A 119,107-nucleotide genomic window follows, 5' to 3' on the forward strand; every position below is an offset into this window, starting at 1 on the left:
GCAGGCTATGCGAGGGGGAAGTGGAAGTATGCCTTGCATGGCTACACAAGGAGATTGCTAGCTAAAGTATCAGTTTATTAAAAGTAGTTCAACCTATGCCCCGGTTTGTCATTATTTAAAGGAACAAACATAACAATAGGGGTAACACTTTTTTTGTTTGCAGGTCTTACCCTTCTCTTAGTCTTACCTTTTGTTCTACTGTTTGTTTTCTCAATTTGGCAATAACATGCAAACAAACTCTAAATCTGACCTGAAGTCACTGTCTCTCTGAGTGCTTGTATAATTTTCTCGAATGTTCATTTCCACCCTGGTGTTGTTCTTTGTTTGTTTGTTTGGGGATGCCATCTTTTTATTGTTAGCTACTTAAAGGAGAAGTTCGCTTTTTTACATCCAAATCTCAATTTTTGATGTAAATGGCATGTTATAGAAGGGTCCAGACACTTTTTCGATTCACTTGTTTTTGAGAAACCTACCCCAACCAGCGATTATTTCTCATCCTCATTGTGCAGAACGGGGCTCTCGAAAAACATGAACAAATGCTAAAAAACAACAAATATGTCATTTTAGAAATGGAAACGGTCTCTCAATATAGTGATGCATGTCTTTAGATTATATGAAATTGTGTGATTCCGAACATATAGTTATATTCCATTTTGTGCGATTCAAGCTGTTTTCCCTGTCCAGCTGACCCATTCTCCGTGTAGCCTGCTACTAGAATGGACGGAGAGGTATCGCTCGAGTCGCAACAAAATTGAATATAATGTTGCGGATAAAGTTCGGAGTGACACAATTTCACGTGTACAACATCTAAAGACCTGCATCACTATACTGAGAGTGTTTCCATTTTTAAAATGACATATTTGGGTGTTTTTGGAGCATTTGTTCATGTTTTTTCAGAGCCCCCGTACTGCACAATGAGGATGAGGCAGTGAATTGCTGGTTGGGGTAAGTTTCTCAAAAACAAGTGAAATCGCCAAAAATGTGGTCTTCTAGGTTCCAAAAAGTTGGACCTGGACCCAAACAAACCCAATCATAAACAAAAAAAGGGGGACATTCAGACCTGAACCCGAATAGACCTGATGACAACCAGACCTAGACCCAACCCGTACATCTAGACCAGACCCGATTGGAACCGAGTGACCAAATAATTATGTTTATCAGCCAAGTTGGGTCCACTCGGGTCATCAGCTATAGTTACATAGACCCGAGACCCGACGACAATCAAACAGGACCTGACCCGGACCCGAGGGAAAAGTTAGAATTTTGGACACAGACCCACTCGGTTCCTGGGTCGGGTCTCGGGTATTCGGGTTCAGTCGGACCCATGAAGACCTCTAGTCTGGACCCTTCTATAAAATGCCATTTACATCAAAAAAAAATATTTGGTTGTAAAAAAGCCAAATTCTCCTTTAATGAACTGGCACATTGAGGCATGATTATTACTTTGTGCACAACAACATCTAAGACATCCAGCTTACAGGGAGTCTCCTCAGGAAACGTATTATCAGCTCCAAACACACACACACACACAGCCTGCTAGTCAAGCCCACTTCTTCAACAATAGCTTGTCATCACTCCACACTCTCCACTGTCCCATTTCCCAATGTGGGCCTGCAGCTTCTGTGTCTCCTCATGGTAGTGGAAAGCTGGAGATAGAGAGGGAAACTGGAATCTGTATTTACCATACACACCTCTGGGCACAATGGGTGCACCATGTCATGCTGTTGGATACCACTTTTCAATGGCTGTGTGGATCTCCATTTTGTTCATTACAATACATTATGTTAGTGAGTTTAGCTGCACCACAATACTAACCAATATGTAGGCCCCTGGACAATGCAAGTCAATTTCTATAGGACACTGCAGGCTATTGTGTTTCCTCTTGTAGTATCTTAAACAGTCTGGGATTGTGCTGACGTTTACAAAAGTGTGTTATAGGGAAACGTGGCTCTTTTTGCTGAAACATCTGGAAAGCATTACTAAATTCCTGGAAAAGAGGATATGTAATGGCCAGTGATTGGATGTTAGAATCACGCCATGCTCTGGCCATGTACGATATAATGCCATGTCTTGAACAGAGAGGGAAGATAGCAAATTACTGATTGGCTGTGCTGTCTCACAGATATCTGCAGAATCTGTCAAATTCCGATGCTGGAACCTTTGTTATAATAAACCTTTAAAAACAGAGTACAGTGTCGGGCGGATCTTCTTATCATCACAAGCATGGACCAGCAAAAGTGTTTCTTTTAGGCACTACATAATGGCGACGAGGAATGGGGCGTCTTGCATCTTCTCTCAGCGTTCCATTCATGGGCTACGAGTGACTCCCGCTCAAGAAGCATGCAAAAAAGGTGAGATTTCTCACAAACTTTGGGCGCTGGTCGGTTCGTGTGGCTGTGTGTGTGTGTGCGCTGGGGGGGATGCACCGTCTAAGAACTTGTGTGTGCGTTTTGCTGGTGTTTGCTGTGTGGTAGGAGTTCCGTTCTAAATTCTCTAAATTAGTTTGCGTTGAGAACAACGCAAAAAGTGGGGAGTGTCTGTAGGGCACACCGATTTGGACACACATATTTTGCCTTGAATAAAAGTGAAAGGAGTGTCCAATGAAAGGGGCTTAGAGGATAACGCGTGAAATGAGTTAACAGTATACTTTTAGGGCGCCGTTAATTTAAGGAAGCCCTTGTGAGACCAAGGCATCCATATGATGGCCGTAAAACCAGGAGTTGTTAGATTGACTCTCTGGTCTGTTCTGGGAACAGTGAGTTTGTACGACATATATTAAATTGTATGTAACCTCTTGGGATATAGTTGACGAATTGTATATCCAATGTCGCCTCTCATTTAATGTCGTCAACTTAAGGTAGCAGAAATTTAGCAAAACAATTTTAAAGACAAAAGAAACGGCGATGGGCATGCCTTGTGTGAACGGATCCTGTATGTGACAGAAACGTAGCCTGTGTGTGTGTGTGTGTGTGTTTGGGTGAAACGCAGTGAGTTTGGCTGCGTGCTTGATGACTTCCAGATGTGTGTCGACTAAGGCTTTGAGCAGAGTTTTTAGTCTCTTGTAAATAAATGTGTTAGGTATCTTGGTTTTCAAAAGTTAAGCCCCTAGAGTAAAAAGTTAAAAACCCCTACAACACAGTTAAGGTTAAATATCTTATGAGTCTCTGTTTGTGAGAACGTTTGTAATTCTTAAACTTATAAACTATGAGCCCCCTGGAAGGACTATAAGTTTAAAGATCTTATGAGTCTCTATAGTTTACTAACTAATCATGAGCCTACAGGGAGGACTTTTTAAGAGTGTATAGAGATGTTTTGTAATTGATAACAGCATAACTATAAATCTGCAGATAAGTGAAAGATAACAAAGCTTGGTAGTGGGTTTGTGTTCTGTGTTCTGTATGTTCTATGTGTTCAGTTTGTGAGCTCTGTTAAAGTCTAAACAGTTATTGTCTATGGGAGAAGAGAACGGAGCAACTTTATAGCTCCTACCACTCTGAAATCACATTGGTGACTGAACTGCGCACGCGTAGGGGATTCATGAGTTAGCCACTCCCTGCACTGAACTGGGGAGAGAGAACAGGAGAGTCCGTTTTCAGTGCAGACAAAATAGAAAACGGGAGGGGGGAATTTTGCACACAAGTGAAATCTTCTCTTGAATTAACTATTGCTTGACTGTAAAACTGTTTGGTTGATAATCGGTTGAGTTGGTGAATGACAGATATATTGACGGATTAATAATAATAATAATAATATAAATGAATAAAATAAAATGTTATTGAGCTATTTATAATATTCCTGAGTTAAGCTGTTTGCTTATTTCTTAGCGTGAATGTGGAAAAAGTATAAACTAAACTCTTCTTTGTTCTTTTGCCTTTCTGTCATACGAGAGACGAGAAGGAGGAGACAGAGAGAGAGGGAGAAAGAGGAGGGGCTGACATCAACTGACACCAGTGACGGCAACCCTGTCCAAATCAAGGCCAGTGCTGTCATTATTCACAAATCTACTTTCCCCTTACAGGATATAATTGATACATTGTGTCTACATAGAATATTTCATGTTGTGACCATTTCGCAAGAGCTTGGCAACAGACTGATGACTTTATGTAATTGATAATTGCACATTACAGTTTCCGTGAATGACTTGTATTGATTAGAGTTGTCTTGGAAATCCAGCATTAACATTATTCTGTAAAAATTAAGGTAATTAGGTGCTTATTAAGCAATTGGGTTGTGAGTTGGTACAGATCTTTTATTTTTAATTGCTCTGGAGTTGACTACTTTCCTTTACCTTTCCTGATCGGATGTGGTAAGACTGCCACCAATCAATAATTTGGTAAAATAGAATTCACAAACAAATTGATAATTGATTGATTGATTAGTAATTCATTGATTGATTTCATTGATTGGTTTGTTGATTGGATTAATTGATTAATTGATTTGATTAGTGATTGATTGATTGACTTGATTGATTAGTTTATTGATTGGATTAGTGATTGATTGATTGATTTGATTTTTGATTGATTTAATTGGTTAATTGATTGATTGATTAATTGATTAATTATTTTTTAATAAAAAAAAAAAAAAATAAAAAAAAGGAGGGAAACAAGAGGGAAACACATAACATAGTCATTACAATGGGGGAAAAAGATATCAGGACTATGAAAGTCATTACACGGGTTGAAATAGGGGTAATCCTTTAATTAAAGTGTTGCTAGGTTATCCGGCAAGTGAAACAAAAATTGCCCTTCATTCTCAAACAGAAATTGATAAAATATTTCAGCGATAAGATAGGTTCAAAAAGTAGAGCTTGGGGATGTTTGTTCTCAGCTTACAATGATCATCCAGGAGTGATTATTGCATCAGAAATATAGATTAATAACAGATAGGGTACCCAACAGAAACAACGATGAAGATGAATCCAGAAGACGGAAGAAAACGAGATGTCTGGAACGTGAAGGAGAAGAGGATGATGAAGATGAGAGTGATTCAGAAGAGATCATGGGTGGATATGACCCTGTCATCAGACAGAGGTTGGCAAGAGAGGAAAGAAGAAATGGAGAAGTGGAAGAAGTAACACGACTGGATGAAGACCTCAAGAATTGAAGGAAAAGAATAATACAGTGAGGCCAAAGGAAAGGCCACTGGTAAGAAGATGATATTTCAAGAACAGAACTTAGAAGAGAACCTTTTGAAGAATACTGATATGTCAACAACGAAAGAACAAGACGAAGAAACTCTGAAAACTCAATCATACAACTGGTGGAGAAGAAGAAAAGAAGTGTTGGTTATGATCAATCAGAGGGAACCGAATCAACAATCACTGCTACAGTTTCAACTGAACAAGGTCAAATGCAACTGTACCAGCCACAACTAGTGGTACAAGTTGTTTCCATATCCATAGATAGTTTCTGGAAAGAAATAATTTCAGAGGAAGATACAGGAGCAAGTGAAGATCATCTGGAGGACAGGTGAATCCTTTAGAGGAAAGGAGCAAGAATTCTAGAGGTGCCCAGAAGATCCGAAAAGGAGGAGTTTCAACTGATAGCACCGATTAGAGAAGAAGAGAAAAAGATCCAACAATGGAAGTGAAAATAAACAATGGACTATGGGAAGTGATGATGGATAGCAGAAAGGCTTTTATCTGTGTTCAGCCTGAAGAGGTTACACATCTCACTATGTCAAATCAACTAAATTATAGAGGAAGGATTTGGAGGAGTGAAGATCACGATTTCTGAAAATGATGATTTTGGCTCAAGGACAAGGAGAGTCATAAGCTGTACGGAAGATAAATGAATGTGTTTGAAGTGTGAAGATGGATTGAGAATCTATGGAAGAAGAGATGTTGGAAAAAGTTCAAGAATGTTTGTGATATCAAAGTAGGACTGATATTGAACTCAATTGAGGTGAAAGTTGAACTTCGACCAGGAGCCAGACCTCCTTGGAAGAATCAGTATCCATTGAAAGATGAAGCAATCCAAGGAATTGAACCATAAATTGAAGGACTTTCGAAAGCAAGTGTTTTGAAGACAATAGAAAAATCGTTAGAGTAGCACTCAATTATTGTTTTGGAGAAACCATGATGATTTAGGAAGCTATGGGTTAGCTAATGTTGTAAAAGGGGAGATTAGGATAAAGATCATAAAGGAGTAGAGTTTTTGGGAACCATATTTTCTTGAATAGATTGACTATGTCATAGGTAGGTGCATAATCTGTCCGAAAAATAATGTGTGACTGTTATTCTTGGTTACATTCATATACCAAGAGGTTCATAAGATGCTCAGTCGGTTGCAAAGTTATTGTGTAAAGAAGTCATCAGCAGGTGGGAATTTCCCGATTTAATATACTCAAAAGAAAATGGGAAAGAGTTTTTGTGAATAAATCAGTGAAATGGTTTTTGAAAAATTAGATAAAGAAAAATTGGAAAAAAGTCAGACTAAAATGTTATGAAAACTAGGGTTGAAATAACTCTAGGAAATTTGGAATATCTAATTGTGGGATGATTATATTATTGTGATGAATCAAAGGGGGGAAATGGAATTCATATCATTTTGGAATTCTTATATTATTGCTGATATTGATGTTTTAATTTGCATGTGTTGTTTTGCAAAAGATACTGTTTGGTATTTTCTTTTCTTCCAGAAGCATATGGGGGAATATGTAGAGGGACTCAAATACTCAAACATGGACAATATGAATGGACTGGAGGAAGTGGAACAAGGAAGGGAGTGGAAATGTTCCGATTCCATCATCAACGTCGCATTGAAAGATGACACTGTGGAGGAGATGAAGTGTTATACTCTTACTACACTCCAGTGTTATATTCTTTCTGTATTAATTTTTGAAGAATTATGTTTTCTGTGTTGGGTACATGTGGGGACCTCAGATGTTTTTGTTTATTTCGTTGAAGTTTAGGGATATGGGGTCTAGGCAAGGACAGAGAGAATCCACAGGAGGGTCCGATGGGTCGACCAGCCTGAATGTGGACATTTTGATTGTATTTTTGTTTGCTGGGGTTTTTCATATGTATTCAATTGCATCATAGCTTAAAATGTATTCATGAAGATGTGTGAATTGATCTGGAGTACTTAGGTGGTCGCCTAGGGCAGAGGGGCCGTGAGAGAATTTTCCTGTCTTGACTGACTGATGGATATTTGGAATGAAAGCTGCCAGACAGGTTTTTCGCTCTTACACTCCATGACAATTCATTTACACTCCATGACAATTCATTTTACACTCCATGACAATTCATTTACACTCCATGACAATTCATTTACACTCCATGACAATTTATTTACACTCCATAATAATGTATTTACATTACATACAAAAATGTGTCTATATAAACATGTGTTTAATCTCCATTAATTTTGGTTTATTGTTAAAGTTACTCAAGAGCAAGAATTGTTATTTGTCATAATCCTATTCTTTTTTTGTTTTCGAGACTTAATTAGTCTCGAAGGGGGAATATGTAGTATCTTAAACAGTCTGGGATTGTGCTGACGTTACAAAGTGTGTTATAGGAAACGTGGCTCTTTTTGCTGAAACATCTGGAAAGCATTACTAAATTCCTGGAAAAGAGGATATGTAATGGCCAGTGATTGGATGTTAGAATCACGCCATGCTCTGGCCATGTACGATATAATGCCATGTCTTGAACAGAGAGGGAAGATAGCAAATTACTGATTGGCTGTGCTGTCTCACAGATATCTGCAGAATCTGTCAAATTCCGATGCTGGAACCTTTGTTATAATAAACCTTTAAAAACAGAGTACAGTGTCGGCGGATCTTCTTATCATCACAAGCATGGACCAGCAAAAGTGTTTCTTTTAGACACTACACTCTGAAGAACATTTTTCCCACCTCATCCATCCATGGACCTATCTGTTCAGAATCTTCATGAATTACTCGTATTGACTCTTGCCATTCATAAATCCTGATAGAAAATGAATGAACACACAGAACCCTACTATGTCTACCTCAATTGGCACCTTGGTACCCAGGTTGTCGCATCATCTCTTGTGCCGCTGGAGAACTGCATGGCAACGGGAGGACGCTTGGAGATAGAATGAGGGGAGGGTACTATGGTCCCACGTGTCCTCATCACCGCAGACCCAAAGCAATTCTGTTCACTTTATATCTACCATTTCCACATACCGCAGATTCGCATACACTCATGCATAGATACAGCTTACACACGCACAATCCTGTAGGATTTATGCATACGTGCACTCAAATCTCCCCATTTGACCTATTCTACATAATCTAGGCTAATATGTCAATTCCAATATTGATCGGCTCTGGCATAGGCTATTAGGCCTATTTGTTTCTTCATTTAGTGATAGGCTATTTAATTACATTGCCTGATATCGGTGAGACTGTAGGCTACGAGCTGAACGGGGAGATGAGGGGACGAGCATCAGCTGTCAACCAGATTCACTCGGTGTTTTTTTCTCTCTCGCCATAATCGTTTGAGCGTCGGTTTTCTTTTTGTCTGCGCCTGTTACATTGTAACGCACTCGATGTTAATTCGGGGGAATATGTGAACATCATGCTGGCGGTGTGGTGCTTTGTCTTTGCTGCAGTGGGCGAGAGGCTTGCGGTGTCAGGTAAGAGGGATGACGGGAGAGGGGGAAGCACCCTTTTCATTTCCAAGTTTACCCCTGCCCAATGTAGGCTATTCCCAATTTTTGCATCTGCAATCACTTCTTCCTCTGTAGACTAGTCTACAATAGGTGTGTGGTGGTAGCGCGCAGCTGGAGATAGTTGCCTATGTGCCAAGAACGTAGTGTTTTTAAGATCCCTCTCCCTTCCAGTTCTACGGATGCCGTAGATTTGCTGCATCAACACATTTTCACCGCAGCGCTATTGCCCCTACATCCAGGGCTCGCGCGTAGAACCAGCGCCTGACGCGGTGCCATATCAGCCTATTTATGTCAAATATCATTTTAAAAACAATTATCGTTTTTCTGTGTGATAATCTGTGTGGGGTTTAAAGTTGGCAGTTATCAGGTCGACTCAAACCCCTCATGTTATACCCGGTCTCCCGCGTTACAGGCGGGGGCAGGTCGACTTTGGTGCGGGATGCGAGTTTGTGGGACTGGTTCTCGCCAGAGGAGCAGGGAGACAGCAGCGACATTGCGGCCGAAGTCACCTATCCAAAGCGGCTGGTGCAGCAGATGGAGTCGGAGGAAGAAATGTCCCACGGCTATTTGGATACCCGCGTGAAGAATACCACGGGAGGCACTCGGTAAGTATAGACCTCTGTCTATAATGGAGAAGTGGGTGTGGCAACCTGTTTTTATTGGAGTTATTTATTCGTTTCCTTTCCCTCTCTTGCATTCCCTCTCTTGTATTACATTCCCAGTTCATTATTTAAACTAATGGTTTCTCCCCACCCAAATTATTTGTGCGAACCCTTTCTTGCCTGTTTTGGCCTGTCTCTTGTTTACTAAGTTTATCATGAGATCCATCCCAAACTGCACAAGCCTATCGTCAGTTCCATATTGCCCTAACTTCCACTCTGTGACTGGCAGGTGTGCTTTTCTTACTCTGAACCTCCAGGTGTCTTCAGCTAGCTTGTGTCTGCACTGAGGGATAAAGCCATTCTTAGTCAGAAACCTGGTTTGGGTGTGACTAATTGATGCAAGACCCACTGGCTCTCTCCTGCTGTATGTCTGGCGCACCTCTGCCAGTTGGTCAAGAGCAATGCAGTACTCTGTGCCACATGCACTGCCCGCACTGAATGACAGTGAAGGGAGGTGGTTTGCTGCAACCTCTAAGCCCACTAAGTTTGCCCTTTATTAACCAGCATCAGATAATGACCACCAAGTCCTTTCTGGTCTTGCAAAACAGCAACTGATATATATATATATATATATATATACACACTGAACAAAAATGTAAACGCAACATGTGTGTTGGTCCTATGTTTCATGAGCTGAAATAGAAGATCCCAGAAATGTTCCATATGCACAAGAAACGTGTTTCTCTCAAATTTGATGCACAAATTTGTTTACATCCCTGTTAGTGAGCATTTCTCCTTTGCCAAGATAATCCATCCACTTGACAGGTGTGGCATATCAAGAAGCTGATTAAACAGCATGATCATTACACAGGTGCACCTTGTGCTGGGGTCAATAAAAGGCCACTCTAAAATGTGCGGTTTTGTCACACAACACAATGCCACCGATGTCTCAAATTTGGAGGAGCGTGCAATTGGCATGCTGACTGCAGGAATAGTCCACCAGAGCTGTTGCCAGATAATTTAATGTTCATTTCTCTACCATAAGCCACCTCCAACGTAGTTTTTAGAGAATTCGGAAGTACGTCCAACCGGCTTCACAACCGCAGTATGGTGCCGTGTGGGCGCGTAGTTTTCTGTTGTCAATATTTCTGTGCAATTTGAATGCACAGAAATACCGTGACAAGATCCTGATGCCCATTGTCGTGACATTCATCCGCTTCAGCAGGATAATGCATGGCCCCATGTCACAAGGATCTGTACACAATTCCTGGAAGCTGAAAATGTCCCAGTTAAAACATTGCCTGCATACTCACCAGACATGTCACCCATCGAGCATGTTTGGGATGCTCTGGAGTCTGGATCAACGTGTACGACAGCGTGTTCCAGTTCCCGCCAATATCCAGCAACTTCACACAGCCGTTGAAGAGAAGTGGGACTACATTCCACAGGCTACAATCAACAGCCTGATCAACTCTATGCTAAGGAGATGTGTTACGCTGCATGTGGCAAATGGTGGTCACACCAGATACTGACTGGTTTTCTGATCCACGCCTCTACATTCATCTGTGACCAACAAATTCATATCTGTATTCCCAGTCATGTGAAAGCCATAGATTAGGGCCTAATTCATTTATTTAAACTGACTGATTTCCTTATATGAACTGTAACTCAGTAAAATCTTTGAAATTTGTTCCATGTTGCGTTTAGATTTTTGTTTAGTATATATATTTAACTGTAACCAACAGGCATTACACCCTATGTTGGGGCACAATATCTGGGACTTGAACCCAAAACCTTCTGACCTACTGTACTCCCCCACTATGCCACCCCATGCCACATATTCATAATTACAGTCCACCGGAGACAAGAGTATCTGAAAGAGATCTGAAACAGAAGCCTGTTGTGTGAATGTGATTTTTAACTGCTTGGCCTCATCTCCTCATGATAAAAGGCTCTGTGTGGTGAAACATTCAGATCTCTCATGGAGAGCTCCTCTCTCCTCCATTCCTCTATTATTCAATGGTGTGTTGAAGTATGTCCCCATCAATGATTCAACAGGCCTGTGTGAGAAGTGCTACTTGGGCCAAAAACTCCACTGGTACAAAATCACCCACTTTTTTTTTCTTCTATCTCTTACTCTCTCTCTCTCTCTCTCTCTCTCTCTCTCTCTCTCTCTCTCTCTCTCTCTCTCTCTCTCAGACCTACACTCTACCTCACCCTCCAACCCCTCTCTTTCTTTATCTTTCATACACCCTCTCTCTGTCTCTGAAGAGTAAGGTGTACGTGGGATGGAGGGTGAGGTTCTATGTAGGTCTACATCCTTCAATGGGACACCAGAGATCAATGAGTTAGCCAGCTAACTTGCCTAATTCTGATATATATATATATATATATATATATATATATATATATATATATATATATATATATATATTATTTTATATTTTAAAGGATAAGCTTGAAATGGGCATGGTGTAATTGACTCAACAACCAAAAACACATTTCTAAGTTTAGCTTTCTTAATGAATCAAAAAATCAATAGTTATTTCTGGTTGTTTATCAAAGTTAGCTGGCTAATTTATTGATCCTGCTTTGTAGTATATCCTCTGGTGGGTTGAGTGTTGAGTTGGTTGAGAGAATCATTACACTCATCTGGAGATAAATCTCGCTCTGATTACACTGATTGGTTTAACCTACCGTGTGATGTGATTGAAATATTTAAAGAGGCTCATGGGTATTTAGATGGAGATCGTGCAAAAACCCGGTGTTGTTGTTTTTGGAGTTGTTTTTGAGAAGTGGTATAATTGGTATAGAGTGATATTTTTACTTAATTAGGAGGATTCTGTTGGTTACATTTAATTTATTTTTATCCTCAGTAGTTTTTTCTGTAGTCATAAGTTCTTAATTTTTTTTTACAGAGAATTCTAAACAAGTTTAGATGGAATATTCCTAGCTGTCGTTCTGACTCATGGATTGATCAACTATTCCATAGGTTAACTTTGATTCCAAGTTGTATAGCCTACTGTTTTTACAAGTGGCTTTCCTTATCAATGGACTGGAAGTGAAGATATATCTTTTTACAGCATGTGCACATTTCAAATAGTTATTTAAAATCACTGGTTGTTACTGAGTAATGAACCTGCTATGACAAGGTTCCCTGAGTAATGACATTGGGGTTAGAACAGTATCAAGATGCCTTGGTCTCACAGACAGGGTGTTGCTGGTTACCACCTAAATATCCTGAGGGGTGTTATAATTCAGGGCTGATAAATACTGATGGATTCAAACAAATCTATTAATCTATTGATTTACCAAAATAAACAGTCTTGATTACTTCACACGAAAATCCTTGGATTGATATCCATGACACCACATTTTAGTCCTTCCTTGAGCCAAGCAGCAGAACTACCCTCTCCTTGCTCCAGCTGAAGTTGAGTTGTGTGGAATGATTGGAGGGAATGATTTCCGAATGGGAGACTTGTCTCAGTGAAAGTCCAGTGATTCACTGCAGCCTGTATCCTGCAGACTGAATTACTGTGGCATGGGATTGAACGCTGGCACTGTTTGTGCTTTTGGCAACACTGTGTTTTGACAGCTATAAATCTCTGGCAGCCAGTAAAGCTCCTCCTTGCTTTCTTACCTCTCAGTTTTTTGGCAGCTGACAGTATGGACACATTGGCTTCACACCAGCTTAATGTAGATGGATATTTAAAGCCTGTAAACCCTCTGCCCTTGCATCTCTATCACTGAACACAAATGCACTTCCTGGATGGCGTCAGTAATGCATGTTGGAATGGAATCAGTCCAGCCAAATCACTGGACACTTTATCAATCCAACTATGTTAGCTGCTAAATTGCTTTTGATACATATGCAGTATTGTACTAGCAGAAATGTCTTTATGTATTTTTGTTTGTTATACTCTCTAAAGGTTGATAGCTGCCATTGTGACTCACCAAACGGGTGAACTGCTATTAGAGTGGTTTACTTTTAAGTGGTTATTCCTGTAATGTCTCTCTCTCTCTCTCTCTCTCTCTCTCTCTCTCTCTCTCTCTCTCTCTCCCTTCCCCCTCTCTCCCTTCCCTCTCTCCCTCTCACCTTCTCTCTCCCTCCCTTTCTCCTCTCTCTCTCTCTCTTCTTCTTCTCTCTCTCTCTCTCTCACTCTCTCTCTCTCTCTCTCTCTCTCTCTCTCTCTCTCTCTCTCTCTCTCTCTCTCTGTCCTCTCTCTCTCTGTCTCTCTCTCTGTCTCTCTCTCTCTTACTATTTAAGACAGTCCATTTGGCCCAGAGTTGTTTCAGGTGGAAGCCTTTGGACACACCTTCACCCTGGACCTGGAGTTAAACCAGTGAGTAGATTTGATTTGTGCACAATTTTGATTTATCATCTTGATCGGGCGTATTCGCCCACATCCATTTCCATCAGTCCGTATTTTCTTAATCGCCACAGTCATCAACATTGGCATTGCCATAACCGCTACCATTAGCAAATACACTTTGCTCCTTCCATTTATGACACATGATCAAGTGTGTAGTGGAGCATTAGGGACACAGAGACCCTGAGAGCTCCATCAGTACAGCTAACCACCCTAGAGAGACTAGAGAGAGAGACAGGAAGGAGACAGAAAGAGAGAGGGGGGGGACTGCATATCTATTCACAAACAGAACAGACTACAGAGAAAGAGGATAAACCGTAAACATAAAGGATATGCCTTGTTGTCTTAGACATAGTGTAGAGCTTGGCTTGAGGTATAGTTTATGAGAGAGGTGTCTGTCACAATAACAGAGGTGTTTCTGTGTGTTTTCTCTCTACAGCCACCTCCTGTCCTCAGACTATGTGGAGCGCCACTTTCACCAAGACGGCAAACCCTCACAGTCTATGGTAGTGTGTGTGTTTGTGTGTGTGTTTGTATGTATGTTCTAATTAGGGCCCTGTATTTTGCGCAATCATATGATATGCCTGGATTTTAACCGTTATTTAAAGCTTTTTCAACAAACTGTCCCATTTTCTTTTTAAGTCAGATCCAGCACCATCCTCAGACAATTGCTTTCATTTTTGGTGTAATTCATTTTTGGATAAGGCTTAAAATACAGGATAAATTCTTGCTATGTCACATGATTGTGCAAAACACATGTCCCTAGTTATAATAGAAGTTCTAACCATGCCTCTGATAAAGCTCCTGTGTTTTCTGCGTACTGTAGACATACTGTAGACATACTGTAGACATATTGTAGACATTGTATGTTATTGTCCAGTAGGCTATAGAGATCTGTTTTGTGTCTTACTGAAATCAGATACGCCCATCCTTATCAGATGGAATGACATTAGTGTTGACCACAATCTCATGAAAAGTAAGTGAAAATGAATGAGTGCTACAGTATCAGGAATGCACTGTGTGATTGAGTGGCTAGTAGACTACTACAGGAATGTCAGTGCCTCCAGAAAACCAGTGGGGAAAAGTAGTGTTTTTTTCTATTTGGTTCATTGTACTACACACGTTACTAACTGCCCCTCGCCCCCCAGCCTCAGCAAGAGCCTCCCTTTGATCCACACACTCTCATTCCCAACTCTCCCTCTGCCCACACTAGCCAATCAGGAGCCTGTTCCCATGGCAACGAGTCAGCTCTGCAGTGTCATTAAGTTCTTGGCAGAGAGGAGAATGAAATAAGACAGAGAGAGAGAGGGGAGGAGAAGGAAGAGGAAAAATGAGAGTAAAAGGCCAGTGAATACAACGGCAGGATGGGTGATGGTATCAGAGAGAGTAATTCTGTGTGTGGTTTTGCAGACAGTTGGTTCTTTCAGAGAGCAGTGGTGTGGGTGGGAGGATGTACAGTACGCCTGCAGGGATGGAGCCACATACTCGCACTGCCAGACCTGCCAGACCAGGCCAAGCACTTGACTCTATGCCAACTGTGGTTGCTGTGTCTCTCTCTATCTCTGCTTTTATTAGAGTGGTATTGTATTCCTGCTATCCCAATCTCATACTCAGTAGTGGCTCAATGACCACTTTAGATGAGTCATTACGGGAAAGTGTTTCTAATCTTTTGAAGGAGACTAATTTTGAAGGAGAGGCCTTCACCTGGACTAGAGACTTATACTCAGACTTATACTTAGGTACACCACCCCGTTCATGGAAATGGTTTGCTCCTACAGACAGTGAGTCGCGTGGCCGTGTTTGCTATATAAAGCAGGCAGACAGGCAACGAGGCATTCAGTTACTATTCAATTGATCGTTAGAATGGGCAAAACGAGTGACCTAAGCTATTTTGAGTGGTATCTCAGAAACGTCCTGCCTCCTGGGCTTTTAAGGCACGACAGTGTCTAGGTTTTACAGAGAATGATGCGACAAACAACAAACATCTGGTCAGCGTCAGTCCTGTGGGGGAAAACAGCTCGTTGATGAGAGGTCGAAGCAGAATGGCAAGAATCGTGCAAGCTAATGGAAAGGTCACGAACAGGCAAATAATGGCGCAGTACAACAGTGGTGTGCAGAATGGTATCTCGGAATGCACAACTCTTCACGAGGTCCTTGTCACGGATGGGCTATTGCAGCAGACAACCACACCGGGTTCCACTCCTATCAGCTAAAAACAAGAAGAAGCGGCTCCAGTGGGCACGTGATCAAAAACAATGGACAATTGAGGAGTGGAAAAACATTGCCTGGTCCAACGAATCCCAGTTCCTGTTGTGTCTTGCTGATGGCAGAGTCAGGATTTGGCGTAAGCAGCATGAGTCCATGGCCCCATCCTGTCTGGTGTCAACTGTACAGGCTGGTGGTGGCGTAATGGTGTTGGGAATGTTTTCCTGGCACACGTTAGGTCCCTTGATACCAATTGAGCAACGTTTCCATGCAAAGGGGGCTCCGACCCAGTACTAGATGGGTGTACCTAATAAACAGGCCACTGAGTGTATAACTGTCAAAGCAAGTAGCCTAATATGCTTCTCTTTGTATTTCTGTTTATTTGCCATTCAATTCAAACATTCCATAGCCTGTCCTGATTACCGATTGCACACACCCCAACTGCTAATTGTCTTGTTAATTGTTACTGTGTTCTCATTGTCTTTCTAACCATGTGTAAGAAATGTTTGGGGAGTTCTCCAACCAAGGTGATGTTTTTACTGCCAATGGTTTTATTTGCTCTGCTGTTTTTAAAAGTGATTGTTTTAAACATTTTAAGTGTTAGAGTAGGCCAGCTCTTTCACACCAATGAAGGATGGGGCTCAGCTAGTTGCAGGCAAGATTGTGAGATGGATAGATGTTTTATTCAGAATGAGCATTAGTGTTGTAAATGGATGCCCTCTTCTTCCTCTGTGTTGAGGTCTCGTGTGTGGTTCTCCTCTTCCACACTTTAGCATCCACTGCTCTAGGAACAGGTTTATTCTTAGCCAGCCCAATGCATTCTCACTCCATGTTGTTCCTGCCATGCTGTTCCCACTGTGGAGCAACATAATGTTGGATTTATGTATAAGCTCCCTGAAAAGAAGACCCCTGCTTTGTCAGAGCGGTAGCTAAAGTAGGAATAGAGTAGAGTGGAGGACAAGTAGGTCACATATAGTACATACTGCTGGCAGTATAATGGAGGGAGGGAGAGAGAGACAGACAGAGAGACAGAGAGAATAGAAGTAGAAACTGTTTAAAGCACAACTCCTGGGGACTCCATATTGTTTTTTTAGGGGACTGTGAAATGAGCATCCCCGTCCTCCTCAGTCAGTGTGTGGAAACCTACAAACCAATGTACCACTACGCAGTCGACTTACTTGAGCATGTGACTGTATATTAACAATAGTATGGTATTTGTGTCCACAGGGAGGGGGAGCACTGCTACTACCAAGGGAGGTTGAGGGGCTTACCAGAGTCCTGGGGGAGCTCTCTCCACCTGTCTTGGCCTATGGTGAGCCTCTCCCCCATAGTTATATACTGTCTGTCAATGGCCTTGCCTCACCACACTGACTTGGTACAATACTGGCACTATGCCTTTGATAAGTTAAATGGCATCTTTGATCTTCAGTGTACTAAGGAAGTCTCAAGGGTTTTGCTCGCCTGAGGTAGAGTATCGCATTATAAGCTGTAGACCACACTATTTACCAAGAGAGTTTTCATCTATATTTTTTGTAGCTGTCTATCTACCACCACAAACCGATGCCGGCACTAAGATTGCACTCAATGAGCTGTATAAGGCCATAAGCAGACAGGAAAACGCTCATCCAGAGGCAGCGCTCGTAGTGGCCGTGGACTTTAATGCAGGGAAACTTAAATCCGTTCTACCTAATTTCTATCAGCATGTTCAATGTGCAACCAGAGGAAAAAAAACTCTAGACCACCTTTACTCCACACACAGAGACGCATACAAAGCTCTCCCTCGCCCTCCATTTGGCAAATCTGACCATAACTCTATCCTCCTGATTCCTGCTTATAAGCAAAACTAAAGCAGGAAGCACCAGTGACTCGGTTAATAAAAAAGTGGTCAGATGACGCAGATGCTAAGCTACAGGTCTGTTTTGCTAGCACAGACTGGAATATGTTCCGGGATTCTTCAGATAGCATTGAGGAGTACACCACATCAGTCACTGGCTTCATCAATAAGTGCATCGATGATGTTGTCCCCACAGTGACCGTACGTACATACCCCAACCAGAAGCCATGGATTACAGGCAACATCCACACTGAGCTAAAGGGTAGAGCTGCCGCTTTCAAGGAGCGGGACTCTAACCCGGAAGCTTATAAGAAATCCCCCTATGCCCTCTGACGAACCATCAAACAGGCAAAGAGTCAATACAGGACAAGATTGAATTGTACTACACCGGCTCTGACGCTCATCGGATGTGGCAGGGCTTGAAAACTATTACAGACTACAAAGGGAAGCAATTGCCCAGTGACACAAGCCTACCAGATGAGCTAAATCACTTCTATGCTCGCTTCGAGGCAAGCAACACTGAAGCATGCATGAGAGCATCAGCTGATCCGGATGACTATGTGATCATGCTCTCCATAGCCGATGTGAGTAAGACTTTTAAGCAGGTCACAAGGCTGCAGGGCCAGATGGATTACCAGGACGTGTACACTGAGCATGTGCTGACCAACTGGCAAGTGTCTTCACTAAAATTTTCAACATGTCCCTGACTGAGTCTGTAATACCAACATGTTTCAAGCAGACCACCATAGTCCCTGTGCCCAAGGACACTAAGATAACCTGCCTAAATGAATAACGACCCGTAGCACTCACGTCTGTAGCGCTTTGAAAGGCTGGTCATGGCTCACATCAACACCATTATCCCAGAAATCCTAGACCCACTCCAATTTGCATACCGCCCCAACAGATCCACAGATGATGCAATCTCTATTGTACTCCACACTGCCCTTTCCCACCTGGACAAGAGGAACACCTACGTGAGAATGCTATTCATTGACTACAGCTCAGTGTTCAACACCATAGTGCCCTCAAAGCTCAACACTAAGCTAAGGATCCTGGGACTAAACACCTCCCTCTGCAACTGGATCCTGGACTTCCTGACGGGCCGCCCCCAGGTGGTAAGGGTAGGTAATAACACGTCTGCCATACTGATCCTCAACACGGTGGCCCCTCAGTGGTGCGTGCTCAGTCCCCCTGTACTCCCTGTTCACCCATGACTGCATGGCCAGGCATGACTCCAACACCATCATTAAGTTTGCAGACGACACAACAGTGGTAGGCCTGATCACCGACAACGATGAGACAGCCTATAGGGAGGAGGTCAGAGACCTGGCCGTGTGGTGCCAGGATAACAACCTCTCGCTCAATGTGATCAAGACAAAGGAGATGATTTTGGACTACAGGAAAAAAAGAGGACTGAGCACGCCCCCATTCTCATCGACGGGGCTGTAGTGGAACAGGTTGAGAGCTTCAAGTTCGAACTATCATGGTCCAAACACACCAAGACAGTCGTGAAGAGGGGCACGACAAAACCTATTCCCCCTCAGGATACTGAAAAGATTTGGCATGGGTCCTCAGATCCTCAACAAGTTCTACAGCTGCACCATCGAGAGCATCCTGACTGGTTGCATCACCGCCTGGTTGTCATGAGCCCTCTCACTCCACCGGGTTACCACCTTAATGTGTTTCCACTATCTTCCACTCTGCTCATCTCTCTCTCTCTACTCAGCCTAACGAGCTCCACCTGTCCCTGCTCTGCTCGGCTCTAATTACTCTGCCAGCTGCGCTGCATTACCCACTAACCTCTCCCAGTATTTAAAGTCCCGTCTTTCAGCTCTCCTTTGTCAGATCGTCTGCAAAGCTCACACCCGGAACCTGTGTGCTCGCGCTTCTGGCTCACCCTTGTTTTGTGACCCCGGACCTGCCTGATTCTTGGATACTCTTCTGCCCCAGGAAAACCAGACCTGCTTTCTGCCATTACGACTCCTGACTACTCTTCGACCCCGGTAACTCTGACCAGCCTTCTGCCTTGCTACAACGTATTTGGATTTCCCTTGAACTGTACTTCTGCCTGTTTTCATCCGCCCCCGTTGTGTCTGTGTTTCCTCCCCCCAGGACTTCTGGACCACCAACCACCGGCGTCATCGGACGCACGCTGCCACTGGGGGAGGCACAGACCCAGCACATTGGACGGGATAACCCCTGGAGCCTTCACTCACTCCCTACTTCCCTTTTCCCTTAAGTTTAAATAAACTTTCTGGTGTGACGCAATTGTGGTCCTCTTGTCGTCTATCTGAACCGTGACAGTACGATCTGACCATCATGGACTCAGCGCACACTTCCCCCGACATGGAAACCGAAGAACCTGAGCAACCCACCGCCATGCTACGCCTGGAACACACTGAGAGAGAGCTAGGCCGCATGAGCGGCGACATCACCTCTCTGCTTCAGGTCGGCTACCAACAGCATCAGCAGTTCCAGCAGCACCAGCAGCAGTCCCAGCAGCAGCAACAACAACTCGCCAGGATCATCCAACTCCTCACCAACCTTACCCCAGCCAGTCTGCCCACCAGCCCTGCCTCCGAGTTACCTGCCCCGGTCATTTCAGCCGCTGCCCGGAACCCAAGATTGGAAACCCCGAGCGGTTCAACGGCGATTCTACCCAGGTCCGGCCATTCCTGACTAGCTGCCGACTTCAGTTCTCCTTGCAGCCAAGGACCTTCGCCACGGAGGGGGCTAGGGTCGGGTATGCCATCACTCACCTGACGGGCCGAGCTCGACTCTGGGGAACAGCAGAGTTCGAACGTCAAACCCCCGCATGTGCAACCTTCGACCTGTTTGCTGAGGAGATGCTGAGGGTGTTTGACCTGGGTTCACCAACCGCAGAGGCGTCTCGTGAACTGTTCAGTATTCGACAAGGCAGACGTACAGTCGCAGACCATTCCATCGACTTCCGAACCCTGGCAAGACGAAGTTCTTGGAACACACCATCGTTGGTGGACGCGTTCTTCCATAGCTTGGCAGACTATATCAAGGACGAGTTGGTCTCCCATGAACTGCCTTCCACTCTTGATGAAGCCATCGCACTGACTGTCCGGATCGACAGAAGGATACAGACCCGCTGCCGTGAGAGGGGGGCGCCAAGGTCCACCAACTACCGGCATTCGGAGAGATCCGACTGGGCTCCTGTCAGCTACTGCCACTCACCCAAGTCAGCTTGATCAGTCTGAGCCTATGGAGATTGGGCGAGCCTCTCTCACTCCTGCAGAGCGCCAGCGCCGCTTCACCTCAAACCTCTGCCTCTATTGTGGAGGTGATGGACATCGTGTGGTAACCTGCCCTTTAAAAGCCGAAGCTCACCGGGCATAGGGGGAGTCCGGTTGAGCTCAATGACCACCCAGTCCTCCGACCGCAAACCCTTGCTGCAAGTTCACCTCCGCCTCTCTGACTCTACTCACACCCTGGCTGCTCTGGTGGATTCTGGCGCCAAGCCAACATAATGGACATCAAGCTGGCACGCCAACTGGGACTGGAGAACCTCCGTTTGACACCTCCTATTCCTGCCCGGGCACTGGACGGACACTTACTCGGATCGGTCACTCATGTCACGGCCCCGGTCTTGATGGGTCTGTCCGGAAAACCATCAGGAAACTATCCAGTTTCACCTGCTCCCCTCTCCAGGCCAACCCCTCATCCTGGGTTACCCATGGCTCCGCCCGGCACAACCCTCAGCTCGACTGGGTGACCGGGGTGATCAGGAGTGGGGAGAGGACTGCCACCGAACCTGCCTGCTTGCTGCCGCACTACCCCCTCGGCCAGTACCTACTAACTCCGCCCCTGACCTCTCCCATGTCCCAGAATGCTACCATGGTCTCAGAGAAGTGTTTAACAAAGCAAGAGCCACATCTCTGCCCCTCACCGACCGTACGACTGTGCCATCGACCTCCTCCCTGGAACAGCCCCTCCAAGGGGCCGGCTTTATTCGTTGTCTGCTCCTGAAAGAAGGTCCATGGAGGACTACATCAATGACTCTCTGTCCACAGGATTGATCCGTTCATCTTCATCTCCGGCTGGTGCTGGCTTCTTCTTTGTGGGGGAAGAGGGACGGATCTCTTCGCCCTGCATCGACTACAGGGGACTCAACGACATCACAGTGAAAACCGTTACCCTCTCCCTCTGCTCACCTCTGCTTTTGAGTTGCTCCAGGGAGCCACTGTTTTTACCAAGTTGGATCTCAGAAACGCTTACCACCTAGTGCGGATCCGGGAGGGAGATGAATGGAAGACCGCATTCAATACACCAACAGGCCACTACGAGTATCTGGTTATGCCTTTTGGCCTCACCAATGCTCCTGCTGTGTTCCAGGCTCTAGTGAATGATGTACTGCGGGACATGTTAAACAAGTTTGTCTTCGTTTACCTGGATGACATCTTAATCTACTCCAGAAACCTGTCTGAACACACCCGCCATGTCCAGCAAGTCCTTCATCGTCTTCTGGAGAATTCCCTCTACGCCAAGGCAGAGAAATGTGAGTTTCACGTCAAGACAGTGGCCTTCCTGGGGTACATAGTGGCAGAGGGAAGTATCCAAATGGATCCTGCCAAAGTATCAGCAGTCACGTCATGGCCAGTTCGGAGAACAGAAAGAAGCTGCAACAGTTTCTGGGGTTTGCTAACTTCTATAGAAAGTTTATCCGGAACTACAGTACCGTTGCTGCCCCTCTCACTGCTCTAACCAGCACCAAGCAACCCTTCACCTGGACCCCAGCAGCCGACAAGGCCTTCAGTACCCTCAAGGTAGGTTCACCTCCGCTCCCATCCTCCAGATGCCTGACGTGGACCGGCAATTCATTGTGGAGGTGGACGCTCGGATGTGGGAGTTGGTGCTGTGATTTCTCAGTGGGCTGCGGAGGATAGGAAGCTCCATCCCTGTGCCTTTTTCTCACGTCGGTTGTCCCCCTCTGGAGTGCAATTACGACAAAGGGAACCGAGAGCTGCTGGCTGTGAAGCTTGCCTTGGAGGAGTGGCGTCACTGGCTGGAGGGGTCCACCATTCCATTTCTCGTTTGGACCGATCATAAGAACTTGGAGTACATCCGCACGGCCAAACGGTTGAACTCCAGGCAGTCCCGCTGGGCCCTGTTCTTCACCAGGTTTAATTTCACTCTGTCATACCGGCCTGGATCACGCAACACCAAGCCAGACGCCCTCTCCCGTCAATTCCAGAAGGATGACAACCCCTCCAAGGATCCTGTGTCGATTCTGCCAAGTCCCTGCATCGTAGCAGCTCTGACCTGGGCTGTTGAGGAACAGGTGCTGGAAGTCCGTAACCAGCCCGGTCCCAGCACTTGCCCAGCTGACCGCCTGTCCCCGAAAACCTAAGGTCCCAGGTCGTTCAGTGGGGACATGACTCCGCCTAGCTTGTCACCCTGGCTCCACCCGCACTTACAACCTGCTCGCCCAGAGGTTCTGGTGGCCCGCTCTGAGAAAGGATGTACGGGAATTCGTCCAAGCCTGCCCCATCTGCAACCAACACAAGTCGTCCTGCCAGCCCCCAGCCGGATTGCTGCAGCCCCTGCCTGTGCCCAGACGTCCCTGGTCTCACATCGCCCTTGACTTTGTCACGGGGCTGCCCCCTTCAAGGGGCAAGACCGTCATTCTCACCATAGTTGACCGATTCAGCAAGATGGCACACTTCATTCCCCTCCCCAAGCTCCCAACCGCCAAGGGAGACCGCCCAGGTGGTCCTGGAACACGTCTTCCGGATCCACGGACTGCCAAAGGATGTAGTTTCTGACCGTGGTCCACAATTCTCCTCCGCTTTTTGGAAGGAGTTCTGTCACCTGCTGGGGAGCCACAGTCAGTCTGACTTCCGGATTCCATCCCCAATCCAATGGGCAGTCGGAGCGGGCAAATCAGGAGCTCGAGAAGGCACTGCGATGCATGACTTCACGCAACCCCCACTCCTGGTCGCAGCAATTGACATGGGTGGAGTACGCACACAATTCTCTGACCTGCTCTGCCATCGGTATGTCCCCTTTCCAATGTGTTTATGGATACCAGCCTCCTCTATTTGCCAGTCAGGAAGGGGAGGTTACTTGCCCATCTGCACTTGCGTTTGCCCGTCGATGTCGCCGCACCTGGTCACAGGCCCGAGCCACACTTCTCAGATCCGTTGCCAGCTACACTACCGGCCAACCGTCGGAGAATCCCTGCTCCCACCTACCATGTTGGTCAAAGGGTGTGGTTGTCGTCAAGGAACCTGCCACTCAGGGTGGAGTCGCAGAAGTTGGCACCTCGGTTCATTGGCCCATTCCCTATCATAAGAGTGATTAGCCCAACTGCTGTCCGGCTCCAACTGCCTAATTCCATGAGGGTGCACCCCACTTTCCACGTGTCTAAGATTAAGCCCATTCATGAGAGTCCGCTGGTCCCTGCTGCGCCTTGTCCTCCTCCTCCACGGCTCGTCGATGGTGGTCTGGTTTACACCGTCCGCCGCCTGCTTCGGTCCAGACGGAGGGGTAGGGGCTCCCAGTACCTCATTGACTGGGAGGGCTATGGACCTGAGGAAAGGACCTGGGTGCCAGCTAGTCGGATTGTGGATAGGACTCTCATCACCGCCTTCCACCAACGGCATCCTGATCAACCTGCAATCCGTAGGGGCCGCCCCAGAGGGATCCCCTAACCGTCCTGCCCGCTCGGCTTCCTGTCCTGTGCCTGATCCTGTCTCGGGACCTGTCCCATCTCCCCGACCACGGCCCTCCGGCTTCCTCCGAGGATGAGGGCGTTCGCTCCGGACCGTTCGGGAGGAGTTCTAGCCCTCCTCCGGCCCCTCCTCCCGCCCGGCGTGGTGTTGCTCTTGGGACTTCTGGGGCCGTCCCTTGGGGGTTCTGTCATGAGCCCTCTCACTCCACCGGGTTACCACCTTAATGTGTTTCCACTATCTTCCACTCTGCTCATCTCTCTCTCTCTACTCAGCCTAACGAGCTCCACCTGTCCCTGCTCTGCTCGGCTCTAATTACTCTGCCAGCTGCGCTGCATTACCCACTAACCTCTCCCAGTATTTAAAGTCCCGTCTTTCAGCTCTCCTTTGTCAGATCGTCTGCAAAGCTCACACCCGAACCTGTGTGCTCGCGCTTCTGGCTCACCCTTGTTTTGTGACCCCGGACCTGCCTGATTCTTGGATACTCTTCTGCCCCAGGAAAACCAGACCTGCTTTCTGCCATTACGACTCCTGACTACTCTTCGACCCCGGTAACTCTGACCAGCCTTCTGCCTTGCTACAACGTATTTGGATTTCCCTTGAACTGTACTTCTGCCTGTTTTCATCCGCCGCCGGTGTCTGTGTTTCCTCCCCCCAGGACTTCTGGACCACCAACCACCGGCGTCATCGGACGCATCGCTGCCACTGGGGGAGGCACAGACCCAGCACATTGGACGGGATAACCCCTGGAGCCTTCACTCACTCCCTACTTCCCTTTTCCCTTAAGTTTAAATAAACTTTCTGGTGTGACGCAATTGTGGTCCTCTTGTCGTCTATCTGAACCGTGACACTGGTATGGCAACTGCTCGGCCTCCGACCGCAAGGCACTACAGAGGGTAGTGCCTACGGCCCAGTACATCACTGGGGTCAAGCTTCCTGCCATCCAGGACCTCTATACCAGGCGGTGTTAGAGGAAGGCCCTAACAATTGTCAAAGACTCAAGCCACCCTAGTCATAGACTGTTCTCTCTGCTACCACACGGTAAGCGGTACCGGAGCGCCAAGTCTAGGTCCAAAAGGCTTCTCAACAGCTTCTACCCCCAAGCCATAAGACTCCTGAACAGCTCATCATGGCTACCCGGACTATTTGCACTGTGATTTGATTTAATATCACTGCTATATAATGGGAGTCTTACAGATATATAATGAACGTGTTCCCTCTCTCTCACTCTCTCACTCTCTCTCTCTCTCTCTCTCTCTCTCTCAGTGGTATGTTTTCTGATGGGATGTTCACTTATGGGATTGAGCCTCTTTTCGATGGGACCAATCAGGTGAGTGTGTGTGGTGGTTGGGAGATAACGGTATAGATAGCCCTGTGTAGTAGTGTTGATGTTATTGATTCATACATTCATAGTAACATGGATGCAGTTGATGAATATGGATGAACATGGTAAAGATGGCATTGTTTTCTCCTGGTGTCTCATTGACTCCTCTCCAGACTGAGGGGGCCCACCTGGGTGCGTAGGATGCCTGATGTCAGACTATCCCCAGACTGTCCAGGTACTGGCAACATCCTACATCCTCTCTCCTCTCTACAATCATTCATGTTCATACCTACCAATGAGAAGACACATTGATATTGGTAGATCCATTCTCTTGATGTCATTTCTCAATCCTCTGTGTTGTATTGTGTCCAGACTGCACAGACAACAGTGAGGGTGATAGAGTCAGAGGTAATGGTGATGAGCAGACGAAGGATCCCCTGGTCAGTGAGGTGCTGAGGCGCTCTAAGAGACAGCTGCCACGCAGGCTCACCGTGCAGTCAGAGACCAAATACATCGAGCTGATGGTGGTCAATGACTATGAAATGGTGAGTTAGCCTTTTCTGGAAAAAAATTGATGTGTGTGTGTTCATACGTGCATCCGTGTGTGTGACGACACTGTACCTAACGTTTGCTGTCTGTCTGCAGTTTGTGCAGCTGCGACGCTCCACTACCCAGGCCAGGAACTTTGCCAAAGCAGTGGTGAATATGGCAGATGCAGTAAAGAGCTCTGTTTGTCACTCCATACTTAACTTTTTGTACTTTATATTGTACTGATACCAATAGTCAATTATGATGATATTGTTATGTTAAAGTCATATCAGTGATCATAGGCTAGGTTGTAGCCTACAAGAACAATCTATCATATCTTACTTATTATGTCCATGATCCTAGATATGAATTTGTTTATACCTTTGAACTCAACGACCCTGCTCCTAACCATCAATATATGTTTGGCCTGCAGATTTACAGGGAACAGCTGAACACACGCATCGTGCTGGTTGCCATGGAGACCTGGTCGCTGCCAACATGGTTCCCGTGGTGACGGATCCGTTGACAACGCTGCAGAACTTCATGAAGTACAGGAAGGACAGCATTAAGGAGCAGAGTGATGTCGTGCACCTCTTCTCGTGAGCGCCCCCTGTCTCTGTCCCCCTGAAATGGAAAGGAGGTTGATATATGAGGGCCTACTCCTGTATCTAACCTTGGGCAGTCAGTGTTTGCATCCCAAATGCCACACTATTCCCTTAGAGGGCTCTGGTCAAAAGTAGTGCACTATAAAGAGAATATGGTGCCATTTGGGACACAGTCAGTATAGTTGACTGGTTGCAGCAGGTTTATATGTACTACATGTCCAGGTTTGACCCCTGTTCTCCTCTCTGTCCTCCAGGGGCGTACATTCCAGAGCAGTCGAAGTGGGACGGCCTACACAGGAGGTGTGTGCTCTCTCACCAGAGGAGCGGGCATCAACGAGGTAAGAGAGACAACTGTGTGTTTCCTACTCAGCATCAAAGGACTGTGACTCACAACAATGAGCTTATACTCCAGGCTCATGGTTTAGGAACTGACACAGCTACTACATTTAAGAATGACTCTTCTTTGATTTCTTTGTTTTTTCAGTGAGGAATGTGAGGAGTGTAACTTCAGTCAAAGAGAAAGCCATTGATACAGAGTGGATGTGTGTATTTGTGTTCCAGTATGGGAATGTGGGTCCTATGGCCATCACTCTGTGCCAGAGTCTGGGTCAGAACATTGGGATGAGGTGGAACAACATACGCAGCTCTGCGGGTAAGGACAATCAGAGCAGGGGAAGGGTGTGAGGGATGGATGGATGGATGGATGAGAGAGAGAGAGAGAGAGAGAGAGAGAGAGAGAGAGAGAGAGAGAGAGAGAGAGAGAGAGAGAGAGAGAGAGAGAGAGAGAGAGAGAGAGAGAGAGAGGAGAGAGAGAGAGAGAGAGAGAGAGAGAGAGAGAGAGAGAGAGAGAGAGAGAGAGAGAGAGAGAGAGAGAGAGAGAGGGAGAGAGAGAGAGAGAGAGAGAGAGAGAGAGAGAGAGAGAGAGAGAGAGAGAGAGAGAGAGAGAGAGAGAGAGAGAGAGAGAGAGAGAGAGAGAGAGAGAGAGAGAGAGAGAGAGAGAGAGAGAGAGAGAGAGAGAGAGAGAGAGAGAGAGAGAGAGAGAGAGAGAGAGAGAGAGAGAGAGAGAGAGAGAGAGAGAGAGAGAGAGAGGAGCCCATGGATTCAGTAAAAGAAGGGAGGAAGGGCTAGATGGAGGGAGTGGTACAGGCAGTGATGGATTGATTTCATTTAAACCTACTCGTGAAATAATAGTAGTAGTTTTTTCTCAAGGATTTAACTCAGTGAGTAAATGTAAATTCCTTCTTGTCAAGATGAATGTCATTAACCACCTAATTTTCTTGCATGACTTTTCACTCCCTCTTTCCCCCTCCTTTTCTTCCTTTACCTCCATCTCTCTCAGGAGACTGCAGATGTCCTGATGCTTGGCTTGGTTGTATTATGGAAGACACTGGGTAAAGATTGACTTTAGGACTACATATACAGTACATCAGTCTTCAGAACACACCTCACAAGCGTTTGAGGGATTTGGCTTCGGCTTATTCAATACCAGATGGTACAATGCTGATTTGACAAGCCATTGTCAAGCTATTGTCAAATCCATCTACTACAATCAGCATGTTTGTACCACAGATGATAACATTTGAGTCAGATTGTAAAATTGCTGAAAACATTTTTACATTTGATTTGGCACTACATGTTGGAAAAAAACACACTATCATTGGCTTTGACCATTTTCTCTCTCTCGCTCTCTTCTGTCTCTCTCCCTGCATCTCTGTATGTGTGCGTGTACTTGTTGTGTGTGTACAGATATTACCTGCCCAGAAAGTTCTCTCGCTGCAGTATTGATGAGTATATCCAGTTCTTGCTCCAGGGGGCGGGAGCTGCCTCTTCAACAAGCCCAACAAGGTGAGGCTGGTGTGGGTGAGGGGATGTGGGAGGGTGGCCTAGCCTGGTGGTCTAGTGGGTAGTGGAGTGTAAGCTGAAGGTCCCTGGAGTGCTGTTATATATAGCCTAATTAATTATCCCAATGTCCTCATTTCTCCATATTAGATATTTACATAAAGCTCTGTGCCCATCCATGATTATCTCTCTCTTCCCCTTCTTTATGACCTTCTCTTTTCTTTTCTTCTCCTCTTTTCTTCCTTCCATCTATTATCTCTCCCTCCATCTGTTCTCCTGTCCCTCCATCCCTCCATCTCTGTATCAGCTGTTGGACCCTCCTGAGTGTGGGAACGGCTTCGTGGAGACGGGGGAGGAGTGTGACTGTGGGTCTCAGCTGGTGAGGGTCTCTATAAGGAACTGGCACTGTAACCCATACATGATGAGGAACCAGAACCCTCCAGTGTGGATGGAGCTACTCTCTGCGTCTCAAATGGCACCCTATTCCCTATATAGTGCACTGCTTTTGACCACAGCCATATGGGCCCTGCTCATAAGTAGGGCACTATTTTATTTATTTATTTGAGTTAACCTTCATTTAACTATGAAGGCAATAGGGTGCCATTTGAGACAGACACTGTCATGGTGATGTTGGTATGATGAACAGTCTCAGTGACTGTGTGTGTTTGTCTGTGTTGCTGTAGGAGTGTGCCCGTAGTGGAGGGGCATGCTGTAAGAAGTGTACCCTGACCCATGATGCCATGTGCAGTAGCGGACTGTGCTGCCGTGGGTGCAGGGTGAGTCCCTCCACTACCACCACCACTTCATTTACATATTACTCATCACACTCATCATACTCCACTCTATGGAGGCTAGTGCCTCTTCAGTATTTAACTAATTCATTACCGAACATTGAATTACCCAACATTTTTATTAAGGGTTACACACAGCTTTAATGATAAAAGCGTCCGATCTTGAGAATTAGGAGTCTGCTAGTGCTACTATACTGTCTTGACAGGAAGAGGTCATGTGTGGGATGTTGTTCTTGTGTGTCAGTATGAGCTGAGAGGAGCGGTGTGCAGACAGGCTGTGAATGACTGTGACATCCCAGAGAGCTGCACAGGAGACTCCAGCCAGGTACTGTACTCTACACTACACTATTACCCTGGTGCATGTTGGGAGATGGAGTCTTTGGGAGCATGAGTTGGTCTGAAGTAAACATTTACATTTACGTCATTTAGCAGACGCTCTTATCCAGAGCGACTTACAAATTGGCGTAAACCATACTGTATGTCATTTTCTCCTGTTGCAGTGCCCTCATAATGTGCACAAGCTGGATGGATACACGTGTGACAGTAGTCAGGTAAGGCACACCTTTGTTTGAATGGGGTTTTGCTCTGCAGTCAGTGTGTTGTTGAGATATGTCTGTCCTACTGCTAACCATTGTTTTCATCTCTCTCTCTCTCTCTCTCTCTCTCTCTCTCTCTCTCTCTCTCTCTCTCTCTCTCTCTCTCTCTCTCTCTCTCTCTCTCTCTCTCTCTCTCTCTCCCCTCTCAGGGTCGTTGTTATAGTGGTCGGTGCAGGACTCTCGATGGCCAGTGTAAGGGACTGTGGGGCTACAGTAAGTATTAATGATTAATTCATTTCTTGAATGTCTTTCACACCCCTGAATTACTCACTGGCCAGTTGTCATGTATTGGTACTGTTTCAATGGCTATGCCCATGGCAGTCCTTTGCCATCTTGTGGACTGATATGGAACTTCATCTGAGTTACAGATGGCAATGATATGGATCTAATGTGTGTTGTGTTGTGTGTGCTGTCTCAGATTCAGCAGACCGCTTCTGCTATGAAAAGCTGAATGCAGAGGGCACAGAGAAGGGCAACTGTGGGCGGAGTCCTGAGGGCCAGGGATGGCTGCAGTGCAACAAGCCGTAAGCCTTCTATCACTCTCATTATTACACAATAGACATGACCGGAGATGTATATGTTTTTCTCCCCCATCTTCTTTCCTCTTTCTCTCTCAGGGATGTGCTGTGTGGTTTCCTGTTCTGTGCCAATATGACAGTGAAGCCAAAGTTTGGGGATCTGGAGGGGGAAGTGACCAGCCTTACAATATACCACCAGAACAAGTACCTGGACTGCCGGTGAGTTGTACCTTTCTACCCCTTTAATGTTTGTGTTTGGGAGGCTCTCATAGATTGAACAGAATATATTAATTTATGAATTTATCCCTCGTTGCCTCTCCCCCTCCTCTCAACTCCTCCTCCTCCTCCTCCTCCTCCTCTCCCTCCTCCTGCTCCTCCTCCTCCTCTCCCTGCTCCTTCTCCTCCTCCTCCTCTCCCTCCTCCTCCTCTCCCATCTGTGTGTCTGTGTGTCCAGAGGGGGCCATGTCCTGCTGGAGGATGGGTCAGACCTGGGTTACGTAGAGGATGGTACGCCGTGCGGCCCCAACATGATGTGTCTGGAGCGTCGCTGTCTCCCCGTGGCAGCCTTCAACCTCAGCACCTGCTCTGGCTCCACGCTGGGACGCACCTGCTCTGACCACGGGGTGAGGAGACACACAGGGACCACCCCACCACACATGCCTGCATTGAAATAGAGTCATGTTAGCTTGTTGGGTTTGTGTTATCAATTATTTAATCTTTTCTTTTTCTCTCTCTCTCTCTCTCTCTCTCTCTCTCTCTCTCTCTCTCTCTCTCTCTCTCTCTCTCTCTCTCTCTCTCTCAGACATGCAGTAACGAGGTGAAGTGTATCTGTGACAGGGACTACACCGGGAAGGACTGCAGTGTCTTTGACCCCATCCCTGACCCCACGCCGCCTGCCAGCACGGAGAAGAAAGGTCCAAATCTCCTCTGTGTGGCTGTCGGTTTGTCTGTCTGTCTGTCTGGTTGTCTGTCTGTTCTCCCCTTATCCCTCTCATTATCTGTCTACCATCACTTCATATCTTTGTGTACATATATGGAGTTTAGGGTATCTATAGTCTAGCTTTTAAGATAGCTATTGCCTTAGTTGTGTTTTGGGTGAAACGGCACTGGAGTCGAGTAAGGGAAACTGACTGACTTTGTGTCTGCATGTGTGAGTGAGGTAGTGTGAGAAGGTGTATGCTGAACGTGTACATGTGTGCATATACTGTATGCACGCGTCTGTGTCTTTGTGTTTCTATAAGTTACAGGCACCTGGCTTCTATCTTCAACTGTCTTCCTTACTATCTTACAGTCTGCTTCTGATTCAGAGGGGTTGGGTTAAATGCGGAAGACACATTTCGGTTGAATGCATTCAGTTGTACAACTGACTAGATATCCCCCTTTCCCTTTCCATTGACACAGGGCTCATAGGGCTCTCATAGGTCCCAAAAACCAAACCCACCCTATGCAAGAGGGTGTCCAGCTGAAAGAGTAAGAGAGGGGATGAGAAAGAAGTAATAAAAACACCCTCCTTTTTTAACTGTCGCCTCCCTGATCTCCCCTCGCTCTCCCTCCTCCACCCCACGTCCTCTCTTATTCTCTCTTTCTCCATCCTACTCTCTTTCTTCCTCCTCTCTCTCTGTCTCTCTCTCTCTCTCTCTCTCTCTCTCTCTCTCTTTATCTCTCTGTCTCTCTCTCTCTCTCTGTCTCTCTCTCTCTCTGTCTCTCTTTCTCTCTCTGTCTCTCTCTCTGTCTCTCTCTCTCTGTCTCTCTCTCTCTGTCTCTCTCTCTCTCTCTCTCTTTCCGGATGTTGATGTTGTTGATGTACAGTGTTGATGCTGTCCTCTGACGTGTGATTTTGGTGGTGTTGTTTTGTTCCCCTCTGCACCCCTCCTTCCCCCTCCTTCCTCTGCGCAGGTCCCAGTGGCACCAATATCATAATAGGGTCCATCGCAGGTGCTATTCTTCTGGCAGCTATAGTCCTAGGGGGAACAGGATGGGGATTTAAGTAAGAGTTTTGGCATGCCTCTGTACCTGTCTGCTTCTCCCCAAGGCCCCCACTCACACCCCTCCAAAAGAACGGCTGCAACTCATCGCCCCACCAATGGTGGCGACAGATGGGTTGAGTTCACCATCCAATTGCTTTGAAACATACAGCGATATTTAGAATGAGTATCGGGCTGGTAACTCTGATACTTCACTTTATAAGACCTAGTAGAATTTAACCCTGACCTCCTCCATGCAGGGAGGAGAGAGAGATGCCTCCCCTTCACACCTTCAGTCTGGCTTCAACCCAGCACTCCTGCCAGGGACAGGAGTGGACAGTTCCCCTATAGTCTCCTATGTCCTCTATGAAGTTCCCAAACTGTTATGGTTCTCTTTAAAGCCTCCTGTAGAGTGTTCATTCTATGATGCCTCTCCTTAGTGCAGCTCTTCATCTGGAGTATATTTAAAGTAGTGTCCACTCAGTAATGCCCACTCAGTATGTCACAAGCTGGGCTGGAACTCCGGTCTCAAATGTGTAGAGCTGGGGGTACTACCCCTTAGCCACAGAGGAGATGTTGTAGGACCCAAATGAAACACCCCAGGCAATACTCCAGGTAAGTAGATTTAATGTTCCAAAACAGGAGGCAAAACAAAACAACTCCCCGAGGGGGAGAAAAACAAACTAAAGATAACTTTGAATAACTTACTAGGACTGATACGGTGGGACAAAGCAGGAGACACATAGACAGGACGCAATAACCAAGTGAGAAACAAGGGGAAAACACACAGCTAAAATACTCAAGGGGAAACAAGGCACAGGTGACATAGATAAGCTAATTAGGACACATGAGGAAAAACTAAGGCAAAGGGAACACAGCTGACCTCTAGAGGCCAGGAGACAAACAGGGGAAGCAGGGAAGCTGACAGGACCCCCTCCTCTAGGAACGACTCCTGACGTTCCTTCCAGAACACCCTGGCCCCAGGGTGCGAAAATCTCGGATCAACCCTGGGTCCAGGATGTCCCTGGCCGGAACCCAGGAGCGCTCCTCTGGCCCGTAGCCCTCCCAGTCCACCAGATACTGCAGAGAGTTCTGGACCCTCCGGGAGTCCAGTATCCGGCGGACTGTGTAGGCTGGCTGGCCGTCTATGATCCTGGGAGGTGGCGGGGGTCTGTGGGGGGGGGCAAAAGGAGAAGACAAGACAGGTTTAAGGAGTGAAACATGGAAAGTGGGGTTAACTCTAAGGGGAGCGAGGCAGAACTAAACGATACGACACAGGGTTAACCTTTCTAGAAATGCGGAAAGGGCCGATGTATCTCTGGGAAAGCTTCTTGGATTCGACCCGGAGGGGCAAGTTCTTAGTGGCCAACCAAACTCTCTGACCAGCTCGGAAACTAGGGGCCGTCCAGCGGTGGCGATTAGCCTGACTTTGGTATCTCTGGGAGGTCCGAAGGAGGGTACACCTGGCCTTCTTCCAGGTCCGCCTACAGCGTTGGACAAAGCGCTGGGCCGAGGGAACACCAACTTGCGCCTCTTCCTCTGGAAACAAAGGAGGGTTGTAAACCGAACTGGCATTCGAAGGGGGGACAATCCGGTGGCTGAGGACTGGAGGGTGTTGTGGGCATATTCAGCCCAAATAATATAGGTGGCCCAAGACGTGGGATTACTGGCCGCCATACACCGCAGGGTGGTCTCCAGATCCTGATTAATCCGTTCCGTTTGGCCATTAGACTCTGGATGGAATCCTGACGATAGGCTGGCTGTGGCCCCAATAAGCCTGCAGAAGGCCCCCAAAACCGGGACGAGAATTGGGGACCTCGGTCAGAGACCACGTCCAGGGGAATGCCAAATATCCGGGAAGACATGGTTCATGAGGAGCTCCGCAGTCTCCTTAGCCGAGGGCAGCTTGGGCAGGGGAATAAACCGGGCAGCCTTAGAGAAACGGTCTACCACCACCAGGATGACGGTGTTGCCCTGGGATAGAGGAAGTCCCGTAACAAAGTCCAGAGAAAGGTGTGACCATGGCCTTCGAGGAACAGGTAAGGGATGGAGCAGTCCCTGGGGTCGCTGGCGTGTCGACTTTCCCTGGTTGCACACAGGGCAGGCCTCAACAAAGACCTGCACGTCCTTCTTGATGGACGGCCACCAAAACCGCCGTCGGAGGAACTCCAGTGTGCGAGCACTGCCAGGATGGCATGTCAAGGGCGACTCATGACCCCACTGCAAGACGCGGGCCCGAACCGAGAGAGGAACGAACAGGCGACCGGCAGGACCACCGCCTGGATCGGGCTCATGGGCAAGAGCTTCTCGTACCCTCTTTCTAGTTCCCACTGAAGAGGTGCGACGATCCTAGACCTCGGAATAATCGATGCCAAGGGCTTCTCTTGTACCTCGGGAGAATAGACTCGAGACAGAGCATCCGGCTTGACGTTCTTGGTGCCAGGTCGGTAAGTCAGGATGAACTGGAATCGATTAAAGAAAAGGGACCATCGTGCTTGCCGAGGGTTCATCCGCTTAGCCTGTTGGAGATATTCCAGGTTCTTGTGGTCTGTGAGAACCTGGAAAGGGTGCTGAGCCCCCTCAAGCCAATGGCGCCACTCTTCCAAGGCCAGTTTAACCGCAAGCAACTCTAGATCCCCCACGTGGTAGTTGCGCTCGGCCTCAGACAGGCGGCGAGACATGAAGGCACAAGGGTGTAATCTCCCATCCGCACCCCTCTGTGACAGGACGGCTCCCACCCCCACCTCTGAGGCGTCCACCTCCACCACGAAAGGTCTCTCTGGGTCAGGGTCACCAGAATCGGAGCAGAAGTGAAGCGGCGCTTGAGATCCTCGAAGGCCCCTGCTGCTTCCGGACCCCAGTGAATCTTGGTCCCTCCTCCCTTGGTAAGCGTCGACAAGGGGGCTACCACCGAGCTGAAATTCTTGATGAACTTCCGATAGAAGTTAGAAAAGCCAATGAACCGTTGAACCTCCTTGACCGTGGCAGGTGTGGGCCAATCGTGGACCGCCTTGACCTTCTTGGGATCCATCTCTAGGTGCCCGGGAGTGACAATAAACCCGAGAAACTGAGTCTGCGAAACATGAAATTCACACTTCTCAGGCTTAACGTGAGGTGATTGTCAAGGAGCCTCTGGAGAACCCAGCTAACATGCCCCTCATGCTCCTTCAGTGACCTCGAGAAGATGAGGATATCGTCCAGGTACACGAAGACGAACAGATTAAGCATATCCCGGAGAACATCATTAATCAGGGCTTGGAATACTGCGGGGCATTGGTGAGCCCGAACGGCATCACCCGATATTCATAGTGTCCCGTGGGCGTGTTGAACGCCGTCTTCCATTCGTCTCCTGGCCGGATCCGCACGAGATGGTAAGCATTGCGGAGATCCAGCTTAGTAAAAATGGAAGCCCCTTGAAGCAGCTCAAAAGCAGTGGCCATGAGAGGAAGAGGGTATCGATTCCGAACCGTGATCTTGTTGAGTCCCCGGTAATCAATACAAGGCCTCAGACCCCCGTCTTTCTTTTCAACAAAAAAGCCCGCCCCAGCCGGGGAAGTAGAGGCATAGATGAGGCCGGCTGCCAAGGACTCCTTAATGTAGGTGTCCATAGCTGCGTGCTCGGGGGAGGACAAGGAAAAGATCCGACCTCTAGGAGGGCAGCACCCAGGAGTAGATCAATGGCACAGTCATAAGTGCGATGAGGCGGTAAGGCAGTAGCCCGGGCCTTGCTGAACACTGCTTTGAACCGATGGTAAACACTGGGGACTCGGGAGACGTCAACAGACTCTTGAAACTGGGTACTAGGGGCTGAGGAACTCTGAAGCATGCAGGTGAGTTGGCAAGTGGGACCCCAGCTAAGAATGGTGCCAGTAGGCCAGTCGATCTGGGGATTATGTCTGCATAGCCAAGGGTGACCCAGGATAATAGGATACTCGGGAGAGTCAATGAGATAGAAGGTCTCCTCCTGCTGGTGTTGAGAGATGGTAAGTCGCAGGGACTGAGTCGCCTCAGTAACCTTTTCCTGGTTCCAGAGGTCTGCCATCTAAGGCTGTAACTGCCTGGGGTTGAGGAAGTAGTTGGGTAGGGATCTTAAGTTCCTTAGCCAAGGTTACATCCATAAAATCACCTGCGGCACCGGAATCGATCATAGCCTGGACCCGATGCTGGTGGCCCTCCCAGGACAGAGTGGCTGGAATAGCTAGGACCGCGTTAGTAGGGAGGAGCTCTAATTTTCCCCATCACAACCCTCCTGTAGCTGGGCGGGGACAGGCGTTTCCCGGAAAGCTCGGGGCAAGTGGAGCGGAAGTGGCGGCAACCCCGCAGTAGAGGCACCGACGCTCCCTCGTGCGACGTTCCCTTTCGTTGGAAGAAAGCCTGAACGGCCTAACTGCATGCTCTCCGGGGAATCCTGGGGCAGTTCAGGAGCCGGGCAGCTCTGAATGACGGGGAGTCCAAACAGGAGAAACAGAGCTGCTCAGAGGAACTTGGGACTGAGACACCTGACGGCGAGCCGTTCTCCGCTCTCTTAGACGATTGTCCAGGCGGATGGCCAAGGCTATGAGGGACTCGAGATCTTCAGCTGGTTCACGGGTGGCTAACTCATCTTGAAGGGGCTCAGATAACCCTCCCTGAAAGCAGACCCTCAGCGCTTCATCATTCCATCCGCTCCTTGCTGCTATGGTTCGAACTCAATGGCAAAATCTGCCGTGCTTCGGGGGCCCTGACGGAGAGACAGTAGGCGCTTGGAAGCCTCCCGCCCACTGACAGGATGATCGAACACCCGCTTGAACTCTTCTACAAATGCAGCGTGGGAGTCACAACAGGCCTCCTGGGACTGCCACACCGCAGAGGCCCAGGCGAGCGCCTTGTCTGAAAGAAGGGTAATGAGGTAGGCAATCTTGGAACGGTCTGTGGGAAAACTTGAGGGTTGGAGCTCGAAGGTGAGGGAGCATTGGGTGAGGGAAACCCTGACAAGAGCTTGGATCCCCAGAAAAGGGCTTGGGAGGTGGTAGTCGGGGCTCCGCCAACCGAGAAGGCCTGTCGTCACTGGGAGGTGACCGGGGGAAGGGGGGAGAACCAAGGAGGCGTTCAAAGAGCTGGTGAAGGGAACTCATCATTTCGGCCAGGAGTTGAGAATGTCTAGCCATCAGCTCCTCTTGTCGGCTGAGAACGGCTTCATGGCGCTGGAAAGAAGCCTCATGTCGAATGATCACCGCCAACAGGTCCTGGGAACTGAGTGTTTCTGGGTCCATGATTGACTTGGTTATTCTGTCACAAGCTGGGCTGGAACTCCGGTCTCAAATGTGTAGAGCTGGGGGTACTACCCCTTAGCCACAGAGGAGATGTTGTAGGACCCAAATGAAACACCCCAGGCAATACTCCAGGTAAGTAGATTTAATGTTCCAAAACAGGAGGCAAAACAAAACAACTCCCCGAGGGGAGAAAAACAAACTAAAGATAACTTTGAATAACTTACTAGGACTGATACGGTGGGACAAAGCAGGAGACACATAGACAGGACGCAATAACCAAGTGAGAAACAAGGGGAAAACACACAGCTAAAATACTCAAGGGGAAACAAGGCACAGGTGACATAGATAAGCTAATTAGGACACATGAGGAAAAACTAAGGCAAAGGGGAACACAGCTGACCTCTAGAGGCCAGGAGACAAACAGGGGAAGCAGGAAGCTGACACAGTAGTGCCCTAACCAAAGTGCCCTTGCTGCAGTGGAGCCCTAGCTGTACGCATGCCTGGCCTGCTAATGCCGCTTCACTCCTTAGTCTCTGATCCAAAAGGATTATACCACTTCCCTGTCATCACTTGCATCAAAAATGATCTAATTTGTGTTACTTTTCTTATTTTATTTGTCTGGTACATCAAAATTAATTTGATTGATCCATTTCTCAAAATAGTTAATATTTTGCTGGGAATAATGACTAATCCTTTTGGGGGCAGGGGTAACTGTGTGTGCATGTGTGCATGAGCTGTGTCAATATTAACGTGGTCTGTTAAATATCTTCTTTAGTGGTAAGCTTTACACTCATTTGAACAAACAAGAAAATTGTTTATTACAACTACGGCTGTGACGGCCATGGAATTTTGGATGACTGTTATTAGTCAGCCAAATGACCGCAGTCACCGTAATAATCGTTTGAATCGCAAACTTGTTTTATTTTTAAGACGCACATTTTCTCCTCTGCTGCTGACTACATGTGCTGTGCTGCTGCAAGGAAGTGGGAGTTGCCTAGGCAACCAAATACTTGTTTGCGACAACACTTTGCTTGTTTCAGCAAGGAGCAACAAAGTTTCATCACGTTGTAAAGAGTCCATGATACTGCGAAAACGGACTCAACCGCACGAATACCCGGCCATCCCGTCTTCAGTCGGCTGTTTGTTCCACACACACATACACCCCAAAAAAATGTATGACGGTTATTACATTTCATGACGGCCTTCATCCATAATCGTCAGTTACACGATTAAACGGTAATTGTGCCAGCCCTAATTACAACATAATTAATTAGAGTATGAAAAGAAGTGTAAAAAATCTGGACTTCTTGTAGTCTTGGAGTGAGCAGTGGGAGAACACTGTCTACTACACATCACTTTGAATGGGCTTTATACAGTGCCTTGCAAAAGTATTCAGACCCCTTGAATCTCTTCACATTTTATTGTGTTACAAAGTGGGATTACAATTTATTTAATTGTCATTTTTTGGTCAACAATCTACTCAAAATTCTCTCTATTGTCAAAGTAGAAGAATAAAAAAAAATTAAGATTTATAAAAATACATACCACATCTGTATGGTCCCTCAGTCAAGTATTGAATTTCAAGCACAGATTAAACTACAAAGACCAGGGAGCTTTTCGAAAGCCTAATAAAGAAGGGCAGTGATTGGTAGATGGGTAACAATAACAATCAGTCATTGAATATATCTTTAAGCATGGTCAAGTTAATAATTATGCTGTGGTTGATGTATTAAACCACCCAGACACATCAAAGATACAGTCTTCCTTCTGAACTGAGCTGCAGGACAGGATGTTACCACGAGGCCATTGGTGATTTTAAAACAGTTACAGAGTTCAATGGCAGTGATGGGAGAAAACTGAAGATGGGTCAACAAAATTGTAGTGACCACAATAATGACTTAAATTATAGAATGAAAAGAATAATACAAATATACAGAATACAAATATTCCATAACATGCATCTTGTATGCAACAAGGCACTAAAGTAATACTGCAAAGAAACACGCAAAGGAATACACTTTTTGGCCTAAATGCAAAGCCTGATGTTTGGGGAAAATCCAACACAACCCATCACTGAGTAACTGCCTCCTTATTTTCAAGCATGGTGGTGGCTGCATCATGGTATGGGTATGCTTGACATCGGCAAATACTGGGGAGTTTTTCAGGACAAAAAGAAATGGGATGGAGCTAAGTACAGGCAGAATCCTAGAGCAAAAACCCTGCTGTAGGTTGTTTTACACCAGACAGTCCAAATCTACACTGGAGTTGATTACCAAGAAGACAGTGAATGTTCCTGAGTCGCCAGGAATCTTGAAAATTGCTGTCTGGCCATGATCCCCAACACATTAACAGAGCTTGAAGAATTTTGAAAAGAACAATGTGCTAATATTTCACAATCCAGGTGTGTAAAGCTCTTAGAGACTTACCCAAGAAGACTCAAAGCTGTAATCGCTGCCAAAGGTGTTTCTAACATGTTGAATAGTTATGTGAATACTTATGCAACGACTATGTTTTAGTTATTTAATTTCTATTAACCTTTTAAAATGTTAACTATTTCTTCCACTTTTACATTACAGAGTATTTTGTGTAGATGGTTGACAAAAAAATTACAATTAAATCCATTTTAATCCCACTTTGTAACACAATAAAATGTGTAGAAATCCAAGGGTTTATAAATACTTTTGCGAGGCACTGTACCATGATTCTGAAATGCCTTTGTCATCACTATACAGTATCTACTGTTGTTAAGCCTTCTTTGTCTCCTGCTATCACTGATGTGTCTCCTCTCCTCATATCTCTTCTCCCAATGTGTTGCTCCTCCTCCTTCCTGGTTGAAGGAATATCCGAAGAGGAAGGTATGACCTAGCCCCTGACACTGCATGGTGACATCCTTCATCCCCCTTCCTCATCCCATAGCTCTTCACAGCATGGCCTCAGACCCCATCTCACAGGTGACCTCGGACATCATCCCGCCTCTGACCTTTAACCTCATTCCGCCACTGACCTCATTTCACAGCTGATTTCATCCTCTGACCTAATCCCATATAGCACAGCAAAACTCTAGTATCAGTCTCAGCCTTTGTCTTCTCCACCTCATGACCTTTTCCACAGAGAATGCAGTTTTCTTTCAGTTCAATTTCATGTCTTCTTTACTCTCCTCACACCAAGTCCTACAATCACCTTCTGCCAACTGCTCGACTTATTTACAACCTTACAACTTTTACTCTCTTACACTGTTTCCTTTCTTTCCAGATCTGGTGGAGGATAAGATGTCTGTCTTTGTCTGTCTTTCTCTCACTCTGTGTTGTTTCCAAGTCGGAGAAGAGGGAAAAAGAACAAGTCTTCCACTCCTGTCCCGAACCTCTCCAGACCTCTTCCGTTAACATCTCCTCTCCTGTCCACTTCCTGTCTGTCCACCTGTCTATCTCCGGCCCCTCCGGGCCAGTGTAGCACCTCCCACATTGCATACCAGCCAATTATATTATCCAATCAGGATAAAGTCTTTGCCACGGCCAGAATGAGAAGGTTGTTGTTGGTCCCTAGAGTGGCGTCAGGGTCTTCCTCCTTTCCAGCGACTAAGTAGGATGCACTTCGGTGTCTGCGTACTGTAGTTCCTTTTCCTTCCGCTTACAACAGTCCAATGAAGAACATGTCAACATTTCAACTTTCCAATGCTTGTCTGGAAACAAACGTCTGACCGCTGTTTGAGAATGCTGGACTAGCCCAGACCTGCCATCTGAAAAACGATTTAAATCAACTTTAAGTTGTCAAGGAAACACAGCAAAACAAACATTGATCAAAGACTCTCAAGTGGCCATTGGATCAGCTAAACTCCCCCTTTCAGAGAGGCCTTGTCAAGTGACTGGATGACAACCCAGATTCAGACATTATCTAGTTACAACAACACGGAGAAAGAAGAGCAACTTATTGTGAGAATGACTATGAAACAAAAGCAGTAGACCGTTCAAAACATCCTGGACTGATGTTAGGGTTTATGTTGATTGTTCATTCTTTGTTCCTGTCTGTTGAGATGTAGGAAGGGGGAGTTAGACCCTATGGTTTTGGGATCATATTTAAAAAGAAGCAGAGACCATAACTCAGTGTTTTCAACCGTAGATCTACGAACACAACATTCCACATAGTGTTAGTTAACAGAGCCTGTCTGTATGTGTCTGTATTTTATTCACCACCTTCGTAAGAGGCCCAAAGTGTGTATGGTAAAGGAGGTTGAAACTGTGTGTGTGAGCGTGTGTGTGTGAGCGTGTGTGTGAGCATGTGTGTGTGTGTGTGTAGGGTTGCAAAATTCTGGTAACTTTCCCAACATTTCCAAGTTTTACTGAAATCCTGGTTGGAAGATTCCCGGAATTGTAAAGGAATAAGCAGGGAATTTTGAGAAAGTTACTGGAATTTTGCAACCCTACAGTATGTGTGTGTGTGTGTGTGTGTGTGTGTTTGCGCGTGCGTGCGTGGGTGTGTGAGAGAGATTGAGTGAGTGAGATATTTTTAGAGGAAGAGAGCAGGTGAATGAGAAAGCGTACTTGTTGTGTTTGGGACAGTTGTGCCCTTGTTCACCGTAACACTCCTGCCAACAACACTGGTAGATAGTTTATAGATTTTTACTTCTAGAAATAGTTATCTTTCTGTTACCTGGCTTTGTGCTCTGGAGCCAATGGCAGCACACTTACAAACATGTTTTTTATTTATTATGTAACAACCAACTTAAACGAGCACTAGCCTACAGAATGTGAGAACACATATCTATTTGTATATACAGTATGTACAAGAAGATAATACTGAATGTTGAATACACTCTATGGAATTGTTTTAAAATTCAATGTTAATATTGATTCGTTTTATCTGTTTCAACTAAGCATCTATCTGTCTCCTGCCGTACAACTGTACATCTCTCCTTTAAGCCATTTCTAGCTGTCCATCTATCTGTCTATCTGTCAGGCACATGCCTAGTAATCTGGCCATCTATCTATCATTCCAGCTGTCAATCTAAATGCCATCTAAATATTGGACACTTGTTGATAGGCTCTGAGCCTTATGCTGATGATGCTTTAACACAGTGAGTTTGAAATGACCCCAGGACAGCACAGTGGAAATTTGATGAGATAAGGTGCATTACTTTTTTAGTGCATTACTATTGACCAGAATCCATGGGCTCTGCAGGTGAAAAGTAGTGCACTATATAGGTAATGGGTTACCATTTGGGACACAACCTGGGGTCTGGTATACTAGGTGTATGGAGAGGTCTGTTTGATTCAGCTGAGTTCTGCACTATGACAGATGCACTATAGTTATTTACCATATGTACAGAATATGTGCAATCTTTAGATGATGGTTAGTTTGCTTGCGTTTTGAATTTAGGAAGCAGAGAAAAAGAAACTCATCATATCCCATATTTTTAAATAGACAATTGAAATAAACAATGTAGATGAATTGAAATGAAAAAAGTTGTCTTTTTTTCCTCTGGTTCCATTGTGTGAATATATATGTGATGCTATGTCAATGGTGTCATAACTTGAGGCCAAGATGTATGTCCTTTGCGCAATGTGTTTACTTATTGTTTAGAATAACTATATTCAGTAACTACTGCCTAAATGTGATTCTCTATATAAGATTCTTGAAGGAAACTTCAAGAGACTAGGAAAAGTGTACATTGCCTTGTATTTTATGTTCTTGAACTTTGCCAATGATAATACATTTACATTTTTGACTGACACCTTTTTCTTTTCCATTAGATGTATTTCTAGTTTCAGACTTCATTGCACCTCATTAAATGTTCCCTTGAATGAAGATGTGGAATGGCAGTGCTCCACACTCCTCTCTGCAAGCTTCCCCTCCCGGGAAAGGCCTGCACACTCCAAGACCTCTCCATCACGTTGACAGCTCCCCGCTTGTGCCATTAAACTCCTTTTTTTTAATTTTTTTTTACTTATCCAGAACGCCGCAGCCCGCCTGGTGTTCAACCTTCCAAAGTTCTCCCATGTCACCCGCTCCTCTGCACACTCCACTGGCTTCCAGTAGAAGCTTGTATCCACTACAAGACCATGGTACTTGCCTACGGAGCAGCAAGAGGAACTGCCCCTCCCTACCTTCAGGCTATGCTCAAACCTTACACCCCAACCCGAGTTGGGGTCTGAAACCAACATCTGAAACCCTACCTCTTCAGAGTATCTCAAGTAATCCCACCAATAACTAGGCATAAGATCAGTATTGGGCTGCCTGTGAAAACACAGCCTAAGGATGTCACAAGTAAGTTTCCATTATACCATATGTCTGTCCTGCAATGGATTTGCTGAAAGAGACAATAACAGAGATGTACTAAAAGAATATGTAACTTTATTCCACACTTTCTGCAGTTGTTCACTTGGCATTTTGTGTGGATTTTTATCTTACCGCTGGACCCACAAAAGACACCTCCAATGGGTCAGAATTCAACATCAAACATCCTAGATATTGACAGAAGGCATAGTTCAGTGCCCTATTACCAGGGCTAAGGCACAAAGGCAAATCATTTCATTAAATAAGAAATGTAACAACAACAATAACAGTCATTCAGTATTAACAATTATAATACATCTTTCCTTATGCTAAAACAGATGCACAATTTAGCTTTCAGTTCAGACATGTACAGCTCTGACCTTCAACAGGTCCTGTGTGGGTGTTTGTGTGATCTTGCTAATGGTGGAACTGTGTGCAACTGGCAATGTAAATTCTCCCTTTTGTGTTCCTTTAGCTGTGAAATATATAGTATATATACCATGGAACAATTTAATGGGTTTGGGGTGTACTAAATATAGTATCCTGGCACTTCTGGATGGGGAAGGTCTGGCTCTGCAGGGCTGTCCATATTCTTTGAGAGGGGAATTGAGTAGTGTTCTGTTTGGGGGAGGGGTGGTGTTCATGGTGGAGTTGGTGGTTGGGGTCAGGCTGCAGGTTCCCCAGCGTCCCCCTTGGTTTTGGGTTCCTGCCACCAGTCTGCTACGAAGGACTCCTCGTAATCTCCTATCCCCTCAAACTCAGCGTCAGGGGGGGCCGAGGGAGCAGCCACCTCCTCTGGACTCACCACATCCTGCCAATGAACACAACACTGAGTTACATACAACAACACATCTACACTTTAAGATGAGGCTTGATTTCACTTAGCAGACATCTCAGGGATAGAATTCTAACACACGTTGTCATCGTTCTCACACTTTCTTTGCCTTTCTCTTGGCTCTTATAAATCTCTCACTACTAGTGCATGCTGTAATTTCCCTCCCTCCCTTTCCCCTTCTCTGTCCTCCTCCCCCTCTCAGGTCTAGGCTGAGGCTGTGTGGTTAGCTGGGAGGGGCTGACCAGAGAAAAGCCCATGTGGCAGGGCCTCAGAGGCCGACACCACCCAGCTACATACCACACTCCACTGTCGGAAAACACAACCCCCCTCCCTCACCCTATCAATCTCAATCTCTCTCCATTTCTCTTTCTTCCAGCTACTGACCCTCTTTCAATCTCTATCCATTCCACTCTCTCCACAGTAGTCTCCCTCACAGATCCCCTGTAGTCAGAATCAGCTTTCCCCCAAAGTAAATACTGTGATACAGTGGTCCCTTCCCCCACCTCTTTTCATGAAGTTAATTCAAACACTTTGCCGGTCATTTTTCAGTCACAAAATAAGTAGCAAAGTAGCATACTAGCTACTGTACCCCCAAAATTTTGTGCACATTGGAAATATTCACGGCAACCCAGAACCAAATTCTCGCCAGATTTGAAGCGAACCAGCCAATTTATTACAGTTTATTACTTCTGAGTTTGGTGCTTCTGTCAAGAATTTGTCCTGCTCATAAAAACTGGTTTCCTCTGTTACTTCCATCTCCACCCCTTTGCAGGCAAGCCTTACCTCATCATCTGTCTGTAGGTAGTTCAGTGCAAACTCCAGCATCTCCCTCTGCTTGGTTGTTTGGTTAAAGTACCTCAGTGCCTCCTGCGCAACAAACGTGGCGCGTCAATATCATTGGTTGACTCAAGAAGCAAGGAGAACACAAAGCTACAGTCCTCATTTGTTTATGGCGCTAACCTACCAAACATTCTATGTTGTTTCCCTTTGTTTCAAATGCTCTTTTGCCCTCCAGTTAGCATACCATGAAGTTTTTACAGCACCACTAACTCCATTAGAAATTGTCACAGTTTCAAAAAGGCCTATATCTTTCAGGTAGCTTTGTTGGTTTTATTTAATTGATGGCGTAGCAGCTGCTGCAAGTGCTGTACTGGTAGAGCATAACCAAGGAATTATAGGACCTAATCCTTTTTAATTTGAATATAAAATATTTTAATTAATTTGTAGGGTGTTGGTGTTCACACCATAGCTACAGTATATGTTCCAGCTTTCCTTTTCTTGGTTTTTGTGGAGCTGTGGTGCTCCATAGCACATTTTAGTAAGGAAACAACAGCTACACCATACACCAAATCTGAAACTATTATGTATCTTGTATGGAATCAGGTTCAGGGCTGAGGTTAATCTGGGTAAAGTTTATTACCATAATGCTAGATCAGTGGTATTCAAACCTTTTCAGCCAGGACCCCATTTTTTCACCAGAATTTATGGGGATCCCTCCCTAGAATCTGTAAATTTTGATTTTTACATCAACAAATAACCTTTCATTCATTGCATTGTCATCTCTTATGAAAATGAAAAGAAACCAATAAATATATTTACTCAATAAAACGTTTTTGTTCAAATTATCTTTCTCAAAAACGTTTGTATATTGTCCCATTCAATCAAAAAAATTTTGCCGATCCCACTGCAGTTCCCGGGGTCGCGACCCTGACTTTGAATACCACTGTTCTAGATGATAGTTCATATTAATCAGAAATTACATGTTAAGTCTTGACAGGGCACATTGGGATGCTGAGTTGGGCGTGAAGGTTATATAAAGCAATCTGGTTACTCACCGGGCGAGGCAGGAAGTGCATCTCCTCCAGGCCCCACTGTTCTCGGTAGAAGCGGTAGTACACCATGTTCTGCTGCATCACCTGGTCGTTAGCGTCAAACAGCATGTAGCTGGCCGCACACGGAGCCGCGTTACGCACGTCATTCACTGTACAGAGGGAGGGGGGGTCATCTGACAACTGCATATCAACCTTCTACTCAAGTAGTGTTATTACATTGAATAGTTGCTGTACTAGTTTGGTCATGAAATGCAAGTGCAGTAAAGTTTCTATTGAAGGAGTGACACTTTCATGTGCGTACGTTTATAGTAGGCAAACTGGAGGTAGTGGTACATGGTAGCCACAAACTTTTCCACGAAGAAACCACCGACGTTGGGCATCAGGTTCTCCTCACACTTCACTTTACACTTCAGAACTTCTGTGTAGAGATCTGAGAGAGAGAGAGAGAGAGAGAGAGAGAGAGAGAGAGAGAGAGAGAGAGAGAGAGAGAGAGAGAGAGAGAGAGAGAGAGAGAGAGAGAAACATTATACTACTATGACCAGAGTCTCTGCCCTCTCAATAGGGACCATGAGTAGATGGGGATTTGTCAGACACTCACCTGCCAGTGTAGGGTAGAAGTCTTTGTACTCTGTGACCTCATATGACCCTTCGCAGCCTGCCAGGCAGAGGTCGTACATTTTGAGGTACTCCGTGGTGGCCTGCTCCATGTCCCGAGCACTGGCGCTGAAATCTCCGGAGTTATACAGTTTCACAGCCTTCAGGAACACAGGCTGGAGGACAGAAAGGACAAAGCAAAGTGTTAGAGACACTAGACATGGGCTGAAAGGACAACAGCCAGGGGCCAGAAAGGACAGCACAGTTAGAGACACTAGATATGGGCTGAAAGAACAACAGCCAGGGGTCAGAAAGGACAGCACAGTTAGAGACACTAGATATGGGCTGAAAGAACAACAGCCAGGGGTCAGAAAGGACAGCACAGTTAGAGACACTAGATATGGGCTGAAAGAACAACAGCCAGGGGTCAGAAAGGACAGCACAGTTAGAGACACTAGATATGGGCTGAAAGAACAACAGCCAGGGGTCAGAAAGGACAGCACAGTTAGAGACACTAGATATGGGCTGAAAGAACAACAGCCAGGGGTCAGAAAGGACAGCACAGTTAGAGACACTAGATATGGGCTGAAGGGACAGGAGGGATGCAGAGTAGGAGGACTGGTGGAAACATAGCATACAGTTGCAGAACAACAACCAACATTTGGATAGAATTCAAACCTACATTCTATTTGAAGACTTTTTGCTAACGGAGTTGTGAAGAAATACTATAGTATGTTTCTCAGCCATTCATGTTTAGATTGAGAAAGCCATCGATAACATACTAACCAACACATATTTTCAATGAATCATTCTAGTACTGTGTTCAGGTGGGCCGTCGCGCTTCAGCAAACAAAGGAAAGGAGGGGTGCTCAACAACCATGACAAAAATCTTGAGAAAAACTTACCAAGGTCTAATTCAAGGTAAAAATGAGTTGGAGCACTCAAAAAAAAAAAGGCTGAGATTTATTTATTTTTGCTCACTTTAATCCATTGTACAGCTTTTTTTGTTGAGTGCTCCAACTCCTTTTTACCTTGAATTAGTCCTTTTGGAAGTGTTTCTTGGTAAGCCATTCTCATCAGTTCTATTACTGTGTCAGGTGATGGGTATCAGAGCTAGTTATGATTTGTATGGCGGGTTGTGCGCTGACCTCACACTGACCTCGTAGGGTCGCTCCTCGTGGTCGATGAGGTACTCGTCCAGCTCAAACAGGGTCTTGTAGTAGTTCATGTTCTTGGAGATAAAGGGGTCTTCTGGGTTCTTCTGGAGGAACGTGTGGGCCGCTGACACGGCCCTTTCTATGTTGTTTAACTGTGGGAGAGAGGAGATACAGAATGGATCATTGTTATTGTTATTGGTCATATAGGGTCCAGTAGTCTGATTGGTCGGTCTTGGTACTCTGGTACTTGGTGTCATCGTTGGATGACTTCTATAGACACTATCTCTCATTCTAATGGATGCCTAGCTGAATCAAGGGGTTCTCTACATGCAGCAGGTCCTGCTAACACTATTTAGTCCTTAGAATAACATGACTTCTAACCTCAAATCACCTCACCAACTGCTAAGAGGTGTGCTTCAGCCACTGACACTATATGGCTTTAAGGCATGTGCTGAAATTATCAACTGTCAATCAACACTTTTGGCAGTAAGAAGAATATGGTCTGCCTATATTCAAAGGTTACTATGTAGTAGCTAAGCCTGGCAATTGTGAAGAACCCATGCTGTGTAGATTCAAACAGTGACCTTGGTCTGTCTTATGGAGGAGGGTTTTTGGAATATATCTGAACAAGTGAAGAAACGGAGAATGCTCTTAACAGAGCCATGAGATCACCGGTTTGGCTGACACGCGCATGGAAAACCTATGAGAACGTCTGGATGTGAATAGAGGAAGATGCTGAGAGCATGCAGAGGGAATGGCCTGAGAAGATGCTCTCCAAGGGAGGAGTAGGCTTGCCTGAGGAAACATTCAAATTATAACACTCACGTGTGCGCACAGGCCGCAGAAATAGTTGCACACATATATTTTACACACATTCCAGTTGCAAGCGTGTTTGGCTTACTTTCACTTCAAAAGTAAACCCTCTTTATTTTGCCACGGGGAACGCTGTTGATTTGCCTGCCTGGTATTCTGCCTCATAGCCCTACGTGTGGTGTCTGCTTTGGTAGAAAATAAGAAGGCGTTTGTTCTTACTGGGGGACTGTTTAACGGGGCGCTGTTTAAGAGACGTGGCATGTGTGTTCAACTGCTGAGTTTGCTGCATTCTCAACAGGTGGGCTGAGGAAAGTCTAGGAAAACGTTATTCTTTCCCGCTTGTTTCACGCTGTGACAAAGTATTGCTGATGGAAAACAAGCTACTATATGCTATTTCATTTGAAGTATCAGGCTATGACAGTAGCCTCTGTAAATATCGGCCTATTATGCATTAGTTACGCATAACGGTGTAATATGTGTGCCAAGACAGGTTATTACAATTAGATGAGAATATTAGAATGAATCATTTATTAAACATATCCTAAGATTCTTACAATTAGGCCTATTATCTACTTAAGGGAAAACCCACTGTGACCATCAATAGTATAGACATGTAGACGTTTATAAACCGTTATTTGGATATCTTACCCTAAATGTATTTAATGTCCACCCATTCAGCAGAATAACTATTTGATCTCACCTGGTAGTAAGCATACTGTATGTACCGGTAGGGTACCCTCTTCTCAAAAGCTTCCAGAACATCTCTCTTTGGATAGGCCACTGTAAACACTGGGAAATTTGTTTTGCACTTTTTAAGGCACGAAGCCCGGAGTAAGAAATGCCGCATGATGCGGAGACTGCTGTCCGCGAAGAGGGTATCATTGTCCCGACTGACAGTGCTACAGTTCTGGCTGCAAAACGCTTCGCTGTCTTTCAGGAGCCGGTGAAGACGCAAACTCAATTCCAGGTACTTGATGCTGTCCCTCCAGTTCTGCGTTCCATACTGGTCCAGAGCATGTCCATACGCAGATTCAAGTGGCATCAGATCTTTCTGTGGGAAACTCTTAAAGCTATATTTCTCATACTGGGCTTCGACCAGAACTGGAGCGACCAAAACTACACAGAAACCAAATGAAAGCCAGGTTTCTTTAACGTTTTTAGGGGCCATTATGCTTATTCTCTATTATGCCCTCCGTTTCTCCAACCAAACACGATTTCGGGATAATTTCTCCAGGGTTTTCTTCACAAGTGAATGGTCATGTCTGTTTGCACGTACAGAGCCTTGGCCCGGCTTGGAGAGACGGAGAGGAGGGGACAGAAAAGTCAGGGTTCCTCTGCAGGAGTTTCACAGGGAGTCAGTCGGAGGCAGTGATTTCGGGGTTAGGTTAGTCCCTGGGTCATAATGCCCTCTTGATTTTTAGAACTAACATTGACCAAGTTACAGAAAAATACAAAACATTTAATAATTTAGCATTTTGATGGGCCGATGGTAGGCCCTACATTATTTAAAAATATATATTTGGAGGAAAAGAACACTGAATAAAGTGCGTAAAATATGTAAATATAGCCTATGTATGACTGTGTGGTGGTCTAATAAAGATATGCTATTATTGCCATATTTAAACTTCTAAAGCAAATACTTTTTCACAAGTTCGACATCTCTTCAATGTTGTTTTTTGCATGGGTAGGTTTGTTGGATCTACAAACATTCCAGCAACCATGTTGGAACATGAAATGCCAGATGAGATGCCCAATGGAGAGGGACATGCTTTTTATTTTGAATTTTAACAGTGAAAATATGAGCAGCAAATTAACATAGGCCTATTTGTAAATGTTAGATAAATAACAATTCATATTTAAATAGAGAAGTAGTCCAAAGGTTGGAATTTAGGACCTGCGAGAACATAATTATCTAGGCCTTTCTTTCCGACTCAGCCAGATGGGCGCCTCCCAGTTAAATCAGCTTCTCTATAGAAGCGGGTGGGGTATTCCCACACAGAGCAAATAACTTTCACTCACTGTCTATGTTCGATAGGCATACAAATAATAAGGCTTTGTAAATAGTATAGCACAAACGTTATTACATAGTAGGCCTACGCTAAAAACGCTTTATTGTAGGCGTAGGCTATGCTTTAAATCCCCTTCCTCCGGCTTGCGCTCGAGTCAGATACCTAGGCTTATGACATGGCCGAGGGCTACTTTACACGTTTACAGAATTCCTCTAAAAAGGAGGGGGTGAATTGGATGCCACACACCTCCCCCTTCTGAATGAGCAGAAGCTACGTCCGCACTTCTCTCTCTCTCTGCATCTATAGACTGTAGCCAACGGAGAAGTCACGGCGAAATCATCCGTCCGTTTCTCATACTTTAACAAAACACCAAAGAATACGTTTATTATGGAGTCAATATTAGCGTTATTTTTGCTCTGTATAACGGGAACCCATGTAAGCTGTATCCCAGGCCCGTTAGAAGACGTGGTTATTGATCGGTATGACATTCCAAGAGTTTGTCCCAGAGAAGTGCAAACGGGAGATTTCGTCCGTTATCATTACAACGGTACCTTCACCGACGGCAAGAAGTTCGATTCAAGGTAAGCTACGATAGGTCTATTGACATAGTGCATAAGCGCATCAAAGTAGAGACAGGCTATCTGATTCCTGTGCAAATAAATTCTGTGCCGGCTGGAGGACATTTTAGTTTTGTTCGTTTGACTATATGGTCTCACGCAGTTGGCCTGTTGTAGACGTGTCCGGCCTTTACATTTGCAGCCCCTCTAAGCAACCATTTTGAAACTTTGTATCGAAGACCCTGCGCTTCACAGATACATTGTAACTTTGCCACTGCGCTGTGCATTTCTGCACAGAAACATTGTAACTGCCGTGTGCGTTGGTGCGTGTCATATGCATCCCCGAACGACGCCTATATGTGGCGCTCTGCACAATATAGTTCAATGGTGTTTACATTTACATTTACGTCATTTAGCAGACGCTCTTATCCAGAGCGACTTACAGGAGCAATTAGGGTTAAGTGCCTTGCTCAAGGGCACATCGGCAGATTTTTCACCTAGTCGGCTCGGGGATTAGAACCAGCGACCTTTCGGTTACTGGCACAACGCTCTTAACCACTAAGCTACCTGCCGCCCGTTTACACTCAATGCAAAGACAAACAGCTGAATTCAGTTGGTTGACAGGCGAGGCCTAGGCTATATCTTAAAATCCATTATTTAGGCCTTATTTAGTTATTTTATGGCCTACTTTTGTATTTTGATCATGACTTATTGTATTCTTTGCACATAACCCATTCAGATATGGTTAGATAAATGGTTTACAACCACTTAAAATGAATGTAAATAGTCTAATATAATAATAGGAATAGAATATAATAACTTTACTAGACCCAGCCTACCATTGAAATAAATATCATCTTTGTGCTCTTGAGGAATGTGGCTTCTTTTCTCTCTCCCCCTCTCTTCTACCCATCCCCCCTCTTCAGTCATGAACGTGGTGCACCCTTCAGTGGCCAGGTGGGACTGGGGCTTCTCATCACTGGTCTGGACAGGGGAGTCCAGGGCATGTGTGTCAATGAGCGCAGAAAAGTTACTGTCCCCCCACACCTTGCCTATGGAAGTATAGGAGCAGGTAACAACTAATTTAATTCTCATATATGACCTTTACAGTTTACATAGGCCCTGGCGCCAGAAAGTGTGCCCTGTACAAACTAAATTCCACAAATAGTTATCCTCTGATGTTGGCCCCAATCGTATATTCCAGTGGCACACAATGAATTCCCAACCTGTCTCTCTCTCCTAGGTGATGTGATCCCTCCTGACACTGTGTTGGTGTTTGATGTGGTTCTGCTCGACATCTGGAACACAGAAGACAAGGTCCAGACACGCACCCTCAGCAAACCTGAGAGCTGCAAGCGCCTCGTGGAAGCTACTGACTTCATCCGTTATCACTACAACGGCACACTGCTGAACGGTGTACCCTTCGACTCCAGGTGAGGTCCATATCTACTCTGGAAAACCAGTCAGGCTGTGTTTGTGTGCGTGCGGGTGTTAACCGTTTAGATCCATGTCTCTTTCAGCCACTCTAGGAACGGCACCTATGACACGTACGTGGGCATGGGCTACCTCATTAAGGGCATGGATGAGGGTCTAATCGGCATGTGCGTGGGAGAGACACGCACCATCATCATCCCACCCTTCCTGGCCTATGAGGAGAAGGGATATGGTAACTACTAGTAACCACTGTTTATAGCCCCTAGCCTATAAGGTATGTTAAAGATTACAAGGTTAAGACAACATGGTTCTAATTTCCCATAACTCTTTGCAATTAATACCACCAGCATTGCTAGTTAGCAATGGCGCTAGTAGTTATCAATGGCGCTGGTCCCATTAATTAGTTTATTTTCGAATGCTTCCGCATGGAATTATTACATTGTCTTAACCTTGTCTTTTTTAACCTAGCCTATGAGGAGAAGGGATATGGTAACTACTAGTAACCACTGTTTATAATCCCTAGCCTATGAGGAGAAGGGATATGGTAACTACTAGTAACCACTGTTTATAATCCCTAGCCTATGAGGAGAAGGGATATGGTAACTACTAGTAACCACTGTTTATAATCCCTAGCCTATGAGGAGAAGGGATATGGTAACTACTAGTAACCACTGTTTATAATCCCTAGCCTATGAGGAGAAGGGATATGGTAACTACTAGTAACCACTGTTTATAATCCCTAGCCTATGAGGAGAAGGGATATGGTAACTACTAGTAACTAGTAGCTCCTGAGTGGCGCAGTGGTCTAAGGCACTGCATCGCAGTGCTAACTGTGCCACTAGAGATCCTGGTTCGAATCCAGGCTCTGTCGCAGCCGGCCGCGACCGGGAGACTCATGGGCGGCGCACAATTGGCCCAGCGTCGTCCAGGGTAGGGGAGGGAATGGCCGGCAGGGATGTAGCTCAGTTGATAGAGCATGGCGTTTGCAACGCCAGGGTTGTGGGTTCGATTCCCATGGGGGGCCAGTATAAAAAAAAAAAAATGTGTTCACTAACTGTAAGTCGCTCTGGATAAGAGCGTCTGCTAAATGACTAAAATGTAAATGTAAATGTAGTAACCACTGTTTATAATCCCTAGCCTATGAGGAGAAGGGATATGGTACAAACTGTTTATAACCCCTAGCCTGAGCCCTTAATAGCTGATAAACACAGGAAGTGTATAGTAGGCTACATAGAGTTTAGAGTCTAGAAAAGTTTATTCAAGTGTCACTCCACAACAACAGTTGACAAGACATATTACAGATTAAAAACAACATTGTGGACCACCCCCTCTGACGAAGTAAGATTTGCATTGGGTTGTGTATAGATAATATAATTGACTCTAAACACCCATCCTCCTCTTCCAGGCACAGTGATTCCATCCCAGGCCACCCTGGTGTTTGAGGTCTTCATGATTGACCTGTTCAACCCTAAGGATGACATTGCCGTGGTGGTCAAGGAGGTGCCTAAGACCTGCACCCGTAAAACAGTGGTGGGAGACTACATCCGTTACCACTATAATGGCACCTTCCAGGACGGCTCTGGCTTTGACACCAGGTAGGAATGTGTTTAGTACATCTACTGTCTGTCAAACCAAGACTTGTCTGAGTCAATAGTGAGTGAAAGGGTGCATTGTAAAGACTGACTCTAATTTGCATTTACTATGTTTCCTCTTTCTGCAGCTACCAGCGCAACAGCACATACAATACCTACATTGGCATGGGCTATGTGATCCAGGGCATGGACAAGGCCCTCCAGGGGTTGTGTATTGGGGAGAAGAGGCGTGTCATCCTTCCTCCTCACATGGCCTATGGGGAGAAGGGAACTGGTGAGTATGTGGCTCTGTGGCATTGGCCAAAGGTTTTGGGGTGGGAGGAGTCAGAGTTTAATTTACATATCTTACTGTCCAGTGTCCATGATGACTCAGTGACACGTATTATAGAATGTCTCAGCTTAAGGCACTGAGTTTGCACACATTTTCATGTCCATACTCCTATTCAAATTCCTTTCTACTCTCCTCCACCCCACTCTAGGAGACATCATCCCTGGCTCGGCCGTGCTGGTCTTCGACATCCACGTTATCGACTTCCACAACCCGAAGGACCTCATTGAGATCAAAGTGACCAGCAAGCCCAAGAAGTGCAACCTGACCAGTGAGGTGGACGACCTGATCCAGTACCGTTACAACTGCTCCCTGATGGACGGCACCCTGCTCTACTCCTCGTGAGTAGGAGCGCCTCCTGTCCATCGCACCGCCATATTGCAACGCCATACTGCAACGCCTGGTCCAGTCATGTAATCTAATCCCCCCTGGCTACTTGTCTGACTGATATCACTAGGCCTCCACGCCAACAGACAGGAAGATTTATCAGCTACTTATGTTGTGTTGAAATGAAAATATATGAGACAAAATATAACCAATATATAGAAACGAGCCATATCTATAACCATATACTGTATCTTACATATTATATACATCTTACAACCTAGAAAATATAGGGCTACATACTTAATGCCTACTGACTGATAGCACGTTGGCGCATCGGCAGGGCCTTGATCAATATCTCCCTCCTCTTCCAGGGACCACTATGAGAAAGCCCCCATCACCACCCTCGGAGCCAACAAAGTGATTGAGGGTCTGGACGAGGGCCTGAGGGGCATGTGTGTGGGAGAGAAGAGAGTGGTGATCGTCCCACCCCATCTGGGACATGGAGAAAATGGAGGTGAGTGAATGAACTAGTCAGGGTCACTTTCATCTTGAAACCCAGAACAAAAAATCCTGCGTGGAGATATCTTGCATTTGGACATGACATTATTCTGACACTGTCTCAATGTCTCTCATCATACTCTCCCCTCCATGTCCCTGCAGCCAAGGGCGTTCCCAGCAGTGCCGTGCTGCACTTTGAGCTGGAGCTGTTGGACCTGCAGAAGGGAGTGCCTGACGGCTACATGTTTGTGTGGCTGGGAGACAGCCCAGATCCCCTGTTCCCTGCCATGGACCTCAACAAAGATCTATCTGTCCCTCTGGAGGAGGTAAGATAACACACGCCAGACATTTAGCATGATCCATCAATCAAAGTCAGGATTCACCCAATACATTCTACCCTTTGCTTGGTAAGGCACTGGTGCTGGTAACATCCTTGTGTAAGTCAGGACAACAAATTAGGTGATAATCTAAAACTGCAATTATACTTCAAATTATGTACCTCTTGAAAGGACAACTCTCATATTTCTCTCTGCTCTCCCTCTCTCTAGTTCACAGCCTTCATAAACCTCCAGGTGGCGGAGGGCACAGGTCGCCTGAGGCCAGGGATGGATGCTGACGGCATCATCAAGGACATGTTCAACAACCAGGACCGCAACAGGGACGGCAAGATAGTGGCTGAGGAGCTCAAACTGAAGGTGGAGGAGGATTCTGACAAGGCCCTACATGAGGAGCTGTGAGGGGGAACAGTCGAGCCGGGCAGAGGGGTGTGGGGACGGAGAGAGACAACAGACAGTATCTATGCAAATAGGGGGTTACCAACTAGTGGAGCTCCTTAAATTGTTTTTATTATGTAGAAAACACAGGAGGTTGGTGACATCTTAATTGGGGAGGATGGGCTCGTGGTAATGGCTGGAACGGAATAAGCTGAATGGTATCAAACACACGGTTTGATGCCGTTCCAGTCATTATTATGAGCCGTTCTCCCCTCAGCAGCCTACACTGGTTGAAAATAACCCAAAATGGTCCATACTTATTTAAAGGAAGGACTGTTTCCATGTGTTGTAAATTGCCTTATGAAAATGTGGTTCATCTGTACTTTTTATAAATAACTTATTCTGCAGCCTTGCATCATTATGTTTTTAAAAAAAATGTTTGACTCTTGAGACACATTTTGCTAAAAGCACTTTAATTGAACTACCTTGTCAGCCATTTGGGATGGTCCTTCATCCCAGGATGCAATGCAGGTGGCTTCAAAATGGCTGATGGAAATAAATGGCTGTCTCCCCCCCCACCCCCCTCTTCCCAGACATGAAAATGATGTTAAGACTGTAGGTTGTATATTTTAAGAGTGGCGATTTTGTGCAATACAAGATTTTTTTTAAGTGCCTTGCATTGTGGAACATACATCACATAATAAACAACATCTGTTTTTCTAATAAAAACCTATAAAAAATGCATTGTTTCCTGTGTTTTGGATCCATGTCCATTGTCTATGGATTGTGTAGGCTGGGAATAACATTAGTATAGAGTACCCTGGAAATAGCATCACACTGGTCATTACAAAATTGGATTTTGGCATGTTTTACAAAAAAAGAAATAGATCTAGATGAAGTGAAACAAGGGTTCAGTGGCCACATTTTATTTACAATTGTGGAGAGGTTTTCCTGTTATACCTACATATCTCATACAGGTGAAATGTACAATTTTGTGACACTCAGTAGAGTATGTAGCGAACACACTTCTCAACAGAAATGTATGACTTGATTCTTGCATACTGTACCATTGACATCACCATTTTAAATGAATGGATTTCCATTTCAAATCTTTAAACTGGGTGAATTTTATATTATAATTTTGCAAAACATACAAATAATAGCAATAGAATCAGATGCATTGGCTGTACCAAGAACTAAAACCTCAGTTATTATGTGGCAATGAAATGTTTTGCCATCACACAAAAAATGAAAAGTACAAAATATTTGGATGTTCTTCACCATAGACCGAATAGGTCAACCATTACTTTTACAGGACCATAAAAGGCAACAATTGGCCTCTAAAATATAATCAAAACTCTGCTGTTTTACAGAAAGTGATGGCATTTCAGAGAAAATACAAACATGCCAAATATTTAAAATGCTATTACTTTTCTCATGTACTTTCAATGTCTCAAGACTGAAGGTGGATGGATTCTTTGAGACAAGCATATACACTGCTCAAAAAAAATAAAGGGAACACTTAAACAACACATCCTAGATATGAATGAATTAAATAATCTTATTAAATACTTTTTTCTTGACATAGTTGAATGTGCTGACAACAAAATCACACAAAAATTATCAATGGAAATCAAATTGATCAACCCATGGAGGTCTGGATTTGGAGTCACCCTCAAAATTAAAGTGGAAAACCACACTACAGGCTGATCCAACTTTGATGTAATGTCCTTAAAACAAGTCAAAATGAGGCTCAGTAGTGTGTGTGGCCTCCACGTGCCTGTATGACCTCCCTACAACGCCTGGGCATGCTCCTGATGAGGTGGCGGATGGTCTCCTGAGGGATCTCCTCCCAGACCTGGACTAAAGCATCCGCCAACTCCTGGACAGTCTGTGGTGCAACGTGGCGTTGGTGGATGGAGCGAGACATGATGTCCCAGATGTGCTCAATTGGATTCAGGTCTGGGGAACGGGCGGTCCATTGCATCAATGCCTTCCTCTTGCAGGAACTGCTGATACACTCCAGCCACATGAGGTCTAGCATTGTCTTGCATTAGGAGGAACCCAGGGCCAACCGCACCAGCATATGGTCTCACAAGGGGTCTGAGGATCTCATCTCGGTACCTAATGGCAGTCAGGCTACCTCTGGCGAGCACATGGAGGGCTGTGCAGCCCCCCAAAGAAATGCCACCCCACACCATGACTGACCCACCGCCAAACCGGTCATGCTGGAGGATGTTGCAGGCAGCAGAACGTTCTCCACGGCTTCTCCAGACTCTGTCACGTCTGTCACATGTGCTCAGTGTGAACCTGCTTTCATCTTTGAAGAGCACAGTGCGCCAGTTGTGAATTTGCCAATCTTGGTGTTCTCTGGCAAATGCCAAACGTCCTGCACGGTGTTGGGCTGTAAGCACAACCCCCACCTGTGGACGTCGGGCCCTCATACCACCCTCATGGAGTCTGTTTCTGACCGTTTGAGCAGACACATGCACATTTGTGGCCTGCTGGAGGTCATTTTGCAGGGCTCTGGCAGTGCTCCTCCTGCTCCTCCTTGCACAAAGGCGGAGGTAGCGGTCCTGCTGCTGGGTTGTTGCCCTCCTACGGCCTCCTCCACGTCTCCTGATGTACTGGCCTGTCTCCTGGTTGCGCCTCCATGCTCTGGACACTACGCTGACATACACAGCTCGCATTGATGTGCCATCCTGGATGAGCTGCACTACCTGAGCCACTTGTGTGGGTTGTAGACTCCGTCTCATGCTACCACTAGAGTGAAAGCACCGCCAGCATTCAAAAGTGACCAAAACATCAGCCAGGAAGCATAGGAACTGAGAAGTGGTCTGTGGTCACCACCTGCAGAACCACTTCTTTATTGGGGGTGTCTTGCTAATTGCCTATAATTTCCACCTGTTCTCTATTCCATTTGCACAACAGCATGTGAAATTTATTGTCAATCAGTGTTGCTTCCTAAGTGGACAGTTTGATTTCACAGAAGTGTGATTGACTTGGAGTTACATTGTGTTGTTTAAGTGTTCCCTTTATTTTTTTCAGCAGTGTATATCCATGGCTTGCATTACTATTACTTTGACCAAATGGTGGCATTGTGGCGCCAAGAAAGTCCATTGTAAAACATAGCCACGCACAAAACCCTATGCCATAATACCATGACAGTATCATTAGATTCCATACTGACGATATCCACATAAAACAGTAGCCTATTGTTAAGAGCTGAAAATAAATAAAGTGCCTAAAATGGAAATAATTTAATGTAATCATTCTCATAGAATAGACACGTTTCAAGAAAAAGGAGAACAAAGTCTCACAAAACAAAAAAGATGGCTTATAGTGTATAGAACACTAGGACAAAACACTGACGTTTCAAACTGGTAAAAGTCAGGTTAGGTTGCCCTTTATCCCTTTATATCACAAAGATACATGACAAACAAACCATAACGCCTTCAACTTTCAACTATACAGAGAAGACAACATCTAGATCCACACAACAGCACCCACATGCATACATACATACATACATACAGTTGAAGTCGGAAGTTTACATACACCATAGCCAAATACATTTAAACTCAGTTTTCTGACATTTAATCCTAGTAAAAATTCATTGTTTTAGGTCAGTTAGGATCACCTCTTTATTTTAAGAATGTGTCAGAATAATAGTAGAAAGATTTATTTATTTCAGCTTTTATTTCTTCCATCACATTCCCAGTGGGTCAGAAGTTTACATACACTCAATTAGTATTTGGTAGCACTGCCTTTAAATTGTTTAACTTGAGTCAAATGTTTCAGGTAGCCTTCCACAAGCTTCCCACAATAAGTTGGGTGAATTTTGGCCCATTCCTCCTAACAGAGCTGGTGTATCTGAGTCAGGTTTGTAGGCCTCCTTGCTCGCACATTCTTTTTCAGTTCTGCCCACAAATTTTCTATAGGATTGAGGTCAGCGCTTTGTGATGGCCACTCCAATACCTTGACTTTGTTGTCCTTAAGCCATTTTGCCACAACTTTGGAAGTGAACTTGGGGTCATTGTCCATTTGGAAGACCCATTTGCGACCAAGCTTTAACTTCCTGACTGATGTCTTGAGATGTTGCTTCAATATATCCACATAATTTTCCTATCTCATTATGCCCTCTATTTTGTGAAGTGCACCAGTCCCTCCTGCAGCAAAGCACCCCCACAGCATGATGCTGCCACCCTCGTGCTTCACGGTTGGGATGGTGTTCTTCGGCTTGCAAGCAACCCCCTTTTTCCTCCAAACATAACTATGGTCATTATGGCCAAAGTTATATTTTTGTTTAATCAGACCAGAGGACATTTCTCCAAAAATTTCGATCTTTGTTTTCATGTGCAGTTGCAAACCGTAGTCTGGCTTTTTTATGGCGGTTTTGGAGCAGTGGCTTCTTCCTTGCTGAGCGGCCTTTCAGGTTATGTTGATATAGGACTCGTTTTACTGTGAATGTAGATACTTTTGTACCTGTTTCCTCCAGCATCTTCACAACGTCCTTTGCTGTTGTTCTGGGATTGATTTGCACTTTTCGCAACAAAGTACGTTCATCTCTAGGAGACAGAACTGAGCGGTATGATGGCTGCTTGGTCCCATGGGGTTTATACTTGCGTACTATTGTTTGTACAGATGAACGTGGTACCTTCAGGCATTTGGAAATTGCTCCCAAGGATGAACCAGACTTGTGGAGGTCTACCACTGGAATTGTGATACAGTGAATTATAAGTGAAATAATCTGTCTGTAAACAATTGTTGGAAAAATTACTTGTGTCATGCACAAAGTGTATGTAAACTTCTGACTTCAACTGTACCTCATATGTAGACAGGGCATACATATCACCAGTAACGTTTCACTCCCCACAAATCCAATACATTTACCAGACGGGAAGTGACCTAGTTTTCCTATCCCCTTTCAGTTGGACTATTGATGGTTTGTAAACACAACTGAGAATGTGACAATAGGGTTGTTGAGTAGGACTATAAAGGATGTTTCTCTCAAATTGTAAGTGTTCAACAAGGACTCAACTGGAGGAGCATGGAAGGACGACTCCAAAACACTGTCTGGGATCCACCCCAGCGACCCACACAAACAGCCATTGGAGCTTTAGTAAAAGACAACCTAAAAACAATACCATTCTGACTTGGCTCATGGTCTCTGACTACTGGCACATTCTGAGCAAGCGCTTCCTAAACCAGCACGACATAGTTCCTGTAGCGTCGGAACGCTCGTTACTGATTGGCCAGTGAGATGACGTTCGTGGTCAGGTCACTTGGTGCAGGTGAGGTGGAGCATTATGGCGTTAGGCACTTCCATGGTCTCATCCTTCACCAGCACGATGTCATAAGCATTCAGGTAGGACGTCTTCCTCTCCTCCACCTGAGAAAGATCATGCAGAGGGAACGGTTAACAAAGGGTAAATGTCCAACATCATTTAAACAGTGTTTGAACAAGCTGACTGTGCCTTAAAACAAGCACTCAATTCCCTTAAAACAAGCACTCAATAAAACTTCAGAGTAAAAACAAAAATGTTACTTTTTGCATGGTTGAGGGTTTATTAGGGTGTGAGTGAGAGAGAGTGTGTGTGAGAGCGTTGGTGTGTGTGCAGCCATTAGTACCCTACCTTGTCGTTGAGGAAGCCTATCTTGAGGATGTTCTCCATGCTGTGCACCCCATCAGCCATGGTCAGGTCCCCTAGAGAGTCTCCCAGCAGCAGGACGTTGTGGCGTGACTTGAGCTCCTGGAAGTGGCCTGTGTTCAGCAGAGCTCCCTCCCTTTTGTTATAGATGTGGATCAGCTCCCCTTTGAACGCCTTCAGCGCACCCTGACAAAGAGGGACAACAATGGGTTAAATCCTCATTCAAACAACTAACCTTTTACCCAGTCTTTGTGTCGTCACTAGCATAGGAAAAGCTAATTTAATGCAATGAAACTAAGTGTTTTCAAATTCCATAGAGGCTACCTGTATTGTATAGACTGTGGTTTGAGTGTCAGTGATAGCCTACTCACAGTCTCATCAAAGTCCATGTAGTTGGAGAAGACCTTGACGTTGGGGTGAAAGACCCCGGCCTGGCGGATCACCTCCTCCAGCACGTCTCCTACCCCAGCAGAGAAGATGAGCAGAGGGATGCTGTGCTCCTGCAGATGGTCAAAGAACAGCTGGTAGCCCTCCCTGTGGGGCCAGCAGTATAGTTAGCACTGTAATCACTACCATTATAGTCCTGGTCACCATTATCATTATTGACTTGATATGGCTTCATAATTTGGTACCATGTATGCTATAGATTACTTTACCCTACTAAACAGCCATGATTGTGGTTTGGCAAAAGTAGCAGGGTCTTCTCACCTGAGCATAGCATCAGACTCCTTCACCACATCCTGAAGCAGGTCTTTCCTGATGCGCTGCTGCACCAGAAGAGTATGGGCTTTAGTCCACCTATGGGATGCATGGCACAAGGGGATTGGTTAACCCCATCAGTCCCGAGACCCCAGCAAAAATCAGCTTTTCATTTATTTGACTTTCAATTATCTACATGTCCAGCCCTTATATTTAGCTTCACAATGAAGTATTTGACCATTTTATTTTCAGGACAACCAGAGCTACGAGTAGAACACAGAACATAAACAGTGGCTTTCGTGAGTTTTATTGACAAATGTCTGAAGCAGAAATCTTATAAAAATGAATTTATATGAATGCTGTACAGAAATTGTTTGCTCATTGGGAAATGAATATCCAACTAGTCAATGACAACTATTTGGATTTGTGAGCTATGTGAGCTTATTACAGTATTATAGACACTATGTCCTGGGATTTCCTATGATCTTAAATTTAGATTTTAGTCATTTAGCAGATGCTCTTATCCAGAGCGACTTACATGAGCAATTAGGGTTAAGTGCCTTGTTCAAGGGCACATCAACAGATTTTTCACCTAGTCGGCTCGGGGATTAGAACCAGCGACCTTTCGGTTACTGGCACAACGCTCTTAACCACTAAGCTACCTGCCGCCTTCTATGTAGAAGAACCCCTTACATTCTAATGATGCTTGTGTAGCTTGTAAGCGTCATAGAGAAAAACATGCGTGTTCGTGAGTCTCAGCTTTTCATAGATAGCTTTTAATAGTTTGTAGCGCAAACCATTCGGACTCTACAGATGTTGTTGTAAAAAGACCTGGCCCCAGGCCCCTTCGGGATCCACCCTTTTCTCACAAACACCCAGCCCCAGTTAATCACACAGACCAATGGTTGGATGCAGAATAATTAGACGAATCCGATGGTACAACCCAGAAATCTGTAGCTTAAACACACAATGTTTAATAGGGGTTAGAAGTCCAAAACGCGCCAGTATTACAGTGGGACTCATTGGGTTATTGAGACTGCAGGGAGGTGCCTATGTCTGATGTAGCACAGAGGGTATTGGTCAGTTTGACAGCAAAGTGAGGTCTAGAAGGGCAGTGATAGGCTCAGAGAGAGCTGTGACTCACCACTCCACCATGAGGGGCAGCTTCTCCTCCGCTGTCCGTTTGGAATCTATCTCTATGGGGTAATATGTGTTGAGCAGGTCCTTCAGCTGAACGGAGGGAGAACAGACAACACTCAGAAAGGACAAACTGGCTAGTATGCATCTAGAAAAGACACACAGTTATTTTTCACTCAGTTAAGCAGTTCATCTGTGTCATAGATTTTCTAAACTACACAACTTTATCTGCCAAATCAGAGGAAGTTCTGTCATGTGCTCTAGTCATTTTTCTGATGAAATTTGAAATATACCTGTGCTTTGCACTCCTCACTGATGAGCTTGCTGTTGTCCAGGATATCTATAAAAATAATACAGATGCAAACATAATTCTCATGGGTTTTTAGACAAAACATTAGTCTCTTCTCTGTACAAGCTATCCCAGCTTTAATACTTACTGTGACTGGTAGGACACCGCTTCCCATTGTAGGCAAACCGTGTGAGGGTCATGTCAAAGTCTGAAATCACCTGAAAAAGCAAGAGACATCGTCAGCATATTATCACGCAAACCTCCCAGGATGGAACTAGGAGAGTAAATTGGGTGTGGTACCCATAGAATTACATATACAATCCTAATTGAATAGGATCTCTGTGGTGGTACCTGAATAGTGCTGGTGCTATCCATCTGCATGGTCTTAATGATCTCCTCCACCCTCTGAGGGTCCCTCATAAACACTGAGGGGTTGGACAGCTCTGGGATCTACGGAGGAGGGAGACAAGGAGTGAGTAGAGAGAAAAACAGAAGAGCTTAATATTTCACCACTCCATTTTTACATTTTAGTCATTTTTGAGACGCTCTTATCCAGACTGACATAAAAGAGCAATTAAGCTTAAATACCTTGCTCAAAGGCACATCAACAGATGTTTCACCTAGTCGGCTCAGAGATTCGAACCAGCAACCTTCGATTACTGACCCAACGCTCTTAACCACTAGGGCCAGGCTATCTGCCACCCATAAACCCTCATACTCACTAATGCTACTGTGCTTGCTACTGTTTGCAGCATTTACCATATACAGACCACAGAATAGTGATTTCACAGCAGCCTAGCTTTGGAACACAACATCGGGAGTCTGTGTATTGGTTGAACAATTCAGATCAGCCCTCCTGCTGATAACATCACATGCATCCAGCTGATACATTGTTATAATACTGTACTGAGGAGCTGTAGCCTAACGTTACATACCTCTTCACATATCACTTGCATGTCATCCCCTCAGTTGCAGCTGTTGTGTTGTCATAGCTAGGCCTTGAATAAATGGAATCTTACACTTGGGTACACTAATACCCCAATCACATACATAACATGCATGAACAAGTACTCTGTGTGATTTGCCTTTTTGGGAGTCTTGTTATGTCACTGTCACATAGCTACAAATAGGCATCGCCATTCTGCTCTGAGAAATTAGGCAGCTTGTTTGTAACTTAATAACTAACGTTACGTTTGATAGCTAGCTAGCCATTTCAGTCATTCGCTCAGTGGCAATCAGGAAAATAAAGTACACTTACCATTTTTCTAGAGAGATGTTGTTTAATTCAAGAAAAGTTAAATGATCCAAACTATGGATCTAGCTAGAAATGCAATCAATAAGTTATATCGTTAGCTAGCTAGTTAGCCAAGCTGCAATAGCCAGGCTACACTTTTTGCGCGCATTTGCTTGCATAAATTGAGGACGGAAGTGTGTGCGTTTAACACCTTCCCCAGTACCACAAAATCAGTATTAAATGTTCCTAATATAATTTATGTTCTGATAGAGCAGATGAAGAAAGTATTATGGCAAATTGTGTGCTTCTATGTATTCTTAATTCACGTTTTCCCTCTCACTACATCTGAAATGGACTGTATTTAATAAAATGTATTATGTAGTGTCAAATATTAGTATTACATGACTGTTACACATTCACTGTAATGTAGGCATACCAGTCAGATAGATCAAATAAAACACAAACTTTTTATGACAAGTGAGGCTGATGCTCTGATTCCATTTGCTCATCGCTGTGATGTAATAATGAACAATTCTGGAACATAACATATGTGGAACATTCACAATTCACAATCCTTAGATGAACACAGCTGCTGTAGTAAACCAGCTAAATGTCTAGGCCGAAGAGCTAGCAAAACCCCATTAAATAGAGTTTATTATAGATGTATTAGGCAAGGAATGAATGAACTGGAAGAGATGGCCACCTCCACCAAATTTCAAAGATGCAACATGGAGAGAAAAATGAGTGCTATGACCTGTACAATCTTTAACGAGTTACGTCTGGAGGCAAAACTCTGTGATGTGGTCATCAAAGTCAATGGAATCGAGTTCAATGCTCACAAGAACATCCTTTGTGGATGCAGCTCATACTTCCGGTGAGTAGCTTCCCTTGGTTGGGACAGGTTGGGTTGGGATGTGATGGCCAGATGGCATTCCCATTCTGGCATCACTTGACTTTGAGAATGAGAGAACATCGGTGATTTATGGTATCTCTGGCTTGGTCCAAATCTCTGTAGTTATTTGTCACTTTTGGGGAGTCCTGAGGAACTTCGTTCGATTGCAATGCTGTAGTGAGAAGAATATTGAGTCCTTGATGATGTTCCTATCTCCCTGTGTTATTATAACCCTTGACCCTTGACCCACAGAGCTCTCTTCACAAGCGGCTGGAACAACGTCGAGAAGCAGGTCTACAGCATTCCTGGAGTAAATCCAGACATGATGCGCCTGATCATCGAGTATGCCTACACACGTTCTGTGCCTGTGACTGCAGAGAATGTGGAACCGCTCTTAGCGGCTGCAGACCAGTTCTGCATCCTGGGGATCGTGAGAGCCTGCTGCGACTATCTGGAGGCCCAGCTCTGTCTGCAGAACTGCATCGGCATCTGCAAGTTCGCAGACTTCTACTCCTGCCCTGATCTGCGCCGCCAGGCCTACCTCTTCATCCTGCACCACTTTGAGATGGTGCGTTTCTCTGAGGAGTTCATGGAGCTCTCTCTGGCACAGCTCTGTGACATCATCGAGAAGGATGACCTGAATGTAAAGCAGGAGGATGTTGTGTTTGAGGCGGTCCTACGCTGGATCAACCACTCGCCTCAGGACCGCAAGGCCCACGTCTCTGTGCTGCTGCCCAAGGTGAGAGGTGGACAATAGTGTCAATGTTTTACTGCTGGATAACTTTTGTAAGTTTGGGTGTTGTGCTAGTCAACTGCTAACCACAAGTCTGTCTGTCTGTGTGCTTAGGTCCGCATGGCCTTGATGACAGCCGACTACTTCATGAACAACGTGAAGAACAATACCCTGGTGAAGGACAATGATGACTGCAAGCCCATCATCATCAGTGCCCTGAAGGCCATGTACGACCGGAACATGAACGGGCCCTCCAACACTGACTTCCGCAACCCTCTGACCCGCCCTCGCCTGCCTTATGCCATCCTATTGGCCATTGGTGGCTGGAGTGGTGGCAGTCCCACCAATGGCATTGAGGCGTATGATGCGCGGGCTGACCGGTGGGTGAATGTGACCCGGGAGGAGGAGAGCCCTCGAGCATACCATGGAGCTGCTTACCTCAATGGCTTTGTCTACTGTGTGGGTGGCTTTGACAGAGTTGACTACTTTAACAGTGTACGTAAGTTCAACCCTGTCACACGGACCTGGCTCCAGGTGGCCCCCATGCACTCGCGGCGCTGCTACGTCAGTGTGGCGGTGCTGGATGGCTGTATCTATGCCATGGGTGGCTTTGATGGCTACGTACGACTGAACACCGCTGAGTGCTATGAGCCTGAGACTAACCAGTGGACCCTGATTGCACCCATGCATGAGCAGAGGAGTGATGCCAGTGCTACCACACTACATGGCAAGGTGAGTGGAACAGAGGGACCTGGGACACAACACAACTAGACCACAATTAATCTGTGAAAACTTCATGATAGATGATGCCTTTTGATGATAAAATGTTGACATGGTATTTTCTGTAGGTGTACATCTGTGGTGGTTTCAATGGGAATGAGTGCTTGTTCACAGCAGAGAGCTACAGCCCCCAGACCAACCAGTGGACTCTGACCGCCCCCATGAGAAGCAGGCGCAGTGGTGTGGGGGTCATCGCCTATGCGGAGCAGGTCTATGCTGTGAGCAGAACATTCATATGCAGTACATGCACAATGCATTTTAACGCCTTATTCAGGAAGAGCTGAAAGTTGAGAAATATTTGACTCAAGTTTCCTCTGTCCTCTCCCAGGTGGGCGGCTTCGATGGGGCTAACCGCCTGCGTAACGCTGAGGCCTACAACCCGCTGACCAACACATGGCGCACGGTGCCCACCATGTTCAACCCGCGCAGCAACTTTGGCATCGAGGTGGTGGACGACCTCCTGTTCGTGGTGGGGGGCTTCAACGGCTTCACCACTACCTTCAACGTGGAGTGCTATGACGAGAAAACAGAGGAGTGGTACGACGCCCATGACATGGGCATCTTCCGCAGTGCCCTCAGCTGCTGCGTGGTGCACGGGCTGCCCAATGTGGCCCAGTACGCAGCCCCCCGGGACTCCCTCCAGTCCCCCCGGGAAGAGCTGATGCTCTCCGCCTCCAACAGCATCCTCTCTGTGTGACACCCCCTCCTGCCCACTGTATTCCATCTACCACAAGGCATTTACCATGCGCAAATAAATCCACTACTGTACGTCCCAGAGGAAATCCCATATGCATACAGTGCTATGAAAAAGTATTTGCCCCCTTTCTAATTTTCTCTACTTTTGCATATTTGTGATACTGAATGTTATCAGATCTTCAACCAAAACCTAATATTAGATAAAGGGAACATAAGTGAACAAATAAAATCCTGTAGTTGTTGATCAGTCTCTCACGTCGCTGTGGAGGAATTCTGGCCCACTCTTCCATGCAGAACTGCTTTAACTCAGTGACGTGTGGGTTTTCAAGCATGAACTGCTCGTTTCAAGTCCTGCCACAACATCTCAATTGGGATTAGGTCTGGACTTTGACTAGGCCATTCCAAAACTTCCAATTTGTTGCTTTTTAGCAATTTCCATGTAGACTTGATTGTGTGTTTTGGATCATTGTCTTGCTGCATGACCCAGCTGCGCTTCAGCTTCAGCTCACAGACGGATGGATTGACATTCTCCTGTAGAATTCTCTGATACAGAGCAGAATTCATGGTTCCTTCTATTAAGGCAAGTCGTCCAGGTCAATTTTTTTACATTTTTACATTTTTAGTCATTTAGCAGACGCTCTTATCCAGAGCGACTTACAGTTAGTGAACAAATTTTTTTTTTTTATACTGGCCCCCCGTGGGAATCGAACCCACAACCCTGGCGTTGCAAACGCCATGCTCTATCAACTGAGCTACATCCCTGCCGGCCATTCCCTCCCCTACCCTGGACGACGCTGGGCCAATTGTGCACCGCCCATGAGTCTCCCGGTCGCGGCCGGCTGCGACAGAGCCTGGATTCGAACCAGGATCTCTAGTGGCACAGTTAGCACTGCGATGCAGTGCCTTAGACCACTGCGCCACTCAGGAGTACAGGTCCATTTCTTATTGCATCTGCCAGGGTGATTGTACTACTATTTTCCTTCCGTTAGTAGAAGGGAAGATTGAATGTACTGAATTTGTTACTGTGGGTGGCTCATGCCCAATGACTGTGCATAGTACTGCCCTTCTGTTTGATGTACATATGTATGTATGTAGCTTTGTTCCATAGAGAATGAGAGGCCTCTAGTGGCCAAAAGGCTGTTTTAGCATGGGCAGGTTCATTGAGGGCTTCCAACATTTTAATGGGAACTATATAGGGATGCTTTCTCTATCATTCTCTATGCTTTGTTCTAAAAAACAGGAGGTTGTCAAGTTGGAGGAAATTCCACCCAAGGAAAATACAGATGTTTATAGAGCTAGTCTTGAAAAATGCGTAATAATATTGGCCAAAATGACATTTAGAATTTAGATAACCCCTTACACAAGATAGATGGGAAACCAAGGTTATATAAAAAAACTGACATTTTAATTGCAAGTGATGACATCAGCATTTGTTTTACATCCAATATATTGACACAATGTCAGACTGCCACATGCAAAGCAAAATATATATAGCCTACATATGTCAATAATATTATTTCAAATGCTATGCAAGAACAAAGCTGAGGAAATACACTTTCATTGCATTCTCAAAATTATAGTGCTTTATGTTATAAATAAGCTTCAGGGATAGTGTTTATAACAATCAATGAACTCTTGAACTCAATGGCCACACATTCACCTTGATATGGTCATTCTGCTCAGTAACATAAGGATACCCTCTATAGTCTATATCAGTGGTTCCCAACCTTTTTTGGTTACCTTACCACCAACTGAATTTTGCTCTGCCCGGAGTACCCCTGAAGTACCCCCTCATGTGCATTATACCAGTAACCCTATGGACACAAGTCTTTTCAAGTACCCACTGTGGATAGGCCAAGTACCCCCAGGGGTTATAGTACTCCTGGTTGGGAACCACTGGTCTATACATCTCATCTGATTATCTTTGGAGGGTGAGGAGAACATACAACAATCTGGCAGGATCTCTAAGATACACACCTGAATAAGCCTGAGGTACAGCAATGGGGCTGCCTCACATTTTACATCACATTCCTTTTGGATTACTAAGCAAATCACTGTAGAGTACATCTTTTCTCACATGGGAACAGAATAGATTATCAGCTGGAGTTGGATTAAATGATACATTAAAATAAAAAAATACAATCGCCCAAATCTGAAGTCAAAATATGACAGTTAAACCCACTCGGACTAAAATATTTGTCAATAACTCAAACTCGACATTAAACTGATTAAGGGTAGAAAAGTGCACTACTTGGCAAGCTTTTCCCAGCATTCATTACCGTACGCACATATATGCATATACACGTTATCAAGTCCTCCATCTGAACTACACCCTCCAGCCATTACACTCAATACAACCAATGCGGACAAAATAAGAGAAACATTCATAAACTCCCACCTAGGGCCTTCTACACAATGTTCCTACCAACAGGAATGAGATGAGCAGAAGACTGAAGAATAATCAAATGGAATGGTTGATGGAATTTCAAATGATCAATGGAATGTTACCATGTTAAGACTGTTTCATTAGGATACCGGTCAGAAACACAGACAAGGACGATTTTCCACAAGACTGAGACATGCAGACGGATGTGTGCACAAGTCTAATTAAGAGATTGTAGATGGATGAATGAACTCTCTCCATCTATCTCAGACTCCCACCATCTCCATTCTCCTTTCCAACTTCCTTTCTTTCTAACTGATGCCACATGGGCGATTTCTCTCGACTCTCTGCACTGACTGCTCAAAGAAATACACTATCGATCATCAGTAATAAGACAGAAAACATTAGGAGCAACCAGGGGAGGAGAGAAGTCTATTTTACTGCGCTCCATTATGCAATCAGGGAAAAGCCACAGCTCACCTAGTAGATAGTGATGGTAATTATCACTAATTAAGTCGTCCACTTGATTGGACCATAGATCTGATAATAAATATGAATAAAACTATTCTCCTTCCATTCAAGTTGACCTACTGTATCAAAGCTATAATAACAACAAGCAGAGCCATTCAGATAAAGCTACTATAAACCACAGCAAAGCCATCAGGCATTGGTAAGGGTTTGGTCCGACTGACTGGTAGGGCCGGGATGACACCAGTATCGCCATCATTTTTCCATGGCATAAATGAAAACACGAAGCAGACCAAACTCTTTGGTCCTTTAAAAATCTGCTGTATGTAAAATATTGTGTGCTATAGCTTGGAAAACACGTGACTCTGGATGACAACATAATGATGTTTGTTTCCAACATTAGGACTGTTTTCCTAAAGAAGTTAAATCTGCTTAGTGTTACGTTTACTTGCCACGATACTAACGAGTATCGCGATTCTGGTATTGTGCCGACCCTACGGCTGGGCAGAGTGTGTGTGTGTGTGTGTGTGAGTATTTGCATGGAGAGACTGTCACAGTGTCCTGATGGAATGTCATAGAGAGCGACTGACTTCACTAAGCACATTGGATTGGAGGAATGTAGTGTCACATTGCCTACTTCATATAAGCATTTTACATTTTAGTCATTTAGCAGACTCTCTTATCCAGAGCGACTTACAGTTAGTGAGTGCATACATTTTCCATAAAAGCATAAAAGAAGGGGGACATAAAATATTTATATATAATAAGTATACATATACAACTATATACTATATGTACGTACAAAAAGATAAAACATCCCTTGTGTCTGACGTACATACGTGGTGTAGTCGGATGTTGGTCACTGTACAACACTCTATTCACATTTGTAACATTCGGCCTGTCCTCTCCACATAGACAAACACCTGGCCAGCACAGGGTCACATCACTCCCACATCTCCCAGCCTTGAACACCGTAGTCACTACTAACACCATAGTCTCAATCTGATGATCTGGCACAGAGTTCACTTAAAAAAAGAACCAACATGAGAGCAACATAGGAGCCACTGCTACAGCAGGTTATGGGTGGGGGCTGATGACGATGGCTGCCAGGGGATGTTTGGGGTTTGGAGTTGGGCCGGGCCAGGCTGCTCCCCCTCTGGGGTAGTTGTGATGGACAGACAGGGGTTGAGTTAGTTCAGCACTCGATCTGAGACTGCAGCTGCCTGCGCAGGGTGAGGGTGCGCCGGTGGAGCTGCTGCATCTGCTGCATGCGGTCCCGCTGGCGGGCCAGGTTCTGGGGCATAGGGTAGCGCTGGCAGCCGTACAGGAAGCGGTAGGGGATGCGTACGTGGCAGGCGGTGGCGCGGCAGCGTGGCTGGGGCATGGGCGGCAGCAACATCCAGCGCTTCCTCTCGGCACAGTAGCGGTAGGCCTCTTTCCGGTACTGCTTGTCCACGTCGTCGCTGTTCTTCCAGCCGCCGATCACAAACACGTCCTCGTCGAAGTGGCAGATGGCGGCGCCCTCGATGCTGGTGACCTCGGGCGGCAGGCTCTCCAGGATCTCGTCTGAGATGTGGGCGCTGATCTTCTGCTTGGCGTCTTCGTCCCGCACCGTGTAGCTCTTAGGGCAGCAGGAGGCTGTGTGGTAGAAGTTGGTGGAGGCCACGGCCATCTGGAACACACAGTAGTTGTCTATGAGCGGCAGGGAGTCCACGTCCTGCCACTGACGGCTCTCTGTGTCGTAACGCGTGGTGACCGTCTTCAGCCCGTCCTCGTTGTCCGTGTCCACCGGCGTGCGCGCCATCACGTATACATAACGGTCCTCCACACTCACCGCCTTCACGTCCCGCAGGATCTTGGGCGCTGACTCCAGGTTGTGCCACTTGTCCGGCTCAGGCTCGTACACGCTCACGTCCTTGAAGCCCGGGCTGAAGTTGCCGTGGCCACCGATGCTATACAGGATGTCTTTGATACAGGTGAGACCAAAGGAGTGTTTACGTGTGGTCAGGTTGCTCACCTGTTCCCAGGTGTTGCGGTTGGGATTGTAGCGCTCCACGGTCTTGGCGAAGCCTGGTTCCATGGAGCCCGCTACGTAGACGTGGGACTCTGTGGTGGCGATGGCGTGGCCATCCAGGTGGTTGTGGATGTGGGGCAGGTTGACCCAGCGGTCTTCGTAGATGAAGTAGCCCACACATTCACTCAGGTAGTCCCCGCCCTCTGACACCCCGCCCACCACCATGATCACGTCCATGTTCTGGCCAAAGCGCGGCTGGAAGGAGGCCATGAGGACGACCAGAACTCCAGGTCAGCTGACTTGAGGTTCTCACAGCCCGGATGGCGTGGCCCTCCACGGCATCGGACACCAGACGGAGACAGGCCTCGTTGGCCGCCACCAGTGCCTCATTCTTCACCACGCGCGTCAGATAGGTGGGCTTAATCTGGGGTAGCCGGAGGATACGGAACAACTCCTCAAAGTACCTCCCCCGCTGTTCTGTGTTCCTCTGGACCCACTTCACCACAGCCTCAAACAACACCTCTTCCGCGTCCACGGTGATCTCTGCGTCAGACAGCCAGTCCCTCACCAGGTGGAAGGGCAGGGTGTAGAACTCCTCATCCTGGATGACCTTGTGGAAATTGCGTCGGATCATGTCTGCGGCCCGCAGAGCCAGCTGGTCCAGGGTGTACATGTGGGCTAGGCTGTGCACGGCCACACAGTTGGCCAGGCTCAGCTTCTTCTTCAAGAACTCCCCACAGAAGTCCTTCAGATGCAGCAGCAGGAACCTGCAGCCAAACACACAATCAATAACAGAACAGGAAAAAAATAAACATGACACCCATGAACTCACTACACTCAAGTTCAGGTTTGACAGGTTACAGGATGGTCAGTGCTATCTGGGATCTATGGGACGTTCCGATCCTAAACGCTAACCTCAAGCCCTACCTAACCTTAACCCTTACCAATATACTTCAGTGGCACCTCCAGTAAGCCAAAACAACAATATTATATCACTGAACTACATACAAAATATTCGAACTACATACAAAATATTCAAGTACTAGCAAGTGGCGATTAAATGGATTATGCACATTCAAGGAACACTAATGTAAATTGAAAACAAACCTGTCAGCAAGCTCCAACACTTCATGCACATTGCAGGTGCTCACACGTATTTCTCCCGTGTACATGTACTGAATGACGCTCTCCACCGTCTCCGGGTCTGGTCCCAATTCAGCGCTCCATTCCTTCATCTCAACCCGACCCGACAGCGACTCGGAGAACTGCCCTCCCAGCAACGGGGTGAAATAGTCCGTAGCCGCGGCCAGTACAGAACGGTGGGCAGAAAACTCACAGCTCTGAACATTCCCGGTTGCCACCCCACTGCTGAAGGCCAGCGTCACGTCACAGAACAATCCCTGCTTCCTCTGTTCGTTCTGCCGCCGAGACAGCTCTGTGCAGTGGGAGGAGGAGGTGAAATCCTCGCCCTCTTCCGTGTCCCCGTCCCCGACAATGACGCTGGGCGTACTGCTACCGCTACTACCCCGGCTAGAGTCGTCTGGGTTCGGGGCTGCAGCTGCCATTCTGGCGGTGGTTGTGAGAATTCGGAACTGCAGTAAACTCGTGTGGGAAAGAACACACACGCAGACACACATACATACACTCAAAACACAGACGGAATGACTGACATGCGCAGTGGATGCAAGGCGTTACTGCTCGGCGTGTGACGTAAAGCCCCGCCCACTCACTTGTGGCTGACAGGATAAGCTTTTGTGCTTGTTCCACCTCAGCGTTCTCTGCCAAAGTAGGGTATCATCAATTCACCTTCTATGAGTGGGTGTCTTTGAATGAACTGAATGGAAGCTACATATAGATGGTTCCATTCATTTAAATCTTTTCATGTGATGGATGTTCTTTCTTATATAAGGGCAAGGCCAGTACATAGTCCCACTCTGTTACATAAGTGAGTAATCACTTTGCCATGAATGTACAGAAATGACAGCCCCAGAGCACATAGAACAGGTGGACTGAGGTCTGAAGAATAGGCTCTATAGTAGTCTAGTAGATCTACATGATCTTACACATATACACTGGCTGTTTGAGAAAACGAAGAATTGAGCCCTAATAGCTCACTACATCATTTCATCTGTTGTTATTGGATATGATATCATAAATTAATCTATTTTTAAACCAATGGACTTAATAAACTGATGGATGGAGCATGACACAGTGAAACAATTAAATGCTGATTATATACTATATTACTTTTATGATCCGCAACACTGGAAGAACCAGACAGAGTTGTGTTCCAATAGGTCATCTTTAATATACTCAGTCACACCGTTCTGAAAATATATATTACAACCCATCTCTACAGAGGCACGTTCAGTTCACATCACATTAGGTCAAACAAAGTTTTAAAATTGTGATGACATGACAACACAAATAGTACAGACAGATACATCTTTCGAGAAATAGCCGGTCACAATGGATCTGGTCTAGCTAGTAACATTCAGATAAATAATGCTGCATTCTATGGTCCCTTTGCCATCCTGGGCACCGTCCTGGTTGGGACACAGGAAGAGCTTTTCTCTGTATTACAGCCCAATGTTCTTGGTCAGCGGCATATCTTACAGTTTAAACACAACCGCTTCATGGGCATTTATAGTACATCAAAAATGCTGATACTATCTATTACATTCTTATTACATTTATTTAGTCCGCTGTTAATACATCTATACATAAATAAAGCATATGATTTTAATATGGCACCGACACGCTCAAGAAAGAGAATTGAACAGCGACACACAGGAACAGTCTGTTATACACAGACACATGCTTGGTTTACGGAGAGAGATGATAGTGGGAGATACAGTCTCAACGTACTTCACTGTAGTCATAGGAGTAGTATAGTAGTAGCAGTAGTATTGGCAGTAAACAGGAAGACAATCATCTGTATCCCTAGAGGTAATCTTGGGAAGAGTTGAATTGGATGAATTGCATTCCCCAAACTATAGGGTTAAGGGTCAATCAATGAATGAGGCTCATTTCTCATTCTCTGCAGCTTGCTTGGTCTCTCTAGACACCCTGTCTGAATGCGGCTTCACAGTTTTGCAGGCCTTGCTATTATTAACGGGGTTGCAGCATGTTTGATCAGCTAACTGATAAAAAAAAAACTAAAACTGTATTAATTTTAAAAGGGTTGTCCTTATTACTGTTGCAAAGCCACATCAATAATAATATCAGTCCCCATTTTTTTCTCTCCCACCACTTGGGGCTGACAGAACACAGTACAGGTGGGGGTGGAGGTTAGGGTGCGGTGGTGGGGTAACTGGTTGGGTATGGGGGGGGTCCATGGCCTGGTTTCCATGGTTACATGGACATGTGTTCGGGGAGAACGTAGGATATGTCGTCCCACGGGTGACGGTACAGACCCTGTTTCAGCCTCTTCTGATCCAGGTAGTGACCTGAGGGAGAAGTAGAACTATAGCTATAGGTATGGTTCCAATTTTATCAATATCATATTCCGTATCCCCTGATCCTTACACCACAGCCCCTTCCCATGACCATTTCTAGGGGTCAAACTCATCAGGGTCATGACCCCTGACCCCCGACTTACCGATGAAGCCCATGCTCCGCCCCAGGACAAAGATTCCATTCAGCGCTCCGATCTCCACAAACTCATCAGCCTCGTCCCTGGGGGGACAAACATCAGGGGGCAATGGTGAGTTAATGCAACACTGAATGTAGGCTAAGGACAACAAAAGGGAAAGCCGGCTGACCCAGACACAGTAGTATAGTTGCAATGTACAGAATGTAATTGACTGGAGTTTAATAGCATTAGCTAGCTAGCCTACCGTGTAAATCCACCACAGTTCCTGAGCAGGTCCACAAATGCTACTCCAATGAAACCGTCCACATTCAAGATCAGGTTGGGTTTCTGAAACCGCAGCAGAGACATGGTTTAGAACAGATGATCCCAGTAGGGTGATAAAGGCTGCAGGAGAGGATGACAGGGTTACTACCTTGGCTGTGGTGATCTTCTCTACATCCATTGCGTAGTCCAACAGCTGGGTGGAGGGGAAGGTCTTCTTCACAAAGTCCTTTAGGATCTGCACCCGCATGTCTGGGTTGTTGATCTGAAAACACAGACACACACACACACACACAAAGTACTTGCACAGTGAAAAACATGAAGGACACATGGCATCCAAAAAGAGACACAGGGACAGTGCTCACCGACTTGACCCTGTGTCCGATGCCCATGATCAGGTTGCCCTCCTTCTTCATCTTATTGACAAACTCCATTGGCAGCATGCCGCTGTCAAACGCCTTGCTGAACTGCTTGGCTGCAGCGTCCAGGGCCCCTCCGAACCGGTCCCCCTGGAAATCAACACACAGAAAGAAACTCTCAAATAGGAGACACACTTCGACTACAAAAGCTCAATTAATTATTTATTTAAACAGAGGCATTGTCTTCAGAAGAGGCTCCTCTGCTGGTTTGAGTGGGTCTAAGTATGTAGAGGTTGACTTGACTACGGTCTTACGATGGTGAGCAGGCCAGAGGTGAGGCAGGAGATAAGGTCTTTGCCAGCGCGGGCACAGACGATGGTGTTGTGGGCACCAGACACGGCAGGACCATGGTCAGCAGTCACCATCAGACACATCTCAATGAACTTGGAAGCATAACTGGGCAGCCTTGGGGCAAGGAGGAGGCAGGACACAGAGACATAGAATTGTAATTGAATTCAATTATGATAGAGTATGTTTAATGTTTTATGTGAACAGTATTTGTATTATTATTATTGAGCGTTTTGGGGGATAGAAGCGTACCTCCTCTGGAACCAGAGCAGTCCCAGGGTTCCTCCCATGCCCATCTCTGACTTGAACACCTCAGTGATGGGCATTCCAGCGTAGATAAGCTCCTGGCCCCTCTCATCACAGATACTGGTCATAAAGGAGGCTGGCTTACGGATCAGACCCAACTCCTACAGCACAGATGGTTAGAGAGAGGGGGAGAGAGAGAGAGTCACCGTACCCTCCTATTGCTCTCCATCTGTTTCAGTTTAACACAGTCTGATGCGGTTCGGTGAAGTTTGCCTTATATGGAAGCCGATAGCATTGTCCAGAGCCAATAAGAGATCCTGATTCACCGTTAACTCACAGGGGACATGTGCCAGCATGGCACTGACTGGTTGGCATTACTCACCCGGGCCCAGGAGTAGTCCATTGGCACTGTGGGAGGGGGCACCTCCATAGCTGGAACGATGACTCCTTTGCCAACGAGGTCGTCATACACTGATCTGTACATGAGGATGGGAAAGTTCAATTTCACAACAGTGCTTTTGTATGTTTACTAAACAGTCAATTTTATGTTGTGGCTTGGATGTAATGTTTTTCTCATCATATCATTGTGTGATTTTCTGCACTGACTTGATGACATCTCCCAGCTCGTCAAAGCTCTTAGGTACGAAGGCTCCGGCCTCCTTCAGAGCCAGGTTCTTGGCCACGGCTGTCTCTGAGGCCTGGTTGGCACACGCTCCAGCATGACCAAACTGGACCTACAGGTGACAGACTGGGTCAGCATATCATAGGAAACAGTCACAAACCCCATAACCAGACCCCTTTCTCACAGTATGCCTGCCCTGCAAGTCTCTGTGATATCAATCCAATGACCTTTAACCCCCCCAAAACTCTTCACGCTGCCCATCACACTCACCTCTGAGGAGAACATGGTGGCACAGGTCCCGATGCACCAGCTCACCACAGGCTTGGTGATCCTGCCTGACTTGATGCCCTGGCAGATCTTATACTCCTCTGTTCCGCCAATCTAGAAGGGAGACCAACAGTGCTTTTAAAAGACAGTCCACACTCACATTTGCAGAGGCGAGCATCCAAGCATGGAATTAATCTGGTCATAAATGTCGATGTTAATTAGCTATGCTTGATGAAAAGAAATGGATTGCGTTAAAAGGATAAGCTTTCTTTTTCTATGGGCCATTAGCAGCAGTGATGTAGATGTGTGTGTCTTTCAGATCCTCACCTCTCCCAGCATTACGATCATCTCTACCCCTGGGGTGTCCTGGTACCTCAGCACATGGTCTGTGTAGATTGAGCCTGGGTATCTAATGAAAAAATAAGCATGAATTATACACACACATCAGTAATCTTATCCACCCCATTCACACAGCCACTCTCTTACCTGTCTCCTCCGATTGCCACTCCCTCGTAGACTCCGTCGGTGGTGCGGGAGATGATGTTGTTGAGCTCGTTGGACATGCCTCCAGAGCGGGACACGTAGGCCACACTGCCTGGACGGTACAGCTTAGAGGCCAGGATGTTATCCAGCATGCCCCCTGTGTTCCCGATCTTAAAACAGCCAGGCTTGATCCCTCCAACCTGGACACACACACACAGTTAGATAAGACACTCTTCTCTACACCTTTAAAGCAGACCTCACATACTGTAAGTGAGGGGGTAGAGTAGGAGGGGCCTACCGTTGCCGGGCCGATGATAGTGATACCCTTCTCGTCCGCCCTCTTAATGATCTTCCTGGTCTGGGCTTCAGGGATGCCCTCGGCTATGATGGCAATGGTGTGGATCTGGAGAGGTGGGGAAATGAAGCATTACAGTCGGTCAAATCTACTGCACTCTCACCATTATGGATGGCATGGAGGCGCTACCAACCTGTGGGTACTGCATGGTCTCCATGGTGCTGTCGAAGGCAGAGCGGAGCGAGGCGAAGTTAATGAGCACGTCCACCTCCGGGTGTTTCTTCATGGCGTCGCCCATGTTCTTATAGACAGGCAACAGGATCTCCTTATGGCCCCAGTAGAACTTCTGCTTGTGGTCCCCACTGGAACACACAGACAGTCACAAAGTTTGGCATCGACAGACAAACCAGACAAATAGATAAGCACACGCACGGTATTGGCCATAAATATGCTTGTTATTTTCAACACCTCTTTGTGGTCTCGGGTTAGTTAGAGTGGTATACAGGAAACAGGAAGTAGAGAGACAGGAAGTAAAGAAAGAGACACCTACGTGAAAGGGTAGAGCATGGCAGACACAGAGGGCTCATCCCTGGAGCAGGTGTAGTCAAAGTCCAGCATGCCCTGCACGGCCCGCGTCTGCATGCCCCACACGATGGACTTGGTCTGCTTGCTGAAGAGGGTTGACGCCTTGACTGCAGGGACAGGAACACACAGGGGACAAGGAAGAGAGAGGGAAAGGAGGAAAGATGGAGGGAGAAAGATGGAAGGGAAGGTTAACTACAAAATACAAAGTCACTCAGACAATGAACAGAGGTTTGGCATGCACACGCACTTACGTAGAGGGAGAAAAAAATAGCTTGATCTCCTTACTACCGCACCAGCAGAGAAAGGGCTTTTAACTCACTACAGAGAGGTATGAGCTTTAAAGAAGTCATATCCTACTCTGCTAAGAGGTGTGATAGACCAGGGCACACAACATCAACAGAACAGACACACGGCAGGGTAAACAGTTACTAGACAGTGAAGGAACCAAACACTGACAGCCAGCCGCTGACTGAGACACAACCCACAGGAAACCACAGGGGTTAGTGAGACAGAAACTGAACCCACAACCATCCAAAACAACATGTTATCACTGTATATTTCTGGATGTCAGATATTCCCCCTCTAAGGACTACAAATGTGATCAGAAATGTAGTTGTCTATACGTCAATATTGTCCTAGTTGTTCCCATGTCACCCTTAGAACACCATAGAAATAGAAGCTACTTCTAGCATGAGAGAGGAGAGGACAGGAGCACACGGCCCAGCTCGAGGGCTTCACAGGGGGGCTAGGAGGAGAGCCATGTCCCAGGCCCACCCTAGTCCGTCTGTCTGACAGGGGAGTGTCCTACCTCCTGGACTGTCTGACGACGCCTGTCGCTCTGTGGCGCCACGACAATAACAAAAACAGAAACAATATAATCAATGTTATTACATTCAGAATGTGCGTAGATAATACCCTCCAAAAGGGAAAGCTTTTCACAACAGATGCTGGGCTGATGTGGGCTGTGAGACCCCTAATGGCCACTAGGGGGAGCGGTGACACAGAAACTCACATTTTATGATAGGAAGCCTCTTGCTCCCAGGGTTGGGGTCAATTCCATTTCAATTCTAGTCAAATCAGAAAATAAACAAAATTCCAATTCTACATTTTCTTAATTAAAAAGCATTGAAGAGAATTGTAATTTTAGTGTACTTCCTGAATTGACTGGAATTTAAATTGAATTGACCCCAACCCTGCTTGCTACACTGCATTACAGCAAACGTGGCAAGACTTTTACATAACTACCTGAGAAGCATCATTCTTACATTTCACATGTTTGTATGTGTGTGTGGTCTCATTGAGGAGCTCACCTGGAGGGGCCCCTGACTTGGCCTTCTTGGAAGGAGAGGCCCCGGGACCAGCCTTGTTCTCAGAGAAGGAGGCTGTCCTGCTGGAGGCTGGGGTCTGGAGAGGACAGAGGAGAGAGAAGAGAGGGAAGACAGGAGAGAGGAGAAGAGGTGTAACATTCTGTTGAAGAGCTTAATCATGTTAACTCCAGCCCTGATGCACACATGCCTTCATAGAATAGCCTCGATTTTAATGACTTGCCTAAAAACGGTCATGTTTTATTTGTAACAGCGCCACATTACCTGCATAGAGAGAGCATGGTGCAAGCTTTACAATGAGGCCTTGTTTGATAAACCTGCAGTGATGCCAGCTGCACAGTCGGGCCCTGTGTACAGACTATGTCTATGGCACAGTGGACTCGTGTGTTGAACTTTCTTTGAAAACAATCTACATGGTGGGACCCACATTTTAAATTCATTCAAATTCATTAAACGACATTCAGTTGTTGCATAGTGGAGCTGTGTTTAGAATGAGATGGGTGCATTCTCCAGGAAGCCCAATCGGCACTTTTGCGAAACTGTGCATGTGTATTTGCTGCTTTCATATTATTTCCCCCATATTTTTTCACTGACATCATCCATCAACAAATGGATGTAGATCGGCCCCCTACCCTTAACACACACATGACCACAGACACATCTCTCTGAAAGCCCCGGTGCAGCACATTCTTCGTCTCGGGCTGGCAAACCGTGCCAATATATCCTCCAAACACCGGCTTCGAGGGCATTATCACTTTTATACAACGGGTTACCAACATATTCAAATAATGATTGACATCTTTCATTAAAAGCTTTATTTTGATTAATCTATTCATACTATTTCATCCTTCCACAATATATAGTCCCGACACAAATCTAGGGTTGCTAGAGGCGACCCAGTCATTAAGTATTTTTGTTCTGTTTCTATGAAACAGTCTGGCCAGTCGTTCGTTCTAAATGTTCCATTGCCATACTGGCTGGAAACGTTCTTATCCCTTGCTTGCTAGCTAGCCAACTACGGCTAACGTACAGTCATGTCAAAAAGTGCAGCCAGAATGACAGCAAAGTAGCTTTTGTTTAAGCTGTTTTCTAGTGACATTTATTTGGATACATCCATAACAATGAGCTAACGAGGTGCGATTTCGCCTGGCATAGAAAATGTGCTCACTCGTCAGGACACTGTTGTTCAGAGGAGCTAGCCAACAACACAGCTACCAGGGGGTTCAACGGCTTTACCACTACCTTCAACGTGGAGTGCTATGACGAGAAAACAGAGGAGTGGTACGACGCCCATGACATGGGCATCTTCCGCAGTGCCCTCAGCTGCTGCGTGGTGCACGGGCTGCCCAATGTGGCCCAGTACGCAGCCCCCCGGGACTCCCTCCAGTCCCCCCGGGAAGAGCTGATGCTCTCCGCCTCCAACAGCATCCTCTCTGTGTGACACCCCCTCCTGCCCACTGTATTCCATCTACCACAAGGCATTTACCATGCGCAAATAAATCCACTACTGTACGTCCCAGAGGAAATCCCATATGCATACAGTGCTATGAAAAAGTATTTGCCCCCTTTCTAATTTTCGCTACTTTTGCATATTTGTGATACTGAATGTTATCAGATCTTCAACCAAAACCTAATATTAGATAAAGGGAACATAAGTGAACAAATAACACAACAATTGCATATTTATTTCATAAACAAAGTTATGCAACACCCAATTCCCCTATGTGAAAAAGTAATTGCCCCTTACACTCAATAACTGGTGCTGCAATGACTCCAACCAAACGCTTCCTGTAGTTGTTGATCAGTCTCTCACGTCGCTGTGGAGGAATTCTGGCCCACTCTTCCATGCAGAACTGCTTTAACTCAGTGACGTGTGGGTTTTCAAGCATGAACTGCTCGTTTCAAGTCCTGCCACAACATCTCAATTGGGATTAGGTCTGGACTTTGACTAGGCCATTCCAAAACTTCCAATTTGTTGCTTTTTAGCAATTTCCATGTAGACTTGATTGTGTGTTTTGGATCATTGTCTTGCTGCATGACCCAGCTGCGCTTCAGCTTCAGCTCACAGACAGATGGTTTGACATTCTCCTGTAGAATTCTATGATACATGGCATAATTCATGGTTCCTTCTATTAAGGCAAGTCGTCCAGGTCCATTTCTTATTGCATCTGCCAGGGTGATTGTACTACTATTTTCCTTCCGTTAGTAGAAGGGAAGATTGAATGTACTGAATTTGTTACTGTGGTTGGCTCATGCCCAATGACTGTGCATTGTACTGCCCTTCTGTTTGATGTACATATGTATGTATGTATGTAGCTTTGTTCCATAGAGAATGATAGAGGCCTCTAGTGGCCAAAAGGCTATTTTAGCATGGGCAGGTTCATTGAGGGCTTCCAACATTTTAATGTAGTCAACTGGGTGGGACTTCCAACTTTATTGGCTAATCCCTCATGGTCATCAGGAGGGATCAGCCAATTGTGAAGAAGAAAATTGACTTCTTAAAAATGGAGATGACACTGCCCTCACAGATGCCATAATGAGAACTATATAGGGATGCTTTCTCTATCATTCTCTATGCTTTGTTCTAAAAAACAGGAGGTTGTCAAGTTGGAGGAAATTCCACCCAAGGAAAATACAGATGTTTATAGAGCTAGTCTTGAAAAATGCGTAATAATATTGGCCAAAATGACATTTAGAATTTAGATAACCCCTTACACAAGATAGATGGGAAACCAAGGTTATATAAAAAAACTGACATTTTAATTGCAAGTGATGACATCAGCATTTGTTTTACATCCAATATTTTGACACAATGTCAGACTGCCACATGCAAAGCAAAATATATATAGCCTACATATGTCAATAATATTATTTCAAATGCTATGCAAGAAGAACAAAGCTGAGGAAATACACTTTCATTGCATTCTCAAAATTATAGTGCTTTATGTTATAAATAAGCTTCAGGGATAGTGTTTATAACAATCAATGAACTCTTGAACTCAATGGCCACACATTCACCTTGATATGGTCATTCTGCTCAGTAACATAAGGATACCCTCTATAGTCTATATCAGTGGTTCCCAACCTTTTTTGGTTACCTTACCACCAACTGAATTTTGCTCTGCCCGGAGTACCCCTGAAGTACCCCCTCATGTGCATTTTACCAGTAACCCTATGGACACAAGTCTTTTCAAGTACCCACTGTGGATAGGCCAAGTACCCCCAGGGGTTATAGTACTCCTGGTTGGGAACCACTGGTCTATACATCTCATCTGATTATCTTTGGAGGGTGAGGAGAACATACAACAATCTGGCAGGATCTCTAAGATACACACCTGAATAAGTCTGAGGTACAGCAATGGGGCTGCCTCACATTTTACATCACATTCCTTTTGGATTACTAAGCAAATCACTGTAGAGTACATATTTTCTCACATGGGAACAGAATAGATTATCAGCTGGAGTTGGATTAAATGATACATTAAAATAAAAAAATACAATCGCCCCAAATCTGAAGTCAAATATGACAGTTAAACCCACTCGGACTAAAATATTTCTCAATAACTCAAACTCGACATTAAACTGATTAAGGGTAGAAAAGTGCACTACTTGGCAAGCTTTTCCCAGCATTCATTACCGTACGCACAGATATGCATATACACGTTATCAAGTCCTCCATCTGAACTACACCCTCCAGCCATTACACTCAATAAAACCAATGCAGACAAAATAAGAGAAACATTCATAAACTCCCACCTAGGGCCTTCTACACAATGTTCCTACCAACAGGAAAGAGATGAGCAGAAGACTGAAGAATAATCAAATGGAATGGTTGATGGAATTTCAAATGATCAATGGAATGTTACCATGTTAAGACTGTTTCATTAGGATACCGGTCAGAAACACAGACAAGGACGATTTTCCACAAGACTGAGACATGCAGACGGATGGGTGCACGAGTCTAATTAAGAGATTGGGGATGGATGAATGAACTCTCTCCATCTGTCTCAGACTCCCACCATCTCCATTCTCCTTTCCAACTTCCTTTCTTTCTAACTGATGCCACATGGGCAATTTCTCTCGACTCTCTGCACTGACTGCTCAAAGAAATACACTATCGATCATCAGTAATAAGACAGAAAACATTAGGAGCAACCAGGGGAGGAGAGAAGTCTATTTTACTGCGCTCCATTATGCAATCAGGGAAAAGCCACAGCTCACCTAGTAGATAGTGATGGTAATTATCACTAATTAAGTCGTCCACTTGATTGGACCATAGATCTGATAATAAATATGAATAAAACTATTCTCCTTCCATTCAAGTTGACCTACTGTATCAAAGCTATAATAACAACAAGCAGAGCCATTCAGATAAAGCTACTATAAACCACAGCAAAGCCATCAGGCATTGGTAAGGGTTTGGTCCGACTGACTGGTAGGGCCGGGATGACACCAGTATCGCCATCATTTTTCCATGGCATAAATGAAAACACGAAGCAGACCAAACTCTTTGGTCCTTTAAAAATCTGCTGTATGTAAAATATTGTGTGCTATAGCTTGGAAAACACGTGACTCTGGATGACAACATAATGATGTTTGTTTCCAACATTAGGACTGTTTTCCTAAAGAAGTTAAATCTGCTTAGTGTTACGTTTACTTGCCACGATACTAACGAGTATCGCGATTCTGGTATTGTGCCGACCCTACGGCTGGGCAGAGTGTGTGTGTGTGTGATATTTGCATGGAGAGACTGTCACAGTGTCCTGATGGAATGTCATAGAGAGCGACTGACTTCACTAAGCACATTGGATTGGAGGAATGTAGTGTCACATTGCCTACTTCATATAAGCATTTTACATTTTAGTCATTTAGCAGACTCTCTTATCCAGAGCGACTTACAGTTAGTGAGTGCATACATTTTCCATAAAAGCATAAAAGAAGGGGGACATAAAATATTTATATATAATAAGTATACATATACAACTATATACTATATGTACGTACAAAAAGTTAAAACATCCCTTGTGTCTGACGTACATACGTGGTGTAGTCGGATGTTGGTCACTGTACAACACTCTATTCACATTTGTAACATTCGGCCTGTCCTCTCCACATAGACAAACACCTGGCCAGCACAGGGTCACATCACTCCCACATCTCCCAGCCTTGAACACCGTAGTCACTACTAACACCATAGTCTCAACCTGATGATCTGGCACAGAGTTCACTTAAAAAAAGAACCAACATGAGAGCAACATAGGAGCCACTGCTACAGCAGGTTATGGGTGGGGGCTGATGACGATGGCTGCCAGGGGATGTTTGGGGTTTGGAGTTGGGCCGGGCCAGGCCAGGCTGCTCCCCCTCTGGGGTAGTTGTGATGGACAGACAGGGGTTGAGTTAGTTCAGCACTCGATCTGAGACTGCAGCTGCCTGCGCAGGGTGAGGGTGCGCCGGTGGAGCTGCTGCATCTGCTGCATGCGGTCCCGCTGGCGGGCCAGGTTCTGGGGCATAGGGTAGCGCTGGCAGCCGTACAGGAAGCGGTAGGGGATGCGTACGTGGCAGGCGGTGGCGCGGCAGCGTGGCTGGGGCATGGGCGGCAGCAACATCCAGCGCTTCCTCTCGGCACAGTAGCGGTAGGCCTCTTTCCGGTACTGCTTGTCCACGTCGTCGCTGTTCTTCCAGCCGCCGATCACAAACACGTCCTCGTCGAAGTGGCAGATGGCGGCGCCCTCGATGCTGGTGACCTCGGGCGGCAGGCTCTCCAGGATCTCGTCTGAGATGTGGGCGCTGATCTTCTGCTTGGCGTCTTCGTCCCGCACCGTGTAGCTCTTAGGGCAGCAGGAGGCTGTGTGGTAGAAGTTGGTGGAGGCCACGGCCATCTGGAACACACAGTAGTTGTCTATGAGCGGCAGGGAGTCCACGTCCTGCCACTGACGGCTCTCTGTGTCGTAACGCGTGGTGACCGTCTTCAGCCCGTCCTCGTTGTCCGTGTCCACCGGCGTGCGCGCCATCACGTATACATAACGGTCCTCCACACTCACCGCCTTCACGTCCCGCAGGATCTTGGGCGCTGACTCCAGGTTGTGCCACTTGTCCGGCTCAGGCTCGTACACGCTCACGTCCTTGAAGCCCGGGCTGAAGTTGCCGTGGCCACCGATGCTATACAGGATGTCTTTGATACAGGTGAGACCAAAGGAGTGTTTACGTGTGGTCAGGTTGCTCACCTGTTCCCAGGTGTTGCGGTTGGGATTGTAGCGCTCCACGGTCTTGGCGAAGCCTGGTTCCATGGAGCCCGCTACGTAGACGTGGGACTCTGTGGTGGCGATGGCGTGGCCATCCAGGTGGTTGTGGATGTGGGGCAGGTTGACCCAGCGGTCTTCGTAGATGAAGTAGCCCACACATTCACTCAGGTAGTCCCCGCCCTCTGACACCCCGCCCACCACCATGATCACGTCCATGTTCTGGCCAAAGCGCGGCTGGAAGGAGGCCATGTAGGACGACCAGAACTCCAGGTCAGCTGACTTGAGGTTCTCACAGCGGATGGCGTGGCCCTCCACGGCATCGGACACCAGACGGAGACAGGCCTCGTTGGCCGCCACCAGTGCCTCATTCTTCACCACGCGCGTCAGATAGGTGGGCTTAATCTGGGGTAGCCGGAGGATACGGAACAACTCCTCAAAGTACCTCCCCCGCTGTTCTGTGTTCCTCTGGACCCACTTCACCACAGCCTCAAACAACACCTCTTCCGCGTCCACGGTGATCTCTGCGTCAGACAGCCAGTCCCTCACCAGGTGGAAGGGCAGGGTGTAGAACTCCTCATCCTGGATGACCTTGTGGAAATTGCGTCGGATCATGTCTGCGGCCCGCAGAGCCAGCTGGTCCAGGGTGTACATGTGGGCTAGGCTGTGCACGGCCACACAGTTGGCCAGGCTCAGCTTCTTCTTCAAGAACTCCCCACAGAAGTCCTTCAGATGCAGCAGCAGGAACCTGCAGCCAAACACACAATCAATAACAGAACAGGAAAAAAATAAACATGACACCCATGAACTCACTACACTCAAGTTCAGGTTTGACAGGTTACAGGATGGTCAGTGCTATCTGGGATCTATGGGACGTTCCGATCCTAAACGCTAACCTCAAGCCCTACCTAACCTTAACCCTTACCAATATACTTCAGTGGCACCTCCAGTAAGCCAAAACAACAATATTATATCACTGAACTACATACAAAATATTCAAGTACTAGCAAGTGGCGATTAAATGGATTATGCACATTCAAGGAACACTAATGTAAATTGAAAACAAACCTGTCAGCAAGCTCCAACACTTCATGCACATTGCAGGTGCTCACACGTATTTCTCCCGTGTACATGTACTGAATGACGCTCTCCACCGTCTCCGGGTCTGGTCCCAATTCAGCGCTCCATTCCTTCATCTCAACCCGACCCGACAGCGACTCGGAGAACTGCCCTCCCAGCAACGGGGTGAAATAGTCCGTAGCCGCGGCCAGTACAGAACGGTGAGCAGAAAACTCACAGCTCTGAACATTCCCGGTTGCCACCCCACTGCTGAAGGCCAGCGTCACGTCACAGAACAATCCCTGCTTCCTCTGTTCGTTCTGCCGCCGAGACAGCTCTGTGCAGTGGGAGGAGGAGGTGAAATCCTCGCCCTCTTCCGTGTCCCCGTCCCCGACAATGACGCTGGGCGTGCTGCTACCGCTACTACCCCGGCTAGAGTCGTCTGGGTTCGGGGCTGCAGCTGCCATTCTGGCGGTGGTTGTGAGAATTCGGAACTGCAGTAAACTCGTGTGGGAAAGAACACACACGCAGACACACATACATACACTCAAAACACAGACGGAATGACTGACATGCGCAGTGGATGCAAGGCGTTACTGCTCGGCGTGTGACGTAAAGCCCCGCCCACTCACTTGTGGCTGACAGGATAAGCTTTTGTGCTTGTTCCACCTCAGCGTTCTCTGTCAAAGTAGGGTATCATCAATTCACCTTCTATGAGTGGGTGTCTTTGAATGAACTGAATAGAAGCTACATATAGATGGTTCCATTCATTTAAATATTTTCATGTGATGGATGTTTTCTTATATAAGGGCAAGGCCAGTACATAGTCCCACTCTGTTACATAAGTGAGTAACCACTTTGCCATGAATGTACAGAAATGACAGCCCCAGAGCACATAGAACAGGTGGACTGAGGTCTGAAGAATAGGCTCTATAGTAGTCTAGTAGACCTACATGATCTTACACATATACACTGGCTGTTTGAGAAAACGAAGAATTGAGCCCTAATAGCTCACTACATCATTTCATCTGTTGTTATTGGATATGATTTCATAAATTAATCTATTTTTAAACCAATGACTTAATAAACTGATGGATGGAGCATGACACAGTGAAACAATTAAATGCTGATTATATACCACATTACTTTTATGATCCGCAACACTGGAAGAACCAGACAGAGTTGTGTTCCAATAGGTCATCTTTAATATACTCAGTCACACCGTTCTGAAAATATATTACAACCCATCTCTACAGAGGCACGTTCAGTTCACATCACATTAGGTCAAACAAAGTTTTAAAATTGTGATGACATGACAACACAAATAGTACAGACAGATACATCTTTCGAGAAATAGCCGGTCACAATGGATCTGGTCTAGCTAGTAACATTCAGATAAATAATGCTGCATTCTATGGTCCCTTTGCCATCCTGGGCACCGTCCTGGTTGGGACACAGGAAGAGCTTTTCTCTGTATTACAGCCCAATGTTCTTGGTCAGCGGCATATCTTACGGTTTAAACACAACCGCTTCATGGGCATTTACAGTACATCAAAAATGCTGATACTATCTATTACATTCTTATTACATTTATTTAGTCCGCTGTTAATACATCTATACATAAATAAAGCATATGATTTTAATATGGCACCGACACGCTCAAGAAAGAGAATTGAACAGCGACACACAGGAACAGTCTGTTATACACAGACACATGCTTGGTTTACGGAGAGAGATGATAGTGGGAGATACAGTCTCAACGTACTTCACTGTAGTCATAGGAGTAGTATAGTAGTAGTAGTAATAGCAGTAGTATTGGCAGTAAACAGGAAGACAATCATCTGTATCCCTAGAGGTAATCTTGGGAAGAGTTGAATTGGATGAATTGCATTCCCCAAACTATAGGGTTAAGGGTCAATCAATGAATGAGGCTCTTTTCTCATTCTCTGCAGCTTGCTTGGCCTCTCTAGACACCCTGTCTGAATGCGGCTTCACAGTTTTGCAGGCCTTGCTATTATTAACGGGGTTGCAGCATGTTTGATCAGCTAACTGATAAAAAAAAAACTAAAACTGCATTAATTTTAAAAGGGTTGTCCTTATTACTGTTGCAAAGCCACATCAATAATAATATCAGTCCCCATTTTTTTCTCTCCCACCACTTGGGGCTGACAGAACACAGTACAGGTGGGGGGTGGAGGTTAGGGTGCGGGGTGGGTGGGAGGGGGTGTCATGGCCTGGTTTCGATGGTTACATGGACATGTGTTCGGGGAGAACGTAGGATATGTCGTCCCACGGGTGACGGTACAGACCCTGTTTCAGCCTCTTCTGATCCAGGTAGTGACCTGAGGGAGAAGTAGAACTATAGCTATAGGTATGGTTCCAATTTTATCAATATCATATTCCGTATCCCCCTGATCCTTACACCACAGCCCCTTCCCATGACCATTTCTAGGGGTCAAACTCATCAGGGTCATGACCCCTGACCCCCGACTTACCGATGAAGCCCATGCTCCGCCCCAGGACAAAGATTCCATTCAGCGCTCCGATCTCCACAAACTCATCAGCCTCGTCCCTGGGGGGGGGGACAAACATCAGGGGGCAATGGTGAGTTAATGCAACACTGAATGTAGGCTAAGGACAACAAAAAGGGAAAGCCGGCTGACCCAGACACAGTAGTATAGTTGCAATGTACAGAATGTAATTGACTGGAGTTTAATAGCATTAGCTAGCTAGCCTACCGTGTAAATCCACCACAGTTCCTGAGCAGGTCCACAAATGCTACTCCAATGAAACCGTCCACATTCAAGATCAGGTTGGGTTTCTGAAACCGCAGCAGAGACATGGTTTAGAACAGATGATCCCAGTAGGGTGATAAAGGCTGCAGGAGAGGATGACAGGGTTAGTACCTTGGCTGTGGTGATCTTCTCTACATCCATTGCGTAGTCCAACAGCTGGGTGGAGGGGAAGGTCTTCTTCACAAAGTCCTTTAGGATCTGCACCCGCATGTCTGGGTTGTTGATCTGAAAACACAGACACACACACACACACAAAGTACTTGCACAGTGAAAAACATGAAGGACACATGGCATCCAAAAAGGAGACACAGGGACAGTGCTCACCGACTTGACCCTGTGTCCGATGCCCATGATCAGGTTGCCCTCCTTCTTCATCTTATTGACAAACTCCATTGGCAGCATGCCGCTGTCAAACGCCTTGCTGAACTGCTTGGCTGCAGCGTCCAGGGCCCCTCCGAACCGGTCCCCCTGGAAATCACACACACAGAAAGAAACTCTCAAATAGGAGACACACTTCGACTACAAAAGCTCAATTAATTATTTATTTAAACAGAGGCATTGTCTTCAGAAGAGGCTCCTCTGCTGGTTTGAGTGGGTCTAAGTATGTAGAGGTTGACTTGACTACGGTCTTACGATGGTGAGCAGGCCAGAGGTGAGGCAGGAGATAAGGTCTTTGCCAGCGCGGGCACAGACGATGGTGTTGTGGGCACCAGACACGGCAGGACCATGGTCAGCAGTCACCATCAGACACATCTCAATGAACTTGGAAGCATAACTGGGCAGCCTTGGGGCAAGGAGGAGGCAGGACACAGAGACATAGAATTGTAATTGAATTCAATTATGATAGAGTATGTTTAATGTTTTATGTGAACAGTATTTGTATTATTATTATTGAGCGTTTTGGGGGATAGAAGCGTACCTCCTCTGGAACCAGAGCAGTCCCAGGGTTCCTCCCATGCCCATCTCTGACTTGAACACCTCAGTGATGGGCATTCCAGCGTAGATAAGCTCCTGGCCCCTCTCATCACAGATACTGGTCATAAAGGAGGCTGGCTTACGGATCAGACCCAACTCCTACAGCACAGATGGTTAGAGAGAGGGGGGAGAGAGAGAGAGTCACCGTACCCTCCTATTGCTCTCCATCTGTTTCAGTTTAACACAGTCTGATGCGGTTCGGTGAAGTTTGCCTTATATGGAAGCCGATAGCATTGTCCAGAGCCAATAAGAGATCCTGATTCACCGTTAACTCACAGGGGACATGTGCCAGCATGGCACTGACTGGTTTGCATTACTCACCCGGGCCCAGGAGTAGTCCATTGGCACTGTGGGAGGGGGCACCTCCATAGCTGGAACGATGACTCCTTTGCCAACGAGGTCGTCATACACTGATCTGTACATGAGGATGGGAAAGTTCAATTTCACGACAGTGCTTTTGTATGTTTACTAAACAGTCAATTTTATGTTGTGGCTTGGATGTAATGTTTTTCTAATCATATCATTGTGTGATTTTCTGCACTGACTTGATGACATCTCCCAGCTCGTCAAAGCTCTTAGGTACGAAGGCTCCGGCCTCCTTCAGAGCCAGGTTCTTGGCCACGGCTGTCTCTGAGGCCTGGTTGGCACACGCTCCAGCATGACCAAACTGGACCTACAGGTGACAGACTGGGTCAGCATATCATAGGAAACAGTCACAAACCCCATAACCAGACCCCTTTCTCACAGTATGCCTGCCCTGCAAGTCTCTGTGATATCAATCCAATGACCTTTAACCCCCCCAAAACTCTTCACGCTGCCCATCACACTCACCTCTGAGGAGAACATGGTGGCACAGGTCCCGATGCACCAGCTCACCACAGGCTTGGTGATCCTGCCTGACTTGATGCCCTGGCAGATCTTATACTCCTCTGTGCCGCCAATCTAGAAGGGAGACCAACAGTGCTTTTAAAAGACAGTCCACACTCACATTTGCAGAGGCGAGCATCCAAGCATGGAATTAATCTGGTCATAAATGTCTATGTTAATTAGCTATGCTTGATGAAAAGAAATGGATTGCGTTAAAAGGATAAGCTTTCTTTTTCTATGGGCCATTAGCAGCAGTGATGTAGATGTGTGTGTCTTTCAGATCCTCACCTCTCCCAGCATTACGATCATCTCTACCCCTGGGGTGTCCTGGTACCTCAGCACATGGTCTGTGTAGATTGAGCCTGGGTATCTAATGAAAAAATAAGCATGAATTATACACACACATCAGTAATCTTATCCACCCCATTCACACAGCCACTCTCTTACCTGTCTCCTCCGATTGCCACTCCCTCGTAGACTCCGTCGGTGGTGCGGGAGATGATGTTGTTGAGCTCGTTGGACATGCCTCCAGAGCGGGACACGTAGGCCACACTGCCTGGACGGTACAGCTTAGAGGCCAGGATGTTATCCAGCATGCCCCCTGTGTTCCCGATCTTAAAACAGCCAGGCTTGATCCCTCCAACCTGGACACACAGTTAGATAAGACACTCTTCTCTACACCTTTAAAGCAGACCTCACATACTGTAAGTGAGGGGGTAGAGTAGGAGGGGCCTACCGTTGCCGGGCCGATGATAGTGATACCCTTCTCGTCCGCCCTCTTAATGATCTTCCTGGTCTGGGCTTCAGGGATGCCCTCGGCTATGATGGCAATGGTGTGGATCTGGAGAGGTGGGGAAATGAAGCATTACAGTCGGTCAGATCTACTGCGCTCTCACCATTATGGATGGCATGGAGGCGCTACCAACCTGTGGGTACTGCATGGTCTCCATGGTGCTGTCGAAGGCAGAGCGGAGCGAGGCGAAGTTAATGAGCACGTCCACCTCCGGGTGTTTCTTCATGGCGTCGCCCATGTTCTTATAGACAGGCAACAGGATCTCCTTATGGCCCCAGTAGAACTTCTGCTTGTGGTCCCCACTGGAACACACAGACAGTCACAAAGTTTGGCATCGACAGACAAACCAGACAAATAGATAAGCACACGCACGGTATTGACCATAAATATGCTTGTTATTTTCAACACCTCTTTGTGGTCTCGGGTTAGTTAGAGTGGTATACAGGAAACAGGAAGTAGAGAGACAGGAAGTAAAGAAAGAGACACCTACGTGAAAGGGTAGAGCATGGCAGACACAGAGGGCTCATCCCTGGAGCAGGTGTAGTCAAAGTCCAGCATGCCCTGCACGGCCAGCGTCTGCATGCCCCACACGATGGACTTGGTCTGCTTGCTGAAGAGGGTTGACGCCTTGACTGCAGGGACAGGAACACACAGGGGACAAGGAAGAGAGAGGGAAAGGAGGAAAGATGGAGGGAGAAAGATGGAAGGGAAGGTTAACTACAAAATACAAAGTCACTCAGACAATGAACAGAGGTTTGGCATGCACACGCACTTACGTAGAGGGAGAAAAAAATAGCTTGATCTCCTTACTACCGCACCAGCAGAGAAAGGGCTTTTAACTCACTACAGAGAGGTATGAGCTTTAAAGAAGTCATATCCTACTCTGCTAAGAGGTGTGATAGACCAGGGCACACAACATCAACAGAACAGACACACGGCAGGGTAAACAGTTACTAGACAGTGAAGGAACCAAACACTGACAGCCAGCCGCTGACTGAGACACAACCCACAGGAAACCACAGGGGTTAGTGAGACAGAAACTGAACCCACAACCATCCAAAACAACATGTTATCACTGTATATTTCTGGATGTCAGATATTCCCCTCTAAGGACTACAAATGTGATCAGAAATGTAGTTGTCTATACGTCAATATTGTCCTAGTTGTTCCCATGTCACCCTTAGAACACCATAGAAATAGAAGCTACTTCTAGCATGAGAGAGGAGAGGACAGGAGCACACGGCCCAGCTCGAGGGCTTCACAGGGGGGCTAGGAGGAGAGCCATGTCCCAGGCCCACCCTAGTCCGTCTGTCTGACAGGGGAGTGTCCTACCTCCTGGACTGTCTGACGACGCCTGTCGCTCTGTGGCGCCACGACAATAACAAAAACAGAAACAATATAATCAATGTTATTACATTCAGAATGTGCGTAGATAATACCCTCCAAAAGGGAAAGCTTTTCACAACAGATGCTGGGCTGATGTGGGCTGTGAGACCCCTAATGGCCACTAGGGGGAGCGGTGACACAGAAACTCACATTTTATGAGAGCAGGGGCTCTCAAGGAAGCCTCTTGCTCCCAGGGTTGGGGTCAATTCCATTTCAATTCTAGTCAAATCAGAAAATAAACAAAATTCCAATTCTACATTTTCTTAATTAAAAAGCATTGAAGAGAATTGTAATTTTAGTGTACTTCCTGAATTGACTGGAATTTAAATTGAATTGACCCCAACCCTGCATTACAGCAAACGTGGCAAGACTTTTACATAACTACCTGAGAAGCATCATTCTTACATTTCACATGTTTGTATGTGTGTGTGGTCTCATTGAGGAGCTCACCTGGAAGGGCCCCTGACTTGGCCTTCTTGGAAGGCGAGGCCCCGGGACCAGCCTTGTTCTCAGAGAAGGAGGCTGTCCTGCTGGAGGCTGGGGTCTGGAGAGGACAGAGGAGAGAGAAGAGAGGGAAGACAGGAGAGAGGAGAAGAGGTGTAACATTCTGTTGAAGAGCTTAATCATGTTAACTCCAGCCCTGATGCACACATGCCTTCATAGAATAGCCTCGATTTTAATGACTTGCCTAAAAACGGTCATGTTTTATTTGTAACAGCGCCACATTACCTGCATAGAGAGAGAGAGCCAGAGAGTAGCATGGTGCAAGCTTTACAATGAGGCCTTGTTTGATAAACCTGCAGTGATGCCAGCTGCACAGTCGGGCCCTGTGTACAGACTATGTCTATGGCACAGTGGACTCGTGTGTTGAACTTTCTTTGAAAACAATCTACATGGTGGGACCCACATTTTAAATTCATTCAAATTCATTAAACGACATTCAGTTGTTGCATAGTGGAGCTGTGTTTAGAATGAGATGGGTGCATTCCCCAGGAAGCCCAATCGGCACTTTTGCGAAACTGTGCATGTGTATTTGCTGCTTTCATATTATTTCCCCCATATTTTTTCCCTGACATCATCCATCATCAAATGGATGTAGATCGTCCCCTACCCTTACACACACATGACCACAGACACATCTCTCTGAAAGCCCCGGTGCAGCACATTCTTCGTCTCGGGCTGGCAAACCGTGCCAATATATCCTCCAAACACCGGCTTCGAGGGCATTATCACTTTTATACAACGGGTTACCAACATATTCAAATAATGATTGACATCTTTCATTAAAAGCTTTATTTTGATTAATCTATTCATACTATTTCATCCTTCCACAATATATAGTCCCGACACAAATCTAGGGTTGCTAGAGGCGACCCAGTCATTAAGTATTTTTGTTCTGTTTCTATGACTGTAAATTAGCCGTAGTTGGCTGGCCAGTCGTTCGATCTAAATGTTCCATTGCCATACTGGCTGGAAACGTTCTTATCCCTTGCTTGCTAGCTAGCCAACTACGGCTAACGTACAGTCATGTCAAAAAGTGCAGCCAGAATGACAGCAAAGTAGCTTTTGTTTAAGCTGTTTTCTAGTGACATTTATTTGGATACATCCATAACAATGAGCTAATGAGGTGCGATTTCGCCTGGCATAGAAAATGTGCTCACTCGTCAGGACACTGTTGTTCAGAGGAGCTAGCCAACAACACAGCTACAGTAACACAATCACTTCAAACGGAAGCTGGAAAGACTGCAAATTAGCCGCGTTTCCTTTTACCTTTTTTCAATGGACATTTCTTTGTATATATCCATAAAAATTATGCCAGCTGATTCATGATTTCAACTGGCTGAGAAACGCTGCCTGCCTGTCCGTCTCGTCCTGACTCGTTTATTACTATGAGACAGCAGGAGATCGAATTTGAATATTGAGACAGACAGCAAGGTCTATACAAATCTCCACTGTTGAAAACGAAATGTTAGTCTAAAAGATATGTGAGATAATGTCTAGATGCTTTTTTATAGTGGAGATCAAGTTTATAACTGGGCTGATGAGACAGTGGATTGCGCAGTCAGATGGAACAGAGTAAATAGGCATGTTAACATCATAGATTTAGCCGTGGAAACTTGTGGAATAGACACCGGCTGGAATGCGGTTTTAACCAATCAGCATTCAGGATTAGACCCACCCGTTGTATAAATGCAAATAAATGATGACTGCTCATTGGTCAGAATAATCAGATCAGATTGTGATGTCATGCTGTGGGACAAAAACTCCATCCCACCTGAACAGGCTGAAATTCCAGGCATTTTTGTTCTCCAAAATCTCTTACATTAAAAGGGCTTATCATTTTCAAAATGTCAGAGTATTATTTTGACCTCAGTGTGGAAATAATTTTTTTTAAACAGCAAAATCACATTTTTGACTGCACTGCCCCTTTATCTTTATATGTTTTACTACTAAACTTAGAAATGTGCTGTTTTCACATATGTAGACACTGGTATGGTGCTGGAGATAATGAATATGCGGTTGAAAAGTGGTGGAATTGCCCTTTAACTAACTACAGGCCAAGTGTAACCTACCGATGAACTGGCACTGGAGTTGAGCAGGAAGTTGGCGGTGTGGGCGGCGACGGGAGGCTCTTTGGGTATTGGTCGGTGGCCCAGCGCCATGCCGACAATGGCAGTCATGTGAGTCTCTGTGCCGAAGACATGGATGGGGATGCCAGTAGTCTTACCTGTGGAAACATGGCACACACACAGTGAATGTCTTCAGAAGGTCGAGTGTGTCAATCAAAGCTAAAAATAGCATTGGCTTGACCTTTTATCACAGAGGAAATTAGGAGAAATACAAGACCATGAGCATCTCTTGCAAAAGGCACTTTTATCTATTGTGGTGCTACTCACCCACTTCGCCCATGACCCTGAGGCCTTCCTGGTAGTTGGGGCCCCCACGGCGGACAAATATGGTGATCTCATGCTCCTTTATGGGGCCCTGGTAGTCCCTGATGGCCCTGACAATGCCCTGGAACAGAGACGAGAGGATCTCAGAGTAGCCTAACCCTATGGGAAACTAAATCACAATTGCTTCAGACATTGTGTTCAGCTCTGTGGATCAATTTTGATATCTACCTTAAATGTGGCTGCAACGTTAGTGAAGTTTGCAATGCTTCCTCCGATGATCAGGACTTTTCCGTCGGGGTGTTTCTCGCGGGTCATCAGGGACAGGATGGTCTTGGCATAGTCATAGGTCTGCTGTTCGCTGGGCGCTCCTGAATACTCCCCGTAATTGGCCAGCTCGTCAACCCCGCCCAGGTCACAGATGGTGTCACTGTGTAGGAGGGATCCCATTTGATAAAACACACAACCACAGGGGTGCACAGACAATACACACACACAATCACCTCAACGAAACATCTACAGTATACTGTATATTCAGCCTAGTAGTGCATTGCCATTGTGAAAGTTTAATTATATCAACCAACAGGCTCTCTCTCCCAGTCTGTAAACACTGTTAAAATAATCTGTACAAACAGACACAACTCCAATCCACAGAAGCATTCAGTCACAGCAGGTGTGTGTGTACGTTACGCCTCATGCCCCTGACAGATGGAACTCTCCTCATTCCTCCAGACTCTCGTTAAGATGGCATCGTTAGAGGATCTCATTTAGCTCTCTGCTGAACGAGCAGCAGCGTCTGGTCTGGTCTCGGCTGCTGCTGCGCCATCATTCTGATTGTTGCATCACTAGCTGGTGCACTCTCCTAATGCTAAACCCAATTACAACCAAGGTAGCGTAGCTTAGGAGCCAGCCAGAAACTAAGCTAACAGGGCCATTAGCAACACCCCAATGTAAGAATATGGGAGTATAGACAGAAACTCCAAACATGTTCTTAGTAACATTGTTTGGCATGCTGAGAGTGGTGAAGACCCATGGCTGAGATTGAGACATTGTGATTGGTGACTCTACCTGTAGACGACGGAAGCCCCTCCTCCTGCCACCATGGTCCAGATTCTTCCGCGGGGGTTGAGCAGGGTGAGTTTGAGACTGGCACCACTCTTGGCATCCAGGTCTGCAATATAGGCCTCCTGCAAGAGCCAAAGGGAAGGTCAGCTGAAGGTTTTTCATATGGGGGGCCAGTATGAAAAATGTATGCACTCACTAACTGTAAGTCGCTCTGGATAAGAGCGTCTGCTAAATTACTAAAATGTAAATGTAAAATGTAGTGGTTGTGGTTTCCTGATTGCAGCAGTAATCAGACCTTTCAAACTCATTTGACCCTGGTTCAACGACAGACGATAAACATGCATTAACATTGATACATCTTTAGTAGCCCAGGTCCACACCTTCAAATATCACTATTTCTCCGCAGATTAAAACAGCCTGCTGCCAATCAGAGCTGGTTGTTTGTGACAGTGAGGGACACAGCTGGGGACCCACCCAATCAAAGGCCCCCGCTGTTCCTGTGGCTCCACCCCAGACTGACAGCAGCCCAATTAAACGGGCCCGTAAGGTGCCTACAGCACCCAGATAGACCCTCTGTCTCAGATCAGCCAGAACCACACACACAGAGACCCATTAACCATACTGTCAAAAACAACTATCAAAACAAAAGCCAATTAAATCAACAATAAAAAAGACAAAAACACTGGTCTAACATTTTAAATCTAGACTAGGCCATAGAAATGGAGACAGATGACAGAATATCTAAGCATAGAATTATAACATCTAATGAGGTCACTACATCCCTGTTGTCCCTGTAGCCCTACACCCTGACGACCGTCGCTACTGGGGTGTGCTATGGTATCGCCATGGAGATAAGGTACTAACTCAGTAATCAGAGTCAAGGCTGATTAATCTCTGTTCTAGTCACTGCCCCAGTCCCTTTCCTGATCAACATCCCTCTCCATAGCTGGGACAGCCAGAGGACTCATAAAATAGTCATGTGTCGTTCAATAAACAGGAAAGAACTGAAACCTTTATCACTGTGCATCTAGTCAGCAAAAAAAATAAACTAATGAGGAAACAGATCTACAGTTGAAGTCGGAAGTTTACATACACTTAGGTTGGAGTCATTAAAACTCATTTTTCAACCACTCCACAAATTTCGTGTTAACAAACTATAGTTTTGGCAAGTCGGTTAGGACATCTACTTTGTGCATGACACAAGTAATTTTTCCAACAATTGTTTACAGACAGATTATTTCACTTATAATTCACTGTATCATAATTCCAGTGGGTCAGAAGTTTACATACACTAAGTTGGCTTTAGAAGCTTCTGATAGGCTAATTGACATCATTTGAATCAATTGGAGGTGTACCTGTGGATGTATTTCAAGGCCTACCTTCAAACTCAGTGCCTCTTTGCTTGACATCATGGGAAAATCAAAAGAAAACAGCCAAAACCTCAGAAAAATAATTGTAGACCTCCACAAGTCTGGTTCATCCTTGGGAGCAATTTCCAAATGCCTGAAGGTACCACATTCATCTGTACAAACAATAGTACGCAAGTATAAACACCATGGGACCACGCAGCCGTCATACCGCTCAGGAAGGAGACGCGTTCTGTCTCCTAGAGATGAACGTACTTTGGTGCGAAAAGTGCAAATCAATCCCAGAACAACAGCAAAGGACCTTGTGATGATGCTGGAGGAAACAGGTACAAAAGTGTCTATATCCATAGTAAAACGAGTCCTATATCAACATAACCTGAAAGGCCACTCAGCAAGGAAGAAGCCACTACTCCAAAACCACCATAAAAAAGCCAGACTACGGTTTGCAACTGCACATGGGGACAAAGATCGTAATTTTTGGAGAAATGTCCTCTGGTCTGATGAAACAAAAATAGACCTGTTTGGCCATAATGACCATAGTTATGTTTGGAGGAAAAAGGAGGTTGCTTGCAAGCCGAAGAACACCATCCCAACCGTGAAGCACAGGGGTGGCAGCATCATGCTGTGGGGGTGCTTTGCTGCAGGAGGGACTGGTGCACTTCACAAAATAGATCGCATAATGAGGAAGGAAAATTATGTGGATATATTGAAGCAACATCTCAAGACATCAGTCAGGAAGTTAAAGCTTGGTCGCAAATGGGTCTTCCAAATGGACAATGACCCCAAGCATACGTCCAAAGTTGTGGAAAAATGGCTTAAGGACAACAAAGTCAAGGTATTGGAGTGGCCATCACAAAGCCCTGACCTCAATCCTACAGAAAATGTGTGGGCAGAACTGAAAAAGCGTGTGCGAGTAAGGTGTCCCCCAGCGCTCAGTTCTAGGCCCTCTTCTATTCTGTCTATACACCAAGTCACTTGGCTCTGTCATATCCTCACATGGTCTCTCCTATCATTGCTACGCAGACGACACACAATTAATTTTCTCCTTTCCCCCTTCTGATAACCAGGTGGCGAATCGCATCTCTGCATGTCTGGCAGACATATCAGTGTGGATGTCGGATCACCACCTCAAGCTGAACCTCGGCAAGACGGAGCTGCTCTTCCTCCCGGGGAAGGACTGCCCGCTCCATGATCTCGCCATCACGGTTGACAACTCCATTGTGTCCTCCTCCCAAAGTGCAAAGAACCTTGGCGTGACCCTGGACAACATCCTGTCGTTCTCCGCTAACATCAAAGCGGTGACCCGATCCTGCAGATCCATGCTCTACAACATTTGCAGAGTACGACCCGACCTTACACAGAAAGCGGCACAGGTCCTAATCCAGGCACTTGTCATCTCCCGTCTGGATTACTGCAACTTGCTGTTGGCTGGGCTCCCTGCCTGTGCCATTAAACCCCTACAACTTAGCCAGAACGCTGCAGCCCGTCTGGTGTTCAACCTTCCCAAGTTCTCTCATGTCACCCCGCTCCTCCGCACACTCCACTGACTTCCAGTTGAAGCTCGCATCTACTACAAAACCATGGTGCTTGCCTACGGAGCTGTGAGGAGAACGGCACCTCCTTACCTTTAGGCTCTGATCAGACCCTACACCCAAACGAGGGCACTACGTTCATCCACCTCTGGCCTGCTAGCCCCCCTACCTCTACGGAAGCACAGTTCCCGCTCAGCCCAGTCAAAGCTATTCGCTGCTCTGGCACCCCAATGGTGGAACAAGCTCCCCCACGACGCCAGGACAGCGGAGTCACTGACCACCTTCCGGAGACACTTGAAACCCTACCTCTTTAAGGAAAACCTGGAATAGTATAACAGTAATCCTTCTACACCCCCCCATTAAAAAAAAAGTGTGGTTGTCCCACTGGCTATCCTAAATTGAATGCACCAATTTGTAAGTCGCTCTGGATAAGAGCGTCTGCTAAATGACTTAAATGTAAAAGTAAGGAGGCCTACAAACCTGACTCAGTTACACCAGCTATGTCAGGAGGAATGGGCCAAAATTCACCCAACTTATTGTGGGAAGCTTATGGAAGGCTACACAAAACATTTGACCCAAGTTAAACAATTTAAAGGCAATGCTACCAAATACTAATTGAGTGTATGTAAACTTCTGTCCCACTGGGAATGTGATGAAAGAAATAAAAGCTGAAATAAATCACTCTACTATTATTCTGACATTTCACATTCTTAAAATAAAGTGGTGATCCTACCTGACCTAACACAGGGAAATATTTACTAGGATTAAATGTCAGGAATTGTGAAAAACTGAGTTTAAATGTATTTGGCTAAGGTGTATGTAAACTTCAGACAAACTGTAGTATGTACATCTGGGATTTTTATGCTGATTAATTTAGGTGGAGGCTTATTTGAAAATATATGTAAAGTCTTTACCAGGGTTGGGGTCAATTCCATTTAAATTCTGAAGTACACTGAAATTCAAATTCTCTGCCATGATTTCAATTAGGAAAATGTTTAATTGGATTTACTTTCTGAATTGACTGGAATTGACCCCAACCCTGGTCTTTACATGATACACAATTACTTGTAAAGCGAATCTATAAAAATATGTTATTTACATTTCAGTCATTTAGCAGACGCTCTTATCCAGAGCGACTTACAGTTAGTGAGTGCATACATTTTCATACTGGTCCCCCGTGGGAAACGAACCCACAACCTTGGCGTTGCAAGCGCAATGCTCTACCAACTGAGCTACAGGGGGTTATGACTTCCTTGGAGCTGCCCTTATCCTTCTAGTTCCTTCAATGTAACAAAAGGGACATAGCAGCCTCTGGCTAGCAGTCATGTGATTGTCCTCACCTCAGGGTAGGCCTCCCTGCCAAAGGGTGGAGGGAACTCCACGTCGCCCCACTTGGCCTTACAGAGGTAGTCAGCCGTGGCATCGATCTTAGCCGCCATGTCCAGCACAAACACGCCATCCTTCGTGACCACTGAGAGAGAGAGAGAGAGAGAGAGAGAGAGAGAGAGAGAGAGAGAGAGAGAGAGAGAGAGAGAGAGAGAGAGAGAGAGAGAGAGAGAGAGAGAGAGAGAGAGAGAGAGAGAGAGAGAGAGAGAGAGAGAGAGAGAGAGACACGACATTGAAGGCAAATAGAAGCATGTTAACCCGGGGTTAAATACAGGAAGGCAAAAAGCCACATCCTCTTATTGATATTCACTTGGCTTCTTCCACTGATTGAATCAGAGGACTGCTCTCCATCTGTACCTCACTGCTTCCATCCTACTTAAGTGGATTTGTTCTGGGGTCAGGTATGGTTGGAAACGGCACAGTTTTATTTAGATAAACACTGTTACACTGTGTGTGTTCGTTCGTGTAGTTTCAACAGAAACCTGCTCGTCTCCGGCGGTGCCACTGTGGGGGTGATCTCTAAAATAGAACACAGGGGAAATGAGAGAGGACCATGTCCGCCCCCAGGGGGCGTCCTAACCTCCCTAGTCCCTACTCTCTCTGCAGGAGGGGGAGATTGGGGAGGCAGGGGGTGTGGGGGAGACATCAAAGCAGGAGGGGAGGTCTCAGCAGCCCCAATCCTCTCCCCACCACAGGAACAGCTGCCACGGGGCATATAACCTGGTACTGATGACCAATTAAACCCTGATAAACACACTGCAGTCATCAAACAGCAGGAACATGAATTATTGAACCAGTTCCCCCCTCAGAATTAGAATGTTGTAATGAACTTCTGCTCCTCTATATGTTTTACCACAAGGAATTGTTTTTAGATTCCATTTGATCTTTATTTCTCCCCCTCAAACTTCTTAATTCTATGACAAAATGATGAGGCTGTGAGTGTATGTCTGGATTAGGGAGTTGTTCAGAGCATCATGTTTAGGCTGTGGTAGGAGGTTGGTAGGAGTGTTGGTTGTGGTAGGATTGTATGACAGGACCTACCCAGTGGGTTGATCTCTAGGTAGGTGAAGTACAGGTCTTCATACAGGTTGAAGAGACCAACAATGAAGCTGGCCAGAACCCTGCAGGAAGAAACAACCAGACAACCGGTTAAACTGTTTTATAGCTGTTTTATAGCTACACCTTAACCTTTCAACTTTCCCTAAAATACAGACAGCCCCTTTATCTTCTTTATTATGTGCAGGGAAATAAATATGGTTCAGTGGAAGATCTGCCAACTGAATGTTCATTCTAATGTCCCTTAGTGATAGCACTGTCCTTTTGAACAGTGAGTCACACCCTTTATATAGCATTAAATCCATAAAAACAAGTGGCAACATTAATAAGGAAGAAGTGAGGGAAAGAGGGAGGGGTGGAGGGAGTGTTGGAGGAGGAACCAGCTCTTTTCCACAGCACTTCTAAATTAGCTGGTAAGCCTCGTTACAATGAAGGAAAAATCTAATTTACTTGCGCCTCCTCCTGTCAAAACAGAAGGGTAAAGGGAGGAGGAAGGGGGGCTGTGGTGGGGGCAGTATTTCTTCCTCTCTCCCTGCCTGCCTGTCTGTCAGCTGTGCAGGCAGCTCTGTGGCCTTGTGACCACGTCAGTCTTCTGTCTGTCAGGAGGGCTACTCTAGCTACCAGGAGAACACTGGCCTCAGGGAGTGAGGGGGTCAGGCCCGACGCATCACACCCACAGTGACTAAGCTCCTCTCCCACTGAGAGGTTCTGATGGGGCTACCGCTCCGGTCCTAGATCCAAAGGAGGGAAGAGGGTGAGAGGGGGGGTGAACAGTGCAGAGCCGTCTTCCTCAATGTCAGCCAAGACCGTGGTGAGCCTAGCCAGGCCCTGCCTGCCATCACAGAGAGCTGTTTCGAACGAAGGGAGGGGGGAGTTGGGTGGGTCACTGTATCATACCCATCAAAATAAACGTCAGGCTCCAGGAACGTGCTCAGAATAAGGCTAAGAGGGGATGAAAGGAGGGGGTGATCGAAGAAAGGCGAGCTCGTAGCGGAGGGAGTTTATCATTTGTCTAATGGAACTCACCCCCCTCCTCCTTCTCCCTCCAGCTTTACTGCATCATCACAGAGTACCTCGCCATTCGCTTTCCCCTCTCTGTGTTTTGTATTGTGTGGTGCTACCATTGCTTGCCAGCCAGCTTTAGTTTTGCGCAACAGCACGTTCTTTCTCTAACCCTCCACTTCTCTACCTCAGAATGAATGAGGTGTTCTCTCCCACAAATATACCCTCTTTTAATCTAGTATCTTGTTATTTTAGCGTGCAAATGATCTCTCTTACGAAGTACAAATCAGTTTTTTTAAATGAATGCAGTATGTCTCGCGTCACTCACGCTTTTTTGTCTGCAGCGACATGGGTCAGGAGCTGTTTCTTCACTGCGTCTTCAGTCAGCTTCTCATCCACTCCTACCAGCAACTTACTGGCCTTAGCGTCCACATCACCCACGTCTACCCCTCCTTCATGGTGGAACAACACGTAGTCTCCCTCCCGTGTGGCGTAGATACACACATAGAACTCCTCTTCCTGAGGGATAGGGACACACACACACACAGGTCAGTTATAGACAACCAGAGACTTGTATGTCATAGAAGCCATTTTGTTTAAGGGATAATTCACTCTAAAACTATCTTCATCACAGTTTTTGCTCTGTACTTAAAGTGCTCAATCTTGAAAACTTGACTGCTGACATGCATCATTGTTTGGGATGGCATTAACAGTTGACTAATGAAGAAAATACTAAAATATATTTATTTAGTGAACTATCCCTTTAAAGCCACTCCTTGAGATTTGACATACTGTTTAGTGAAGGTGCAGTACCTCACACTACTCATGAATGATATTCAAGTAAGTTGGAAAACCTGTTGGGCTGCAGTCCTCGGAGGTAGCTAGACTAGAGAAATCACACTGATAGTTTACCTGCTTGTGGGCTACAAATGGCTCGATGAGGAAGTTCTTCAGGATCCCCTTTGCTTTTCCCACCTGAGAAAGACATACAGCACTTATTTAGAAGCTCAAACACACATTGTGTTGAGGAGAAATAGAGAACTTATGGAGCAAAAAGGCTGCATTTAATTTGGCAAAATCATCATGAATTCCCATGGGAGACTACAGTGCTATAATGACTATTTCTCTGAGCAGCTGAAGTGAGCCAGCTGTAGCGAGTGGAGGATCCATCATAATGCAGCAATGCACTTGTTTACGGGTATGCCCTCAGGACTGATAGAGGGAGAGAAGCAGAGAGAGAGAAAAGGAGATAGGGAGGCTATAAAAAGCAGAGGAGAGCAGAATGAATTAACACAACTCAAGGCCACAAAGTGAACACAAAGTTCAAATAATCAGGCCATGGGACAAGAAAGTGTAGTTGGGATAAAGGAGGCCCAAACTGACAGAGGATGACGTCCACACAGAGCAGTAGTCTAGTATAGTCCTAAGTGACTTCAACATGCGAGCTCATTTAGCTGGCTGTCACACTGCCTGTGTTAAAACAACCAGGGAGAGCAGTCAGCCGACAGAAAAAAGGAGGGAGAAAGAGAGGTTGACATTTCCAAGAGACGGAATAAAGGAGGGACGATGAGGGGAGAAAAGAGGCCGTCTGATTAAAGATGGGCTGAGGCCAATTTAGACAGAAATGATCTCCCTACTGATTCTCTCACTGCTACCTAGAGAACGAGGGAGGAGGAGGAGAGAGACGAAAAGGTCGGAGGAATGTATTGAGTAAGGATCTCAAAAAAGTAGGAAGGTGAAACATGATTGAAGTTTTACACAAACTTAAAAGTAGTGACCAAAAGGGGTCAATTCAATTGATATGATACATAACAACCCCTGACATGTTCACACCCATTTGCCTGGAAACACATGAACTATCCTGGTTACACCCTATCACTAAGGGAAGCTATGGTGTCAAAGAGTGGGGGAAATAGCCAGGCAGGGAGTCATCTTTGGTAGGCTGAGGATTTACAGAAAAAGTAGAGAGAGAACAAAAAGTCGAGCTGACAGACTAAATTGTTCACAGTGACTGAACTCTGCTCACCTCTTCTCTCTAGTCCAGACACACATAAATACACCATTTCAGAATGCCATTCACTCACACAACTAACACATACTGTAGACCTCAAACTGTAGTATAATACCCAGTACCACCCTCTGTAATCTCAATATCCAGCTACTGCACAAGCACACCAACTATCCCATATACAGCAACCCACACATCTAAACAATGAAAATACACAACATATTGTGAAATATGTTCTATAACTGTAACAAGTTATCCAGATTCTAAATTGACAGCAACATCTGTTCAAGCCAGTCAAAATAAAACGCTTCATCCAGATAGACACTATCTTAAACCTGTGAATTAATTTGTTAATATTTATGTTCTCCAACAGCCACTGACGTTTTCATCTAAAATGTCTGGCCAGTGATATATCCAGCAGCCAACAGTTGCCTACCTCTAACGCAAGCACGCACACACATGCGCACACACGCTCCCTCTCTTAGCCCATGGTTTATGAAGCACACAAACGTCTATGTGGCACACAGAGTGATGGATCTACTGTAGCGTGCTCGGCTTCCACCGAAACATGTTTACTCACTGGCAGGACTCTCCGTTTCGGCTGACTGGCCTGATTGACTACCACCTGACAGAGAGCTCATTAGCAATCTGTGCAGCTCTGGAGGCAAAGTTAAACATACATCAAAACAAACACTTAACTTGGATGGGTAATACTAGTGGGCATGGGAAAGAGGGGATAAAGACAGAAATATCAGAAAAGAGAGGGCAGAGTGGAAACAAATGTTCTGTTAGAGACAGAGTAAACAGTGAAAGAGTTCACTACAGTGCAGACTGAAGAGCCTAGGGGGAGATGGGTTTCAATGTGCATGACCAGGAATGGGCCTGAACCTAGCTGTAGGTACTGTATTTTGGAAGATCCACTTCAGGATGACTTGGTGTGTGTGTGTGTGGGCAATGACTTACCATGGTCTCTCTCATGAGGCGGGTCTTCAGCCACTCTTGGACACCTTTCAGGTCCAGGTTGACACCTACCAGTCCCAGCTTCCCCCGACGCTTGATCAGCTGGTCTGGCTTCACTACCAGCCGCTAGGGAACAGACAACATGATCGAACTGTTAGCATCACAACACCAGGATAATGACATAAGTGACTGTGATTTAGTGATCATCCTTAGACTAGACTACCCTTGACAGGATATAGTAGTTGACCTCACATTAACACATTGCTAATTTGTTGTTTATGATAAGAGTTTATATGCTGACGATTAAATTTACGGTGTGGCACAAATGGGCGAGTTCACTTCAGGTACCATTACACATTTAAAATTCCTCAGCATTTTAAGCCCATCTTGATTAGAATTATATCTGTAGATCAGGAGGTACGTTTCCTGGTCCTCCCCTCCCTCAAATCAAAGTTTATTGGTTGCGTACACAGATTTGCAGATGTTGTCGCAAGTGCAGCAAAATGCTTGTGTTTCTAGCTCCAGCAGCGCAGTAACACACACATAATCCAAAAAGTAAAAAGAAAGAAATATCAGGACGAGTCTGGAATTTATATATATATATATATATATATATATACACACATACATACATACATACATACATACACACACACACAATTGAAACGCATTCCAGGTGACTACCTCATTAAGCTGGTTGAGAGAATGCCAAGAGTGTGCAATGCTGCCATCAAGGCAAAGGGTGGCTATTTGAAGAATCTCAAATATAAAATATATTTTGATTTTTTTAACACTTTCTTGTTTACTACATGACTCCATATGTGTTATTTCATAGTTTTGATGTCTTCACTATTATTCTACAATGTAAAAAATAGTACAAATAAAGAAAAACCCTTGAATGAGTAGGTGTGTCCAAACTTTTGACTGGTAGTGTAGGGCAGCAGTCTACAAAGGTGCAGGGTAGAGTACCGGGTGGTAGCCGGCTAGTAACAGTGACTAAGGTAGTGGTGACTGTTCAACAGTCTGTTGGCCTGGAGATAGAAGCTGCTTATCAGTCTCTCGGTCCCTCCTTCCATTCCTCCGTCCTACCCCCTCCCCCTGGCTGCTACCTCTCTGGGGTCAATCAGAGATGGAGAGAGAAGTGACTTCTGAGACTGGAGCCATTATCATCTGGAGTGCTGCCAGCAAAACCAGGCAGAGAGGGGTGAAAGTTAATGTAATTTCCTAATCAATCCCGTCACATCGCTTCACGTGTATCTGGGCCTACACCTGCCCTCCTCTATCCTTCTCCTCATCCTCCACCCTTCCATACCTCACTGCATCCGACTTCCTGATAAAGCACTAAAACAGCCTCCCAGCTGAGTGAGTGAGTGAGTGAGAGAGAGAGATTTTACCCTGGGAGATGAGTCATACTGCAATTCTATTAGACCCCTCTGTCCCAGACTCCTCCATCTCTGAGGGAATTATGACTGCTCTTAAAGAGAGTGTCTCCTCCCGTTGTGGATGTCACTTGTTATTCCTCTTGATACATTCCAATGGCGATGCGGACGTTCATTCTCCTCTACATTGACTTGGTTAGTTTCCGTTTTACAGCCAGAAGAGTGGCTGGAGTGAAGATGGGCCTGCTAGCTAGGACGTTAGGGTCCTAACGGGACTCTACTCTTCCATTAGCCTAAGTGATTGTGTCTGCAACAAAATGGATCATTTGACGCAGGCTGCAGTCAGGGAAGGTGGCTATTGTGATAGTTATGGAGCCAGATTTATGACTATGATGTGGCCAAACTGAATCTACTGACTGCAATGTAATATAATCCTTGTCATCATTAGGAAGAAATAGTTGATGTCTGAAAAGACAGTTATGCCATTGACCATTGGTGATTGAATGACATAAAAGCTGCTGTTAAGATATAGGTACTAGGTGGTTATTGGGTTCTAAAATGGGCCTTCGGTGGGTCAGTTATTCCTTACCTCAGTGAGCAGCCAAGGGTGGTCCTGTGCCAGCCGGTCAAAGTCGGTCTCAGTCGTCACGTTGGCATAGCGGAACCTGTTCTGGACAGCTGCAGATGTACAGATGTACTTATAGAGGAACTCCTTCCCTGTCTGCTCCGAGATGGCTTTGGCCGACATGGTAGAGCAGAAAACAGTGGTCTGAGAGGAGAGAGAGACAGATCGAGAGAGAGATTAGGTAAACCCGATCATAATCATAAGTGCATACCATTTTTTGCATTTACATTTTAGTCATTTAGCAGAAGCTCTTATCCAGAGCGACTTACAGTTAGTGAGTGCATACATTTTCATACTGGCCCCCCGTGGGAAACGAACCCACAACCCTGGCGTTGCAAGCGCCATGCTCTATAAACTGAGCTACAGGGGACTACAGTACAGGGTGACTAGCTTAAGTATAAGATATTCTAGTTATGTTCCCAAATATGATACATCAGAGAGGATAGACCTTTAACAACAGCCTCTTACATGATAATGATGGTATATAGTGAGCTATTTATATACACACAAACTGCAGATCAGAAGTCTCCATCTACTTTGTAGGATCTGCCCAGTCATCTCTTCAGTTTGCTATCCTTTATTGGCCCAGCTAAAAATACCCTGTCCAGGCAGGCAGTGATGCTGAGGCTAAGTTGATTAGCCCAGGTCTAGGACCTGCACTCTAATGGAGTAATGGGCCCTCACCTGGCTGCCACGAAAACAATCAGATGAATCCTGAGACAGACACACAGCTTTAAATCACCAGAGACAGCACAGATAGTGGCCTGGAGTTTGTGTAGAGGACAACAGCCAGACAAACACACACACACACACACACACCACACACACACCACACACACCACACACACACAGAGAATACTCTCAATCATTCAGACGATAAAACAACCTTCAGAGAGGCTGATGCATAGCTTTCTCAAACAAACACAGAGAAACAGTCACCCACACATATAGACACACCTTGAACCTACTGATATTGAATAAAGGGTGTAGTCACTGTTTGTAGTGCTAGGAATAAACCGTTGGTAAAAGGACATCACTCCTGAAGGAGAGGACTTTCTACTATGACCTACACATTATGAGACATGCCAGTGTCAGAAGTGCAGTCTCATACACAAACAGGATAAGGCTGATGGCCAGATTGTCAGCCTACTATGATGTCATCGTCACGTGTATAAGCCCTGTAATTAAAAATGTATGCACTCACTAACTGTAAGTCGCTCTGGATAAGAGCGTCTGCTAAATGACTAATATGTTAAATGTAATGGGTGAAGGGTCGTCCTGGTATGACCTAGTGACCCGGAACTCCATACTAGGGATATTCCCAAGAGACTATCAAGGCAGCTGTCAGCACACATATATAAAAATTCAGCAAGGAGATATTCAGAGGGGGGTCAGGACAAAGGATTTGATCATTCTTAAATTAACATTTAATTATTGGGAAAACGCTCAAGTTTGAGGGGGAAATTTGCACATAGAATTTGAGCAAAAACACCAGAACCCAATAGGATGTTTATATCTAATTTTGTTTTACTTTCATGGTAAAGACAAGGGTTGTGACCCTTCCTGGCATCCTCCTGCTGGTTTAAATGAAGCCATATGCTAAATGGGACAAACTCACAGTTTCTAATGCTTCAGCCTAGTCTACTGGGACCATTTCAGTCAGTCAAGCTAGAAAGGCCTTAACCACTCACTATGTTGCCTCTGCAACAGAACATTAAATATATTTGGATTTGAAAATTAAATATTCATTAACTGATAAAGAAATGAGTGGACATTATACAGCAGAATGTGGTACTTGGATGTCCAGACTCACAGTACCAAACGTGACCAACCCCCATCCTCCACCACACCACCTGCCCCCTCTTCATCCCCCGGCCCCCTCTTTCCTTCCCCAAGCACATTGTTGCAATTCTTTTGTTATTGATCTGGCCTTGGTTTCCTGCTACACTCACTTAGGCAGAGCTTTATTTTACATTTTTAGTAATTTAGCAGACGCTCTTATCCAGAGCGACTTACAGTTAGTGAGTGCATACATTTTTTTTGTTATTTTTCATACTGGCCCCCAGTGGGAAACGAACTCACAACCCTGGCGTCGCAAGCGCCATGCTCTACCAACTGAGCTACATCCCTGCCGGCCATTCCCTCCCCTACCCTGGACGACGCTGGGCCAATTGTGCGCCGCCCCATGGGTCTCCCAGTCGCGGTCGGCTACGACAGAGCTTTTCATTGCTTTTACCACAGACCAGATGGATGTCTAATATAATATAATATAATATAATATAATGCCATTTAGCAGACGCTTTTATCCAAAGCGACTTACAGTCATGCGTGCATACATTTTTGTGTATGGGTGGTCCCGGGGATCGAACCCACTACCCTGGCGTTACAAGCGCCGTGCTCTACCAGCTGAGCTACAGCTACAGCTCAATGATGAGAAATGTGTCCTATTACTGTGCTGATACAAACCCACTCAGTCTCTAGTCTCCGTAATATCACTACTAAGAAATTGACAATAAAACAGCTAGTGACCCTTAAGTATTCTTGCAGTGATGGAGCACCCAGCCAACTGGCTCACTGTGTGCTTCATTAGATAAAGAGCCCTGTGGCCTCCCGAGTGGCGCAGCGGTCTAAGGCACTGCATCGCAGTGTTGCGGCGTCACTACAGCCTGGGGTTCGATCCCAGGCTGTGTCACAATTGGCCATGACCGGGAGTCTCATAGGGCGGCGCACAATTGGCCCAGCTTCGTCCGGGTTAGGGGAAGGTTTGGCCGGGGTGGCTTTCCTTGGCTCATCGTGCTCTAGCAACTCCCTAAGTCACTATAGCTCTGGTCCGAGGCCAATATAACACAGGAGAGGAGGAGACAGACCCACTACAGTATACAGTGGGGAGAACAAGTATTTGATACACTGCCAATTTTGCAGGTTTTCCTACTTACAAAGCATGTAGAGGTCTGTAATTTTTATCATAGGTAAACTTCAACTGTGAGAGACGGAATCTAAAACAAAAATCCAGAAAATCACATTGTATGATTTTTAAGTAATTAATTTTCATTTTATTGCATGACATAAGTATTTGATCACCTACCAACCAGTAAGAATTCCGGCTCTCACAGACCTGTTAGTTTTTCTTTAAGAAGCCCTCCTGTTCTCCACTCATTACCTGTATTAACTGCACTTGTTTGAACTCGTTACCTGTAAAAAAGACACCTGTCCACACACTCAATCAAACAGACTCCAACCTCTCCACAATGGCCAAGACCAGAGAGCTGTGTAAGGACATCAGGGATACAATTGTAGACCTGCACAAGGCTGGGATGGGCTACAGGACAATAGGCAAGCAGCTTGGTGAGAAGGCAACAACTGTTGGCGCAATTATTAGAAAATGGAAGAAGTTCAAGAAGACGGTCAATCACCCTCGGTCTGGGGCTCCATGCAAGATCTCACCTCGTGGGGCATCAATGATCATGAGGAAGGTGAGGGACCAGCCCAGAACTACATGGTAGGACCTGGTCAATGACCTGAAGAGAGCTGGGACCACAGTCTCAAAGAAAACCATTAGTAACACACTACGCCGTCATGGATTAAAATCCTGCAGTGCACGCAAGGTCCCCCTGCTCAAGCCAGCGCATGTCCAGGCCCGTCTGAAGTTTGCCAATGACCATCTGGATGATCCAGAGGAGGAATGGGAGAAGGTCATGTGGTCTGATGAGACAAAAATAGAGCTTTTTGGTCTAAACTCCACTCGCCGTGTTTGGAGGAAGAAGAAAGATGAGTACAACCCCAAGAACACCATCCCAACCGTGAAGCATGGAGGTGGAAACATCATTCTTTGGGGATGCTTTTCTGCAAAGGGGACAGGACGACTGCACCGTATTGAGGGGAGGATGGATGGGGCCATGTATCGCGAGATCTTGGCCAACAACCTCCTTCCCTCAGTAAGAGCATTGAAGATGGGTCGTGGCTGGGTCATCCAGCATGACAACGACCCAAAACACACAGCCAGGGCAACTAAGGAGTGGCTCCGTAGAAGCATCTCAAGGTCCTGGAGTGGCCTAGCCAGTCTCCAGACCTGAACCCAATAGAAAATCTTTGGAGGGAGCTGAAAGTCCGTATTGCCCAGCGACAGCCCCCGAAACCTGAAGGATCTGGAGAAGGTCTGTATGGAGGAGTGGGCCAAAATCCCTGCTGCAGTGTGTGCAAACCTGGTCAAGACCTACAGGAAACATATGATCTCTGTAATTGCAAACAAAGGTTTCTGTACCAAATATTAAGTTCTGCTTTTCTGATGTATCAAATACTTATGTCATGCAAGAAAATGCAAATTAATTACTTAAAAATCATACAATGTGATTTTCTGGATTTTTGTTTTAGATTCCGTCTCTCACAGTTGAAGTGTACCTATGATAAATATTACAGACCTCTACATGCTTTGTAAGTAGGAAAACCTGCAAAATTGGCAGTGTATCAAATACTTGTTCTCCCCACTGTATGTCTATTTCCTCTCTGCTAGCGGCTTGTCAGTGCTTTGAAATATCACCCCTTCTCACCAACATAAATGATCCAGCACGGATAACATTGATCAAGAGCAGTTGAAGCGCAACACTTGTAGACTGCTATATGAGGCACACAAACACACACTGATGAAGGCACACACACCAGTGTGTGTGATATGCATATCACACACACTTATCAAAACCACTGACAGCGGAAACATAGGCATCTTCTCATCGGAAAATCTGATAAATTCTGTTTCTGTGAAAAGCACTGTGCAAAGCATCTTCACTCTTTTTCACAGCACTGAAGTCAGAATGCAATTAACCTTAACCTGGCCTGGTCCCCTTCACCACCAGATGACCTTCCCTTCTACTACAACAGCACCAAAACATCTGCACCTGGGTCTGACAGGTCGAAATGACAAAAATACTTTAGTGCTTCAAAAATTTAAAGAAGCATCTTTCTGCCTGCTAGAGAAGATATCTGTCTGGACTAATGGACTTGGGGAAAGCAAGGAAGTGGTTTTAAAAAAGCAAGAGCTGTGTTTTGAGAGTGGACTAATAATGCATGATTTGTGTCAATTAAGATATTCTCAATTAGTCGGATTCCAAGTTTATTAAAATGCATGATCACTTGAACATTCTGACTTAAAGAAAACCTAGTCAAAGACATGCCATGATTAATTCATTATGATTTCCATTCAACCAGAATTAAATAGGTCAAAATGATAACATGGCAATAAATAAATACATTAAGGGCAATACGGAAATGTTCAAAACAAATAAACATACTTTTAGACCAGCCACACAGCCCATGAGTCGACACTTTTTAAAATAAACTATAGTAAGCTAAGCCGTGGCCACAATGATTCTTTCATAATGTCATCATTCTTTATGAGTTCAAGACTGGTACTGTTGATTGACCAGTTCAACTCGTCCTGTCTCTCTCTTTCTTTTCCTCACTCAGTGTCTTAGTGTCACACACACACACACACACACACACACACACACACACACACACACACACACACACACACACACACACACACACACACACACACACACACACACACACAATGGTATTTGTGTTAGCTTTTTTTTACTTACTGCGCATGTTACACTACTTTATGTAACTTTCAAGTCAGATTTCAATTACTCCTTGCAATCTGTAAACATCAATATAGATATATTTATCTTACCTTTATAGCTTGAGAATTGTGGAAAAGATCTCCCAGGTTCTGTTGAGAAGATTTGGATCGTTTCGGTTGTGAAACGATAACAGCCGGCAATTCTAGGAAAGGGACGGTTTGGACAAAGACACTGGGAACTGCTCCTTCTTCTATCTGTGGTTTGGCTGTCGGCGTGGACCACTGACCGCACTTCTGGGTTCTCCTCAGTTTTCTCCCCTCTTCCTATCTGACGATAGACTTGCCTGATATCCCTGCTCTCCAATTGGGTCACACCACCCCATGGTCTATGTTGCTTCATAACGCTCACGCCCACCTCTCGTTGAAAGAAACGACTACCCTATTCAACTGTAGGACACTGATTGGCTGGCGTTGTCTTTTTAACATATTGTAGCCAATCAGAACGGAATCACATGATCGTGCATAATGATCATGCATAAAAGACAGTAAACATGTCTCCCTTTTTCAATTAGACTAAAAGTTAATAATATGGCAGTGAAATCAAGTCCATCTATATGAAGGTTATTTATATTTTGCCGTTGCCCTTGGCCTTGACCATATAGATAAATACATAAACGTGTAGACAATTATTCCCCAAAGGCATTTTCATTCAGTAACCTTCAAATACATTGTACAAACTGCAGTATTGAGCTTTTTTACCCCTGATCCAACATATTTTTATTTGTGTAAATCCCAAACTATTTGTTTGATTAATCAGGATACCATTTTGTTCGTTTATTTTGTTCTAGTAATATTTGAAAGGGGGCGGTGCCTTATGCACCTCAGGTTTTTTTTGGGCTCCGTGCAATAAGAGATCCTTGGGACGTCCCTACCAATGATGCATATAAACCAAAAAATGGTTCGCTGATGCTGTCTTTGGCCATTGAGGGGCTTTGAAGCCGCCGGTCGGCCATATTGGCACTCCCCAGTAGGAGCAGTTCTCCATAGGAATACATTTACATTTACATTTACGTCATTTAGCAGACGCTCTTATCCAGAGCGACTTACAAATAGAATAAATGAAATTCTATTTCAATTAAATATTTCAAGGAAAAAATTAGCATGTATTTAATTATTTTGTTGTTGTGGGAACAGTAACATTAGTCATCCCCCCAAAAAAATACTTTAAGGAAAATGTTTTCATATATTTATTAATTTTAATTTGTATGTTTAGCTCACATAAAATAATTTTAAAAGTATACATTAAGGTGTATGTACTATAATAAATGTGGCAAAAACGAGTGTAGACATTCATAAATGCATTTTATAGCTTCTAAAATATATATTATTTTACAACGGTGGGGGTGCCAAGATGGATGCAAGGAGGCTTCAACACAGCGCCCCAATTAGTCATCTAGTATATATATAAACCCATTGAAGTTGAATTTGAAAATGGTTAAGGGTTATGGTTTAGGTAAGGGGTTAATGTTAGGGTTTAGGGTAGAGAAAGTCAGAAGGTTCCCGGATAGCACTGACCGTAATTTATTTTACCTATCCTGCACATGCACTTGTCACTTGCCTTTTCAACTCTCATCATATTTTGTATTGTCTTGTGCACAAATAAACAAATTGAAATGATCACGCTAACAAAATATGTAAACACCAGCAGGATGGCTATCTAACCAATGCAATATTTTTTCTAGGATATATAGTTCATTATGGCATGAAGAACAGAACCTGGGTAATACATTAAAATGTGTAATAAAATCAGACCATTTGAAGGTGGAGCAATTTCATTTGGATGGAGTAAGACTCTTTTGCATCATATTAGTCAGATGAGCCAAGTGCCCTGTACAGTCAGTATGTGTAATCATCAGTCTAGTGCAGCTGGCTATACTGACCTTGGTAAGAGTTGCAATTCTTGCTCTCACTCACACCGGTGTGTAAATGATTGATATCAAAACTTGCACAGTTGTGGTGCAATGGGAGGTGATGGCACACCACTAGACACTC

The 119,107-nt window shown here is 45.6% G+C and overlaps 8 protein-coding genes, 1 long non-coding RNA gene and 1 pseudogene across 11 annotated transcripts; 4 read left to right on the top strand and 6 right to left on the bottom strand.

Annotated features, from left to right (window-relative positions):
* Positions 1–17,091: 17,091 nt before the first annotated feature.
* On the top strand, positions 17,092–25,868 carry LOC123482608. Its single transcript, XR_006657807.1, has 3 exons — positions 17,092–17,131; positions 25,618–25,681; positions 25,849–25,868. It is a non-coding gene; the product is annotated as an uncharacterized LOC123482608 (long non-coding RNA).
* A 3-nt stretch (positions 25,869–25,871) lies between these two features.
* LOC123482607 lies at positions 25,872–41,138 on the top strand (annotated as a pseudogene).
* Positions 41,139–44,099: 2,961 nt separating this feature from the next.
* On the bottom strand, positions 44,100–50,603 carry LOC123482518 (endoplasmic reticulum protein SC65-like). The gene is made up of 7 exons (XM_045210660.1): positions 49,970–50,603; positions 48,459–48,608; positions 47,304–47,475; positions 47,007–47,135; positions 46,709–46,854; positions 45,657–45,740; positions 44,100–44,849 (listed from the first exon to the last, which is right to left on the bottom strand). Exons 1-7 carry the CDS (start codon positions 50,435–50,437, stop codon positions 44,703–44,705), a joined length of 1,296 nt encoding a protein of 431 aa, XP_045066595.1. The 5' UTR covers positions 50,438–50,603; the 3' UTR covers positions 44,100–44,702.
* A 945-nt stretch (positions 50,604–51,548) lies between these two features.
* LOC123482609 (peptidyl-prolyl cis-trans isomerase FKBP10-like) lies at positions 51,549–56,923 on the top strand. Its single transcript, XM_045210893.1, has 10 exons — positions 51,549–51,859; positions 52,762–52,907; positions 53,079–53,268; positions 53,356–53,501; positions 54,675–54,864; positions 54,990–55,135; positions 55,341–55,530; positions 55,888–56,030; positions 56,177–56,340; positions 56,563–56,923. The coding sequence occupies exons 1-10, from the start codon at positions 51,666–51,668 to the stop codon at positions 56,749–56,751; spliced, it is 1,698 nt and encodes a 565-aa protein (XP_045066828.1). The 5' UTR covers positions 51,549–51,665; the 3' UTR covers positions 56,752–56,923.
* Positions 56,924–61,480: 4,557 nt separating this feature from the next.
* Positions 61,481–65,930, bottom strand: LOC123482613 (cytosolic 5'-nucleotidase 3-like). The gene is made up of 9 exons (XM_045210899.1): positions 65,762–65,930; positions 64,855–64,953; positions 64,652–64,721; positions 64,508–64,554; positions 64,222–64,307; positions 63,087–63,176; positions 62,750–62,912; positions 62,364–62,564; positions 61,481–62,119 (listed from the first exon to the last, which is right to left on the bottom strand). Exons 1-9 carry the CDS (start codon positions 65,762–65,764, stop codon positions 62,009–62,011), a joined length of 870 nt encoding a protein of 289 aa, XP_045066834.1. The 5' UTR covers positions 65,765–65,930; the 3' UTR covers positions 61,481–62,008.
* Positions 65,931–66,321: 391 nt separating this feature from the next.
* LOC121569593 (kelch-like protein 10) lies at positions 66,322–68,947 on the top strand. The gene is made up of 5 exons (XM_041880684.2): positions 66,322–66,611; positions 66,882–67,368; positions 67,477–68,094; positions 68,211–68,360; positions 68,471–68,947. Exons 1-5 carry the CDS (start codon positions 66,415–66,417, stop codon positions 68,837–68,839), a joined length of 1,821 nt encoding a protein of 606 aa, XP_041736618.2. The 5' UTR covers positions 66,322–66,414; the 3' UTR covers positions 68,840–68,947.
* A 3,139-nt stretch (positions 68,948–72,086) lies between these two features.
* LOC121569592 (kelch-like protein 11) lies at positions 72,087–75,436 on the bottom strand. The gene is given in 3 exon segments (XM_041880683.2): positions 72,087–73,970; positions 73,972–74,470; positions 74,811–75,436. Coding segments are annotated over 3 exon segments (2,115 nt in total). The 5' UTR covers positions 75,341–75,436; the 3' UTR covers positions 72,087–72,884.
* Positions 75,437–75,986: 550 nt separating this feature from the next.
* Positions 75,987–82,370, bottom strand: LOC123482612 (ATP-citrate synthase-like). 2 transcript variants are annotated; one of them, XM_045210897.1, is made up of 17 exons: positions 82,354–82,370; positions 82,075–82,168; positions 80,730–80,871; positions 80,373–80,541; positions 80,183–80,287; positions 79,888–80,084; positions 79,729–79,810; positions 79,405–79,515; positions 79,119–79,246; positions 78,895–78,988; positions 78,519–78,673; positions 78,233–78,383; positions 77,925–78,068; positions 77,711–77,824; positions 77,543–77,625; positions 77,305–77,381; positions 75,987–77,152 (listed from the first exon to the last, which is right to left on the bottom strand). In XM_045210897.1, the coding sequence occupies exons 1-17, from the start codon at positions 82,357–82,359 to the stop codon at positions 77,058–77,060; spliced, it is 1,947 nt and encodes a 648-aa protein (XP_045066832.1). In that variant the 5' UTR covers positions 82,360–82,370; the 3' UTR covers positions 75,987–77,057. The 2 variants fall into 2 exon arrangements, with proteins under 2 accessions (XP_045066832.1, XP_045066833.1); XM_045210898.1 differs by lacking the exons at positions 82,075–82,168; positions 82,354–82,370 and adding an exon at positions 81,573–81,776.
* Positions 82,371–86,695: 4,325 nt separating this feature from the next.
* On the bottom strand, positions 86,696–90,072 carry LOC123482611 (kelch-like protein 11). The gene is made up of 2 exons (XM_045210896.1): positions 89,397–90,072; positions 86,696–89,076 (listed from the first exon to the last, which is right to left on the bottom strand). Exons 1-2 carry the CDS (start codon positions 89,924–89,926, stop codon positions 87,492–87,494), a joined length of 2,115 nt encoding a protein of 704 aa, XP_045066831.1. The 5' UTR covers positions 89,927–90,072; the 3' UTR covers positions 86,696–87,491.
* A 1,528-nt stretch (positions 90,073–91,600) lies between these two features.
* Positions 91,601–117,383, bottom strand: LOC123482610 (ATP-citrate synthase-like). 2 transcript variants are annotated; one of them, XM_045210894.1, is made up of 28 exons: positions 117,167–117,383; positions 111,439–111,618; positions 109,474–109,596; positions 107,415–107,477; positions 106,831–107,021; positions 105,486–105,565; positions 104,399–104,529; positions 100,163–100,281; positions 99,326–99,524; positions 99,101–99,218; positions 98,777–98,931; positions 96,654–96,747; positions 96,150–96,179; positions 95,308–95,449; positions 94,951–95,119; positions 94,761–94,865; positions 94,472–94,668; positions 94,313–94,394; positions 93,989–94,099; positions 93,703–93,830; positions 93,479–93,572; positions 93,102–93,256; positions 92,816–92,966; positions 92,507–92,650; positions 92,294–92,407; positions 92,126–92,208; positions 91,883–91,959; positions 91,601–91,729 (listed from the first exon to the last, which is right to left on the bottom strand). In XM_045210894.1, the coding sequence occupies exons 2-28, from the start codon at positions 111,595–111,597 to the stop codon at positions 91,635–91,637; spliced, it is 3,309 nt and encodes a 1,102-aa protein (XP_045066829.1). In that variant the 5' UTR covers positions 111,598–111,618; positions 117,167–117,383; the 3' UTR covers positions 91,601–91,634. The 2 variants fall into 2 exon arrangements, with proteins under 2 accessions (XP_045066829.1, XP_045066830.1); XM_045210895.1 differs by lacking the exon at positions 96,150–96,179 and having other exon boundaries at positions 117,167–117,382.
* Positions 117,384–119,107: the final 1,724 nt, after the last annotated feature.

Source organism: Coregonus clupeaformis, chromosome 35 (genome assembly GCF_020615455.1).
Source record: "Coregonus clupeaformis isolate EN_2021a chromosome 35, ASM2061545v1, whole genome shotgun sequence".
In the NCBI taxonomy this organism is placed as follows: Eukaryota; Metazoa; Chordata; class Actinopteri; order Salmoniformes; family Salmonidae; genus Coregonus; species Coregonus clupeaformis.

What these genes read in the sequence shown, in the direction of transcription:
- LOC123482518 (XM_045210660.1), bottom strand. Translation starts at nt 50,437, where the DNA reads ATGGCCCCTAAAAACGTTAAAGAAACCTGGCTTTCATTTGGTTTCTGT. An exon ending in ACGAGGAGCGACCCTACGAG is followed by an intron (nt 47,476 to 48,458) that starts GTCAGTGTGAGG and finishes TCTGTCCTCCAG; the next exon opens with CCTGTGTTCCTGAAGGCTGT. An exon ending in CTTCTACCCTACACTGGCAG is followed by an intron (nt 47,136 to 47,303) that starts GTGAGTGTCTGA and finishes TCTCTCTCTCAG; the next exon opens with ATCTCTACACAGAAGTTCTG.
- LOC123482609 (XM_045210893.1), top strand. Translation starts at nt 51,666, where the DNA reads ATGGAGTCAATATTAGCGTTATTTTTGCTCTGTATAACGGGAACCCAT. An exon ending in GGTGTACCCTTCGACTCCAG is followed by an intron (nt 53,269 to 53,355) that starts GTGAGGTCCATA and finishes TGTCTCTTTCAG; the next exon opens with CCACTCTAGGAACGGCACCT. An exon ending in GGCTCTGGCTTTGACACCAG is followed by an intron (nt 54,865 to 54,989) that starts GTAGGAATGTGT and finishes CTCTTTCTGCAG; the next exon opens with CTACCAGCGCAACAGCACAT.
- LOC123482613 (XM_045210899.1), bottom strand. An exon ending in GCGGTGTCCTACCAGTCACA is followed by an intron (nt 64,555 to 64,651) that starts GTAAGTATTAAA and finishes TTATTTTTATAG; the next exon opens with ATATCCTGGACAACAGCAAG. An exon ending in TAGGCTTCCTCAACGACAAG is followed by an intron (nt 62,120 to 62,363) that starts GTAGGGTACTAA and finishes GATCTTTCTCAG; the next exon opens with GTGGAGGAGAGGAAGACGTC.
- LOC121569593 (XM_041880684.2), top strand. Translation starts at nt 66,415, where the DNA reads ATGAATGAACTGGAAGAGATGGCCACCTCCACCAAATTTCAAAGATGC. An exon ending in TCTCTGTGCTGCTGCCCAAG is followed by an intron (nt 67,369 to 67,476) that starts GTGAGAGGTGGA and finishes CTGTGTGCTTAG; the next exon opens with GTCCGCATGGCCTTGATGAC. An exon ending in ATGCGGAGCAGGTCTATGCT is followed by an intron (nt 68,361 to 68,470) that starts GTGAGCAGAACA and finishes GTCCTCTCCCAG; the next exon opens with GTGGGCGGCTTCGATGGGGC.
- LOC123482612 (XM_045210897.1), bottom strand. An exon ending in GTGGCAATCGGAGGAGACAG is followed by an intron (nt 79,811 to 79,887) that starts GTAAGAGAGTGG and finishes TTTTTTCATTAG; the next exon opens with ATACCCAGGCTCAATCTACA. An exon ending in AGAAGATCACCACAGCCAAG is followed by an intron (nt 77,626 to 77,710) that starts GTAGTAACCCTG and finishes CTGCGGTTTCAG; the next exon opens with AAACCCAACCTGATCTTGAA.
- LOC123482611 (XM_045210896.1), bottom strand. Translation starts at nt 89,926, where the DNA reads ATGTGTGTCTGCGTGTGTGTTCTTTCCCACACGAGTTTACTGCAGTTC. An exon ending in GTGTTGGAGCTTGCTGACAG is followed by an intron (nt 89,077 to 89,396) that starts GTTTGTTTTCAA and finishes GTTTGGCTGCAG; the next exon opens with GTTCCTGCTGCTGCATCTGA.
- LOC123482610 (XM_045210894.1), bottom strand. Translation starts at nt 111,597, where the DNA reads ATGTCGGCCAAAGCCATCTCGGAGCAGACAGGGAAGGAGTTCCTCTAT. An exon ending in CAAGTCAGGGGCCCTTCCAG is followed by an intron (nt 96,180 to 96,653) that starts GTGAGCTCCTCA and finishes GTGGCGCCACAG; the next exon opens with AGCGACAGGCGTCGTCAGAC. An exon ending in CCTCTGGCCTGCTCACCATC is followed by an intron (nt 92,651 to 92,815) that starts GTAAGACCGTAG and finishes TGTGATTTCCAG; the next exon opens with GGGGACCGGTTCGGAGGGGC.